A 144179-nucleotide genomic window follows, 5' to 3' on the forward strand; every position below is an offset into this window, starting at 1 on the left:
CACACTGTAGCAACCAGACTAATCACATTTTTTGGTCAATTTTTCAGCATGATTACTTTAAGAACACAATTTAATTTTGGGTTTAATATTTATTTAAATATTGGTTTAATATATAGTATTAAATATAATGTAGGCATATAGAAATGACCTGACAACTGATTCAGATAAAAAGGAGCTCTAAAACTCAAAGACACAGCTGTACATGAAGGTGTCTCAAAATATTTTGAAACAATCTTCATGTTTTAAAGGGCACTGAGATGTTTTAAATCATGTTTTAAAGGGCACTGAGATGGAATGTACACTGAGTTTGGTGTTTGTCGAACTATACACTTAACTCTTGGCTAGGTTTGGCGTCTGAAGTTTGTTTGTCTCTCAGGCTGAAGATGATTGTCTCAAACTCATATTTCAAGTATAATGATCAGATTCTGTATCTCAAGAACATTTTGGTTTGGTTGAGCTTCCTCTGAGCTAGTCATATTTGCTCTTTGCAGAGACTTGACTAAAACACATAATGCTATTTCCTCTGGGAAAATACCTGCACTCTCTGCATTTTCTCTTCTTTACAGTTACTGAGATAAAACTGTGACGGCCTTCTGTGTATTTTTTTCTTTATGTCTATAGCAAGCACGCAGGAGGTTTCCTGATTTTACCCTAACCTAAAACTGATCACACTGAAACTGAAAGGATTATTACAAAACCATCGAGTTTACTGGATTATAATTTATGAACCTGAGAGTAAAAATGAGTTCAACAGATTTAAACTGCAGCAAGACCTCTAATTCCAGAATCTAGATAATAACAAATTTTATTTGCATGGCATTCAAACATACTTATTAAACTATGGTCCTGGTATTTATTTTGGTATTAGTTGTTTATCACATGAATATACATTAGATAAGCCTATAGCATAACAATAAAGAGAAGCACCAGAATGGCATTACTTAAATATTTAGAGAAGGAAATGCAATAAGTTTTGGTTATACTTTGCGGGTCAACCGTTCATTACGTATAGTTCAACTGTCTGTTGAAAACAGCCGTTAGTTGCACAGTTCACTCTGTGAAATCTGCTCATATTATGAATGCTGTTCTAATCTGTGATCCGTTTTTTACAATATGAACCACATCCTTTGCGAAGAAAGAATGTACATCAAGCTTGCTGCTTAAATGTTTTTGATGCTACATTAACTCAATTACATAAAATTAACATGGCACTGTACTCTCTGGTACTTTCCTCTTTGCACTCAGCCGGATAATCTACCAGTATAATAGCTGCACATTTATGTGTGTGTGTGTGTAAATGGAAAATTTACAATTAAAGGAATAGTTTAACCAAAAATTTAAATGTACTGAAAATTTACCCTCAGGCCATCCAAAATATAGATGAGTTTGTTTTTTCATCAGAACAGATTTGGAGAAATTAAGCATTATACCACTTTCTCTGCAGTGAATGGGTGCCATCAGAATGAGAGTCCAAACAGCTGACAAAAACATCACAATAATCCACACATCTTCTCCAGTCCATCAATTAACATCGTGTGGAGTTAAAAGCTGCATGTTTGTAATGAACAAATGCATCAGGGTGTTTTTAATTCAAACCGTTACTTCCGGCTAAAATATGAGTCCTCTATCCATAATATTGCTTTATCCATTGAAAAAGTAGTCTTTTCTGAATCAGGAGAAAAATATGCACAGATTAAGCACTGTTGATTTTGATGTAAGAGGACAACTGCAGATGGACTTAAAGCTAAAACACCTTAATGATGAATTTGTTTCTTAAAAACACAGCTTTTCACTGCACAAAACGTTAATTTATGAACTAATTTAATAAAATAATTGATGTGATGTTTTTATCAGCTGTTTGGATGGCATCTGTTTACTTCAGATGAAGTGATGTAATGCTAAATTTCTCCAAATCTGTTTTTATGAATAAACAAACTCATCTACATCTTGGATGGTAGGAGTACATTTTCAGCAAATTTAGATTTTTGGTTGAGCTATTCCTTTAATATTTTGTCTTGACCGAATAAGAAAACAAAGAATGGCATTTATGCTTTTTTTAATGTTTATTGGCATGCAATGCTTTAATATTAGTACAGCTATATGTTAAATCTTGGGCCTGCTAAACATACCAGTCATAAAATTTGAAACAAACATTTTACTGCATTAAACACAATTGTACATTGTACTTTGAAAATAAATTAGTGACTGTAAATCATGCAGTTACATCGGTCCACAAGAGTATGTGATAAATGGTTCTACGGTTGAAGGAGTTTCTTACACTGTGGTCCTAGGAAAGCTCATTCGATATATCTAGGTCTGGCAACAGCCCGTTAGTTGCAGGAGGCAATTTTGGATCTAATCCTGTTTATCTTGAGAGGAAGCAGGGAGACCATCTCAATGCTCAACTCTAGCTCGGTTTCAACAGCCTTCTTGGCTTCTGGGTTCTCCTCACAGTATTGTACTACAAAGTTGTATGACTCCAGTGAGTGGCCGAGATTCTCCAGTTGGGTGGCCAGGTTACTGGAAATAAGCTTGGACTGTAATCTGGCAATACGGAATTTGGCCACCAGCGCCGGCCTCAGCAGGTCATCCTCAAGCTTTTCTGGAAACTTTCCCTCTGGTGAGCGGATGGAGTCGAGGAACATCTGATAATACTTCGTAGAGGAGGAACACAAGTGGTTAAACTTCTTTATGGTGTGCACATCTGGCTGATCCTGCTTGTCGGCTACAGCCAACTTCAGGTCCATCATCTCATAATAGGTTTCTGCAAGTTCAAACTGCAGCTGTCGGCAGATTAGCAAATAATATTGAGCATTCAAATCCTTGCAGATTGGCTCCAGAATGTCGACGCGACGTTTGTGCATCTTGCAGCGGCGTTCCAGATCTTGCTCAAAGAAGGCCAGGACCTTGAAGAGAGCGCTATGGTCCTGCAAGATCTCGATGTGATCTGTCACGTGACCATCCATTGCAAAAAACTCTTTGGCCTGGGCTACGTAGCTTTGACCCACCAGAAAGATGCTGCGGGCTTCTTCAAAGTCTAGTGGAAGCATGCTGCTTACTTTCTCTTCCAGGCTGCAAATGGAGTCAAAGGTATCGCTTGAACCAAAAAGGATGGCGCTTTTTCTTCCGTTCTCTTTTTCTTCCTCTTCATTCCGACGTGCCATCTTCAGTTCTTCCTGCCGATCTAAGTCTAGTTCTCCGATATTATCCTATGGAGCAATGGAAAATGCTTAGACAAGTCAAAGTAAAAAGTCAAAGCTCTCAAAATGTAAAAGAAAGAAGCATGGCTACCTCAAGAAGTTTTTTAGCATCTTGCATCAGATTAAGGCAATATTTAATCCAGCATCTGGCAATTTCGGCTCGCTTCTGCAGGAGCTCTTCACGTTTTTCACATTCAGCATCACCTTTGAGAACATTCAAAATAAATTATTGAAATCTATCATATAAATTCAAACCTACATGTATTAATTTTAATAAATGTGCTATAAGCTGGTAAATACTTTATTTGGGGACATTAGGATTTTTAATGTTTCCCATTTTAATCAATTTGAATGTGTAATTTATTCTTGTGATGTCAAAGCTGAATTTTCAGCAGCCATTGCTTCAGTTTTCAGTCGCATGGTCCTTTAGAAATCCTTCTAATCATTCTGATTTCCTGCTCAAGAAACATCTTTTATCAGAGTTGCTTAATATTTTTTGTGGAAACCATTTTTTTTTATTTTCAAAAGAACAGCATTTATTTGTAATAGTAATATTTTGTAACATTACAAATGTTTTTACTATTAATCAATTGAATGCATCTTTTCTCAATAAAAGTATTATATATATATTTTTTTTTAAGTACTGATCCCAGACGTTTAAACGTTATGGCGTTTAACAGCATTATAACACTTTTCTAGATCTTTCAAAGATGTTTACAAGGTATAACCTTCTCTGGACAAAACTAACTTACAGTCTTATCTCTATATGTTAGAGGTTCTGTATCATTGGCCAAAGTTGTACAAACCACAGTTTGTTGGTTTGTACAACCTCAGGATCTGACGAAATGCAAATCAACCGACAAGCATGAGTGTTACAATAACAGACAGATAGTGTTAAATGGCATTGTTTCAGTAATATTATAATCAAAAATACGGTATTATTACAGTGAACGTTTCACTATAAGTGAAACTAAGGCCACTTGTGAACGGCCTATATTTAGAGAGTTTTGTTTTCATTTAGCAACCACCACATGTCATTGAGTAAAGCAATGGAAGTGTAGGGAAATACACAATATCCAGCAACATACAAGAATGAACACCACACAGAAACTCACTTTCTTTGGCAGCTGCTTCTGAGGGGATTTCTCCTGCAAGAGTAGCAATTACACTAGCCGCAGCCAAACAGTGACGAGCCTCCATGTACCGTGTCTGTGATACAATGACAAGAGACACAAAGTTAATTACTATGACCTTGACTGCAGAATCATGGAGGTTATAATTAGGGATGTCCCAAGCCAATCTCAAGGATTGGGATCGGGCCAATTAAGTATTTTATTTGATCGGTATAGACTACCCAAAAGCTTGATCCTTATTTTACATCAGCTGTCATGCCGGTGTTGTGCAGTAGGTGGAAGTATGCACCTTCCAGTAGGTTTTCCAACTGCTATTTACAAAAAAGAAAAAGACACTGTGGAACACAAACTATATACATCATACCTTGGTGATGTAGTACTGTGACAGTGTGGCTGCATTAATGGCCCACTCGAGCGGCACAAACTGCTTGTACTCTAGCTGTCTCTGTAGTGTACTGTGACAGTACTGTCCAGCTCTCTCATACTGCTGCAGATTCTTATACACTTGAGCCAGATAATACAGTGTGTGCGTATATGCCATTTCAAACCTGTTGACACATATGGGGAAAAAGTGGGGTTAAAACATTTGTGGAAGCACAATAATGTTTTATATAGAGGATCATCGGGATGAATATTACCTTCTTATCTTCTCTTGTTGAGATAATTCTTCTCTCTCTTCCACGAAAAAGTCTTGAAGATCCAGTGGTGGTTGACCATCCTGATATGCATAAAGGGAAGAAATGTCAGCCCACAACATCATTAGCAACATGTATGTAGTTTTATGTATTTTTGCGACTTTTTGGAGCTCCTACATTTAAAGGGTTAGTTCACCCAAAAATTAAAATTCTGTTATTAATTACTCACCCTCATGTCGTTTCAAACCCGTGAGACATTCATTCATCTTCGGAACACAAATTAAGATATTTTTGATGAACTCTGAGTGCCCTTTGACCCTACATAGACAGCAATGCAACTGAAATGTTCACAGACCCAGAAACGTAGTAAAGACATCGGTAAAACAGTCCACAGGGAACGACATGAGGGTGAGTAATTAATGACAGAACTTTCATTTTTGGGGGCACTATCCCTTTAAGTGTGTGAAATTCACTGTGTGAAATACATCACTGGTGTCTAGGGGCCTGTTGCCTGTCCCAGTAAGATCAGCTTATGAAACCTGTCCCATTCACCGCATGATTTAGAAATTACTGTCAAGGTAAAAAATAAATAACTAATAAAAGCTTTTTTTTTTTATTATTAAAAACTTAAAAGATGTTGCACACCTAATGCACAAAAATAATCTTATAAATTTAATAAACTGGCCAGTAGAGTTCATAGTAAGAGTGCGTGATTTGGGACAATACAGCAACCTGAGGAGACGTCACAGCGACGTCATGCGGAACTCCAAAATACTACCGGTGTTGTTTAGGTTGTTCACTAGGTTTTGAGACAAAACGTGCCACACACACCTCTCTCATGTAGAGCAAATACATAGATTCGGCGATTTCCAGAAATCCTTGTGCTTTTTCGATCTCATCTCTTCCCGCCCATAAAATGCCGAGCTGATTCTGTCAAAAAACACAATACATACCATCATCAAAGCGAAGTAGTCAAGCACCAAACAACACATTTATTAAACTATACAAGCTTTTAGGAGGAAGGGCTCGTGCATGCAGTGTATATTCACCCGGGCCTGAATGAATAGCGAGACGTTCTCCCGTGTTGTAGTGCACTTATCGATGAGTTTCATGCAGTTCATCAGATGCTGCTCTCCAGCCGACAGCTCCTCGGTCTCTATGTGGTTCACACCGAGATAGTACTGCACCACCGCGAGTCTGGCAGCTCGCAGCCCGGCGGGAGAGTCTCCGGAACACGACTTCCCACATTCATCCACCGTCTGCCTGGACTCACAGTCTGCTTCATCGTCAGCCTCGCCCTCCTCCTCGATTTGAGTTTTTTTCAATGAACAATGGATTTCCTTCAACAGATCTCTAGCTTTGTATTTCGACCTGAAAGGGTTGTGCTCAGGGTCTTTTCTCGACTCTACTTCGGAGAGCTCCTGGGCCAGGCGAAATTTCTCGCACACGGTGCTCCAGTCTGAGCTCTGGTTGGCAGCCATGTTTTCTCTCTACACCCTCAATACCATGACTGAGATGAGACTCTTGAGCAAGGCACCGAACCCCTAATTCAGGGGTGGGCAAACTTTTTGACTCGAGGGCCACATCAAATTTTCCACATTAAGCGAGGGGCCGCATAATATATTTATTGACACTCACTTACTACTGTACTATGTATACTTGTACATACATGGCAGTTCCTTTCTTGTACCATCTCTACCTATTTTTATGAGCACTTTATGACACACATATATGTTGCATTGGTGTACAAGTCTATGTATAAGACACATTTTATCATTTCATTCAGAAATAATGTAAAATAAACGAAACGTTTACAAACATTAGAAACATGTTTTTATATTCCCTACACTCCACAAAAAGTCCTGTAAATTTAGCAGTGTTCAGAATAGAAAAAACAAACACAAATTATATACATATATAATTACATAATATATATATATATAGTTTTTTTTTTGGAAAAGAGTCGCTAGAGGGGGTCTGAAAAGTCGCTGCACTACAGGCTACAGCGCCATCTATTGGATTTTACTGATATTGCATATTGGAACAACTGCCTCACGGACTGGATGAAAACGCTCACCGTTTGCCCACCTCTGCAGATTCTTATCATTTTTTTTAAATACCTCGCGGGCCGCCACAGGAGTGATAGCGGGCCGCAGTTTGGACACCGCTGCCCTAACTGCTCCCCGGGGGCCGCAGTATTGCCTGCCCTCTGCTCCGGGTGTCACTGCTGTGTGTGCACTTTAATGGGTTAAATGCAGAGAATAAATTTCGAGTACGGGTCACCACACTTGGCCACACACCACTTCCCTTTCTATCACTTGCTTCTGATATGGCTGCGTATGGCTGTGCCTTTGATCAATCACTCTCCCTTTCTCCCTTCCAAATATTCTGGCGCCATCTTCAGGTGTATCACAGAGATAAGCAGGCTTCTTGCTCATAATGAGCAACGCTGTAAAAACACGTAAAAATAAAACACGATGTAACACGAGCAGGTCTAAATTTTATACAGCAATCGAATATTTCTATTTCATTTTCACTAGTTTCATGTTTCAAGTATTATAGTTTTATTGAAAAAAACGGATCTCCTTGTTGCTTATTGGAGGTCCGGGACCCCCCCAGCCTCCCCTCAATTCGAACACTGGGCCAGTACCAATACCCACATTTGTGGTCTTTGAACTTGCCCACTTGTCTACATACATGACGTATTTCCTGTATTTGACCCATATGTTCAGCTGTGCATGAAGATAGTGTGTGTAGACACACTCACAACATACATTAGTGTTTTTAAAAAGCAAAACGTTTTTACAGAGCTTCATTTACACATTTTGATTTTTAAATATTTTTATGTTTTAAAATGAACTCGTAGTCCCTATTGTAAAAGACAACACAAGTTAACTGTGGTGATTCACATGCACATGTTTTATAGCCTAATATACACATTCATATCTGTACACTAACAAAATGTGTAACACTTTAAGTTTCACTGCCTAATTATATGTAAAACTGTACAATAATACATTAACACTGATATATCCCTACTAGCTGATTTTAGTTAAGACATAAAAATGTTTAACTAATAGATATTACCATGCTTTCTCAGTTGATGAATCACAGTACATTAATACAATGGTTTTGTATTACATGCTTTCTGTTTAAAATGGCAAATGAGGCATTATCTAAGTGAATTTGCTCTTATTTCCATACATTTTAGTTAAAATGATGTATAAACTATGCAAATAATACATGAATAAACCCCTCTGTCAAAACCTTCAGAATATAGAGAGGAACCAAACTGCAAAGTGTGTTGTATGTATGTAAATACTACTGAAGTGAGGAGTTCTGATTTCATTAGGAAAAACACATTTGAAGAAAATGGCCTTGAAGTTTACAGGAACAGATAGATACAGGTCTTTCTCAAAAAATTAGCATATTGTGATAAAGTTCATTATTTTCTGTAATGTACTGATAAACATTAGACTTTCATATATTTTAGATTCATTACAACACAACTGAAGTAGTTCAAGCCTTTTATTGTTTTAATATTGATGATTTTGGCATACAGCTCATGAAAACCCAAAATTCTCAAAAAATTAGCATATTTCATCCGACCAATAAAAGAAAAGTGTTTTTAATACAAAAAAAAAGTCAACCTTCAAATAATTATGTTCAGTTATGCACTCAATACTTGGTCGGGAATCCTTTTGCAGAAATGACTGCTTCAATACGGCGTGGCATGGAGGCAATCAGCCTGTGGCACTGCTGAGGTGTTATGGAGGCCCAGGATGCTTCGATAGCGGCCTTAAGCTCATCCAGAGTGTTGGGTCTTGCGTCTCTCAACTTTCTCTTCACAATATCCCACAGATTCTCTATGGGGTTCAGATCAGGAGAGTTGGCAGGCCAATTGAGCACAGTAATACCATGGTCAGTAAACCATTTACCAGTGGTTTTGGCACTGTGAGCAGGTGCCAGGTCGTGCTGAAAAATGAAATCTTCGTCTCCATAAAGCTTTTCAGCAGATGGAAGCATGAAGTGCTCCAAAATCTCCTGATAGCTAGCTGCATTGACCCTGCCCTTGATAAAACACAGTGGACCAACACCAGCATCACTGACTGTGGGTACTTGACACTGGAATTCAGGCATTTTGGCATTTCCCTCTCCCCAGTCTTCCTCCAGACTCTGGCACCTTGATTTCCGAATGACATGCAAAATTTGCTTTCATCCGAAAAAAGTACTTTGGACCACTGAGCAACAGTCCAGTGCTGCTTCTCTGTAGCCCAGGTCAGGCGCTTCTGCCGCTGTTTCTGGTTCAAAAGTGGCTTGACCTGGGGAATGCGGCACCTGTAGCCCATTTCCTGCACACGCCTGTACACGGTGGCTCTGGATGTTTCTACTCCAGACTCAGTCCACTGCTTCCGCAGGTCCCCCAAGGTCTGGAATCGGTCCTTCTCCACAATCTTCCTCAGGGTCCGGTCACCTCTTCTCGTTGTGCTGCGTTTTCTGCCACACTTTTTCCTTCCCACAGACTTCCCACTGAGGTGCCTTGATACAGCACTCTGGGAACAGCCTATTCGTTCAGAAATTTCTTTCTGTGTCTTACCCTCTTGCTTGAGGGTGTCAATGATGGCCTTCTGGACAGCAGTCAGGTCGGCAGTCTTACCCATGATTGTAGTTTTGAGTAATGAACCAGGCTGGGAGTTTTTAAAAGCCTCAGGAATCTTTTGCAGGTGTTTAGAGTGAATTAGTTGATTCAGATGATTAGGTTAATAGCTCGTTTAGAGAACCTTTTCATGATATGCTAATTTTTTGAGATTTTTGGGTTTTCATGAGCTGTATGCCAAAATCATCAATATTAAAACAATACAAGGCTTGAACTACTTCAGTTGTGTTGTAATGAATCTAAAATATATGAAAGTCTAATGTTTATCAGTACATTACAGAAAATAATGAACTTTATCACAATATGCTAATTTTTTGAAAAGGACCTGTACAATAAGTATAATAAAATAAACATTTTCTTTCTGGTCTGAAAGAGATTTTGGAAGCAAAATGTAACATTTGAACAGCGCATGAAAAACAATGTTTTGTCTGTCTGTATGTAGTGTCTTGCCTTGTAGTGTCTTTGTTGGTGTTTTGGTCTGTCCATACTGGTGTGTAGGTGGTTTATCTCACTCTCTCATCAGTTGGCAGGTAAATTATGGTTTGAAGTATGGGGTATGACCCACTTTCTTAAGGCCTGAACCTCCACAAACTGTGTGGTGGGTGGTACACCTTTTTACATTTTTCATGTATACATTTAAATCTATACAAAGTGACACTTTTTTTCTTACACCCACAGTATGATTCTTGTTTTACATCACAAACTAAAGAAGAAGTTCAAGATTGTTCTCTTGAGGGTACAACAGAGCAGAGAACTTCATAGGGTGAGTGACATTTGCAAGGGTTTCTGGTCATTTACCAAAACTCATAGAAATGTTGCTTGTATTCATAGACATCATTATAGAAATGTTTCCTTATATTTCCTTGCATGTTTACTGTGTGTGTCCTAATTTATCTCACTTTAACCTGACTCAAATGTACCTGAAACGCTGCAAAGGCTGCAGTGTTTTAGTTCCTCCTTTTAGTTAATAGTGGGTAGAATAATGGCATTATAGGAACTTTAATGGTTTTGCTTTGTTTCTGTATTTAACCCGTACAGTTAAATAAAGGCCAGTTAGAAAAGCAGTATAATCCCACTGTTATTACCAGCTAACAAACATTAAAACAGCTCAAAGTCATCTAAGTCATCTAGTGAAATAATAATCTAAAATGGGGGTTTAAACTGCACTGATTAAAAAAAAATAAAAAAATAAAACAAAAAGCTGGCATTTAGGGTTTAAAAAAAGGCTGCTGTGGTTACCAAAATTTTTGCAACATTTCAAGTTTTAGGTTGTAATTACATTTATTGTATATTTTATTAAGTGAAATATTGTTAATATACGTAATTACGAAAATCGTTTTGTATGTTTAACATATGCTGATAAACACCATATTAACACATGTGGTAAAGAGAAAGCCACATGATTAATCAAAGTTCATTACAAGTAGTTGCGGTAAATCCTAATATATATATAGAAGGTGCAAGGTGTTACACGGTAGCACACATGAAACAATGCAATAAACAATAATTAAACAATATGAGACGTACATAACTGATAAGAAATGTCTAAGAAGCATAGATGTTTTAATGAAAAACCATCAAATGTGAGGTGTCACACAGAAATCTGGGAATATCAGCTATATTTAACAGTATTTTACTGTTTTGACTTCAACATTTTTACAATATTTAACAGTCGAAATGTATTTATTTGCGTTTTTTTATTATTAATTTATTTTACAGTGGTTGAAATGAAATGAAACACTATTATGAATCATGAGAATGAATCAAGTGGTAAACCTTTAGTTACTATGATGTACACAAAGTTTGTGAATGGTCTGAGTGTGCTGGCTGTTTTACATATAAGCTACATTACAGTTTTACTTAACTTCTGTTTTTAACTTGTCTGGAAAAAATTCTGTCCTGTTTTACAGGGTCGCAACAGCCTACAGCAGCTCTGTCTATGTGAGTTTAAGCAGTTGCAGTGTATTTTAGGAAGTGACGCTACCACCCACCATCAGGAAATGGACTGTTTCTTTTAGTAGATGTAAGTCATGAGCTGAAAGCAAATCGGTCTTATACCACAGTCATATACGTGGTGTATTTTAATCAGAAGCAACAGACCGAGAACGGAGGTAAACGGAAAGAAACTGTGGGAAGGTGCAGTTACTATACACCACCTGAAGCAAGGCACTGTTTATTACAACCTGGGAGTCTTATCACAAGAAACAAGGTGAGTCATTTTTAAATAAAGATCTCATTTATTGCAGTTAAAATGTTACGCTTGAACAAACAAAATCTTTGTGGTTTGGTCTTTGGTTAAGAATTGTAGTTTTGAATTCATTTTGGAATTTAAATAGATTACTGACATAAAATATATTTTTTGTTGTTGTTGAAAATGATAGAGATGACATTATGCAAAATAATAATTTTGCTGAACGTGATAAGGAAGTTGAAAAAAATCTTCCTGTATTTTTGCTTTAACATTCATTGACTTTACGGGAAATAATAATAAAAGATAACTCCGCATATGATATAAAGTTGCTTAATTGCATCTCCTTTCAGTGAATGAGTTTCGGTTTATATCTACTTGAAGTGTGTGAAACTCAATATAGTCGATTGTGTTCAGAGGGGTACTGTTGATGTACTGTAGTCGTTTCATGATAAATTAATTATCCTCTGACTGGTTACATCACAAACAGGACAGTCACACAAATGTGAAGATAGCATAAAATATGAAATTGACATACTAAACAGGCTTTGCACTGAAATGTATCTAACCGTATTTGATCACTTCTGTTCTGTTGATGTGGGTCATAGAAGATGTTTCATAGTTAGCAAGCCTGATTCATAAAATTCCATTGGTAAATTCTTCATTCATATGATGTGTTTTCAAATTTTATTTGTACACAGACACTATGTCAGAGTGCCATTTATAGAAGATTTTAGGAAACAAATGATGACTAATTACAGTGTTGATGTATTTTTGGTTGACAAAACAAACTTATCTTATGATAAAAAATGTCTAGCTCAATAATGTTGCCCCTGCAACATGGCGGGCATTCAGTTCTTCACCAATTCATTAATCAGCAAATAAACAAGCTCTTTGGGGTGTACTTTGGTTAGATTTAAATGCAACAGTTCATTTAAATTGCACAAAAAAACAATGTACTTGAGTTTTCTTAACGTTTACGTAAATGTAAAAAAATAAGTTTTGGAACAAAGATTATTGGAGTGTGTTTTATAAGAATGTTTTATGTTTTAGAAGAGTGTGTTTTTCTATTTTAAATTTCACATGAAATTCAGTGTGTTCCTTACCTTTTCTTTGTAAATATTGGTGAAGTGTTTGCTCTTTGAGGATATATCTGAGTGAAAATTGTAATTTCATTCATTCATGTTCTCTTTATTATCCATTTGTGTTGCAGAACAACCTGGATACTCCACAATGTGTGAGGTGTTAATTGTTTATACCAGTGAAGCCAGGGAATGGGCCGAGTATCTACAGCAAATCTTGGCGGCATCATGTAACTTTCCAGAAGGCTCTCTCAATCTGTATGATGTGAATGAAGAGATGTGGATGAACAACCATGAGCTCTTTGGCTCCAGCAAGTGCATCATGCTTTTGCTGTCTGCTGCATTGCTGGACATGCAGCAGCACCCAGAGGCACAGGATACTTTCCGGGATCTTCTTCAGCCTCCATGCAAAATTGTTGCCTTTTTGTGTGGTGTATCTGAAGGGCAAGTGTCAGCGGACTATTTTGAACACTGGGAGTATTGGAGAAAGCTCAATTCAGAAGATGAACCATCAGTATATGTGTCTACTGTCCTTGAGTGTGTTAGTAATGGTATGTGTTTTTTAAACGGTATGTACATTCAGCATAAGAACATATTAATTACTTGCACTATCGTTCACCTTTAATTACAACAACAATAATAATAATGATACAAAGATGGCCTAAAAAGATGTAAAACATTAACATGACTTCCCTGCAGACTGACACACTGCAAAAGAGTGCATATGAATATAATTTTAAGACATATGTGTTTATTTTATAATATATTTTTTATGTACTATAAATAGTTATACATGTTGGATCATAATTAATTTGACCAAATAATACATAATTAATCCTACTACTTCAGTTGGCCTGAAATAATTATATTTCTGAGGTCTGTATGTGTATACGTCTGAGCTTCGTGGTTTATTTTATTTTATTCTATTTATTTATTTATTTGCATGCATATTTTTGCATGGTGGATCATAATTAATCTTACTAAATATGAAGAGTTCAGTCTGAAATAAAGTTTAATATATCATTTTTCATTCTAGGATCTGTTCGTGAAAACCATTGCCAAAATCCATATGAAATTGAACTAGAAGAACAAATTAATGAGTTCACATTATCAGAGATTCCCGAGAATTTACCCGATGAGACGGAACAGATTCAGTTGAATGGAGATGATTTTTGTTATACTGAGCAAACTTCTTCAAATGCCAAGGAGCCACAAGATGACCAAACTTGCCTCACCGTCCAACCAGACCGAATACTCTGTGGGGTAAGTGAAGTGACACCCATACTCGGAATTCGTGCTCTGCATCCAACGTGCACACACACAGCAGTGAACACACACACACACCGTGAACACACACCCGGAGCAGTGGGCAGCCATTTATGCTGCGGCGCCCGGGGAGCAGTTGGGGGTTTGGTGCCTTGCTCAAGGGCACCTCAGTCGTGGTATTGAGGGTGGAGAGAGCGCTGGACATTCACTCCCCCCACCTACAATCCCTGCCGGCCCAAGACTCGAACCCGCAACCTTTGGATTACAAGTCTGACTCTCTAACCATTAGGCCATGACTTCCCCCTTAAGCGCAGTGCATGCAGAGCCTAAATAGAAAGCTTTTCTAAGAATGTATAGGCCTAGTTGTTAATGTCAGCATGAAGCTCATTTGGTTTGAGATCACACTTCTTTGTGCTTTTTCAAATTAGACAGGAAGTCAGTGCAGGGCCCTTGTCTAACAAGCTTAATTTATATAACATTTTTAATACAGTGATATGTTGAAAGAAGGATGATGTATCAGCGATGGGTGATAAAATGACCAAAACAGACTTCTTTTGTTCCTGCCCGTAGGGTGTTTTTACTAGTCACTAAAATACTTTGCCATGTAGTTTTAAATCAATCGATTTGATTATTTGAGAATATAATAAATCCAATTATGCTTAATTTGTTTTAATGGATAAAGAGACATTTTTATACAGTAGGTGTGGCTCATGGTGTGGACACTCGGATATTTTAGTGTACATATGGCTTAAATAGTGTCAGCATTGTTCATATTTTTAAAACTCTTTATCATCTACATTGTAAACTATTGTTACTTTTGAATTTTGTGAAATCAACAAATTTTACACTGAAGCAAACTATTGCTTCAGCATTTCATTCAAAAGCATTTGCTGACATTTGCGTAATTAAAATCAATCGTCTTGCGTTACTCTATGTCATTTACTGTATTTGATGTTGTCTCGTGACTTTCCCACCATTTGTTTGTTCCCATAAAGAATCGTGTGAATATTTATATAATCTCGGTAAAGAAAATTGTGGATGAGGGCAGACTGGAGGTGGAGTTTCACTCTCAACACTCGACACCTCAGCGCATGCCTGGGACTCTTGTAAATGAGTACATTGTTACTGTACAGTCATCTGGTAAGACAAAAACACAGAAAGAGGAACTTTTCATGTCAGTTCCTCCATGCCTTTTCACTTTCTACTGAATTTACATATTGTTTCCTGTTAATGTGCTCACTTATTATAAGAGAAGCTTTGTCTTATTCAAATTTGTGTTTGGACTTGTCAGGGTTGTTTTCTTAAAAATATATTTTTTCTCTTAGATATGCCAGCTGGGAAAGTCTCGTTGACTCTTTTTCAAAATGAATCTGTGGTCTGTTCAACAACTGTAACATATTACACAGAAATGGAAGAAATTTGCTGGTATCTAAAGAAAGCAATGGACCCAATGCGGTTCATGTGTCAGGTAATGATGAAACTGAAAAAACTCAATTACAGAAACTGAAATGACTTGTTAATGAATGTGATAATGGAGTTAAGACATGCCATGCTTATTCGCATAGCACTTTTCAAAATATGAATCATTTTAAAGTAGCTTCACAGAAATAAAATTATATAAATAGAAATAGAAAAATATAAATCGTATATAATTATATTAAAAAATGACGTGTATTGGTGAAACATTATGGTGTTCATAATGGACTCATTATGGACTCATTATAAACATTATGGACTCATAATTAATATGTAATATTATAATAAAATTAATAAATTAAACAATTTAACATTTTAAATATTATAATATGCAGTCATTGTATGTCAAATATCTGTGACAGTTTATCGGCCCCACAGGTGTTGTCTGTTTCTCGTACAGATGCTTGAATAGCATCACGCAGCCCTGAAATCAGAAATGCAAGATGCTTTATGTAATTTTCTTTATAGTCAGTAACTATAAAAAGTCAATTTTAGACTTAAAATGTTTTTTTGAGGCAACATGTGTCACGGTGCACACAGCAGGGAGGCCGAGGAACACACAGACGAGGATGTAACTTCAAAATAACATTCTTTACTTCAGACATCAAGGCAAGGCAGGGCAAGACAAAGCAAGGCAGACAGAGACACAGACACAGACACAGACACAGACAGGAACACCGGGGCGTAACGAGTAGACCAGACGAAATCAACCTGAACAGACGGGACTATAAATACACAGGATAATCATAGAGAATTAGACTGTACTAGAATAAACTAATGATCACATATAACAAGGACAGGAAACAAACCAAATAAGGAAACAAGTGGCGGGAACACATGACACACACGACAGAGGACTGACAACAGGAGCAGAAATAAACATCCATTAAATGTTAACATGCAGACCATAATGTTTTGCTTTATAAAGTAGTTACAGAAAATTACCTTTAATTTAAAGACTAACATTGAACCTTTTTTTAATTATTGTTTTATAATATTAAATTTTCAGGCATTTGATATCACATCAAAGGTGCCCGAGTCACTGGATAATTTGCTTGCAGACTGTCTGGAAGAACGGATGCCTCTAAATGGATTACAAATATTTGGAATTAGTCAAATTGAAGATAACACACCAGCGAGTAAGTGATTTCATTCATAACAACTTGCTTGTGTTATCGTTTATAGAAGTCTTGCTTTTGATGAATATCTTTTATGGTGGTAGATAATATAACACCAAGTTAAGGAACTGGTGTGGATGGTTAATTTTTTTCAGAGGACCGGAAACCCTATTGAACAATAATGAAAAGCTATCTCTTTGTTTTCAGATCACCGTAATGTGGAACTTCCAACACTGCTTCACTTCTCAGCCAAGTATGGCTTAAAAAAGTTAACATCTTTGTTAATGCGGTGCCCTGGAGCCATGCAGGCCTACAGTGTGATGAACAAAGACGGGGATTACCCTAACAAACTGGCCGAGAAGAGTGGCTTCTCCGATTTAAGACAGTTTATGGATGAATATGTTGTGAGTTAATTGCATATATGTTTTTGATGACTTCTGTAACTGACAACAAATTGTAGTAAACTGAGTCATCCAATTCCTAAAATTCTGTGGAATTTTAATATGAAATTTTAATATTAATTTTAATATGAAAACATATTAATGCATGTAAAACTAAATATCACAGCATTGTAAAAGTGCTGTGCAGTTTCATTGTTATATAGCTCTGTTATTAATCTGCATACATTTATACAGCAGTATTTGTATTAGTGTTCATTTCCGTATAGCAGTGATGATGCCAATAGTTAATTCATTTTTTCATAAAACGAAACAGGAGACAGTAGATTTAGTGAAGACCCACATGGAGGAATCTCAGAACGCTTCTTGCAACGAGGACATCTATGAGGACATGTTGACGGCTTCCCAAAATTTCATCACAAATTTTGATAATGAGGACATTTACGAGTCTATGATGAAACTAGATCCTGACATGGGTTCGTGTATGGCATTTTCTTTTGAAGGATAGATTTTCTTGCATAAGAACAGTAGTAATTATTGCATAAATAAAAGCATTTCTTTTCTTTTTTCAAGGGATATTTTGTTCCTAATGCTAACTTATGATTATATGTGATAATAAAATGTAAGCATTAAAATACCTGTTTTATAGGCTTAATGTCAGATGTTTAAGGTATGCACTGTAAACTATTTACCCAAAATTCATGTTTCTACAGATGATGACCTTGAAAGTGCTCTGGAGGACTCCAACTCGGAGACAATGCTGAGAAAGTTTTTTGAAGGTACATTAAAGAGATATGTTGATCATGACACACAATTTTTTGTGTGACTATGTGACTTCTGCCACCTTTTCTCGTGTGATAACACCCTCCATCGTGTCTTTTTTTATACATATATACATCTGTGAAAACTCTCGTTACTTAATAAAAAGCCTGAAAATATATTACTTCGAATTTTCACCTGGTGTACAACATTTTTGCAAAGGCTTACGATATTATTTTCATGTTTGTAACATATCAGGAAATAGTTCAATTATTAAGCCAACTTAGCTTATTCTGCTAATATGTATATTTGAACCTCTCTGCCACAGGATGTAGCTTGTTTGCGTACTGCGAAACCAGAGCCACCCTGCTAATATATGGCGTTTATAAAGATGTAAACTGGTGTACAAATGGGTATAAACCATTCTTGCATATTATATATTGTGCAGTTGCCAAATAACATGAATTGTTTTCCTTTAGCACAACCTGACAAGAGTTTTCAACCCTTTGAACATACTTCAACCAATGGTGGATTACCTGAAATGGATGATGATTACCATGACCTTAATGCGGAAATCTATGGGGACGTAGAAGAAGAGGACCCGTATAATCCGTGCTGCCCTGATCAAATTTATGACACGGTGGAGCCACAATCCACCCCTGAAATAATCAACCGCCCACCAGCACCAATTCCACGACCTGCCAACCTACCAGAGCCAGAAGAGAACACAACCTACATTTCCAAAGGTGCAAACCAAAGGTTCATTAGGCAAACACAGCTAAACCACAGTTCAAACATAGAAGCTCTATTTTTATATTCTAAAATCAGAAACTGATGTAGTGAAGTATCCTTTTAATAGAAATCTTAAGTCTCTGAAAACACTCCTCTTATAGTAATTTCAGTTCAATTTGACCTGTTTTACAGTATTTTGTCTCAAGGAACCTGTATACTCACTCAGTCAACGGCCAGAAAGGGATTCCTCTTTAGGTATAAAAGATTCCTGAGCCTAATTGCGAACCATATGTGTATATGAGCAGAATATGGATTATTAAATTAAGAATAAATCTAAATTTCCATGCTTGCAGCTCCTGTACAGCTGGTTGGAGACAGAGACATGAGCAGTCACCATGACCCCTTTGCAGGTATGAAGACCCCGGGACAGAGGCAGCTCATCTCTCTGCAGGAGAGGGTGAAGGTGGGTGAGCTGACTGTGGAAGAGGCAGTGCAGGAGTTCAAGGCTTGGCAGTTTGATCAAGATAAAAGATGGCGCTCTCTCCGCTTTCAGCAGGTAATTAACTCCTGGTCAAATTTTTTTATTTTTTGTGTGTCATATTTGATCAGGCTTTTATGGCTAATATAGTGACAATATGGAGCTCAAAATCAAGGAGGGAAAAAAAACACCTCAGTTTTATTCAGAGGCAAAAAACTGAGTGAAAATATGCACTTTTATGTAGATGTTATTTATATGACCAAAACGTTAGATTACATTCTCATAGCTTGTAGTGTAAATCAATGAAATCTTTATAACAGTACAGTAGACTACATACATAAAATGCATATAAATATCAGTTGTCATTCTGTCTTATTAAGATTATATTTAAATGCTTAGTTTTATGATCACAATTTATTGTGGGAGGCAAAACATTTAATGCGACAATACAATGATGATTGGAAGATACAAATAAATGTTCCTCAAAAACCTAATGTATCATATTTGTTAATTACATTTTAACATAATTTTTCTGTATGGATAATTAAATAAGCCTAAATTGCTTCAGTCCATCAGATTGCATGTGGTAGATTGTGTACAACAGGTTTTTAAGCAAAGCTTTGATCATGTGGATAATTTAGAGGCCTTGCGTGTCAGATACGATGTTATCCCTTCATAGGTTTAACAAATGAAAAGAGTGTCTCTGATGTTTCCGTAACACTCTCCATTTTCTTTAAGGACAATTTACAAAGATTAAGAGACAGCATCACTCGACGCTGTAAAGGCAAAGGGACAAATGGTAAGGAAACGAAGGACACATTTCAGTATACAATATACTCGTACGTGGTTAACATGGCATGCTATTAGAATGTACAAATATTTCTGTTTTTCCATTAGAGCTTATGATTACAGCGCCCATGCAAACAAACGTTCAGTGGGGTTCTCAAATGAACGTGAATTGCTCCGTGTACGAACCTGCACCTCGTTCGATTGCCCAACCCCCTCCTGTTAGTAGACCGCTGCAGAGAGGAAGGTGGCAGACAGGAAGCACCTCCAGCACTTCTAGTACGTAATAAATAACTTCTTTAATCTCACACAATAACATCTGATATTACTGTGAACAGAACCATGTTTACAAGTATGGAGTGTTTCTACAATGTAATTTTAAAGGTTTGATCTGTGTAGGTAGTAGCAGTCACAGATTGAGCATTCAGAGCACTGTCAGCAACAGCAGCGGGGTGGAAGGAGAATGTGAGGTCAGTTTGTTTATCACAGTTTCCACAAAAATATTAAGCAGCATAACTGTTTTCAGCATCAAGAAATGTCTCTTGAGCAGAAAACTGGAATAATGATGCTGAAAATTCAACTTTGCCATATACATTTATATACATATATACAGGAATGCATTTCATATGTGTGTGTGTGTGTGTGTGTGTGTATATATATATATATATATATATATATATAGTATTTTTGATCAAATAAGTGCAGACTTAGTGACTGCAAACATTAAAACTATATTACATTACACATTAATAGATTATTGTTGTATTCAAATATACTGGCACAAAGTATTTAGCTTAGGTTGTTATATTAGAAATCCATCATTTCATACGTCTTTTCTTTAATAGTTTAAGGAGCCTCCAGACATTGCACTTCCTCCACTGCCTCTCCGGCCTGTAGTGGATACTCCACCAGTACTCCCTCCACCCAGAGTCCCACCACGAGTAATAGAGAGGTACGTGTTTACAATGGCTTACACAATACCAGGTAAAACCAACTATGTTGGAATCAGAAAAGACAAGCGTGTTTTCTGTCATAGCTCTATTCTGAAGTATATTTCAATATATAACTGTAATTAAAAATAAATTAGTTATTTTATACAGCGAGTCTTTAGATTCTAAGTTTAGATAGAGACTTGTGGCTTAGACTAGTTTTATTTTCGAAAAGTTTCTCTGAGAATGTAACAGATGACTGGATAAAAGTTTGTAGGTGAAGCGAAGGTGCTTCGTGTATGAAACTCTACACCTGCCCATGTGACAAACCACAGCATCAATCGCTGAACTCTTTAAACCACAACGCCGGAGTTTGTGAAGCTTAACTTTCCATCAGTGATCATGTGTAGAAGCATCAACTTTTAAATCTCATAAAGATGGAGTGTGAGTTTAGAATATGCTACAACTTCACCAGCTAATATACACAAACACAAACATCAGAGGATTAGTGTCGTGTCAGAGAGGGGGTGAAGAACATCTGCAGTCTGATGTGGGTGCCACGTATCCACTGCCTAAATCTTACCTAGCTTATGGGAGCTATGATAAATTTAGAGAAATTTTAGAAAGGTGTGAAATCTGTGCACATCCAACACAAGTTTAGAGCTGTACCTTTTAAGGTGGTTATAATGGATACATGCTATATGCAAAGAAGACAAAACTGATCACAATTCAGTATGCAAATATTAGTATGATGCTACATTCTGCTAAAAATGTTATCAGTGTATGTTGAAGGGAGATTTTCAAACTTTAATTTTACAATTCTTTGTAAAAAAACCCCAAAAAAGAATACCTAAGGTTGAAATAAAACATACAACATGAAATATGATATATGATAAACATACAACTAACACAAACTACTGTTCAAAGATTGGGGACGAGCTAATAAAAATATAAATTATTATATAATTTATGTCATGAATATTTCAGCACAGAGACTTCCTCTAATGCTCTGATAGAGAGAAAGGAAATGGTCAAATTTATTTGAAATGCTAATAGCTACCCCACTGATGTGTTTGTTACACATTTAGCTTGTTACACATTTAGACCATCGTGAGACAGGTTAGTTTTACCCTACTGATGTTGCAGTCGTTGCAATAGTAATCCTGCTCAGTACGAGAGGAACCGCAGGTTCAGACATTTGGTGCGTGTGCTTGGCTGAGGAGCCACTGGTGCGAAGCTACCATCTGCGGGATTATGACTCAACGCCTCTAAGTCAGAATCCCACCTAGATTTTGTTTACATAATATATGTGTGTACTGTGTATATTTATGAAGTATATTAAAATACACACACATACGCAATATATTTTGAAAATATTTACATGTATTTACATGTATATTTGTATATTCATAAATATATTTCATATATAAAGGTTACATATTTTTCTTAAATATATACATGCATGTGTGTGTATTTATATATACATAATAGAATTAATCGTGATTAATCAGCACAAAAAAATTAAAATAAAGAGAAAGAAAGAAAAAATAATATATAGAAAAAAGTGAAATATATAACAGAACAACTGTTTTCAAAATTATAATATTAAGAAATTATTTCTGAAGACTGGAGTATTGGCTGCTGAAAATTCAGCTTTGCCACCATAGGAATAAATTACAAATATTTTCAAAAAGAAAACAGTCATTTTAAATTGTAATAATATTCAGTATATCAGTTTACTGTATGTCTGATCAAATAAATACAGCCTTGGTGAGGATTTGTTACATAAACATAAAAAACATTTGATAGACCTCAAACTTTTGAACAATAGAATTCATTGTTAAAGATTTGGGGTTAAAAAACCTCCCTCAACATATATTGATGTTTATTTATTAGGCTACATAAGTTTAACAGGTTTGTCTGGAGCTCAGTTTGTATAGTACTCATTTTAAATTTAACCCACTGTCTCTCAGGAATCCAGAGATACTAAATGAGCGATATGTATCGACTCCATCCCGTCCTGTTCATCAGACGCCTGCGCAAAGGCCCATGCCGCCTCCACCTATACCGAGACGCACATGGTGACGGCCTGCTTCAACATGGCTGGCTTTTGTTCTGTTTGACTCTGCACTTTTCTTGTTGAGCCTTTGAGATCTGTAGTCTCTTCAAGCTGGTTGTGTCCAAAACTGAAGACAGCTGCTTTGCTGCCCTACCTTACAGAGGTTTTGTATGAAGATGCCTCTTAAGGAAACTGGTTTGCCATTTATATTCTTTTACCAACTGCCATCTACGTAGCACAGAGGATACTATGCAAACATCAGTTTCAGAAGTCTTGAAGCAATCTTAATTTTCATATACCGCCTGTGGTTTCAGCATCCAGTGTTCCTCAAGGGTTTTGATCTAGACTCAACTTGCAATGCAAACAATCACCTTAGTTTATAGGTATTCAATTATAAATCTTCAGCTGAAGATATGCAATATGTTGGAGGGGTCTTTTCATATGGTCACTTGTTTGCAATATAGCCATTTGGTTTGTGCTCTCTGAGTCTCATTAGCAAATAGCAAACTTAAGAATTTGCTTACATTTGTTGTAATCTGATCTTTTTTCTATTTGAAATATAGATTGTGTTGGCTGGGATTGGTCATGAGATGATGAAATTTAAAGCTGAATAGTTTTATGCGTTTTAAAAGTATTTATTGATGTATTCACTTTTTATTGCTGGCTATGATATATCGCCAAAAAAGAAAAGCTGAGAAAGAGAGTATTTAACAGCATAAAAAGTGTGAATGCACAGTGTGAAAATGGCAGATATGTGGTTTGTGTGTACAGTATTTGTTTGTGGGTGTGTTCATGTTTGTTAGATCATGAAGACAAAACTGATTAAAGTCACAATTGAACGGAAGTAGTCTTTTCTTCTATATTGTGTCATCCTTTTAATAAACTTTCTAAAGTTTGCAAGGTTTTGTTTGTCAATGCTGGCCTCTATAGAGGACCCCACTATATGCAGCACATAATGCATTTACCTACTAAGAATGAGTATTTAGTCTACCCGATGAACATGAAACATATTTTATCTTTTGGCTTAGATAATTTGTTCAAAATTCCATTCACAAAATTGTTTAATACTCAATCCAGTTTGCTTCTTGCTTAATAAATTTCTTGTCAATGTTAAAAATGACTTTCTCAGCAAATCCTATGAATGTTTTTATATGTACCATTATAATTCATTATAAATAAATAGCATAAATCAAAGATAAATAAATACCATTATAATTAAAAGGATTTTATTTTTATTATTTTTTATTTTTAATTCTTACTTTGAAAAAAAAGAAAAATCTGTATTTACTTTCATTTTCATTTTTCTAGCTCATCTGTAGACTAGTGATTCTCAACTAGGGGTCCTTGTGCCACTAGGGGGCCTCAGCAAACTTCAAAGGGCGCAAGATGACTTCAAATATTTTAAACTTATGAAAATTAAAATAACTTGATTATTACCCAGAAACGCTAAGAATTAATATTGCCAACATGTAAACTAGCATAATTTTTATTGTTGTAATTTAATATCTACTATGAAGTTATTAACGAAATGTAATATGTGTAATTTAAATGTGATTTTTTTGTGATTATCATTATTGATCATTTAAATGTGCGCTGAAAATGCACCTTTATTAAAATGAAAGTTTGATTAAACGTCTGTGCCTCTACGGAACGCCCCTCTCCTCCCACTCAGTGATAATGTGATGAGAGCGTGAGAGGCCCCATGCACGGGCGAGCGCGAGCGCGAGCGGCGTGCGGTGACCGTCACTGTTCAGCGTGCAGCAGTGTTATCGATACGGAAACCTGGACTGCTTCCTCAGAAAGGTGGGTATTACGCAACGCCTGCTTCATTCTCAGTCATATTCCCAGTGTTTGAATACCTCAGTGATATTTCACATCAAACTAAAACAGAAAGTTTGCGTGTTTATTTCGTCTGGGGCACTATTATTTGCCCAGGGTTTATTATAATAAACCGCAGCAGCTATCCGTTGCAGACAAATGTGCAGTATTTCAGTCACTTCAGCATTAGTGGTATTATTATATAGTGTTCATTTTATGGCTATATTGATGGATGTAAAGGGTGAAACTGAATTGCAGTGCTTATTGAAAGCACGAGCGTTTATAATGTGTCAGATGAAGGAGATGGGATAGAGATTATTTGTATTCCGCAGGAAAAGAGATCTGACTTCGGTTGCACTTGACATCCAAATAAGGAATAGAATAGGATTCACTAAATATGCGGACAGTGAAACGAGACTTCACGAGTTCAATCTATCGCATTGTTCATGGCTTGAAAAAATGAAACGGGAAAATGTCAACATATATTAGTGATAAAACTGCCTGTAGTTGTACAGCAGTGCGGTGTATGCGGCAGATGTGTAGTAGATGAACTATGCAGTGGGATGGGTTTTGGTAGATTTGTGATGAAGCACAGATAAAAGCTTTTCACTCTCAGCCTGATCTTATTTGATGGTCTAATCCACCTACATCTAAAATAATATTTTTATTCAATTTCTAAACTCTGACACAGTTAGGTACTGCAGTTGTGTACTTTTTCCTTCCTAAGATGGTTTGTGGATGGTTTGTATAGTCTTTCAGCTCCAGTGGTCTGCCAGCTAGCTTGGTATACCAGGTCAACCTCAGTCTCAGGCTGGTAGTTCATCTATCATATCTAGACCATAAATGACCAGCAGTTTTTCAGAAATATATATTGTTGGTAACATACCTTCCAGATCGCATATAAAAAAAATAACAGTAAAAGTATAATGAGGCTGACTTCTCTTCTTTATACAACATTTATTTCAATTGTGTTGTTTGTTTGTCCCACTTTTACTGATGTAAACTTCTCATAATAAACTGTCCAGACAATACAAAGGCAATACATTAACCAACATTCTAAATCCCCTGGAAGAATTATTTTAAAAATTCTAATCATTTAAACTGAAGACAAAGCAGTATTCCTAAATTTAGAAGGTTGTTCTTTTAAAATTAGTTAACCTGGTTAAATTACTTTATCAGAATTGAAAACCAGATGTATAAACTTATTAACATAACTTTTAAACTTAATAACATACTTTTCCTGCTTTAAAATAGCAGGTTTTCCTACAATCATTAACACAGGGCAAAATGTTATAACTATAAGTAGTTCTGTTCCTTAATAGCATAATATAGTTGTAATGTGCGCTGACAAGAGGATTGTACACTGGCAAAAAAAGAAAGAACATCTTGCGCCTTAAAACTCACACCCTGTGAAAATTTTGTATTTGTGTTTACAGATGTTTCAGCTCAACACCTGTGCCAGACATACATGATGTTATCATCGTCTTCTGGCACAGGAGATATATAGTATTTCAGCAAGAGGAAGTGAACAACATTAAAATCTTAAGTAGGTGAGAGACTGCAACATTTGCGAGAAGTTCCTGCCAGTGTCTTTGGAAGCTGTCTCCTTACAAAGATAATGAATAATTTGTGTTGCCTCCTTAATATTTTATAAGCTTTTTGTAGAATCATGTTACTGTCTAGTGTGGTGAACAGGCGCCCAAAAGATTGGTGGGGAAACACTGTTTGAATGAGTTGTCTTGTGAATGATTTGACAAGCACATTCATTTGATATTGGTGATCTTATAGGATCATCAGGTTGTTACATATAGAGCTATAGGATAGGCCAGGAGACCTCAGGATTTTGAAGTATTTTTACACCTCTGTAAGCACCGATAAAGCCATAAAAGTTTTTACGTAGGTTTGTCAAGTTAGTAAAAACCGTTTTGTAGCACTGCAGTTATGCCAAGACATGATTTGACTGCTAATAACATGCTATTATCTATTATTTCTGCCACTTCTCATTTCACTGCTATTGAAACACTTGTTAACCAAAAATTAAGCTTTTAGATTTGTCATTGTATGCCCTTAGGCATGTTCTTTGTTTTGCATATCACTCAAATTGGATAAAAACAGGCAGGAATTGGTAAGAGAGCGAGGGCAGGCGTATGCCAGCAGATGGAATGAAGCACTGGGCTCTGGTCATAGACAGATGAAGTGCTCTGAGTGAGATTAAAATTGCAGGCTTCCCATTCATGGTGCAGTCACTCACATCCATAGGATTGAGGGGATTACCATATTAATAGTATCCTCTGTTTTTTTAACAAGAGGTTATTTGTACTTTGGCCTAATTATGAGATCATGTGTTGTTGTCTTTATCAGTTACACAGGTGACTTTTAATAATTCTGAAAATCTCCAGGAACTCAGTGTAGAATATTGCTGTGGTGTAATTGGTTGTATTGCATTTTACAACGTACAGCCATTTGACATTACAAATATGTCATAACATTATTCATGTCCGGTGTCCATTAATAAATTAAGCTGCTTATGTATTTGCTTAAAAGCAAAGCATCCATTCTAACGATTTGTCCAGCCCTCAATTTTGATTGGCGAGGCAGCGTTTTAAGAGTGCTAATATACAATCCTATAGCAATTTTAAGTTTCTTTTCTTGTATTTACTGTAATTTTGAATGACTTTGTTTTTCTGTTGTACTTTGTTGATTTTAAAATAAATAAATAAATAACTTAGAAAAACATAAATTTAGTCCAAAGTTTACTTACATGAGTAAAGTTGACTTACATGTATCCCGAAGTAAATGTAAAAAATCGTTCTTTTTTTTTTTTAAACTGAAATTTAAAGTGCAACAGTAAAAAACATTGTCAACATTCAAAACTACTACTACTATAAAATGTTAATAAAAGAAAACACACAGCCAGGGAGGTATGCTAATAATTATAGAAATGCAAGTTCTGTATATATTTGTTTTTTAATTTGAGGGGACATTAGTAAAACCGCATAAAACATTTTCCAAACACAGAGAAATAGTGAGGTAAATATTATTATAAATTTGTCAAATCTTTTCGAAGTTCCTTACATGAGTGCAATGCAAAATAATGAATCTCAAAAAGAACTTTTTTAAACTTAAGAAAGTGAAAAATATGAAAATGACATTTTTTACCATATATTTAAGCCCCTATGGCCTTTCAACACTGTGTTTATTACAAGTTATGACAAGTTGCATTATTCAGTCAGTTGTTTTGTTTGAAAATTCATTTAGGAATAAAAAAAAGTGAGTGAGTCATTGAATCATTAACTCTGCTGATTAGTGAAAAAACGCTGAAGAATGAAACGTACACAACACACAAAGTATCTGGCATTATTGTGTATAAAATGTCTGTAAATCTTAAAGGGATAGTTCACCCAAAAATGAAAATTCTTTCATTAATTGCTCATGTCGTTCCAAACCCATAAGACCTTTGTTCATCTTTGGAACACAAATTAAGATATTTCTGATTAAATCCGAGAGCTCTCAGACCCTCCATAGACAGCAACACAACTGCAATGTTCCCAGGTCCAGAAACTTAGCAAGGAGATGGGTAAAATAATCCATGTGACATCAGTGGTTCAATCGTAATTTTACGAAGCTATGAGAATACTTTTTGTGCACAAAGAAAACAAAAATAACGGCTTTATTCATCAATTCTCCTCAATTTCGGGAGGGTGTGAGAGCTCTCAGATTTATTAAAAATATCTTAATTTGTGTTCCGAAGATGAACAAAGGTCTTACGGGTTTGGAATGACATGAGGTTGAGTAATTAATGACAGAATTTCAATTTTTGGGTGAATTAACCCTTTAACTTATTATTTAACTGTTGTTTAAAAGCAATGTCACACTCATTATCATGCTATTGGTCTGAATGTCTGCATGCTTTTGGTTACCTGCAGCCTCAGACAATGATTGAGGCGCCCTTGACAGATCATACATCGCATCCACTCCCATCCAAACCATTTCAATGTTACACCATGTTGCTTAGCAACCTTCATCTAACCCCAAGTGTGCGCGAGTCTGTATGCTTTGTTAGCGCTACAAATTTCAAGGTCTGTGTGTGCACAAAGCAACACGCTAATGCAAACAAGAAGTTGAACAGACCGTCTCTGCTTCAGATTGTGTTGTGCTGACAGATTTTTCTTTTCACCTCTTGCTGCTTTGACAGATTGTGGACCAGCTGGCTTGAGGTCAGTGTTGAGATGATGTTTGCCCGATGAGAGTTCATAGTTTGAGTGCAGATCATATTTAGACAGAACGTGACAATGATATGTCAGGGCTTAAACGTTATGCATTTCATTTATTTGCCATGTAACACATAGCTGGGACACTCAGCGTGATGGATCTTCAGATAATGTGTTAATATTGTGTTTTTCAGATCACTGTGTACTATTCGCCTTTCAAGAGAGTGTGAAGTCCAAGTGTGTGTGTGAATGTGTATGGCTTGGCTTGCTTTATAAAGGCTGTGCCTGGTGGTGTTGCTCAACATTGAGATTTGGGGTCCTCCATCATTAGGGAAGCACTTGAAATGTCTGGATTATCATAGAGCCGTTTTTAGGTGTGGTTGAATAGTCTACATCCCCTGACAAAATTATCAGGCACCAGTCACATAACTGAGAGGTCTGAAACAGTTGTCTCTGTCTGCATTGCTTGTGGGACGCCTACAATCTCTGTTGGTTACAATAATATTGATGAATTGTTGGCTGGTGTGATTTCCAGCGCTAAATATTTTTGTTGCAAGAAAAAATAAGTAGAAAAAGAGATAATGTCCTGTCAGAAAATGACCAATACCTTTTTCATTAAGTTTACGGATATTTCCTTCAACCATAAAACACAACACAATGCAGTATGATTCAAAATATAGTTAAAACACCCGTGAAAATCAAAACAGAAAATTCCTTCATATTAACAAAACAATATATACATTACATATATACAATAACTTACACATGTTCTATGATTATCATGATTTTAAATTCTGAATTAAAATGTATTTTGATATTTTTTGGTGTATAAAATCACAAATTATAAAAACCCTCATTAATATAATGAAATTATTAAAAATAAAACCTTAAGTATTTTTTTTATTGTAACATTTTACAATGAGGCTCCATTTGTTAATTTTAGTGAACTACATTAGTACTAACAATGATAAAAACTTATAAAGCATTTATTAATCTTAGTAAATGTTCATTTCAACATTTACTAATACATTATTAAATCAAAAGTTGTATCTGTTAATATTATTTAATGGACCTGAGCTAACATGAGTTAACATTGAACAGTTGCATTTTTAATCAACTAATACTGTAACAAATGTACTGCTCATTGTTAATCAACATTAACTAATGGAATCTTACTGTAAAATGTTAGCATTCTTATAATCTTTTATTATTTTTTTTTGGAACCTGAAACATTATTATTATTTTTTGTTCTTATATTTCATCAACCCTTATGTGTCACATCCTGAGCTGTTCACTTAGGCGCCACAATTCAGTATCCCAGATCTCAGTCTGGTAAATTTTTATTTTTATTACCTACAAAATAAATCCCTGCATGCCTTATGAGCTTTGTCAGTCATTCGATATCAAAAGCCACCCCGTTACGCACTGCTTTGCATCCCAAGTGTGAAACTCATTATCATTGCCCCATCTGTCCTTCTAGAACATCCATGCTGCGCACAAAGGCTTTTTTTCTGGCTTAGGCTGCGGTTGATACTGTGCATGCGCCGCGTGCCGCGTACCCCTCCCTCTGTGGCTGCCTGTTGTCCTGGTCAGCAAATGCCGGAGACCCGGAGACTTTGACTCATCTATACACAGCTGTGCACTAGAACATCTTCCAGACATAATGGGCTTCTGTATTCCATGATGTAATATCAGTTGTTATTTTAAATGTCACTCTGTATCAGATGGCATGAACGGTGACTGCTTTACTGGTGAAGATAGCTCTCAGTTGCCAGGCTAATATTGTGCTATAAGTGTTCAGTTGTTGTACGGAAATGTTTCATTAGTAATAAAGCCTGGTGATTGTGAGTGGAATCTCTTAACAGTTGTTCATTTTAGTAATTCTAATTAAAGTAGTAGTCTTTACTTAGAAACAGTTTGTTAATCATGGAAAATGGAAACTATTAGTATTGTAGCAATCAAACTGCTTTATTATTACTCTTACATTATAACATTATATAGTATTATAGTGGTTACTGTGATGTTTATAGTCATAGAATATGTAGTAAATTATTACTTTATATATTATGTTATTTTTTTAAGTTGAGGTGTTTGTCGTCTCAAAGGTATAGTTTACCCAAAAATGAAATTCTGTCATCATTTAGCCTACTCACCCTTTAGTTGTTCCAAAACTTTATGAGTGTCTTTCTTCTGTTGAACATAAAACAATTTGGATATAATATCATTTGGCAGAATGTGGATAACCTTCAGCAGAGGACTATCCCTGAACGAAGGCTACAGTTTTAAATGTGTTTAATTTATTTTTATTAATTAAACACATTATTTAAAATATGATAATTTCAATTAATTGTCTTGATATTAACTTAAATGGTCTAGATCCCATGACACTATTCAATTTCATTGTAACAGTTCTAAGAATATAAAACTTACCATTCAAAGTTTGAGGTTGGTAAACTTTTAATGTTTTTAAAGTATTTTATGCTGATCAAAGCTGCATTTATTTGATAAAAACTATAGTGATGATTAGAAATGTCAAAAGAACAGCAGACATTTTTGTAACAATGTAAAAGAATTTACTGTTACTTTTGATCCTTTGATTTTAGTATGTCCTTGCTGAATAAAAGTATTAATTTCTTAAATATATATATTATTGACCCCAAACTTTTAAACAGTGCATATCTTAATATAACTTGTATATAATATGTACTTGTATATATATTTAATTCGAAATAATACATATGCCCAAGATTAAAGATAAACTAAAAATAAATGTAAAGTTCCCCTTATTTGTTTTAAATGAAAACAGTGAATGAATTTTAAATGAATTTACATGTCATGGAGAGTAAAGTGCTTGTTGTCCTAAACTATTGACCACATCACATGAAAACCATCACACACACACACAAACCTCTTAATGTTGCAAGACAGCAAGTTACTAATAATAGGACCAGGACCAGAATAAATGTAAATAAAACCGGCAAACAGTCAAACAAGGAAACTGATTATTCATATCCCTGTGCATGCTGGGAAAAGGACAAATAGGATTAAACCGCAAAACTATTTTTTTCCTGTGCATTTGAAATGCATTAATTGAACTCAACAACTATGCTTGGTGAGTCAGCTTTGTAATAGAAAAACTGCTTTGATATGCATTGTTTGTGTTCCTGAAAGCCCATAGGAGTATATAGTCAGAACAATAAGTAAAACAAAATAAGCTAACAAATCTTTGACTATTAGCATTAATCCTCAGAATTAATATTATCTACACCTGTATTTGATTTGTTGGTGTTATTAGCTCCCTTTTCAGTTGTTCATCACCTTTCCTGTTATAGGTTTCTCTGACAGTAATGTCTTGCTCTGAAAAAAGACACGTGTAGATGAATAGTGTCTGAGGCAAATACCACAGTTGAATACATTTCCTTTTATGATGCCGTTGTTTAAATGTGTTGAGAGTATGACAGTCTAGGCCTCCGTCCAGTGTGTCTGTTGAAGATGTTTATGGTACTGATGGGCTATTCTCAATTAAACACCCACGTTGTTCTTCTACAGCGCTACTCTCAAGCCATGTTTGGAGCTGTCTGCTGTGATCCTGGTGAGCTTTACTCTCTCTCTCTCTGTCCCCCTCTGCTATTTGTTGACAAAGCAGAAGTCAAACTGTGTTATGTAAGAGCCCCCCTCCCCTCCGGCCCCCTCGCTCTGGCTACAGCAGGCCCCCCGTAGATCTCCTTTGTGTATTAAAGCTGGACTCTTTAAAAGCTGTCATGGAAATAAAATGAGGCAATCCCCAGAGATACTTGGGTGGAATATCACGGTTCTTTTTCTTGTGTCATCCTCTTTATTATTTTAATAGGACTGGCATAATGGAATGGAAAACAGTGTGGGATGTACATGATGACCTTCAGCTGTGCTTTAGAATCTAATTCTGTGACCTACTAACTTTTCTGGATATTGTGATGGTTGGAGAGTTGTCACAGATTTTATTTGAAAAGTCTTTTATTGTGCCAATAGTTCTGCCGTCAAAATGTGGAATATCTGGCTGAATTTCACAGGGTTTTGCCAAGTTCTTTAAAGGCTTTCAGCAGCATTATTGATATGCAGGAAATTTTAGTCATTCACAAGACCGAGGTGTTGCTCACAGAAATAAACTGCTAGAAAGGAGAGAATTTAGCAAAGAATGCTCACCAAAGGGACCCGTAATTTTTCATAAGTTGTCTACATTGAAAAAAAAAAAGTGCTTTATGTAATAATGTCTGAAGTAATTGTTTTATCAGTCAAAAATGTTTTATTAGTTAAAAACCTTTACATTGTTTTGTTGTTAGCAAGCAATGTTAAATAATGTGTGTGTGTGTGTGTGTGTGTGTATATATATATATGTGTGTGTAAAATTTGCAAGATTACATTAAATAATGTATCATTTAACATCAACCTAAATCAAACAAAACAAACTTCAAATAGTTACCACTTGTGTGTTATTGATATTGACACAGTGTGTTATTGATAATATTCTGAATTAAAAACAGACTGTGGCTGAAAATTGGGGTGAGTAGAGCTAGTATGCTACGTGATAATTGCAATTTAGGAGAAAAGCTCATAAATACGTTTTAGCAGGATGAGGTATTTTATTTCATCATTATTTCATCTGTGGTTGCCAGATGACAAGATGAAACACAAGATGTAAACCCTAATGTACATAACTAATAACAAAAAAGTCAATTTATGGCTTTTCACTGTAAATTACAAAATGACCTCTTCCTTTCACTTCAAAAAACAGTTTTTTGAAGTGAAAAGTACTGTAAAATTACATTAAGTGTCCGGTTAGGAGTCCGATCTATTACAGTTTTTCACTGAAGGAAACTGTTAACCAAATTAACAGATTTTCTGTGAGCAACATCTCGGTCTTGTGAATGACTAAAATTTCCTGCATATCAATAATGCTGCTGAAAGCCTTTAAAGAACTTGGCAAAACCCTGTGAAATTCAGCCAGATATTCCACATTTTGACGGCAGAACTATTGGCACAATAAAAGACTTTTCAAATAAAATCTGTGACAACTCTCCAACCATCACAATATCCAGAAAAGTTAGTAGGTCACAGAATTAGATTCTAAAGCACAACATTTAAAAAAATCTTTTACTGTTTAAAATGATACAGTATATATCTTGATATATAGCTTTACAGTCACTGTAATGATAGAGTTTCATTTTTGTAAAAAAAAAAAAGTTTGTAAAAACTTTATAAATAAAACATTAACGTTTTGTATTGGACTTTCAGTGAGCTAAAATGTTCAGAAATGTACGAGACCCCGTGGAGGAATTGATTTATTGAGCTACTACTAAGTGCCCCCGCAGGATGCCCCTTTTCTCACCAATAGCTACATGAGCCAAAACTGTAGACCCGAGAGTTACAGCTTGGCCTTGTGAGATTTGAGACAGTGTTTTGGTTCTGAAACAAAGACTTGGACCCATGTCTGACATGAGCCTTTCCACTGTTGCTCTGTTTTACAGCTTTGCCCCGAGAAGGCCAGCTGGACTGAGTGCAACAGTTACCAGGCACAATGCAACAAATTTCCAGCAATTTGTCTGTTCAAACAATTTATCTGTTTGAACACAAAACTGTTGCATGACATTACAAAAAATACAGCCGATTAAAGATATTTGATAGGGATGAGCGAGTACAGCATTATCTGTATCTGTATCTGTATCTGTTAACCATATGAATTATCTGTATCTGTATCTGTACTCGGACTGGGCGGGGCCTAACCCGGAAATGGGCGGGATTTAACCTGGAAGTGGGTCGGGTTGTCTTGAAATAGGCGGGGCTTTAACCGGTATGTTATTTTAAGCATGCAATTGATATGGGTTGCTTAATTTGTAATATTATACCACAACTACCTTTATTTTTTTTTTTATAAAATACAGCAAGAAAGTGTCACTCAGTGCGTGAAGTCAAAAAAGTCAAAAACTGGTTAGAGCCAGCAGACAGTTAAAAAAAAAAAAAAAAACTGATGACCGGCAGAGAGAGTGCGTGTGTGTGTGTGTAGCTAATAAATTTGTAATATAGTTTTTTTTATACCACTACTTCGAACCAGCAGACGGTTTAAAAAAAAAAAAAAAACTCAGATGACCGGCAGAGAGAGGGAGAGAGTGCGTGTGTGTGTGTGTGTGTGTGTGTGTAGCTAATTAATTTGTAATATAGTTTTATACCACTACTTCCTTTATTTTTTTTTTATGAAATGCAGTAAGAAAGTGTCAGACACTCAGAACGTGAAGTAAAAAAAACTGGTTAGAGCCAGCTGACGGTTTAAAAAAGAAAAAAAAATCTCCGACAGGCAGAGACGCGAGTCGCATTCTACCAAGCACCACGTCTGAACAAACCCCACGTTTACCAAAACTCTACTGGTTAATAAGTAAGTACTACAAACCAAAGTAAAAAACAAACCTGAAGAAACCCTAAACGTTAACGGAAAAAACCCGCGAACCTGAGTGACTGAGGGAGAGACAGAGAGAGAGAGCGCGCTGTTCTCTTCTCACTGTCAGGGGCGCTGTGACTAGCCTATCACAGAACGCAGACACAGTCAGCTACCCAATGATAATTTTTATTCAATCCGAGCACAGATATTGACTCGTATTACTCGTATGATACTTGTACTCGGCAAAAGTGCTTTATCCGTACCGGATACTCGTTTCAGCCGAGTATCCGGCTCAACTCTAATATTTGATTTAATGTACAGTTATGGGGAGCCGATATTGTGGTCGCGGCTGGCATAGACAAATTATAAGATTGAAGTTTTTATTGTTTTTTTGTTGTGTCATTCTTGATTAGGACACTTTCAAGATTAATTTCCTAGGATATTTTTAGCATGCCTTTTAAATCTATCTGAATGACTATACTGGATCTATTTTATTTTTAGTGGACTGCACAGAGACTGCAATCATTTTTAATACACTAGAGTGGCCTGATCTGTCAGTGTTCATGCCTTTGACCTTGATATGACCACCCAAGTCACTGTTTACTGTGAGAAAGTTGTGTCTAGTCCAACTTGGCCCATGCCCTATTCTGATACCCCTCAAATCAAACAGTCAACAGTCCATATTAGTATGACAAACGTCCAGATTTATAACATATTTGGTCTATTATCTTACAGTTATCTTAATATAGTTCATAACCTCATGATGCCAGACAGTGGATGGAAAGCAGGCTGCTGTAATTCGTTCATCACACGCTAAGTAGGTGCCACATTCCCAGGTGGCAGGTGCTGACAGGTCCATCTTGGTAGTTGAACGAGGCAAAACATTGTTAAAGTTCAGTTCTTTGAAGAGAATAGAACATGCTAGTCTGGATTTGTATGATAGGCTGCAACAAAGGACATTTAAAAGGGCACCCTCAATGTTTGGGTGTTTGTTAGGTCTTTAAATCAAGTTAAGTTCAGTTGAAGTTCTCTGAAGGTGAAGGTCCTTACAGGTAAGCCGAGTCAGTATGATATTAACAAGATTAATATGTAGAAATAAAGCAGTTTCATATATGATTATTGACTGTTATGGCTTTGGATTTAGTAAAGCACCTCAAAGCTTAAGTTAAATCAGGATTATTAGCATATCTTCTACAAAGGCAGCATGTAGAGCAATTCAGAGTATTAAGGTTTCTCAAACCGTGTGACTCTTGACTGATGGATTGACGCATGCAGCTGTTTTTAAATTTACAATGGAAAATGATTCCCACTTATCCAATTCAGTATGCTATATAAACATTTAAAATAAACAGCATATTTGTGTATTATTGAATTACAAAATTGCTGTTACGCAACTATTCAACAATTCCAAATTTAGGACGATATCCATTTTCAAGTGGATAAATCCAGTGCTAACAATCTTTTCTGTAAACATCTGAGAGAGTCTTCTATCTAGGCTACATTTTTAAAATACCATATAATATCATTAAGATATAGGCTCTTTTAAATGATCTAAGTTTAATTATTTGGCTAATTAACTGGTTCTGATTTTCTATAGACAGCAGCTGTAGGCTATAATAAGTCAATGAGACAGAGCACCTCACATAGAGACAGATGGTTAATGTTTACATTGGGATCCATTAGAAATGTTACAGGAATATCTGCAATTATCCAGGACTTCTGTAATATTTTGTATGTATAAAGAAAGCTCTCGTTTGTCAAATAGTAATTAGTATCTAAAATACTAATCATTATTTATTTTGGCAGACACTTTCATCCAAAGTGACTCATTTGTTACAGGGCAGAAACATCCATTGGCAGCTACTGAAACATATACATTTTCATTGACCCATATTTTCTTACACTTTGTATCTTGTTTCAGTGCGAACCACAGCCATAGGTGTGACACATCGGTTAGAGGGATAGTCAGTCTCCTCATGCATCAGCACCTTCACACTTACTCACCTTATTAGTAGGATTGTTTGTAACATTATTCCGGTTGAAATTTCACAATCCAGCCAATCAGGTCGTTTTTAAATATTTATATCCAGAGCCATTGAGATCAGGCCTAAATATACAAAGCAAGTCAAGCTAGCAGGGCAGGTTTGTTTTTTTTGTGATCCCTGTTTAACTGTCATATTTTTGCTAGGGCTGTGCTGTAGGACAATATATATCATGATAACATTTCTCAAATTGTGAAATAAGATGTTGGTCATATCGCCCGTCCCCATTTTTTGCAGTAGCTTTTTTGCAGTTGTAAACATGCTAAGGAACATACCACGGAGGTGTTGTTGTTAAGTTGCTGAAATCTTGATTTTCAGCCACTCGATATTCTTTGCTGAGCAACATGCTGAGCAACATTGTTCCCCATCTCAGCAGTCAGCATCTCCCTTCATCTTTCCTTTCGCTCATTTTCATTTGCAGGGCTCTCCAGCAGAGGGCACAGGGAAATTTGATGCAGTCTCTGGTAAGCGTACCACACTTTCAGTATCTCCATCCAGTTTCTTGATGTTATGCAGGCCTGGCCGGCCTTTATTTTCTGTTATATGGGCATGAATGAAACATGCAAAACAAAACAATTGCAACACAGATAAAGAAAACAACATAAATTATGATAAAATGGCAAAAGGCAATTTAAACACCTGTTTTCTCTGCATGCAAGTTTTAAATCTGTGCATATAGTCTCATATAGTACACTATATGATATTTTTTTAAGCCTGTTTTAAAACACTAATACATAAAAGACAGTAGCAAGGAAGGAGTAATAGCTGTCTAATTTCTTGATGCAGGAGGCTCATGAGTAAGCACTCACAAACAGACTCTCTCTGTCTTTCTCTCTGGCTTGAGTCATTGTTGAATCAGTATTCTCATTGCCAGGCCCCCTGTTTCCTTCCGTTCATCCATCTTTTCTTGATATATGTGCCAACCTTCGGAGAACACTGTGATTACAATCTTCCTAGAACTTAAAAAGCCCTAGGGTCTCTATATGAGCATTATTAGAGCTGTTGTTCTCAATAAAGTCTAACAAAAAACTCAGAAAAACTAATGCAGTGTTTCTCAATGGGTGGGTCATGACCCAAAATGTCACAGAGGAGGTTGAAAACAATGATAAATGCTATTATAATAGCTCTCTTTACTTTCTTTTGCTGTTCTCCACATCTCACTTATGGCTGTATGTGTTTTGCAGCCCGTCCACCCTGTCAGCGCACTGTATCTGCTGTGCGAGTAACTCCTCTGAGGATCATGAAGAGTTCCCCTGATCTCATGCCTACTGGTAAGAGCAGCATTTGTAGGATTTAGGGGACTAACGTTATGAGTAATATCAAATGTGACTCTGGACCACAAAACCAGTCATAAGGGTACATTTTTTTAAATTGAGATACATCTGAAAGATGAATAAATAAACTTTCCATTGATGTATGATTTGCTAGGATAGAACAATATCTGGCTGAGATACAATTATTTGAAAATCTGGAATCTGAAGGAGCAAAAAAATCTAAATATTGAGAAAATCGCCTTTAAAGTTGTCCAAATGACGTTCTTAGCAATGCATGTTACTAATCAAAAATAAAGTTTACAAAATATCTTCAATGAACATGATCTTTACTTAATATCCTAATGATTTTTGGCATAAAAGAAAAATCAATACTTTTGACCCATACAATGTATTGTTGCCTATTGCTACAAATGAGTAATATTAAACTTCATTTAGTGCTTTGAAAAGATAAAATCAGTTTCTTTGCTTATGTTTTTGCAGAGCTGGACCCTACCCGTGTTTGCAAGGGCAAGGGTGCTGTTACTTTGAGGGCCACACTAGTGCACATCGATGACGAGGACGGCACAAGTCAAGAGCTATCCAAAAACTCTGCCAAAAGTGAGTTGGAAATGCAGGATTTGTCAATAGGAGAGTGCTCTGAATATACTGCACAAAGCAGGACAGTGCCAGACTACTTGTTGTGTGCTGTCATAATATTACTTAGGATATGATTGTAGCTGCAGATAATGTGCACTAAAAAGTGCTTTTATTTTTTTCTGTTCCTCCATTAACTGGAAAGATCTCTGTTTACAGGAACAGTTCTCTCCTGAGTTTCCTCTTTTCCTATTAATGAAAAGGTTCACGTTATGTTATTTTTACAGTCACTGGGCATTATGTGGTTAGTTGCTAAATTGCACAGTAAATTATACAGACAAATTTGTATTTTTTGTGGCACATATACATCATTGTCTGACAGTCAACTTCATTGCTCAAATAACTTTCAGTGAATGTTCATATTTGCAGGGGATAATCAAAGACGTCTTTTGTTCACACCCACTTTGAGCTGTGGAAATGGAAACCTTCAGCGTGGACGTTTTCAACATCTCCATGTTGGGACTATTCTGGCTAACTACCAGCTCTTGGGAGAGATGCCTTAATTGTTGTTGTGCCTGAATAAAAAGGCCATTGGAACAAACACTTCTTACAGTGGGTTCAATGGTCCCCTTGTTCTTCTGACAAAGTTCAGAGAATCGTTTTTTTCCAGTCATAAATTAGCATCTCAGTGGATGAAGACTTTCTGTGGCGTTCAGTTCTGACAGATTCTGGCTGGCGATTCGTTTAATGGAGGATTAAGGAATTTGTTGTGGCATAAATTGTGGTTAGTTCTGGAAGCAAACAGGTTTGCTGCCAAGTGGAGGGAGCTTTATTTCACGTTTATGTCTTTTTAGGTTTTAAAAAGTGCCTTGGAGATTGGATAATCCTTTGAGAATCCAAACTGTTTGGATTTGTTACAGGTGGATGGCTTGGTGCGGTCAATGGAGATGCCACAGAAACAAGTCTGGCTGAGAGAAGTGTAAACAACACCGGAGCTGATTTAAATTCAACTCAAGTCAATGAGACACCAACAAAGGTGAGTCAGCATGTCTGAACTTCGTTCCTTTTAGCAATGCTTTGCTTTCTTGCAAAAATGCAATTTAGAGATTGATATCAGTGCTAATTAAACAGCTCGATCCCAAGATCTTAAAATCATTTAAATGAGAGCAGTGAATGAATGTTGTCGATATTTTACAAGCAAGATGACATTTCCTTTTTTATTATTTGCATTATAATCTATAATGGTATAGATCCAGGGTGATCAATTATGTATCCCTAAAGGTGCTCTAGGGAATTAGTGGAGAAGTTACTTGAAAAAAGTATGTAATTTCTGACTATTAACTAACTTTTAACTAGTGATTTGTTAAGCAAGTGTTGTTATTGTTACCTAAAACTATTACTGTATTAAATAATGAAAACAAGAAAAAATATAAAAATATTACGATACAAACCTAGAAATGCAACTAACTGGAAATTTAAGATGAATTAGTTGAAGTACAAAAATGACTAAAACTTACAAATAAATTAAAGCTGAGTAGAAGACTGACAAAAGCACATAAGAAAATGACTAAAACCTAAATGAAAATTAAAGGGGTAGTTCACCCAAAATTGAAAATTTCATCATTTATGTGCTCTCATGTTGTTCCAAAACTGTACGAATTTCTTTCTTCTGTTGAACATAAAATAAAATATTTTGAAGAATGCTACTAACCAAACTGTTGCTGGTAGCCATTGACTTACATAGTATTTTTTCCATGCTATGGGCTCTTTAAAATGAAAACTGACCATGTAAAATGTTTTAATTTGAGTAATTTTGTGTAAATTATATAAATGAGTTGTCTACTATAATATTATAAAAAATAAACTGGCTAAGCATTATATAAATCTTAAAAAAAAATTATTATAAAGCTGAATACTCCTGGTGTTGATGACCTCCTCAAGACAGAAGACAAATAATTAGAAGTAACCAAATACTTTAAGTGCTGTTCTATGTTATTTGTCATTGTCTTTATCAGCATTGCAGAGGAATCTTTGCAACAATTGTTTGCTTGAAACAACTGAAGTGTAGTGAAGCAAATTTCATGCAAATTTCCCCCATAAGGAATCTTGGGAAATTCAAACTTGTCTGTATTTCACAACAACTAGATTGTCTGTTTTGTGTGTTCTCCTCAGGTGCATTCACCTGTAAGTAAGAGTCAGTCTCAGCTCATGTCCTGCCTTGATCAGCCGAGTGCTATTACCTCAGCCGCCAAAGTGTCCTCTTCATATCCCCCCACAAGCAGCGTCAACCCAACAATCGTCTTGCTGCAGCACAGCAGAGGTAAATACCAGCCTCTCAATACTTCAGGATGGATCAAAAGTAAAAGTATCACGTGCATTAAAAATCTAAATGCTTTCATGATGTAGAAAGAGAAACGAGAATGTTCTGTCCCTTGTGATTAGTGTTCAAAGTTATGTTTGAGGTAAAATTAACATAAGACGTCTGTGTGACTGGATGGCATCTCTGTAGTTATTATTAAGGTGGATAAACATTTTGATGATTAAACATTTTGTATAAAATGTAAAAAATTTAACTTTTTGTTACAGTATTCAACAATTGTTAAAATGAATGAGGAGAAGCATTGTGAGAACTTGTTTGATTCCAACAGGATAAAAATCACAAAGTACATCTGTCAAATACAAATATATATATGACCCTCTTAGAAAAAAAATCCCGTTCAAACAGAGCTGTAGCAATAATTTATTCATTTAAATATTAAATCATTCAGTGATACTTTTAAAGATTATGTCCAAGATAAGTGTCAGCTGAAATAACCAGACCAGTGTGTATTTTATCTTGTGTTCTGGACGCTTATGATCCGACTTTGTGCTTCAGAAGCTGTGGCGGAGCAGGGCAGTGGCCCTAATCGGAGCCCTGCCGTCAGCCAGAATAAATCTTCCTCTGAGACTCCAGCAGACATGGAAGGAAAGAGAATGAGACTGTCTGAACATTCGGCTGTCCCGGCACCCAGAGTCCCAGTACGGGTAAGAAACAGCCACGTCTAGTTCTCAAGATATATCTGTGCAGATTTGACTACATAACTCTATCCAAAATCGTATATAAATAAAACACCATCTGTATTATTTTGTTTTCTAGAACACAGAGCTGTCAAAGGACTGGTACAGAAACATGTTCAAGCAGATTCACAAAGTCCCAGGTAAAGATGCTCCTTGGGAATCACATAGTATCAACACTTTTATTTCATCTTTTTGTGGGTCCAAATCTGAAGGTCACATTTCAGTCATGTATCTATGTGTGTAGTCATCTTTGTCAGTGTGTGTTTTGTCTTTCACTCACCTTACTCAGAGCCTGTCGAAGAAAATCCATATCGTCCCACCTACATATTTCCAGAGAGCAATGACAGGCCACTGAAAACCAGAGGTACCTTAGTAATAGTTACAGTATAATCTGATATTTATTAACATTCCTCCATGCCACTCTTTTCTGCCTGTCGTTATTATCTATGTGTTGGGTAATTTTATATGCAGTTAATGAAAACCAAAATAGAAAGGATATACACTGCTGTTCAAAAGTTTGGAGTCTGTAAGATTTTGTAAATGTTTTTGAAAGAAGTCTCTAATGCTCACCAAGGATGCATTTATTTGATCAAAAATACAGTAAAAATAGTAATATTATGAAATATGATGACAATAACTTTTCTATTTGAATATATTTTGAAATGCAATTTATTTCTGTTAAACAACTGATTTTTTTTGTAACTTTATAAATGCCTTCAGTGTCAATTTTTTATAAATTTAGTGCATCCTTTGTAAGTAAGTATTATATTCAATTAACATTTCTTTCCCAAACTTGGCTGAGAATAGCCGCAGTATATATAATAAGGTGTTAATGCGCCACATTGTTGGCTCCATCCTGTGTCCATTCTTTCACAAATCCCAACGTGCAATAGATGCTGATTTATATGTACACAGTGTCAACAAATTGATTGTCCTAAAAAGGCATCACAGCACTCAAGGTGAGCTGTGGTAATAGAGTTATTTTCAACACACTGAGAAAACCACATCACCATGTATTTAAAACTCATAGATTGATTACCTCCATTTTAAGAGCTTTCATACCTCTGTGATGTGTTTCGTGGCTGTGCTTTTAGAGAAACATTCTGCTGAATTATTAAAGCAGTCACAACTAAAACACCTAATGGGCTTTGTGTATCCATTGGATTCTTTAGAAGGCACCGTTAGCTATGCCATTACAATGCTGGTCTCAAGTATTTGTTAAATAATCATCATTGAAATGGCTCCTTTCAGTAGTTTGCGGTGAAAATAAATGTCTGATTTGTATTGTAACTAACCAGCTAATGGAATATTCAAGCATGAGGAAAACACACTGCTGTGGTTACAGTGCCATCTACTGGTTGGATCAGTCTGAGGAAATAAAGTGGCCTTGTCTTGGAGCTGTTGTTTAGTTGATAATGGACTGCTATGTATGTCATACTAATCCCTGTAATTTTCACCTAGTGTATATTAGATGTTTAGAATACCTCCCAGAGATTTAGAGCACAGGCTACACTAAGTACAGTTCAATAAGAAAACAGGTTACAAACTACCTTAGGAATACAATTGAAATGTGAAATAAATATATATTAAGTTCTCAAAATATGTCAGCTGCATTAACTTTTATTTGTACCTAATAAGTATTTTCTGACTCTTTCAGATGACTGGCCATCATATGGTGGTGAGGATGGTAAGTGTTTTCGTTTTAATCCTTCGAGAGTAAATATAAGCTACACTATGAATTCTTATTTAAAGAAAACTGTGTTTCAGTGCGGGCAGTCCCTCGCTCCAAGAGTGCTGTAGACATGGGGAGCTCCAAAGGACAGATGCCTGTACCAACACGCACATCTTCCCTAAAACCTCAGAGGTGAGCCGTGACATGAAACAAATATTATTAATGAAGCAGATTCTAGTACATTCATTGACTGATGTCTTGAAACTTTCATATTAGAGTGTGAATTCTTGCACCATATCTTGTTGCTCAAGATAGAGGGTGATGACATTTCTTCACAATTTCTTTGTCATGCTGCCTTAACAAGCATGTGTTGGCTTAGGAGATGAACTCTATCCAAAAAATGAAAACAATAAATAAATAAAAAATGGTACCAAAGCTGGGGATAAAGAAGGTTTTAGCATTTTGAAAAATTTTAAACAAAAGCATTTAATGACATTAAATTAATTTTTTTTTTTTACATTCTTAAGATTTGTGGGTAACATAGATCATTAAGAGTTGCATAAATAAAGAAATTATGAATTTTTAAAATGATTTAAATTAGGATTTATTTCTTAAATGGGAAAAAAACATACTTTTTTCAAGATTCTTCAATGAATAGAATGTCAGAAAGAACACCATTTATTTTAAATATAAATCTTTTGTAATATTTCAGTAGAGGTAATTTTACAAAAGATTTTAATGCATTAAATTGATTCAAATAAAATGCATTGCTGCTGCATAAAAGTATTAATTTATTTTAAAAAATCTTACTGATCCCAAACTTTTGAATGCCAGTGCACTATAATGTTAAATATAGCACAATTTTTATATTATGAATATTTTTTTAAATTTACATTTCACCTGAATGATTGTAATGATAATATAATTTTGAGAAAACTTACAAAAAGGTTCAATTAATTAACATTAATTAGGAATTGTGAACTAACATTAAACTGTGCTTTTAAAGTGTTTAGTTTTCCATGTTAATGTTTATTTCTTTTAATGAAGTTAATTAGTTTTTTATGAACAAACTGAATTAATAGTATGAACAGTAGCACATTTATATACGTTTATATAAATAAACTGTTGTTACACTGCTGTTATACAATATTATTGTTATATATGTTTATATACATTTATATACATTAACATAGATCACAATGCCAATATAAAAATAAAAAAAAATAATATTACAGTATTTGTTAGTTCACGGTGTGTTGTAAAGTATTACTAATTTGTAATAATTTAATGAAAAAATGTGTTAAATTACAGCTATACAATACAAGTAGCTGAACACATGTTGGTGTAGATTGGTTAGACGATTAAAGTGCTTTTCCATAAGGGATGTATGCTGTGTTTTTAAAACATACGCTGCATGTATGGGAACGCGCAGCCAAAACTTGCCCTTGTTGGTTGCCATGGCGACTCTCCACCTCTCTCACTGTATCACTCCATCTCTCCCCCCATGCATCCCTGCAGTAATGAGTGGGAGCCCCCTGACAAGAAAGTAGACACCAGGAAGTACCGCGCCGAGCCCAAGAGCATATTTGAGTACGAGCCAGGAAAGTCTTCAGTGCTGAAGCTGGAGAGACCGGTATGATGTTCTTTATATACGCATGTTTGGTTGCTGGTGTTGGTGGTGCAGACCTGTGCATGCTGTTTGACACTGCAAGAGCTGGTTTCTGCCTCTTTCACTTACAAGGACAGCACACTCACAGCTGTGTGTCTCTTGGTAGTCTTATTAAGTGACCTCGATAGGTGATTTGTACTGGCGACCCTTTTCAATGTTGTGATACGTAGCATATATCTTGTGTGTTTTCGCACACAGTGCACACATCTTGTGTGTTTTCGCACACAGTGCACACAATAATGTTAGAATATAGGAAGTAGAAGGACCCCTTACTCAGCTATAAATAGCTCATCAATAAGTGACACTTGTAGTGTCCAGACCCAGTTAAGAATAGAGGCTCCTGCAGGGGCGGGAGTCTGTTTTTTTCATGGAAGGTTTATTACTATGACATTCAGTGATTCAGTCTTGTAAGTGTGACTCATTCTGGGAGCTGCTGCTATTACATAATGTCTTTCTGATGACATACTGCTGTAATAGGTTTATTGTAGAAGTAAAGCAAAGCATGTTGGATCCTCGTCAGTGAAACAACTGAAGCAGAGAAAGTGCAAGCTGCATTAGGTCTTTCGTTTTTTCCCTCATTGTTAGGGAAAGTAATTAAAATGGCTCTAGGTCAGGTCCTATCTAGGGCAGAAGATAATGTGCTGCCTGTGTCTATACATCTGATTTAGTTTTGCAGAAACAGTCCTTCATTTCTGTGAAAATTCAGTGTTGTGAAATATTTGTATTGTTTGTAAGAGATATGTACTCTATCATTCAAAAGTTTGGGGTTGGTAACAATTTTTTAATGTTTTTAAAGAAGTTTCTTATGCTTATTTATTTGATCATATAGTAATAACAGTAAATATCTAAAATATTATTATCATTTAAAGTAACTTTTTAAATTTCAAGATATTTTTAGATATAATTAATTCCTGCAATGACATTACTTCAGTCTTCAGTGTCACATGATCCTTATTCTATTGTAACATCATAAATGTCCTTACTGTCACTTTTGATCAATTTGAATGTGTATTTGCTGAATAATAATCATAAAAAAACTTACTGACCCCAAACTTTTGAATGATAGTGTAATGTTAAATTTAGCATTATTATTGTATTCTTGATATTTAAGTATAGCAGATATTTTTTAAAAACATCAATGCAAAATATTTATAATCATAGCAGAAGTGTAAAAATATGCATTTTGAATATATGAATGTTTATTCTTCTTATTCACTTGTTATACAGTGTAAAAGATTTTGCCATAGCTCTAATGAACCCTTTCCATCATCAGGACTTTGCCTTTATGAGATCTTTATTTCCTATTTCCTGTTCCTTTGACTGCTGAGATCAACCAGATGTTCTTGCAATAAGTCATCAAGCTGGAAACAAATGCAATTCATGTTTCCTCCACTCTCTCAGCCTGGAGCTTTTCTTACTGTCTGAGATCATGACATTAAGAGATACTTCATGTAACATCATCATTCAGTCTCATTGTCTTTGTATTCTGAATCTTCCTCTCTCTCTTTCTTTCTTTCTCTCTCTTTGTCCTCCTTTCCTTGTTGCCATATTTCTGTAGACTCAGGACATAAGTCCAGAAGATGTAGATTTAGAGAATGAGCCTTGGTATAGGTTCTTTTCTGAGATGGAGTTTGGCAAAGCGGTAAGTTGGCAGTATGAAAGTGACCCATTTTTATTAAAACAAAAACTGCATGTCATCCCTTTTTTTTTTTATATGCGGGACCCTATATTTTTTGTCTCTCTATGGCTACATTCACACGGCGTGCCTTCTCAGATCTAATTCTTTGTGTAGCTGTTCACATTTTTGTTGTAAATGTGGCGAGTATCAGATTTCCAGTGTGAACAGATCATGGTTCTGAACTGAACCGTATGAGCAAAAGAACAATACGAACAGGGTTGTCAGGTTTTCACAACAAAATCCCCCCAATTACTTCTCAAAACTAGTCCAAAACTAGCCCAATATCCTGTTAGTGGGGTCGCTTCAACCCACATAGTTGAAAAACAATCCTCAGCAACAATGAAAAAGTTGCCTAATTCTGCTGGAAGTAAACACGGAGAACATAAAGAAAGCGATTATGCATTTATTTATAGTGTGATCTGCAGCAGAAGCCAGTGAAATTATGTTCTGGCAATATGAAAAATAAAGACAAGGATGTGACAGAAGAGAGCAGAGTTTTGAAATTTTACTGATACGAGTCCTGTCAGACCTCATGTTTTGCTTGTATAGAATTGTCACTTTAATACTTATAAGTTCTGACACATCACTGTAGTCTTGATAACTTTGAGTATGTAAAATCTTTGAATTGACTTCCATGAGTGCAGAATTGTGATGAATGTTGATCTAGAGTGACGTAAAAGTCAAATTCCGATATGACTGTTCAGACTGTGGTTGCATTGCAAACCTTCTGACCTGTATCAGATTTAGTGCTATATATGGGAGTGGAAAAAAGATTTAAAAAGTTATTATAATTAAAAAGATCAGATTCCATGCGGTTTGTCCTGTTCACACTGTCATGAGAAAAACAGATTGAGTCAAAAATTTGGGCCACATTTGCCTGCAGTGTGAACGTAGCCTCTTAGAACTGTTCTTACGTCACTTCCTGTCTGCACTGACCATTCATCTATATGTTCCTTATCTAGCCCATTGTAACTGAGTGCATAGAAGTTCAAAAACAACACAATATTCTAAATCCCGAACCTTTTTTCACCATCTTGTTTATCTCATATTTGTCTTTTCTGACTGTAATTGAATCTCAGTGTGTTATCTTTTGCACTGTGATAAATCATTAAACTGGCATCTGATTTGAAGTTGGGGTTCATTTGACAAAAAACTACTGCAGCCTGTATCTTTAGGAAGCTCTTGTCTTTTTTGAGATCCTGCTATTTATCCTGTTATTTAACTGGCAGTAATTCTGGTGTTGGCACAGATGACGTTGAGTAGGTTTTCAGTTTTATGGAGTGCCCAGACTAGAAACAGACAGCAAGCTGTGATGTTACAACTAGTTTGGTAAATACGACAGACTCAACATTAGCCAAACTGTTTCCCCTGTGCTTAACCCTGTTGCCTGTTTTCAGCAGCGTTGCCTGGCAACATTGACTGAAAAGTTGGCCTCTGCATCATCCGCTTATTGGTTGTCAGATTTGCTCCATCCACCTTAACTAATGCGAAAGTACATAACATCCTGCCGGAATCTCTCCGCTCATGGCGATTATATTTTTGCAGTGTAAACTTTTTGTCTGACCTTGACGCAGTAAGTAAGTAAAGCACTGTAAAGTAGCGCTGGCGTTCAGTGAAGGATAGTGAAGGATAGGAAGACTGACGCTATGCTATCAGTGGCACAGAGCCTGAGCAGCGTTGTCATCAACTCAACACCTGGGAGTAAATAGCACATTCGTTCACACTTACTGTATTTGCCTGGAGACACGTACCATGATGCACCTCAAGGTGATTGAGTTGTTCACCTTTCTTTTTAGAAACTCACTATGATTGCTTTTAGGGTTGGAGATATAACTAAAATATTAGTCATTTTAAATATTGATATTTATATACTATAAAAACTGTTTTTCAATGTTTTTTAAAGCTAAATTAAAGCTTTTATTTAGCATGGACACATTCAATTGATCAAAAGTGACAGTAAAGATTTCTACAGTGTTAAAAAAATGCATTTCTTTTGAACTTTCTATACTGAAAAAAGCAACACTGATAAAAAAATAAATAAAAACAATTGAACACCAAACCAATATATTAGAATTATTTAATAAAACAGAATTAGAAAATAATAAAAAGATCACGTGACACTGAAGACTAGAGTTTTGGCTGTTGAAAATTCAGCTTTGCTTTCACAGGTATAGATTACCATTAAAATGTATATATTAAAATAGAAAACAGCTATTTTAGATTGTAATAATGTTCCACAATATTACTGTCCATGCATGCATCCTATCTGAATGGCATGTATGCCATGTCTTTAGAATCGGTTCTTCTGACAGTGAAACCAAACCCTTGAGTCACAGGCTGCATTCCTGATGGATAGTCTCATAAATCTGACCATCAGCGTCATGGCACAAGTTTAGAGAAGGTTCCTGTCTCTCTCTAGATTTCCTTGTTTAGAGACGAAAGTGAGGAGTCACTTCCCTTGAGAGCGGGTGTCTCAGAGTCTGCTCATGCGGCCCGGTCTCACTGTGATCATGATGCAATTCTGAAATACTGAAATAGTCTTAGTTTCACAAGCCAGTGTGAAATTCTCATTGGCTTAATAGGATTCCCATGAAAATTCAGCTGTAAAAATAAAATTAAGCACATTTCTAAAGCTTTGTAAGCACTCTCATGTGTTGAGATATTTTGTTAGTATTAGAAACATTAACAACAGTATTTGTCATACCAGCTTGAGTCCTAGAGCTCTGAGACTGAGGTCACAGAAACTTACTTGTTGACCTTGTTGACTCCTAACTGGGGGCAGCTTTAAGTATGAAGCTGCGTGTGTGTCTGTCTTTAAGTGGGTCGAAGGTTATTGGAGACTGCATGTGACCTGGCTTCCTCAGTGATTGACACAGCAAACTTTATAACAGTGACGAGCACAGTCAGCCCGTGTTTACCGCCATATGGAATGACATATACAGTAGAACTGCACCAAAAGTTCATAACCATTACATGTTTGTTCAGTTAGAGACAACAACATTGTTTTGTAGAAGGTGTGCTTTGATAATAGTAGTTTATCAGGGAATGCAAGAAAAAGGTTGCATGTAAAGTTATACTTTCATAAATGGATACATAAGCCCCATTTGTTCATGTGGTTAAGTTGCACAGTACCTCACTCACATTATATGCTATTTATATAACAGAAAAGTTGTAAATTTTCTTGAGTCATCTCCTGCACCTGTTTGGAAACTAGCACGTGAAAATGAACAAACATTATTTGTTCCACTGACTAGCCTTAACAAGGAATTTACATCCTAGGAAATACTGTGGTAAACATCTCTTGATCTTTATTATGACCTTTTTTTGAAATAGCAGCTAGAAGTATAAGGCACATAAGCTAGAAATATTTATTGTTTAATTTAAAAATAGTTATATAGACATTTCCAAACAAATAAAAAACTCTACTTGCAGTGTCTTGCAGTGATAAATGCTTTTAGCACATTGTGGCTTGTGGCATTGTGGCAGATCCCAACAAATAATACAATTCATCATTTACTCAGCCTTATGTCTTTCCAACCAGTATTTTATTTTATTTTATTTTTTTATGTCACCCCACCCCCAACCTTTTTGAAAATATCGTCTTTTAGGTTCCGCAGGTAAAACAAAGTCACATATGTTTGGAACAAAACGATGGCGAGTAAATGATGACAGAATTTTCATTTTTGGGTGAACTATGCCTTTTAAGGATAGATTCATTGTACATAAAGGCCTAAATACTGAAATTGGGCCCTGTATACCCCAATGTGACAGCTGGACATACTAGATAAGACAATGGGAAACTCTCAAGGAATACTATTCCAGCATTATTACTTCCTGAGATGTCATTTCCTTTAAAGTTAAATACCTTATATGAGAAATGCTATTTCGGTTGGCATTTCAAATAACGTAAGGCTTTGAAACCATATCCTTAGTGACATACTGTGCACGTCACTTTCACCCACCGTCTCCGTGGGTCATGTCTAGAATGCCAAGTACTCAGCTTAAATCTCACGTATAACAGTTCTGACTTTACTGCGGTGGTTGTTTGTGAGTCTGTTTCCTTTAGTCCTCCTCACAGTTAAAGATAAACAGAATCATCTTTTTAGTCTGTTTACATGGTATTTTATAAAGTACTATTTTAAAAACACGTGCTGTCAGAGTCAGTATACAGGGCTTTCTGTACTTTATAATGCCAGTAACAGTGTTTATATTATACATAATTGCATAATTTCACTTTCTTATCTCATCTCAACAGCTGCAGCACACTAAGGTATTGTACTGGCTGTCACAAGTATTTAGATTAAGATGAGTGCCACTTCAGATTAGGCTTTCATGCATGCTTCCTGTTTGCTTATTCTTCGCATCTGTGCCAAGTCTCGTGCGAAAGCCTCTTGGGATGCTGTGCCGGCTGTTTTTTAGAGCGAAGAAAAATGGGAAGAAAGAAAAAAAGTGACAAAAATACTGGAGGTCGCTTTGCACATGTAGTAGCGGCTTGTTATGTCACTGGGTGTTCCTCAGGAAACAAAACTTCTAGAACATGACGCTGTATAAATAGAGCGATATTCTCGCACAAAGCCTGTATTCATTCGTGAAGGTTATTCGTGATCCTCTTTACCCCAGCAACCAATGGGGATGAACATGTTGCGGTCAGGAGTTTAACTTTTCTTCTGTCTGTCACAAGAGGGGGTCGTGGGGTGCTGGCACGCATGTGGCATGCCTCTGAAGGGACAGCGGCAGGCTGGGATTGAGCAATCGTATTTGCAAACACCACTTGTGCTGTTTTCTTCCGAGGTGTGCTGTCACGCTATTTTTACCATCTGTGACGTGCACTTGGGGAAAAGCAACAGAAACAGCAGCCTAAAATTAGACGCCTGCAAACCATTCAAAATGCAAGAGGGGCTACAGGCCGTCCCAGCAAATGGCTCTCTCTGATCTGCCGTCGGGAGTTGCTGCCCGGCAATAACAGCCACTCTCCTTATTGGCTTGACGCACACAGTGCTGGGTAGATTACTTATAAATTGTATTCTGTTACTGATTACAAATGACATGATGGAAATTGTAGTCAGTAAAGTAATCCATTACATTACACATTTTAGATTATATAATCGGATTAATATTAATTACTTTTGACCTAACTTGTTGATCACATAGTTTTGAATAGGATTATTGTGTACCACATTATTATTATCAACAGTGTAAAGTGCATTAAATGTCATGGTTCCCCAAACTGGGGTTAGTGAATTTATCAAAAGCTAATTAAGTCATAAACTTGAAGAAAAATAAATATTTCTTACCTGAACACTAAAAAAATAAATATTTCATTTGTTTACCTCATTTACCAGTGTGACCATTAACCGACATCAGAGAACTGATATTAAATTATAATATTTAAAAATGAAATCTCACAGGGAATTAATATTTTAGTTTTAAATATGTGAATATTTAATAATTTCATACAAAAAGTAACTGTAATCTGATTCTAAGCATTTTAAAATGTAATATAATCTAATTACAAGTACTTAATGTTTGGAATCTGATTACGTAATTAGATTACATGTAATCAGTTGCTACCCAGCACCGGATGCCCGTTATGTGAACTTCCTTTGATGTACTATTAATATCGGCCTATAATGTTTGTACAGCATGTTCGATCTGACACTCGTGATATTCTTAATATATGTGTGTAAATCTATTTGTGTGTGTGTCTGCCCATGTAATTTGGCCTGCTTCCCGCACCAGCTGGTTAATTGTCTTCCTGTCTGGCCGGCCAGTAATGAGATTGACTCAATAGAAGACAAAAAAGAGCCTCGGTGAGAGACAGCAGCTGATTGGTGGAAGCACTGACAGCCCCCTCCCAAAATGGGCGCCCCTCACAGCCCCTGCTAATCCCACCCCTCGCTCCCAGTCGCTTGTTTTCTCCCCTAACTTGCATGCAGGCCAAAATACTTGCTTACTTCTCCACGCTCGGCTTCGTCCGGAGGACCTAAGAGTTTCAGAGCTTTGGACGCGGCAGACGTTCGCAAGCCTGACTGACTAATGCGCCTTCTCCCTTTCCAGCTGCCAGAGAGTCAAGCCTTTGGAGCTATCAATGACTTCTTTGTTTGGTTTGTTGCAGAGTGCCCCCTCTTTCAGCCCCTTGGAAACATCTTCCGACCTACAGCAATAGTAAGTCCATGTTCCTTTTCCCCCTCACAAATGTTCCTCTCCACCATTTTCTGATGCCCTTGTTGTATGTGGGTGTGTTTGTGTGTCTGTCTTGCTCTCCAGCCATCTATTCTCAGGCAGAGCTGTCACGGGGCTCTGGAGATTTCCCTCGTTTCCTTTCTACTGTTTCCTGAACGACCATTTGCAATACAGGCTGTATGTGTTCGTGTGATGTATTTTTGCGTGCATGTGTGCGTGCGTTCGTGGAGGGGGCTCGTTGGAGGAGAGGCATTGGATTGTGTGATGATTTGTTTCGTGCTGAAACTAGTGTCTGAAAATAAAGCCAGGATGTATTTTTAAGAGAGATAAGGCACCTTGTACCTCCACCCATTCTGTTAAGAGAAATCCCCGTAATGTGCTGATTGTGAAAGTGGTGTCATTTTTTTTTATTGATATCTTTCCCTGAAATGGGGAATTTACGTGATAACACCTTCACAACAGCAATATTATGTCTTTAAATTATGCTTTTAAGATACTTTTTTTAAACGTTACATTTGAACAGGTTTTTAAAATTTTATTAATAACAACTTTTAAAAAAAACATGATTTACAAAGAAAACATTTATTCATTTACGTTTATTAATTTAGCAGACACTGTATAACAATGCTTTGGATAACAACAACAAGTAATTTTAAGGAGGCCATAACATGAGAAGTGTTAGCAATACAAAGCTTCAAAAATGTTGCAGAATAGTACAAGCTAGAACAGGAAGAGATATAAAAAAATAGAGTAAACATAGAAGAACATTTTTATGTTATGATTATTTAAGATTTATTTATTTAGCTTATTTATTTCTTATTTCCTTATTCATTTTCTTTCTTTTTTTAAGCTTGAAGTTACAGAATTCTAAACATACGAATGAATGAATGAATCTTTTGTGGCACTTACATTTCTCTTAAGAATCTCTGGCACATGGTTTTAGCCAAACAGTCTTCTCTTTGGCGTGTGGATCTTTTTGATATTTGGATGTGGAGTTTATTGTTTTATCAAAAGCCACATGGTTCAGTTATAAACCAGGAGGCCAACTAGTGTTCAGCCAAAACACAAAACCAAAAATATGCTCTCATGACTTGAGGAATGTGTGAGAGACGAACCCTTTGTAAGTGTAACCCTGAGAGAAACACAGTTCTGCTTTATGGCTAACAGATCCTTGAAAAGGAGCCGAACAGCATGAAAATACTTTACTCAGCTTTACTAATAGTCAGATAAATCTGGTAAGACCATCTCTGCTCCAGCAGTTGTCAGGCAGCTGCTCAGGTTCCTGAGTTTGGAGCCAGTGGCGTCTGGAATGACATGTTTTCATCTCACACTTCTCCAGCGGAAAGCATCCGATGCATCCCTGGAGTGATGTCATTCATAGAGACTTTATTATGTGTCCAGTATGATGGAAGAATTCATAAAGATTCATAAAGCTGGAGTCACAAGAACACTTTTTTTTTGTTGAATAATGGGTATTTTATTGTTTCCAACTATAAAAAAGTAGGAAAGTATGCTAGGGCCCTTATGATTTCATTGGCACATTGAGTAGTAACTGTTAATATGATTCTCTCGAAACAGAGCTGCCGATGTGTAGGGCCATTATCTGTGCATTTAAAATCCTTGTCATGGTTAAAATTCCCTCCCGAATCACTTAGCATGTAGCCCATGTGAGTGTGTTGTTAACCCTGCTGAAAAAACAATTTTAGACTAGTCTGGTTTAGGGTTTTGAGCACTTGTAAGCTGACCAGACTGTGGACTAAATAGACCAATTTAAACCAAATGAGACCATCATACATTTTTGGTTTTCAGCAGAGAATAGTCTGGTGAAACATAACAAGGCATAACTCTAGACAGGCTGTTTTATTACTTTATTGCGTACAGCATAGTGACATATTTGATAAGTAAGCATGATATACTTCAGTTTTTCCTGCACCAACATATAATAATTATACAGCGTGACTACAGCTCATTATATGGGAAGACCTGACACAAGACAACTTATTAAAGTTGTGCATCCTTAAAATCTTTTGTGAGCACATACTGTAGGTTTATATGACTAACTGCTACATATGGAAAGCTTCAAGTATGTTTTTAAAGGATGCCACACAGGCCCCTGAGGAATGTTGTGATAAGGGTCAGAGCAGCTGGTGCTGTCTCATCTATATCAAAGAGCAAACACAAGCTGGCTAAACTTCTCAGACTGTTTTAAATTGTTTATATTTTTTTTCAGTCAGGAATTCATTCTATTTATTTATTTTTTATTTGTGTGTGTGTGTGTGTATATATATATATATATATATATATATTAATTAATAATTAAATAATATTTTTCAAAAGTACGAGCAGGTTTAGAAATTGTGCTAAAATAAATCTTCAGTACAAGTGTTCAAATATAATCCATGGCAAAATACTTTTTTAGATTTTATAATATTCCTTCTGTAGTATAGTATTTTAATAGTTTTTCTATTTCCTATTTGTATTTTTTCTATTTCTATTTTCTATATCTGATTTAATAATAAGCATTTTCTTTTCATATAGAGTAAACGTGGCACTAGCATTCTGTTCTATTCAGACATGTTGCATGAAGATGATGATATATATGTGAGTCACAGCCTCATATCTCTATTTGTGCTCAGCTCAGCCTGTAAAGCAGGCAACGGTGAAGTGGAGAAGAAGGACAGCTTGTCTGCCAGTGGGCAGGCAGCTCCGGAATGTGATCGGCACATTTACAAGAGTGTCCTGGAGGGCGGCGACATCCCACTGCAGGGGCTGAGAGCGCTTAACAAGCACCACCCCAGCACTTCTTCTAAAGGTAGGCTTCCAGGCTGTTTTACTTATGTTTATTGAGATTCAAATGTTATTCAGGTTTGAAATGATTTTGATTTAAGGATTTATAATCGAAATCACACCACGCTATTGTAAATCCGATCCATTTGTTGCCCATCGAGCCCCTTTTCATCAGCATTTTCCACATTCCTTCCTTCCTTCACAATATCACACAAATAACACAGCTCATTTGTATTTCTGTGTTTTGTTAAAGCTTGCCATTTTTCACAGTTGAAACATAACAGATGTCCAGTTTGACCTTTAGTCATTCTCTCCACACCGGTCTGTTAGACAGAATGAGCTCATGAGGTTCGGCTTAGTTGGGTGTCCAACTGCTTTAGAAGTGGGCCGTGGTGTGGACAGAGAGGAAAAGGGATGGACGTAGAGATTAATAGGCAGATTTGAAGGTAGACACTCTGCAGAGGAGATAAACATGCAGCATGATCAGGGGTGGTCAGGTATGAGGGGTCAGCTGTCAGAGTGAGGTCATGAATGGAATGCAAGCACATTTGACCTGGAGGATGGGCTGCTCGGGTTGGCGGGGGCGAAAAGGGTTGAAGTTGATGACTGTATCCGTTAATAGTTAACATGTCCCACATGTTTAGACAGGGGCTTTGTTGATCACTGTGTGAAGATCTTTTATTAACTCTTGTTTCTGTCTGCTTTGAATTTCCAAGACAACATGTTTTGAATACAGAACATACAATGCAGTCATGTGTGACACTTCATAAAGATATGTTTCTAATTCATAACGGAGTATAAAGAAATCAAGACAAAAATGAATTACACATTGAAACTATTGAGCTGTGGTGTTAATCCAAATGATGTGCATTTGAATCTGGCTTGCAACGTTTCCCTGTTCCCCCTACTATCAAGTCATGCTGCATTTTTGGCAATGCACTGTAAATATCTATTAACACACTGGCTGTAATTCCTGTGGATAGCAGTTGGTAACATCACAGCACACTTGAGGTTTTTTTGGTGAGAAATCCCAAGACTTACATGAGTTTATGACCACATTGGGAGTAAGTACCTGTCTTGGTGCGGTTTGGGGGAGCCTGTGATAGGTCAAAGGGAAAATCATATTGGCACATTTGGACAAACCTTGACAAGAGGAAACGAGTGATGCATTTGGTTGAACTGAAGAACTTCCTGGAAGTCAGAACAGAAGAGCCATTGCTAAATAAATTTGAGATACTCTCTTTCAGTGTATATGTCTCTAAAACAGCTTTTAAACATAAAAGATTTATTGAGCCAGTCATATGCATGCATTTCCAAGGGAGTCACATGCACGCTGTTTGGGAAAAAAATCACAATGTATTACCCTCAGGCTTTACATAATTCAATTCAGAGCAGAACCTTTTTGAATGCTCTTGATAATTGTCCTGACAAAATATTCTTTGTTTTGAATATTTATTTAGAAATTGATGTGACATTTCTTTCATTATTTGCCAGTTGTGTGGTACTATTGTGTCTTTGCTTGTTATGAGTGTAATCTAATTCACTGTTTGTTCTGTTGCCCTGCATGCCTGCCAGTGGATTATAAAGGTGGGAATGGCTGTATGATTTCACCCTGCTCTTCTGTAAATACTCACTCAGTTCTTGCCACTAATGCACTAGCTTCTCAATATAAGACTAAAAAGTCCTTGTCCGCTGCCAAAGCCTGCATCCCTCAAATCCTTCCCTCCAAGTTTAAACCCAAGTTATCGCCCTTTACCGATGGGAGCCTGGAAAGACGGACCGAGCCAACACAACAGCGGCCTAAAGCGCACAGCTGCGAGGATCTGCATCATGAGGCTTGTGGCTCACGGACTGGAGATACGACAGACGCCGATCACAGGTTAAATTCAGATTGCAAGGGCAACTTGCATAAAAATGGACCTGTTGTGGGATCTGTGAGGAGCACAGCCGAGTTCTCCACCCTCTATCGGAACATGCACAACATTCAGAGGCCGAGCTCTCTGGGCTCCAGCCCCCACGGTAGTGTCCGTTGCCTGGCTTCCTTTTTTGAGAAGCCGGGGGACGACATTACCATGGAGAGGACTGAGTTCGTCCCCCGGGATGCTGTCACATTTCGGGTGATGGAGTTTGAGCGTATCATTCAGCATTCGAACTCTGCTCCCACTCGCTCCGCCTCGATGCCCATACTCCCTAGTAACCCAAGTCCGCCCCACAGCCCTGCACCAACCTGCTTCCTCCAGTCCGCTCTGTCAGCTGAGACTCTAGTCCTGCCAGGGCCTGAGGACTGTCCAACCATGAATACAGAGGCCCAGATCCCCAAAGAGGAAGCTTCTGTATCAGACGAGTGCCCGAACACCTCAAGAACTGACTTCCCTTTGGATCTAAATGAGGGCAGATTGGAAGAGAAAAACAGTTGCATTCATGATCCTGCCAAAGAGACGCCATCCGGCGGTACCTCAGAACACACAGGTCACCATCACCACGATCACTTTCCCTTCCACACCAAACAAAGCAAGTGTAAAGGCACCTGCCCGGCTTCCTACACACGTTTCACCACAATCCTCAGGCACGAGCGCCAACAGGCCAACACTCAGCAGGAGAAGAAATGTACTCCCCCCAGGAACTTGCTTCTGATGGGACCAGCGCCTTTCTCCTTACGGAGGTCCCTACACAGTCAACAGGCCAAAAAGACTTGCGCTCTCTCTGCCATGAAGCCTATGAGCGGAGATGTCATCTCGGCCAAGCTGAAGCCTTTGATTCCCCAGCGCCTGTCCTCTTTGGAGGTGCTGGAGAGGCTCAGTAATGGAGACAGCTCTCCCTGTGAGGGGTGCAACTCGGATGACCTCATGGATGTGGAGGGCTCAGAAGCCATTAAAGATCACTCTGAAGGTGGCTATATTGAGAGTGTCATGAGTGTCAGATTGTCCACACTCATGTCCAGGCATGACAATGTCTGTGATCACTCATCTTCCTCCAGCCTTTCTTTCTCCTGTCTGCTATCACTGAGTGACTTTACTTTTTCCATTTCTGCCGTGTGCCGACTTTGTGTGGTTTGTAACAAGCATATTATTGGCATATTATCCATTTCTGTTGTGTAGTGTAAAAGTGTGTCATGCCACTTATTTTTATTCTCAGATTCCACTTTTTTCATTACCTTTTTAACATACTGTCCAGAATTAGCAACAAACCAAGATCAGACTTTAAAAAGAGCTTATCATGCTGCCTTGTTTCCAGAATTGTTTTTCTAAAAGGATTTCTAAACATTGTTCAATAAAGCTTAAGCTAATTTTTTATTTTAAGCAAAAATGTATTTGAAATTCAGACAAAATTACAAGAATGTACTTAAGTTGTTTTGTCAGGGAATGATCTATGCATCCCATGAAACATGGAGAATTATGTAATCGAATCATAAACATTAGTATTATATAAATATTTGACTTATAGTCATAGATTATAACACTTTACAAAAAGGTTCAATAGTTAACATTAGTTAACTATTTTAGTTAATGTGAACTAAGAATGAACAATACTTATACAACATTTATTAATCTTCAGCATTTACTAATGCATTATCAAAATGAAAACTTGTGCTTTTTAACATTAGTTAATGATCTGTGAATTAACATGAACTAACAACGAACAACTGTATTTTCATTAACTGACATTAACAAAGATTTATAAATACTTTAATAAATGGATTGTTCATTGTTTGTTCATGTTAGTTAATACATTAACTAATGTTAACTAATGGAACCTTATTGTAAAGTGTTACCAAATTTTTACTTGTGTAAAATGACCGTTGCACTCAGTTAGATTACAATGATAGAATCTGCATCAGTCTCTATATGCCCATCATTTTTAGAAGTTACAGGATACTTATGCGCCTTACTATGATCCATTATCATTTGTTATACCAGAAGTTCTGTTTTCATCCTTCCAAAGAATAATGATAAGAGTTGAAAACTGAGAGGAATTTTGGCACGGGATTCACCCACTTGTCATTTAGCTTCTTGTCAGCTTGAGAAAATACACTATATTGCCAAAAGTATATTATTATATTGCCATGTTTGACTACTTTAGTAATTTCTATGAGTACAAATCTTAATGTTTAAGCATATAATGATATTCTAGGGAATTGTGTTCTTCTAATTTTATAGCAACAGTTTGGAGTTGGAGTCCAAATTTGCACAATTTGGTAGAATATCATTATATGCTTAAACATTAAGATTTGTACTCATAGAAATTACTAAAGTAGTCAAACATGTTCATTAGAAGGGGTTGACCCAATACTTTTGGCAATATAGTGTACTCAGGCCTCCCATGTTATTCCTGAACAGATGCAGTATGTACATTAATCAGGCATTTAACAGTGTTTCTTATGCATAGAAATTTTATCTTACTGCAAAGCGTTGTAAATTACAGCTTCATAGATTTGATCTAAAATAAAAAAGTCATATTCCACAAAATAGTGTAACCCTAGCATGAGCCTGTTTTCACTCTGTTTGTTTATTTTTTACTTGTTTGTGTCTTTACGTTTTGATTTTCAAAACTGAATTAAACATATTACACTAGACATTTTTTAAAACAATGTCTGAATGTTGTGTATTTTTACCATACTTTTGTTCGGATGCATGCATCCTTTTATTTTGACAGACCATGGCATATGCTTATCCTGCAGATCTCAAAATACATACATTAATAAACTATTATAATTGTAAACTGTAAGATGTGTAAGCCATTGCATGTTCATGTAATTTAGATATGTATTTTATTTACCTTCTTTTGTTATATTTGTGTTATCTCCAGAGTGTCTATATCATCTTCATTGACTCTTTCAAAGCTCTGTATAAATGGGCATTTCAGAAATATGAAGTGTTGTGCAATGCGTGAGTCAAGACAGATTTGAATCATGGCACTTACTCTTTCTTTGTGTAATTTTGCTTATGGCAACAGAAAGTGAATCCTGTGTTTTTTCAAACAGAATCCGATTCCTCACATCCATTAAGCCAAGGAGATCATGGAGAAAATTCAGACGAGGCAGTCCGGAAACGCTACGGAGATAAAGAGGTGCCATTTGTTTTGACATTATCTTCCCACCACAAACAAATCATTTTCTTAATCAGTATGTTTATGTTTTTTTCCATGAACATCTAAACATCCTTAAAACAAGATAATTTTGTTTGTGAAAGAACATTAATAATATGACTTGTTTTCAAAGAGTAGGCCTATATCTTGAAATTAAGTAGAATTGTCTGCCCCAATGACAAAATTATTGAGGTTTGATCATAAAACAAAAATATTATATTTTCTCCAAAAAAAAAAACTTATTTACATAATTTTATAAATGTATCTAAATCTATACAATGTGTTAAATCTATAATAGGCATAAAGCCCTCTCTTTATGAATGAAATGCCGGTTTCTTTTTAAAGAAAATTCTGGAAGAGCAGAGACGGTTAAAGCGAGAGCAGGAAGAGGCAGATACAGCTGCTCGGAGACATGCTGGGCTGATTGTGACTCATCAACAGTTCATTACTAATGACCGCTTCGGTGACCTACTGGTTATTAATGAGAAAGAGAAGAGAAAAAACATAGAGGTGGCATATCTTCTATTTTATGCTTTAAAGGATATTGTTTGATGCTTCCTGTCTTTTTGTGTAACAAAGAGAGTTGCTGTACTGAATGCAGTACTGTGAAATAATGTGAATGGTCTGTTGTTGTCTGCAGAGGACTCCTGCTCTAGCTCGATTTGACTTCAGAGCAGAAAGTTTAAAGTAAGTGTCTCACAATTCATATCTAAGGATGTTAATAAGATCATAATAAGTGTTTGTTAATAACAGCATGTCAAATTTAGAATACTGCATCACAAATCTAACCACATTTTACCTCCCCTTTATCAGAGAGCTACCATTTCAAAAGGGAGATATTGTATACATCTACCGGCAGGTTGATCAGAACTGGTTTGAGGGAGAGCATCATGGGAGAGTTGGGATTTTTCCGCGTAGCTACGTTGAGGTACATTTTCTTTATCCATTATGTTTTTTATTTATAGAGTTTCTGAGTATGCGGTAACTTCTCGTCTGTAATGCTGTTTCTTCAGATCTTGCCCCCTACAGAAAAGGCACAGCCCAAAAAGAGTGCTCCGGTCCAGGTGTTGGAGTACGGAGAGGCTATTGCTCGATTCAATTTCACTGGTGACACTGTTGTTGAAATGTCTTTCAGAAAGGTATTGTTTCAGCAATTTAATAAAGCTTATGCTTTAGTAGTCTAGGAGTCGACAACCTTAACCACACTTAGTGTACCACTACTGATATGCGAGCAACAAGAACTAGAGAGATTATTATTATTATATGTATATGCTTAATTTAGAAAACTACCTCTTGGCGTAATCCTTCAACGTCATGCATTCTATTATTATTTACTGATTGTGAAGCCAAACACACTTAAAGTGTGATGAAACAAGCTGAGCAGAAAGCTTTCAAAAACATGTTATGGAAGAGAAAAAAAAAAATGAAGATAAGTTTTAATTCTTCCAAAAAACACTGCCTTTTTACACTGCAGATTAAGCCAAAACTTCAGGACAGATTTGTCACCAGCCAGCTGAATAAAATGTGCTATACAGAGACAGCAGTGACTATAAGCAATTCAGCAAGAAAATTATTATATATGAATGTTGAGTCACATCTGGACATACACAAAGCAGACTTTACCTTACAGAGTTTATTTCAGGTAAATTAGTCAGAAAATGACTATTTCCGGACAATGTGCAGTACGCAGTTTAGCCAATCACAACACACCGGGCCAACTAACCAATCTGAGCCCATTGCCTGTTTCTGAGGGAGTGGTTTCATAGAATCAGGAAGTCAACCGGTCGTTCAAATGACAGAGGAGAAAGCGGCTTACAATAAAGGTGAAATTTATGAAAAATAAGGCGTTTTTTAACAAACGAAACACGAATACATGTTATATTGCACCCCATAAACACAATCAAGCAAAGAAAAAAGGCAGTAAATCACCCCTTTAATGTCTCACTTTTGTCGCCAGCGGTTTAGACATTAATGTCTGTGTGTTGAGTTATTTTGAGGGGACAGTAAATTTACACTGTTATACAAGCTGTACACTCACTACTTTACATTGTAGCAAAGTGTCATTTCTTCAGTGTTGTCACATGAAAAGATATAATAAAATATTTACAAAAATGTGAGGGGTGTACTCACTTTTATGAGATACTGTACACTATTTTTGTGAGGAAGCTATTTTTTCATGATTTATTTTCATTATTTTCAAAAAACGTATAGTAAATTTTATAGTGTTTTTGAACCATACTATAGTAAAGTACTTGAATTAATTTGTTGTGGTAATTCTATAGTTGCTGTGGTAATATAACAACTATAGTATTTTAAACAAATTACTTACTGTAGCCTACGTTCTCTACAACCATAGGGTATATTATACTACAATACACTACAGTTTACTGTATTAAAAACTAAAGTAGGCTATACTACAGTATTTATTACAGTTTATCAATTCACTATAGTTAAATCTGTAAAATCGTAAATGTCTGTCAATTTTTATATATTAATGCATCCTTGCAGAATAAAAGTATAACTTTCTTACTAACCCCAAACTTTTGAACGATATATATATATATATATATATATATATATATATATATATATATATATATGAAAAATAAATACTTAAATGTGTGTTGTCTGTGTCATTTTGTCTGCCTGTAGGGGGAGCGTATTACACTGATTCGCAGAGTAGATGAGAACTGGTATGAAGGCAAAATTTCTGGCACTAACCGGCAGGGCATCTTCCCCGTCACCTACATAGAGGTGCACAAGAGACCCCGAGTGAAAAATGGAGTGGACTACCCTGATCCCCCTATCAGCCAGTCACCTCACCGGAGCACTAATGCCTCTCCACAGGTAAAAACCTGACAAAAGTCGTGGCCCTTGGATCATTTTCTTTCAACTCACTGTTTTCATTTTCCCATTTGTTTTTGTTTATTCATTATCTTGTATAGTTGTTCTCACCGTTTCACCTCTCCATTTCCTCCTTCCTCTTTATTGTTTCCTCTCATTTCTCCTGACACCCGGCCTTGCCCTCTAAAAAGCCCATTCGTAATCGGCTCACCACCTCTCCTCTCCCTCTGCCGCGGTCTCCCCGCCGCTCGATCTCCCCCGAAGTCCACGCCATCTCCAACGAGTGGATTTCGCTCACTGTGGGCGGAGTCAGCAGCAGCCCTCCCGCCGCACCCACCCCACCCCTCCCCCCTCTGCCAAGTGCTTCATATCGCTTGGGCGAATATCTGCCCCCTTCCATGTCAGCCAGTCCCGTGCCTCCCATCAGCGGCAGCCCCTACTGTGTCTCCCCCATGGCTTCTCCCTCCACATCTCCTTTACCCCCGCCCTATCCACCCCGGCCCTGCTCGGCCACCCCGTTCCTCACCTTCACTCCTCCTCAAGGCGAGGACTTCCTCCTTTCTCCACCCTCTCCCCGCCTGTCCCGCAGCCTGAGTCCCTGTGGGGGTGCTGGGCTTGAGGGTTGGCTTACTGGGGTCAACAGGCTGGATCAGGAGTTTCAGGAAGGGGAAGGTGCTGAAATAGACAGGGTTGGCAGCCTTCGCAAGGCTCTTTACAGCAGGAACAATAGTCCAGCAGAGGTATCTTCTGCATGGTGTGGTGTGTTTGTTAAATGTGCCCACCATATGGTGCCTAAGCTCAAAGGAGGTCACTGTTTACATCGGCACGAGTTGTAGATCTAACAGACTGAAATAGGAAATTATATCTGACCCTTCTGGTTGTGCTAGTGAGTTTCAATCACACATGTGAGGCTTCCACGCTATTGAGAGAAATACAGATGAAAAGAGACTGTTGCATGTACCTCTAACATGATTAGCATGAAGCTTGGATGTTGCTATTTTTTGTTGACGTTGCCTATTATGAAATAATGCATGTCTGATACAAATCTATTGAGTGTGCACACTGAAATGAAAGAAGGACCCCTAAATCTAATGGCAGATTGAAAATTTAGATTGGAAAAAGGATTGTCAGGCGAGAGAAAGGGTTAAATTCTTTGATAACAAATAATATTTGATTTCTGAAGGCACTTTCTTTATTTGTCTATTTAATTATGTATTTTGAGGCTGTTTTTTTTTTTTTTTTAGCAAATGTTGTTATATGTGATTAATTGTGACTGAATTAAGCATACAATGCAATTAATCAGAAAAAAAATATTGTTCGACAGCCCTGATTTATATTAGTAGTTGGTTAATTCTGTGTAATTGTTTGAAGAACTTTTGTATTTTGTATCTGCGTTCAAATGACAAATATGTACTAGGTTATAAAGAGTGTCAGTATGATTTTTAAAAGAAATTAATATTTTTATTAAGCAAGGAGGCATTAAATTGATTTAAATTGACAAAATTTTACACTGTTACAAAAGATTTCTATTTTAAATAAACGCTGCTTTGCCGTCACAGGAATAAATTAAATTTTAAAAGATATGAAAACAGAAATTGTTATTTTAAAGTGAAAATTAAAATTAAAATGCAGTCTTGGTGAGCATAATAGACTTTTTTTATTGTTTTAAAAAAACAATAAAAAAGGACCATTTCCACTAGAGGGAGCATCCCAGCATGATGTCACGCTGTTTGATTGAAGTTTCATAGGAAATGTGGTGACTGCTACTAACTCACAGTCTTATTCCAGTCCTTTATCTGTTTGATGTACTGTAAGGTTATACTGCAGTCCTCTGCAAACAATAATGGACTGATCAAGTGGCAACCATACTGCTGTTTGTGCAAATTTCAAGTTTGAACCCAAACCTCATGGATGAACATGAACCGTTGTGCGCATACATGTATGGTATATGTTTTAAAAAAGGCAGATCATTTAATTCATGCTCTTTTTTTTCCCACAGCCATTAAGAAATGATGTAGAATATTACGGGCGATCTTCAAGAAGTCCTGTCATGCTGTTTGACATTCAAGACAACAACATGAATGCCAATTCATTCACGGTAAATTAACTTTCATGAAGATTACTCTTAAAAGCACATACTTATTTCTTGATGTCATCTGTATTGATTGAACATGAATGATGAATATGTGCTACTTCATATTCTGCATTAATTGGTCCTTATGATACACATAACAGTCAATCACAAGGCTCATCTCAGTGTTTAATTTTATGTGAGATCTAATCCTTAAACTCACCCATGTAATGCATGACAAATCTCCGTACCCTGCAATTAAGTCTGTCCTATATGATGCTGGCGAATGTTCTGCTCCTTCCACATGCACTCACTCTGTTGTCTTACTCTTCCATGCTTATCCTCTGGACACTACCATCCTTTCCGGCTTTCCTGGTATTAATGGACATTCCCTTCTTTCTGCCCTGTTACTGTCTTCTCTAACCACACCGCCCCTTCCTCAAACTCAATTTTCCATCTGAATGACTGACCCCACTTCCTGGTTTGTGGCCACCTTTTGAGCCAACCCTCTTCCACCAATAGGAGGCAGTGTGTAATGAGATCATGAATATTGCAGAGACCTCAGTGAGGTACTGCAGCACTTTGTCACGCCCTATAGACTCCGCCCACCGACTCCTGCCTCCTCCCAGTAAACACTCTCTCATCATTTCCCAGCAACCCCTGTCCCAGAGCAGCAGTCCTGAGCCTGGACTCATGAGCTGTGGGATGTAAGTATGATCTACCTCAGTGTGTTTCTCTGTCCATGCACCTAATGCATTTGTCCATGCATTTGTTAAATGCTAAATATTAAAATTTTAATCTTCAAGTCGAGTTTTTTTTCTACAAGCTCCCATTTAAATCAAACATTTTAGATTTATAGTAGCAGTTTTCAATACAAACTTCAAAGTCAAGTTTGAGTTAAATTTAAGTCAAGTTAAAGTATATACAGGACCGTGCAAAAGTTTGGGTTTCATTTAAAAAAAAAAAAAGTCTCTTATGTACAGAGAAAATATTATGAGATAGGAGGGAAAATTATGTAGAAATGCTTTTGTGTTCACTTGCAATATGTTTGTCTTTTCTTGCAAAATGAAAGAAACTGCACTGAAACATAGTGCCTGCCTCATATTATTTCAATTTCAAACTTTTTATGGGCAAACTAAAAATTTATAAAGGGAACTCAAAAAATTATTTTCCTCGCAGCTCATTTTTTAACCATCACCATGTCCCTGCAATTTTTTATGATCAAAAATCAGTAATGTACAGCAATATTGTGAAATATTATTGAAATTTAAAATGTGTTTTCTATTTTAATGTGTTTTCAAATGTAATTTATAGCAAAGCTGAATTTTCCTCATCATTACTCCAGTCTTCAGTGTCACATGATTCCTCGGAAATCATTCTCATATGCTGATTTGGTGCTCAATAAACATTTCTTATGCATTTTTATTCAGGATTTGTTGATGTTGAAATTTCAAAAGAATAGCATTTATTGGAAATAGAATTCTTTGTAACATTTTTTGAACAAAATCACTCGTGACGTGACAAATTGACAGGTTTTTTAGCCTTGTTTTATGTACAAATCTATTAAGTATTATTTCATGTAGCTGTGGAGTGTCAATTTTTTATGAGCTGTCAAGTGGTGCAGTGAGATATATAAAACCAACTGTGTCAGACAGACAAAATTGTGTGCAGTGTTTTTAATTTAAGCCAATCAATTAAACTGAAAGACTAAATAAGGCTTTATATTTGGTCAATAGTGTGATTTGTGCTGTAGTTTCCTACCTCCTCCCTTTCCATGCGTGTAATGTTGTGTTGTGTTCTGCTGTAGATTTCAGGCTCTGTACAATTACATGCCTCAGAATGAAGATGAGCTGGAGCTGCAGGAAGGAGACCTGGTCAGTGTCATGAAGAAATGTGATGATGGCTGGTTTGTGGGTATGTGTCATTGATCATTGCATCGATTCTCCATTACATCATACTAAATGCATATATACAGTATGTATATATTATAGAGCTCTGTTCTGGAGTTGTATGTTTTCCTTTTATTTGTACCCAGACTCTTATGTATGCACTGGGTTCTCTGTGCAGGTACATCCAAGAGGACAAAACATTTCGGCACTTTCCCAGGAAATTATGTGAAAGCTGTTAATTTGTGACACGATACTTTTGAAGAAATGATGGTTTGTATGAAGCGATTCTAACACTATGCTTAAGCAGCCTGATCCGTTTGGGACGTCAAATGAAGACTTTTTCTCCCCTGCAAAATTTGGTCTTTCCCAGATGAATGTCCAGGTATGTGATCGGTAAGGTGTGCGGCATGTCAGCGAAGAACATGCAGTTCAACTTTACTACAGTGGCAGCATTTGTTGAAGGATTTAGATTGCTTTTGCTTTTTGAAAATGTTCAGACTCCTCTAAAAGCCATTAATATGAAGTATATCAGACTTGGAAAAGGTGTTTAAGTTTACAGCTGCGAATTGCACTGAAGTACAACTTCATCACATACCTGACATTACTGAAAAACATGAAATTTTACTATTTATTTTTGCTATAAATGTTTGATGGACATTGAGTGTGACCGTTAGAAATGACAGTATTGAAAGCACCTGAAGGTGTCTGTATTAAGGGTTACAGGTCAGAGAAGCTGTGAAAGGATCACAGAAGTTAAGTTTAGCCATTTTGAAAAGTGTTTAAATTACAATTTACACTCCCATTGTGTAAAAAATGCATATTTATGGAGCTTTTTTCATCATACTTTCATTAAAGAGTATGATGTAAATTTCTATTCTGATGAGGGCTCAAAGGATGAGACAACAACATCAGTATTTGCGAAGTACAAGCTATTTGTAGACATCAAAATGATGTAAATCAGTGTTGGTCATGTTAAGGAGGTTAATGTCAAAGCAATTACTGTAATATCAGATTATACTGACATACAAAATTATGGTAACACTTTAAAGTAAGGTCTGATTTGTTAACATTTGTTAATTGGATGAGACGTTAAACCGATGTCCTGATTTTGTGTGGGTGCTCTGAGTACAGAGAAAAGTGCTATATTATTATTATTATTATTTATTTTAATGCATTAGTTAACATGAGCTAACTACGAGCAACTATTGTTAACAAATAAAACCTTGTTGTAAAATGTTACCAAATTTCTGTTCATAAGATTACGATGGAGTGACCGACTCTAGAAACTCCAGATCTAACAAGCTTTTTAATAATTGGTAGCAAAAAAAAACTATCTTTAAGCTTTAAGCGTAATGTAATATAGTGAGGTGAAGGGCTACAACTAAACCCCGCTAAACAGATGTTTTGCCTCAAAACATACTATTTATTTGCCCAAGTAGTGCATATTTTGCTCTTTCAGTCATCCGTTTTTGAATTGGTTGTTCTGAAGAGTGTATTACGAGGCTGAGGCGCAGTATTTACCTCTGATATCAAGCCTTGATAACATCTTAACCCAGGTACCATTTGACAGTGACATTTACATAGTGTTCTGACTGCTAATATGGTTGCATGTTGGGAAACGATCCATATAAGATTGCTGTACCTCATTTTCAAAGTGCCATTCACAGTAGAGGATGCTACATGTGGACTGCTGTGTTCATTTAGTTAGGTAGTCTCCATTGATTAGCTTGTGGTCTTCCTTAACTGAATGTAGTTCACATCTTCTCCAGGTTGTAGATTTGCTTTCGCTTCCTTTTAAGAAGTAGAATTGCAAATTTGAAGATATATGTCTGGATTTCTTCTTCAGATGAAATTGTCTTTTTGAATCTCCCCCTTTAGTTTTATAAGGTCCATTCCATATAATGCCAGAGAACGTGCTGCTAGAGAGCATGAGGGTCGTCTGAGACCAGCCGCCCGTCCAATTCAAAACGAGAATCAGGAAAATATCATTTGGACAGAAATGAGTCATTTAAAGTATCTAGATGATATATTTTTCATTTTCTAAACCAGTGGTTTTTGCTAAAACCTTTGTCAAGAAGTAATCACATAGAAGATCAACAAGGAATATGTGACCTCTATTGAATATGATGTTTTGGCCTTTCGAACCGTTATAAGATAGCGTAGCATATCTGAATGTAGTGCTCTGAGAAACTTTTAACTTGGATGTGAACACAGTTGAAATTCACAGTTTTCCTAATTCTGTCAGAGTTGTAAATATGTAAAGTAAAATGAATGAAAGTGATCGAAGTTACAGCAACCTCTATGAATATTACAGTTTATATTAAATGAAGAATATTAGGAAAGCACAGAGATTTGCGTAACACAGGCCATCTCATATGACTATATGAGAACGAATGATTCTGACACTGTGTTGGGATTGAAATGCCTTTCTGTCTCATGGCTTCATTGAACTGTGCCTCGTTTTATTTGATTTGATTGCCTTGAGGTAAACACGTTACTTTTTTAAGGACTTTTAAAAGTACGTTTTAGTGTGTCACAGGAGACAATTACTGAGTTCGTTACCACAATCACATGAGTTATTCAAGAGTGTGAGATGACACCTGAGATGTTTAATGTATAATTATTACTTTGTGGTCTGTATGCAGAGATGAATTTTGCATTTTTTGTTTGTTTTTGTTTATTTGCAGTGCTGTTAATTACAATGAATTTAAAACACTATTTACTGCTGTGATTTCCTCATTATGCAATATTTAATAAACAATATTACAGCTTTTGACTATGTTTGTTGTCGTGATGCGCAAGGCCTAAATGCTATTTGTGACCCTGGACCACAAAACCAGTCTTAAGTCGCTGGGGTATATTTGTAGCAATAGCCAAAAATACATTGTATGGGTCAAAATTATTGATTCTTTTTTATGCCAAAAATCATTAGGATATTAAGTAAAGATCATGTTCCATGAAGATATTTTGTAGATTTCTTACCGTAACTATATCAAAACTTCATTTTTGATTAGTAATATGCATGGCTAAGAACTTCATTTGGACAATTTTAAAGGCGATTTTCTCAATATTTTGCACCCTCAGATTCCAGATTTTCAAATAGTTGTATCTCGGCCAAATATTGTCTCATCCTAACAAACCATACATCAATGGAAAGCTCATTTTATGATGTTTAAATATTAATTTCGAAAAATTGACATTTAAGACTGGTTTTGTGGTCCAGGGTCACATATACTCAGTGTGATTAAGTAATAGTGAAAAATAGCAATTTAAACCTATCTTCTACCAAGTAAAAAAAAAAAAAAAAAAAAAAAAAATCGATCTAAATGGAAGCAAGAAAATTGAATCTTTTTGAACTCAAGACTTATAACCACTATATGTATTTTTGTGATTTTAGAGCTCCCAACAACAGTAAAGTGAGTGGAATTCATTGTTGAAATTACAGTGACTAGTACACGTGCACGTATGAGGTGCGTGAAGAAAAGCATTTGTACAAGTGGACCATAAGAATTACAGCCAAATTTTTGTCACGCTGTACAACAATAATTACTATTTTTTCATTCTTGTAAGGGGTAGGTGTAGACGTTAATAAAACACAATCTAATAGGTAGAACATTTATTTCATTGTTAATTTCCGGTCGGAGCTGTATCCCTTCTAGCCTTTACCGCCTTGCTCCACACTCCACCTAATTTAATACATCCATTGCAATACCACGTAATACCACTAAGGGCCAGCACAGACAAAGGATCCTCCTTCTGCGTTTGAAAATACAGCCTCGTCTGACTGCCTCTGTCATGAAAGGAAAACTTTGCAACGAAACACAAGTTTGAACCTAACAGAAATAACACTTTCAAAAAACGATGATGCATTAACAAGATCCCAGTAAAACATAAACACAAGGTGGGTGTGATACTGTCAGTCCCAGATGTTTACTGTGCACTTGAAATGAGGGGAAAACACTCAGTAGGATGCTGATTATGTGACACGGAAACACTAGCATCTAATTTTCCCCAATTTTTTTTTTATCTAGTCATTTAACACCAGTTGTGTTTCGAATTGTTCACTGAGGATTCTGTTGAAACAGTAGGGGACAACCAGTATGTCTAAACTGGCTTAATGTAAATGTTTAACAGCATTCGCTAACAGTAGCCAAAGATTACTTACTTTTTTGCTCATTTGCAAAAAGAAAAAAGAGTTTTTTTTTAGAAAAGGCAAAACTATTTTTTAGTGGTGTTTTAATGTACACAATCAGTTTTTTATTAAAAATAATAAAGATAGAATCTTATTTTTACATAAAGCATACGCAAGTCTCAAGTTAACAGAGCAGCTGGGAACATCTCAGAAAAATGTTGACTTGCTAAGTTTTAACAAGGAATCCCAAATACTGACCTACTTCAGCTCTGAAGTCAGAATTGTTCATTTAAAGCTCAGAGGGGTTGCTCTCCGCATAATGTTGATCTTTTTCAGTTGAGGAAGCACACTTTTGTTTCATGGTGCTGGGTAGATGTTGTAATGTCGGCTCTTCATGCTTTGATCCAACAGCACTGCACTGATCAAATACACTGAATGCATCCAGGCTAATAATCTTTACTTAATTATTTTTTTTCTTTTGTAGTATGAGTGATTGATCAAATATGTCAATTTTAATTGCTGTAGAGGTGCTTTGCTCAGCAGGGGTTCAGGAATCACTATGGAATAATCAGCTCCCTGCAATAAAAAGGAGAGAAAGTTTTGCCTTTTTGGAGAGGCATAAAACTCGGATTGCTGCACGTCTTTGCTCTGCGGCATGGTTTTTAACTGCAATGGGTTTTACTGTTTTATACTGCAGAAGAAAGACAGTAGTATTACAAGGGCACACAAATCTTAGAAGCTTTTGACCATTTTTAATTATAAAAAGTGTGTGAACTTATACTCTGTATAGTATATTTGTCTTCGTATATACAGTACTCAGCCTGTCCTTAATTTGAAACATAATTAAATAAATAGAGGAGGGCAACTAAGGAGACTCTAACTAGGAGCAGTTGCAAAAACTTTTCCTAATAAAGAATGAAACTTTCAGGACATAATTATTCATCCATCAATTCCCACGGCTGGAATATTTTAACAGTGTTCCCTCATTTCCATTTTATAATATCGTCACTGCTCTATTCACAAACTAAAAGAAGCAAACAAAAAATCAAGGATATTTTTCACAAATCAGCAGGAACATTGTGATATTTTTTCTTTTCTTTTTTTAAGAAACATAATAATTTTGTCCTCCAGATCCAATAATTAGCCTTGGCATAAAAATCTGAAATCGACGGAAGACATGAAGTGGTAAGATTCGTCTTTAATAATGTTGAATTCCACAAATGTAGTGAAAACAGATGTATTTGGTTAAATTAATATGTTGATTTTGTCATTATACAGTATATTTCTGTTATATTTCCCATCTGTCTTCCTATCTTACTGAATACAGTTTATGACGTATTCAGATGTCATTTGTGAATACTCTTATCATTATTCATTAAGCTTATCAGAACTCTTTAAGAATTCTTCATTTAGTCACTTAACACCATATTGTGTTTCTATTGTTTGTTCATTATTGTAATTAAATATTGTATGTACAGAAATCTAGCTACTAAAGTTACTAAAATCTATAATATTTTCACCCTCTTAAAATTTTTTGAATCAATCATTATTCATTAAATGTTGGTTAAACTTCAGAACATGCAAACAGGAGTATTTGTTTTCTTAATACGAGAAACAGCTCATTACTTTTAGATTTGTATAAAGTATACAATTAATCACATAGGAATCTGATAGAATCTAGCGAAATAAATTGACTAGCTGAAAGTTTTAAGAAATTCACAATAATGAATGAAAATACAATTAAAGTATAATGTTATCATTTCAGCCTCTCTGTGAAATCTTCTTTGGGATTTAAGCCATAGTGCAGGACGTCCTCTTTAATGGAGGCCCAAGCCATGCGTGGTGTGGTGAAGCTGGCGGCCCAGTCTCCTGTGGAGGACAGAACAATAGCTCCTCCGCATCCCTTCACTCTCTCTCCCATGTACTGAAGTGAGGCTTCGGCGGCGGGTGTGGCTGATTTCCCTGCATTTCACAAAGAAAACACTCAAGTATGTGACACTGTCAGCAAAGTTAACAATAAGTTTATCTGGATGCCATCAGCTGACCTTAAAGGGATAGTTCACCTAAAAATTAAAATTCTGTCATTATTTGCTCACCCTCATATCGTTCCAAACCCGTAAGACCTTCGTTCATCTTCGGAACACAAATTAAGATATTTTTGATGGAATCTGAAAGCTCTCAGACCCTCCATAGACCGCAAGGGTCCTTACAAGATCAAGGTCCAGAAACGTAGCTAGGTGATGGGTAAAATAATCCATGTGACATCAGGGGTTCAACCCTAATTTTATGAAGCTACGAGAATACTTTTTGTATGCAAAGAAAACTAAAATAATGACTTTATTCAACAGTTAGTCTAATCTACGTCAGCGTAGCAACATTTTGGAGAATATCCGCTGGACGGAAACTGCGTAAGCTCTTCGGTGTCAGCCGCACCGCACAGATACATCTTCTACGTATATTTACGTTTTAATTTGAACGAAAACAGCGCATCCGGTATGTGGCTGACACAGAAGAGCATACACAGTTTCCGTGGACGCGGAGGAGACGAATTTGAATAAAGTCGGTAATTTCTTTTTCTTTTGCTCACAAAAAGTATTCTTGTAGCTTCGTAAAATTATGGTTCAATGTCACATGGGTTATTTTACCGATCTCCTTGCAATGTTTCTGGACCTTGATCGTGTAAGGACCCTTGCTGTCTATGGGAGGGTCTGAGAGCTCTCAGATTCCATCAAAAATATCTTAATTTGTGTTACGAGTAATTAATGACAGAATTTTCATTTTTGGGTGAACGATCCTTTTAAGGCTGTAAATCTGGCAACACATTGTCCGCCCTTAATGTTTATTTAGCAAGGATGCATTAAATTGCTCAAAAGTATTTTACATTGTTACAAAAAAAATTGTTCAAATATATGCCGTTTTAAATAAACTTTCTATTCATCAAAAAAATAAAAATAAATACACAACTTTTATGCAGCACAACTGTTTTCAACATTGATCATAAGAAATGTTTCTGGGGCAGCAAATCAGCATATTAGTATGAACTGGAAAGACTGGAGTAATGACTGCTGAAAATTTCCATCACAAATTATATTTTAAAACATATTAACATAGAAAACAGTTATTTAAAATTGTAGTTATATTTCACAATATTACTGTTTTAATGTATTTTTGATTGGTGAGCATCAAAAACATAAAAACAAACTTACCAACCCCAAACTTTTAAAATGTAGTGTACATAGGTTAATTCAACTTCACAACATTTTCTATTGTGCTTGTATTTGTCTAGCATTTTACAGCACAACAGAAAAGAGCATTTGATCTCTGTGTGCCGTATGATGAAATACTGCACGGACAGTGTATGTGTCCTTAGTGACCCTTTCCAGGTCACACAGTGAACAATATATGTTGCTCTACGGTTTTCTCATTCCATCAGTCTTAGTATTGTAGTCTTAGTAGTCCAACACCAGCCTAGCAACAAGACAGACACTGCAACAATATAACATTTTACCAATTTTCAATAGCATTACAATTTTTATTATTAATAACATTTGTATTGTGAGTTTGCTTTTTTCTACATGGATGTACTGTGTTTAGTTTTAATGTCTATTTTTAATTCTCTTTCATCCATGTCCTGTTTCTTGTTCTTCAGAGCAGTGAATTCATTTTCTTGCTTTAACTGGGGACTCATAGACCTCTAGCCAACTATTAAAGCTTTTATGCTCATCATATTTATTATTATAATAAGTAGTGCCAATGGTACCAATAACTTGCAGTGTTATTAAAAATATTTTTAAAAACCTAAATGAATTGATCAACTACACAAATTTTAAACAAACAGTTGAGACCCTAATGGCAAGCCCAATAATTGATCAAATAATGAACTGGTATATAAAAACTGAATGGTTGCGCTTGCAGCATCATTACCACAGAATGCCAAAGCAAACAATAGCCTGCTGACCCTTCACAAAAACACACCTCATTATCATCTGCCTACTGTGGCAGCACATCCGATCCTCTTGCCTCTCTCTCACACACACACACACACACCAATTAAAATGACTGGCAACAGCAGCATCCGGTTTTTGTGCGGTTTGACATTCATTCTGCTTGGTTATACAAAATCTGATAATAATAGCAACATGTGGGTGAGGGTAAAGGGGTAGAGTTGATCGAGACCTTGCAAGCCAAAACAATATGAACACAAATTGCATAAAAGAGTAAAAACACAAACAAAGGGGAAGACATAGCAGGGGAAAATGGGTGTATCTCATGGGTGATGAGAATTTTCCATTGAAAATAAAATTAGAAAATACTGAAAATTAAACCTTATTTAGCTAAGATTGAATAATTGTCTTTTTATGTAATTTGTAATTATGTGATATTGAGTAACCTGACAGGACTTTGAAAAATAATTATTATATTTATTGTAAGTAGTATTATAAATGGCTTCAGCATGACATGCTACACTCCACCTACACCTGTTTTCATTTCATTTTTATAATTCTTATAAGTATAATGCATGCAGCTTTTATGACCTCTGTCTTGATATGGAGATATTTATACTGTAAATTAATTTTTCACACTTCAGGACCAATTAAAATATGATTAAATAGTGAAATAGTGAAGACAATAACCTAAAATATACATGTTCTCTTATACATTAATATAGAAAACAGTCATGTTATGCATCATCTAACAAATGAACAAATACATACTGTTCTGGGGTCTGTGTGATTTTTATATTATTATTATTTTTTATTATTTTAAAGAAATCTTTTGTTCACCAAGGCTGCAATTATTTAATTAACAAGAACTTTAAAAATATTGTGAAATATTATTACAAATTAAAATAACTGTTTTCTATTCTAATATACAGTATTTTAAAATGTAATTTATTCCTGTGGTGGCAAAACTGAATTACTCCAGTCTTCAGTATCCCATGATCCTTCAGAAATCATTTTAATATGCTAATCTGCTGCTCAAGAAACACTTCTTATTATTGTCAATGTTAAAAACAGTGGTGCTATTTAATATTTTTGTGGAAACCATGACACATTTGGATTCATTTTTGAATGGACAGATAAAAAAAAAATTCCAAACTGATTTTTGTTTTGTAACAGTATGTATTTACCATCACTTTTATTCAATGTAATGCTTCCTTGCTCTATGAAAGTATTCATTTTGTTTAAAAAAATCTCCCAAACTTTTGAAAGGTAGTTTTGAAAGGTACCTTTAAAAAAAAAATTCCATTGAATAACAGATTAGGCACAAAATTAAGCAAATATGGGCACTTTTGTCCCCCTTAAATGTAAACGAGTGTGCATGCACACGCATCAGGATTAGTGTATAAGTCTCATACCTTGCTCCATATGAAAGAGGATTAATCTGGCTAAGGTGACTTTGAGAATAGACTCTCCGTGACCAGTACAGGAGACCGCGCCACTTCTATTGTCTGCATATCCACCAGATCCTTATCGCACAGGAAAAGACAGCAGCACAGACAGAGTGGGACATTAATATGTGTTACCTTGGGAGAAAACACTGACAATTGAGTATTGATCAGAGCTGACACCTTCAAACCGAAATGGCTCATTCAACCGAGGCACTGCTTCAAAATTAATGTTGGTGTGACACTGAGATTATCTCTGTCCTCTATCTCTGATCCAACTCACCTATAATAGGAGAATCTCCGACTCTTCCCACCATTTTGTTTCTGATTCCGCCAGTGGATGTAGCGCACGCCACATTACCCAAAGAGTCCAGAGCCACCGCTCCAACCGTATCATGGCCCCTATAATTATGAAAAAAAGTTCTATAAACTTGAATAATAAAGCATTAGCACTGAGATTTTTTTTTCTTCAGATCTGTAATTTTATGGTCTTAGACATGGTATTTTCAAAAGGTGCTTTGAAGAGACAGCATTATTATTCATCACACTCAGAGATGTGCCTCTAGCTTAGTTCCTCTTCATCAGACAGACTTTTGTCCCGGAATTCAACTTAATACGCTGCAGTCATAATCTACTGGATAAAAGCCTAAAACTCCCTACTAAAAATAGCCTCTGTGCAATTACTTTTGTTTCCTATGTGATTTTCAGTCTAAAAAAATGCATGTTGCACTGTTCTGGTGATGTTTGAAAGGGATGGTACTAATGACAACCTCACAGATGCTTTTAAGAGTGCCAGCACACCCGAAATTGACTCATCATCATCTGCCTGTCAACAAAGGAAGAGAGTGAGAATAAGTGCCCTTCGCCACTCTGAATCACAGCCGCTAGTCTGGCAAAGTACACTCAGAGAGATTGCAGGGAAAGTGTTGTATCAGTTGTGATATTTCTGTAGACAGATATGAAAAAGTATGGATTGTTCTTCAAAAAAACAAAAAACACAATTGTGCACATCAGTCTTCCCTGCCAGTTCACTTGAAAGGAAATAGAATAGAGAGCAGAATGTGGGATGAACAGAGACCCTAGTATTTCACAGGCTTCATATCCCATGAAACTGATTAAGGCAGCAGTGCTGTGGAAAACAAGCGTGTGTTATGAGTTTGAAGCGGCACGCAGGACAATGGTTGAAGGTGAAATGAAAGAAAACAGCCTCCATGTCATTCTCCCAGAAATGGGAGAGCAAAATGGTCCTCATGGACAATATTTGTCTGAAGCATCTGGCGAAGAATCACTTGTCAGATTCCAGATTTGAGGCATCAATCATTTTTGGCAGGCGCTTGATTACTCTTTTAAATCACCAGCGATGCCTGGATCTTGCTCATCGGTTTAGGTGAAAACAGCTTTTAAAAGCAACTTGACGGTGGACTGTATTTCACACTTCAAAGTGATCACAGAGTTTTGCAGTAAATCTTCACACATCCATAAACAGCCTAATGAAGTGTGCAGATATTGGAATAGAAGTTTAGAGTTCTCATTAAGAAGAACAGGTGGTTGTCTTAACTTTTTGTTGTAAATGTATTTTCTACTTACTTTTTGCTAAAACTAAATGACAGTATGCATTTAAAGCAGATGTATATGCAAGCTTGTTTCAACCTGAAAGTAAAAAATAAAAATGATAATTGTGAGATGAAGTTTAAAATACGAAAAAAGTCACACACTGTGAGACAGTCACGCTGTTAAGATATAGTCACAATGTGATATGGAAAGTCATATTGTGAGTCTTAAAATCACGATTCAAATATCCGAGAAGTCATATTATGAAACATAAAATCACATTGTGAAATTTGACCGTTACATTTAATTTTAAAACAATTCTGAGATTTAATTTTTAGCGTCCGTTTTTCCAATATTAAAAATTGCTTTCCTATTCCATCTTAATATTTAGAGAGAGCAGTAAGTAAGCCATTTGTAGGCTGATTCTGCCGAAAAACAAAACATTATGAACTTTGATGTGAAAGGTACAAGACTGCATACTTAGCTTTGATGAAGAAAATAACTTTTGTACAATCTCATGAAGCTTTGCAAATGACAAAATAAAAATGATGGATAAATATAATTCTTGATTTAAACATGTTTATTGTGTATATAGAAGTTTTACATGAATTGCCGCCTGACAGCTTCAATAAAAACATTTCTGTCAGGACCACTATTGTCAAATATGATTGGCAATTAACATACAGTGTGGACTGGCAGTATGGTTCTGTTCTGGGCAAAACCTCCCAGCTTAGCATTGATAAGAGCAGGGAGAGGAGCAATAACGTCTCTGTTACGTACAGTGGTGTGAAAAAGTGTTGACCCCCTTCCTGATTTTTTTGCATGTTTGTCACACTTTAATATTTCAGATCATCAGACAAATTTAAATATTAATCAGAAATAACATGAGTAAACACAACATGCAGTTTTTAAATTAAGGGTTTTTTTTTTATGAAGGGAAAACTAAATCCAAACCAACATGGCCCCGTGTAAAAAAGTGCTTGGTAGTGTGATGGTCTGGGGCTGATTTGCTGCTTCAGGACCTGGAAGACTTGCTGCGATAAATGGAACCATGAATTCAGCTGTCTACCAAAAAATCCTGAAGGAAAATATCCGGCCATCTGTTCGTGACCTCAAGCTGAAGCGAACTTAGGTTCTGCAGCAGGACAATGATCCAAAACACCAGCAAATCCACCTCTGAATGGCTGAAGAAAAACAAAATGAAGACTTTGGAGTGGCCTAGTCAAAGTCCTGACCTGAATCCTATTGAGATGCTGTGGCATGACCTTAAAAAGGCGGTTCATGCTCAAACCCTCCAATGTGGCTGAATTACAACAATTCTGCCAAGATGAGCCAAAATTCCTCCACAGCGCTGTAACAGACTCATTGCAAGTTATCGCAAACGCTTGATTGCAGTTGTTGCTGCTAAGGGTGGCCCAACCAGTTATTAGGTTTAGGGGGCAAGCACTTTTTCACACAGGGCCATGTGGGTTTAGATTTTGTTTTTCCTTCATAATAAAAAACTTCATTCAAAAACTGCATGTTGTGTTTACTTGTGTTATCTTTGATTAATATTTAAATATTTAATATTTTAATATTTATTTTGTTTGATGATCTGAAACATTAAAGTGTGACAAACATGCAAAAAAAAAAAATAATCAGGAAGGGGACCAACACTTTTTCACACCATTGTATGTAACCTCATTCCCTGAAGGAGGGAACGGAGACGTCATGTCGGATGATGACCGATGAATTGGGATCTCTCTTAGAGAGACCAATCCACTTCCAGTGTAAACTAAACGAGCCAATGCACATTGGCATGCGATGATTGCATCCATCTGCCGCTGATCACAGCTTGAGTATAAGTACGCAGCAGGTGCAACGCATACTCAGGTTTTCGCTGAGGAACCGAGTCTGTAACCCGGCCGCTTACACACACGAACAGCCGTTTAGGTGCATATGGAAAATTAATGGATGTTGCAACCCTCTTGAAAAATGTCAGAAGGTTTGCCAGGGAACACAGCTCTGAGGTTTTACTGTGGAATTTACATATATGGGATCCATTTAGGTCTCTGCATATGGAACCCAGCCCTTTACTGGTTCTCACGGAATTGTCGAGTGAGGGCCTGGCGCCGGATGCTCCTGGGCTGGGGCGCTGCGGCCAGCAGATGGGTGGAGGCAGCAGCTGCCCGCCGGGGTAGGACGTGTCGAATTGCCTCAGTCTGAGGCAACGCTCCTGGACCACAAGTGTGGACATCGCACGACCCAGAGAACTCGCAGTTACCTTTGTTGCTTGGAGCGTGAGGTCAGTTGCAGTTCGGAGCTCTTTCAGAACTTCCGGATCGTGACAACCCTCGTGCAGGTCCCTCAGTGCTTTAGTCTGAAGAACGTGCAGTAATGCCATAGCGTGTAAGGCGGAGGCAGCTTCTCCACAGGGCACATAAGCATCGCCGGACAGACCAGACGAGTGCCTACAGACCCAGGAGTGGAGGCACGGTTTGTCCTGCCTGGTGGAGGTGGTATTAGGACACAACTGCATCGCAACCGACCACTCCAAAGGATACTGCTGGTACACTCCTTGTAGACCCAGCCCGTTCCATAGGCAGCTCAACTGGTTGCGGAGAGCAAGAGGAGCTATGGTCCCTCGAGGGTTGGTTCCCTGGAGGGTTTGCCACCCCTGTAACCCTCAGACCACCCGTGCCACTGCCTGAAGTAGTCCTCGCCTGGCTGCAGCCAGGACGAGAACCTGATTGAGGCAGAGGCAAATCGAGGTAATGGAGCCTGGCCCGCAACTCCGAGATTATCATCTTCCCGCAATGACTCATCCACAAACGCCACCTCAGCGTGCTTGATGCCCAGACACGTGAGGCAGCGAATATATATATACGTTGTCTACAGCAAGACCCACATCATCTTTACAAAGACGTAACATCGAGATTGCCAGATGCAACGTCGTCTTTAAAAAGACGGACCCGTGAATTCTCTTTTAGGAAAAAGCTTTTTTAGAGTGCTGAACCGCACAGGGGAGTTGGCCGCCTGTAACACAAACAGGGGGTAGTGCAGCCTGATGTGTGCAACCTACTCAAAACGGAAAACCACCACCACTGAAGCGCCGTAACACCAACATGAAGAGCTCTAAAAGAGCGCGCTGAACTCGTTCAGTCGTCTCTCAGTAAAGTAGTCAGGAGCAAAACGATGTGATCGCTCAGCTCCGAAGCGAAAAGCTGAGTATGCGTTGCACCTGCTGCCTAATACTCGAGCTGTGATCAGCGGCAGATGGATGCAATCATCACATGCCAATGTGCATTGGTTCGTTTAGTTTACACTCAAAGTGGATTGGTCTCTCTAAGCGAGAGCCCCCTTCCTCGTCGGTCATCATCCACATCATGAGAGTGGCCAACTGAAAGGGAACCCCAGGTATCATTAATGTTCTCAATGACAATTTAATGTAACAACATAATTCAGGATAAAAGGATCTGACTCAACTAGGAATATTAAATGTCAAGTCCTGACTGTGGATGAAAGGAGGAGCTGGGGATGGAGAAGGGTAATAAGCTCCTGAGCTGCTGAATAATACTAAATGAACCTTATATAAGGAAGTAGTGATAGGCATCACATTGCTATAGGTAGACGTGGATTAGTTGAGAGTCAGCTGAAGCAAGCTTGACTGATTTGACATGCCAGAACTAACACTATGCTTGATATATACATAATTGATTAACAACCTTGTAGCACACATTAAGTCTAGGATAGGCAAGTTTTCATTGAAATAGAAAAAGTGAATGGAATTTTAATTTTTTAACTCTACCATTGGTCTTTATTCTACTTTTTTTTCATACATATTTTTTCAAACTGTATTTTGATCCTGAATAGTGGTATCCATATTTATTACATGCCTGAGATTTATCCAATACTTAAATCTGTTTTGATAAATATGCTGTGAATTGGAAGTACTAGCACATCTGTGACGTACTATAAAAGCATGGTCAGACCAGAAGGGCAGAGGCAGGCTGTGTAATCACCTAAATAAAGGTGGAGGGTAATTGAGTTCTAGGGCCTGTGTGTTAAAAAGCCCAGTGATGGTAGTACAGGGCAAGCAGAGGGAGGCTTTCAATAATGAAGCCACAGCAGGGCGGGATGAAAGGCAGTAGCTCAGCCAACTGTCACTTAGCACCTCCACAGCACTATTTTTACAGACTCCCTCGGGGGCTGAGGTTACACCCCGCCATGGCCCTGACTCCACTACTACTCAACACTCAGCCTGGGGAAGTGAAGGTGGCAGGTAAGGCTGCTTTGCTGGAGCCCACACAGCTCTAACTGCACTGCCTAAGGCCTCAGGGAATGACCTGAGTTCTGTGCAGGCCAGCACGTCAATATGCTGCCATTCTCAGCGCATTGCCTCAATGCCAAGAAGAACCACTTTTAAAACTCCAGATTTTGATCCTTTAATTTTTTTCACGATAGTTGAAAAAGATAAATTATTCAAGCAATACCAAATACTTTCCCTGCAAGCACACAAAACATACCATTCCAAAGATGCTGTTGACAATTTACTTTAACTGTACAGTCATCAAAATCAGTGTCTGAAATGAAATATGTCAAGAAAACAGGAACTATTAAAAACATCTCGGAGCATAAAATTGACAAAATTACCCACCGTTGTGTGTTGAAGAATTTTTCGACTCCAACTGGATAGCTACTGCTTTGTTCCCAGTCTTTACGTTCCAGCTCGGTCACCAAATCATCAGCTACTGGAATACCAATGCGCTCCGCAAACATGCTCGCTCCTCTATCTGTCAACATGACATGATCTGTCTGAGTAAAAACCACAAAAAAGGCTTTAAATTGAAGATTAGTGGTCTAAATGTTTACTCTATCCAGTCTGATGTCATGTGTCACCGTTTCCGGGTCCAAACGCTCCTTCAGATTGCAAAAGCAAACAACAAGTGGTGCTAGTATACACTAATGCTGTGCTGTACCACTACAGACAAATCATGATCTTAACCTTCATGTTGAAATCTCAGGCGAACAGACAGTGATTTATTTTTTATCAGTTGTTAAAATATTGGTGTCTTGGACGCCGTGAGCCTGTAGTGTACATCATGAGTTTCTAAAAGTTTGTTTTCATAAACCGCTGTTGAGGCAGTATTCTCACTTGAAACAGAGTAGACAGCTTGAACCCGGAAATAGTATTTGATATGTCAAGATTTAGCAAGCAGATTACATACTATCTTGTCTCAAGCTATGGTTTCCCTTTAAAATTGCATGTTTTAAATAAGACTGTGTCATTTTTGTTACAGAACCGAACCTGAAAGTCTTGTCATGTAATGTCAACCACAGACCTTACTCATAAATGAAAAATTCAGTTGACTACAGTATAATTGAGTGTAAAAATCCATTTGATATTTCAGAGGGAACTCATGGCGAATTACCCTCAGGGTTGGTCTAAAAACATATTTGTAGCAAATGTACAGCAGTGCCTTTATGCAGATGATACAAATTGAGATGGGGCCCTTAGGCCTTGTTTGTTTACAGCCTTAAATTGTTAAATGTCTTACATGGTTAGTTCTTCGTTCTGACTAAATCAGTAGTAGTCTATCTGTTGCATTCTGATTCCCTTGGATGTGCTATGTGTTATATCATCCACATAAACTCCACCAAAAAGACTTATAGTTTATAGCATAAAACTACACCACATCTTATGTATACCTTTTCACTTTATTTTCATATTTACTGTCCACATCTCCTTGTGGAACTGCTATTATTTATTGAGGCAATACCCTGCTGTCTAGAATTTTATTTCTCTGTGTGACTTTCTGTACAACATCTCAATGGATTAAACCATAACTCTGGTTTAGGAAACTTTTAAATATTAACGTGGTTATTAATGTCATATTTCTTTGTCAAATACTGGGCATTTTAGATTGCAAAGCAAGAGCATGAGGTCAGTGAAGCTTGATCGCAGCATTGATCAAAATTTGATTAATTTTTAATACTGGCTAATGGCTATTAAAGAGATCTGCCAATCCACTGTAAGGCCAAGGTCTTTTGGGGCAGTCAAGACAGGTGCTGCAAATAATCAATTATCATGTATTCTTTGGGTTTTGTTTCCTCCATGTCCAACACCTTGCAAGGTGAACTTTGGTGAAAGGGACAATGTTAATGTCTTTGACACATATATCTACTACTGCATTCATATAACAGCAGCTCAGAGATTATGAGATTATGAAGGCTATGTAAATATTAATAATTATATTTCTGTGTGTGGTTATTTTTTTTAAGCCTGATGCTGTTTGTTAATGGTGTAATGGTATACAGAAAAGAATTCTACCTCCAGACAGATATCACAGAGGGTACTGTATACAGTACAGGCATCGTGGTAGAAAAAGGTGCGTGGCTAAAGGCCCATTCACACCAAGAATGATATACTGTAACATTAACTTTAACTATTAAGTTTTAATAATCGTTATTCTGTGAGAATAGGGAAGTCCAAACCACAGCAGTCTATAACGATAATGAGAAGAACAACATCGTTGGAGTCCCTTTCTGAATGGTTTGTTTCCAGCTGAAGAAAGATAAAAACATTGACAGCCAATCAGGATCCACCCGATTTAAAGAGGTTGAGCATTTAAAGCAGCAGATTACATAACTATAGTTGTTTATAAACAACGTTATAGGCTGATGTTGTGGATGCAAGTAATCATAATATAGTTATCTTTATAGTTATTGGTCTTGGTGTCAATGGGCCTTAATACAACTAAATGCGACAAAAGGTATCTTTAACTGTCCTTAAAATAGCAGATAAAGGTATCTTGAACAGATCTTTTTTATGTAGGCTGTTGGCTGTTAAAATATGCCTGTTGATGTGGTCAGGATTAAATATGCAGAATTTGATTTTATGTTGTCGTTGTAATCTGATATTGTATGATTGAATGACTCTTTCGATCTTGCCATGATGAACTGATTCTACTGTGTTGCAGATTCACAAATTTTTGTTTCATTGTTACTTTTTTAATTTTGCTGAAAAGCCTTTAATAGATTGTTTAAATGCAAGTTCTGTTGTGACAGCCTAACTAACTTAGTGTATTATAGGTTAACATGTTGTATAATATATTTTTGTAGCTAATATTTTAAGGTTTGTGCCTCTATATGGAAATTACTTTTTCCAAACTTTTCAAAATAAATCAAACTGTAGAAATAAGTTGAAAATGCTGGCTAGGCTTTTGTCTTTTGGACATGTGGAGATAAATCATTGTATAAGAACTCTATCTATGTCATTACAAAGAGCACTGATTGAAATCAATCTGTAAATCAGCCAGCATTTATTTCCCTTTGAGCCTGTCATTACAAAGCTGCTGTTAAAAAAAGACAAGCTAAACCTTTGCAGGCAAGGGAAAATCCTGAATCTAAGGTGTCACATAATTTCACCTTTGAAGTCAATACCATGGATTTTTTGGTAATTTAATCTATTTAAAAAATGGGTATATCCACCCAATTCTGGGTTTTGCAATAAATCTTCAAAGTGATCCACATAGACCTCCTTGATAAGTGCAGGTATCAAGAACTAGGTCTCTCCTTATTTCCTTATCCAAAGCGAATGTCCTTATCCAAAGCGAATTTTGTCGGAAATTAAATTTCTGTATCACATCCCCTATATTAAAAAAAAATCCCTTTCAGTAATATATTTGCTTTGCGAGAAATGGCTTGAATTAAATGGGGTGCATGTTCACCGGAGAGAACTCTATACCCAAAAAATTAATTCTGAAGCTATTTGAGAAGAAAACTATACCTTTTCCATTACAGCACGAGCAAGACTAACAGGGTTAGCAATGTTTCTCACAGAAGCCACAGCTCCAGTGGCAAGTGTTTGCCCATCCATGATGATACTGTCCAGCTCCACCTCTCCATCAATATTCAGCACTGCACCATGACCTGCACAAGAAAGATTCCAATTCTGAAAGTCCACATTTCATACGACACGTCCCATAAAAAGTGATTGACAGACAGACAGACCTTCAATGTTAGGGATGAACCAATCCATAAATATAATTTTAGAAAAACTAATTAAAACTAAACTAATTTGGCTGTAACAAATTAGATTATTTTTTAAAGTTGTTCCGAAGCATCATTTTTTTCAGTGTATATAGAAGGACAGATGGACGGGCAGACAGACGTATAGGTTCTGGAGTAATACAACATTATCTCATTCTCACACAGATATCTCACTCTTATCTCTGTCATGACACCCTGACGTACTCCAGATTGTTATCGACTCTGATCTCTTAAAACTCCAAACAGGATTGCATTAGTCATCTATTGATCAGTCTTTGCCTCTGGCTACCCCAGTGTATAAAATGATCCTGATGAAGCACTGAATGTGCAGCTCTGATATGAGGAGGATTAGCCATTTCACTTATGGTGGCAGTTAGCCATCACAAATGAGATTGGCACCAACAGGCCGGGTGTGTTAATGAAGTGTCTTGTTTTACCCTGCTTTCCTCCTTGTAATCTGATAATTATTTGAGAACCTCTCACCTTACTCTCAAGATGGTCATTAATAAAGTGTCATGGATGTGTGCTGAAATACTGTCCCTCTCAGAGCCTAGATGAACTACTGATTCTACACTTCCTCTGCTTTAAATCTTTAGTAGAAAAAGTCAGGGTCAAAGAGAAAAAAATTATATTAAAATATTAAATATAAATAATTTCACTGTATATGTATTATACCTGCATCAAATGTTGGGTCATCTTCCAAAGACCTCACAGCTTTTTCTACAGCGTCAATAGCACTCCCACCATTCTTAAGAACAGCATCGCCTGCCCACGCAGCATTCTTGACTCCAGCCACGGATGCTTCGGCTAACATGTCTGGGATGGCCCACGCTCCACCATGCACCACAATCACAGTCTTCATCCTCGGTCTTCCTTTAGCCCTGAGGAAACAAATGTGCGTGTGCTGTCAGGAGGGAGGATATTACTGAGAGCTAGCACATTTTAATATATTGCCCTTGGACTGTACTGAGCTGTGTAATTTATTCAGATGAACACTGACAGAGTGGGTAAATGCAACTTTCACAGCTCATCTCAATGAGAAGGGTGTCTGGGGTTGTTTACAGGAAGCAGGTTTTCAGGCTCCTGTCATGTTTACTCAAGCTCTATTAAAGTGAGGGCTTGAGAGATGAAAGGAGCAATTCCATTTGGTTTACCTGAAACAACTTTCCTATGTTTTGCTAACCAGAAGCATGCCATGACTAAACGAAGACCACTACAAAAATATACCACGGTAACCAGGGTCTTGACCAATATGTCGTTGTTATGATTGTTTCTACAATAAAGCTGTGGCAACCATAACTGTCATTAAAAAGAAAGTAAAAATGCATAAAGAGTATGAATGCTGTATATGGGGAAGTCGTGGCCTAATGGTTAGAGAGTCGGACTCGTAATCCAAAGGTTTATTGTAGGTGGGGGGAGTGAATGTCCAGTGCTCTCTCCACCCTCAATACCACGACTGAGGTGCCCTTGAGCAAGGCACCGAACCCCCAACTGCTCCCCGGGCGCCGCAGCATAAATGGCTACCCACTGCTCCGGGTGTGTGTTCACTGCTGTGTGTGTGTGTGTTCACTGCTGTGTGTGTGCACGTTGGATGGGTTAAATGCAGAGCACAAATTCCGAGTATGGGTATGTCACTTCACTACTTCTAGAGTTTGAAGGAAATTCCATTTTCACTTCACAGTTATAGCAGCAACAGACTATAGTTACTTTTTTTAACCAGACTAGAGTTACTTTTTAATGATTACATGATCACGTTCTCATAATTGTGGCAAATTATTCACAATTCATTGATTCTCCCTAATTATTTTTTATCTTTGAAAGTTATAATTTCTAATACTGCTTAGCCTATGTGTTCAGAAAGCAGACAGACAACTAGTATAAACCCACTAGAAATGACAATATTTTACAGTGTTCTTTGCCATTTTAGCAGAAAATGCAGGTAGCAAGTCACTTACAAGATATTAGGCTAGTGAGATTTTTGTTATGCGTGTTGTCGTCATGGTAAATACACTTATGTAGCTATGCCGGTGACCATGTCTCGAGCCCGACCAGGAAGTTTTACTCTGATATGAAACTATGTAGACATTTTGCAGATGAAAAAGCATATGCAGCGGCATATTTCAGTTCTATTCAAATTGGCTGGACGAGCTGTAAAACGAAACAGAAAATGAGAGTGGCGCTGTATTGATCAACAAATTAAAACGAAAATAAGGATATGACATTGAGAAAATACCTGTGGACTTTGGTAAACGACAAGGACATTTGTAAGTGCTCCAGTCAGTCATATGGAAACTGTCTGTTAGCGGATTGTCAATGGTCTAGATAGAAAACAGCACGTGCTTACCGTACAATGTCGCGCAAAGGCAGAGCGTTGTAATAAAAGTTCTCCCACACTATGATCTTTCCTGTGACAGACGGGTTTTCCCTCAACTTTGTGAAAAACTATTTAAAAAGAATTAGCCAATCCAGAGTCACGTTTTCGGTTTAACTGTAGGCTAGCAGTTGCTGTGGTTCGCCATTGTAGGGCAGTGTACAGCTAAACGCACTAGTTGTACTTCAGTTTAACTTTACACAAAGGGTCCATTCAATTCAATGATTAGTGCGACCGTGAATCAGTCAAATCTAGCACTTTAACTAGACCAAACAAAATAGAACAAACGTCAATATTCATTATTGCCATTTAAAGTTCAACATGATTGTCTTTAAAACATAAAAACAAACAAACAAACAAAAAAATTACAACGACGAGTTAAACTGGTAAACCGTTACATAACAATAGACCGGAACTAGCCAGTTTCCATTCATATGCATGACCAGTCTCTTCTCTCTCTCTGTCTAATTACTACGAACACTTAAGTATTAAATTAAATGAATACTCACTGTTTTCTTGATTAAGCTAAATCTTCACTGCCTGCAAGTTCTTTGCAGTATCTGTTCTTAGGAGGACCAAGCAGATTTTTACCCTAGAATGTTATCTGCCTGTCATTTAATGTGTTTTTGTGTTGCATAATATTATGGACAAAAGCCAAGTCTAGACATCCATTGAAGGGCTGATGTAAATTATTGACCTACTATATATTGCTAATTCATAAATTATTTTTTGCACATTGTTGTAGACTAGAAGTTTGAAAAGTTGGAAGGAACATTTCAAAGTTAACATATTGCAATAGGTAGGAAACCCAGGTCTTATGCAGTGGAACAAAGTCTGGTAGGGAAAAATAACATTATTACTGTTGCCTATATATTTTCTGTTCTGAGATCTAGTCCATCAGGAAATATTCCATTTCGGTGCAATATTCAAGTGAAGTCAACTTTTTTTATATGTACTTTATATAGTAGAGATGTTTCAAATCAGCTTCAGAGAATCAAACAGGAAGGTAACTTAATCAACGTTGCAAACTTTAAAAATGAGGTTGATCCAAAATTCATCATCATTTGTAGCAAGACTGCCATTATTCATCTCCAGTCAGTTCAATGTTGGTTCAGTTCAGTTTAATAACTGTGTAAAGTTCATTCATTATGAAACAAGTTAAGTTCAGTGATAATCAGCTCTATTGAAGACAGTAGTGTCATTATTCAGCTTGAGTCAGTTCAGTGTTGAATAGTTTCAGATCAATAACAGAATCGATGTTGCAAAATTCATTTATTATAAATGAATTCATTTCAGCTATAAAGCAACTCTACAGAAGACAATAGAGTCATTTAGCTCAATTCAGTTCAGGTTTTGTTCACATCCAATAGTGTCAGTGCCATCAAACTGATCATATTACTGACTATTAAGCATCTTTTAGACCCCAACTAAGCAAGCCAAAGATGACGCTGGCAGAAATGGAGGGAAAAATAAAACCTTGGAAGAAACCAGGCTCAGTCTGGGGACCAGTTCTCCTTTCACCTAAATGAACGAGCACGGTGTGATATTGATTGGGATACATCACACCAGCATTAGGTGGGAAGGTATATAGTAATGTCACAATGTACCTTGGTAGTTGGACATCATCCTACCATTCCTAGCTAAATCTGTGCCTATGTGTAGACATTAAGTGTCCAGATTGCTTCAGAGCATCTACTGATTATCCATTTGACCTTGTATGCATTATTTAGAGTAAAAATATCTAGAGTACAGGTTCATGTTAGTGTACTGTTTTTAGAATTTAAATACATATACCTCAATATACCATTATTCTTTCAACCAGTACAAAATATACCATAATTCAGTGATCTGTTTTTCAAGAATAAAAGTTTATGTGTGTATGATAACAAATGTAGGTGACTGAGTTAAACAGATGTGTTCATTACAAGCAGTGGCATGAGGAAAACCAAAAGATTATTCAGATTTATGCTTCATGTCTGGAAGTGAATCATCTAGCAATTCACATCTTTCAGAATGAGCTTGACAGATTTCTTTAGTGTATGAAAAAATGAAAGAAAATGTGTTTTAGAGCCAAAGGGCATGTATTAACCCAATCTCATTGGGTTAATGATGAATTAACGCATCATATTTCTCCTAGTGGGCCTTACATATTGATCTGAGCATCGCTCATGCATTTAAGAAGACAACTGGGAGATCAAACACTTAAGCTATGGATTCTTTATTTAGATGTGGTTTGCGACTAATGAGTAGGGAAATACTAGCTGTTGTTTGTCCCTGAGAATGCTAGCAAGCTCATTTCCTTTCCTGTCACACTGCAGAACTAATGCTAGACACTCCCAATGACTTGCACTATGATATATGGGGATGCATATACTGTGTGATGCATTGCTCTCCACTTACACATTCATTTGCACCTTAGAACCATTTGTTTCTTAAAATCAATGCCACATATTTTTTTGCTAACATTCTTTATGCTGTGCATTTGTGGCAATTAATGTATTAGATTCCTCCAGCGCAAGTGAATGAATGGTTGGCTGTACTACTGAAGGGGTACACTGACTCCATTGGTTTAAGCTGCTGTGATTCTTGTAATGTCGCTGCATTGATTATGAGCATTCATCATTTTTTCGACCTCTTCGTGCAGTAAATTTCACTTTGATTTTACAATATAGTTCATTCGTCATTTTCCTTGGACAGTATTTCATGTGTAGCACCCAGTATGTCACAAACTGTTCTTACGACCAGTGTGATGCTGATGCCTCAAGCCTCAAGTGGAAGATATCAGATCTAATGTAGTTTGCCTGGTATTCATTCTTTTTATAATGATTCTAGTATAAGTTTTACAGTTATTATCTATTATTATGTATTCATCTCACCAGTTATTTATACTAAACACATTTGCTTATCAGTTTTTCATAACGTATTGTTATTGCAACATCTAATACTATTATTATTAAATGCTTTTTATTCAATTTCTAAATATACTAATGAAACTAGATAATTTTTTACATTTACATTGTAAGTTTACATTTTAAAGCTTATAAACTACCATTCTGATTATGTTTGTAACATTATACATAAATGCTGCTCTTCTTTTGAATCCTGAAATTCTGAAAAAAAGTATAAAGTTTTCACAAAAATAATAAGCAGCACAACTGTTTTCAACATTGATAATGTTTCTGGAGCAGCAACTCAGCATATTTGAATGATTTCTGAATGATCATGTGACACTGAAGACTGGAATAATGATGCTGAAAGCTTTAATAAATTACATTTTAAAATATATCAAAATAGAAAACAGTATTACTGTTCTACTGTATTTTTGATCAAGTAAATTTTCCATGACCGATGATTAGGTCTGTTTGAAAACACATTGTTTTATACACAGCAAACCCTCAGTTGTTTGAGTACTATTTTTCTTTTTCTCAGTAGTGGTCCTCAAAAGACAGGACACGTCCAGCATTGTTTACAAGTAGCCCGAGGAGCAATAAAATGAGTTAATCTTAATTGATCATGGAGAGCTCCCTCAGTAGAATAGGCAAACTGCAATAACGGCTGATATTAGGCTGCCCTGTGGGTCAAAAAAAGCTATTTCAATTAGTAATGTAAGGTCTTTTATATCCACTTTTTTTGCCCAGAGGCTCTTATTAAACTTTCTTTTACAAGGGAGCTCACAGTGGAAATTATTGTTGATGACAAAGGGTTTAGGCTTGTCAGAGTACTGCAGACTCACTATTTAACCCTGCTGGCTGCGTGGACTCTATGGCCAGGGGCAGTGGCAGCCATTATCTGCTCTGGCCTTTACCATCATAAGCCTAATTTAGATACGCTGTCCTAACATTGCCTTAACACATTTTGCTTTAATGCTGACCTTTATGAATCATAATATTTCAATGAACAGTAACGAACAGCTGTGCGCCCACCACTCGCACATTCTGCTGCTCAATATAGGCCTACTTTATATATTCTACTGTAATTATATTCAAACCAGTGGAAACAGTACCTCTGGGCCTGAAAATCCTGAAAACAAGGTTTTGCAAAAATAGAATGGATATCGATGGATAAACAGTGTTTGAATGTGTTCAATTAAAATAACAGTTCACGCAAAAGTGAAAGTAGCTGAAAATACTTACCCTCTCAAGCTTTCCAAAATGTAGTAGTTTGTTTCTTCATCAGAACAGATTTGGAAAATATAACAGTACATCACTTCCTCTGCAGTGAATGGGTGCCGTCAGAATGAGAGTTCAAACAGCTGATAAAAGCATCACAATAATCCACATGATTCCAGACCGTCTATTAACATGTATGAAGCAAAAAGTTGTGTGTTTGTAATAAACCCATTATTATTATAATTATGAGTTTTAACCATCATTTCTGGCCAAAAATAAACTAGGACCTGAAAACTGCATTCAAAAATCCATCTATTTAAAATGAATCATAATTAGTAAATATTCCTATACATAGACTGTACACCTGCTTACCCAAATCACAAGTCTGCTATCACTTTTTGATTATATAAGTGGTTAAATGTTTAAGTAGTTTAAAATTTTAATGTGCCCATCATTAGTTATTCATTAGTTTCACATCATGTATTAGTATTTATTTGTAGTTACTAGAATGTTAATATTGTGTTGCTTATTTGTTCCTGTGTTATACAATTATTCATAGATGATGCAAGAACAGTCTAAATTGTGACCAAAAATGTATTTAACTTGTAACTAAATTGTTACTAAATAATATTTTTAGCTTATTGGTCTTGTGTCATTAGATTGTCATGATATCTAACATGAAAATAGGATTTTATGAAATGTGTTTGGCTGCATTATTTCCCATTAAGGTTATTTAATGTCTCCTAACCTCAGTCTATGATTTTAATTGGCAACACAATTTTGTACAACAGAATGTACTACAGACTAAGACAGTCGGTACCAGCCTATGCTGTTTATAGCATCGTCTCAATAGCTCTCTCCACCTGTCAGGGTAGAATGGATTGCTTTGTGTGAAACAGAGAGTTTGTAAAAATAAATAAATACATCAATCTCAAGCGAAGAAGCAGGAGGTTGATGTGACACAAGGGCCTGAGATGCCATGTGAACCCTTAGTCCTCAACTTGAGCAAAACTTAATATCCCATTACCCCATTTCCTCCCCTCTCCTAATTTCTCTCTCAATAGTGCTGGTTAATAATTCACACTGTGGGCTATTGCTTTTCCACAATCGGAGACTCTGCTAAAATAACAAAGCTATTGTCCCTGAGCTGATTGCATTTGCGCAAAGTTTTTGAAACATGCCAAAAAAAGTGCTTCATTAAAGTGCAGCTCAGTACTTTGAAAATGTTGCATACTACTAAACGTTATTTGTTTTTAATAGTTGTTAGGGAACTTGCTCTGAGGTGTAAAGTCAATGTACTTTAGCACTACTTATTATTTTAACGAAGTAATAAAGATTGATTATTCCTAACACATGGTGCTGTTACAGCCTTGTAATTCATCATGTATTTTCCCTGCATTTTTAAAAAAAGTCTAATTATCCTTCAGTGCTTGATGTGCCATCAATCCAGAATAAATGACTGGATCTTCTGAATGTTTTTTTAAGAAAAAAAAAAAAAAAACCTGCCAGAAAAACAGATTTAATGTTTGACAGTTATATTTTGAATATTAAAGACTTTCTCTAAAGTTTTCATGACAGATGTTTTTATATGTTCTTTTAAAAAATTTTTTATGAATGTTAATATTTGTAAAATTCATCACTTTTCTAATTAAACACTGTCCAATTTAGTATTAATGTGACAGCAGGAAACAAAAACAAATTACAAACAACAAATCTGTGCTGGCCAGAATTTGTTTTGTGCTTTGAATTATTGGCTGCCCACAACACGAAACCATTGAACTTTAAGCGACAATTAAAAACCAAAATGATCAGTTTCCTATTCAGATTTGATAAATTTACATATGTGTAGTGAGTTGCTGCTCATTTAATGTAAAATCTGGGACCTGAAGCAAAACCAACTAAGAAGCACTGGCCTAATCTGATCCTGTTGTGTTATTTTTGGCCACTAGAGTGCTGCAGAAAGCCATTCTTACAGGGCAATAAATTATGCCAAGCTGTTAAGTATAACTACAGAGGCTTCAGAAGTTCAATATTGCGGCAATTTATTTATTTCTAAAGTGTCTGGTCTGAATACAAATATGGTAAAGGAACTGATCGATGGTGTGATGTTGGATAACTTTGGAACAAATACCAAAATATCACCATAAATATTCATCCACTGATTTTTTCTCTCACCGATATGAAAATAAAAACTTATATCTCAAACAATGAGACGACAAAAGCCACAAATTAGGCTAAGTGAGAGACTTTTGATGAATCGCAGTCTTTTGATGAAGCAATAAAAGATGTTTTTCACCTTGTAGAGATGAGACAAAAGAAGCGTATATCATAGCAACTGATAGCTTTTGCCTTTCAGAAGGATTTCATTATGTTGAGTGGTGAGTGATGTATAGAAGGTGTTGATCCTCCACAAACCCTTATTTCTTTTTCCTTAATCCCTTCCCATTCACCACCCTCAGAAATCAATATAGAAACCCCAAATCCATTTGATTATCCTATTGCCAAACTGATTCCGACCAGAGTGTTGAAGCGTAAAATACAACATGGACCTGTCAGCTAAACCTGAATCAGAAGTCACTCAGAAAATTAAGATGTTCTAAAGTAAGAACCCAAAGCATCTGCAAGTATTTTTGTCATTTTAAATTAAAGTGATGGTTAGAAATCTACTGAAGTTAGTATTACTTATCAACATTTTAATAGTGGACTTTTTCTAGTTTAATTTTCTTTTTGATTAAATTCTATTAAACATTGAATGCAAACCAGCTTTATATACTGTAGATAGCTTGTATGGCTTGTTTTGGGACATATACTTTATACAATTTTTTGCATACTGTATATAAAAAGGTTTTATCAAATGCAGTAGCATGCTTTCTATTTTTGTATACTCTTGTTTTCATAACCCTCTTTTTATATTATAGAATATTCTGGATTCACATGAGATTTTTTTGATGATTTACTTTTTGATTACTTGTGTCAAATGGTTTTTCATTTGTAACATTACCATGCAACACTGTCTGTGAGGACCAGTATTCTGTAATTATGTTCATAGTTCACAGGCAGACAGTAAATATGACACTTGGGGTGCAGATGTTTGCCAACAGCACTGTAATCCATTCAGTTATTAATTAGGCAAGCTGGTCCTGTCCCTCTTCCTCCTTTCACTGCCTCTCTCTCTCGCTCTCTCTGTCTTCTCTCCCCTTCTCCTCTGTGGCTATCTTTCCTTCCCCCTCATATGTGCTTAGCTGCTTGGCTAAGTGTTAGTGTGTGTGTTTGCGAGTGTTTGCACTATCTGTGACTGTCTGTCACAACAGCTTAATCCATCTTGGCAAACTGAGGCAAATGGGAAATCCACTGATTAGTATTCATGGCCGTTACCAAATTTCCCTTCCAACTCTGCTGTCTGCAGTGGAAAACTTACACTTGTCCTGAATATCTGTCATTGCACCGTTCCAATTAACAAAATCATTTTACTGCTATATTTTCAATGTTGTTTCCAGCTATAAAGTCCTTTATCCATAATATTGCTTTCTCCAGTAAAAAAATCATCTTGTTTGAATCAGGAGAGAAATATGCACAGAACAAGCAAAAACAGTAAAAAATATTTCCAAACAAATATATTGGTGGATTTTGATGTGAGAGGACAACAGGGGATGGACTTTTGTCACTGGAGGAAGCGTTATTGTGGATTGTGGATTTGTAGGTTGGTATTTTGACCAGAAGCGATGGTTTAAAGTTAAAATGCCATCATGATCGATTTGTTTCTTACAAAACATACATCTTTTCACTTTTCAGGACGCTAAGTTGTGTAAGTTACTTGTGGATTCTTGCGATGATTTTATCAGCTGTTTGGACTCTCATTCTGACGGCACCCATTCACTGTATGCAGAGGATCCACTGGTGAGCAAGTGATGTAACGCAACATTTTTCCAAATCTGTTCCAATGAAACATTCATCTACATCTTGGATGATCAGAGGGTGATTAAAAAATTATATTTGGGTTAACTATTCCTTTAAGGGGCCTATTCATTTTAGGGGCAGTCGTGGTCTAATGGATAGAGAGGTGTAACCCAAAGGTGGCGGGTTCGAGTCTCAGGTCCGGCAGGGATTGTAGGTGGGGGGAGTGAATGTCCAGGACTCTCTCCACCCTCAACACCACAACTGAGGTGAGACCCTTGAGCAAGGCACCGAACCACCAAATGCTCCCCGGACGCCGCAGCAATATGGCTGCCCACTGCTCCAGGTGTGTGTTCACTGTGTGTGTGTGTTTGTTCACTACTCACTGCTGTGTGTGTGTGCACTTGGATGGGTTAAATGCTGAGCACAAATTCCGAGTATGGGTCGCCATACTTGGCCACACGTCATGTCCTTTTCCTTTTTTCCCCTTTCTTTAAAGCATATGAAGAATACCATTATTTCATGTTGGATTCAGTATCCAATTATACGTGCTTAATAATACTCTTACAACAATGCATTTGTTGTCTGATGTCTTTCCAAAGCAAATGTGCAAAGGAAATCCAAGGTTACCTGTCAGAGAGTGCAAAACTATAGATTTGCATAGAAGATTAGGTGTTCAGAACCATGGACAGGGGTCACAGATCAGCAGTGGGAATGTCCCCTGTTCAATCCTATAGACAATATCTGACATTTGCATGCAGTTTGCTCTCTGCCATGACCAATCCAGATATATATGGGCGGAGTGAAAGTACAGATTCGGAGTCTGAGGTGGGAGGTTTTACATGAGATACTCGAGGAGATGGATACACTGCATTGATATCTTCCACGTTGTGCGCGAAAACCACACGATCCCTCCCCGATATTACGCAGTCTATTTAAACGCAACATCCACACACCCATTCCATCACTCACCACTTTGGTCGTCTCACCTGCACTCGCGGTGTTCAGGAGAGGAATCCAGTGATGGATCAGGACAAGTACCTGCCAGAGCTCATTGCCGAGAAGGAGAGCTTGGACCCGTCGTTCGTCCACGCGATGCGCCTTCTCGCTGAAGGTAAATTATGATTTCTTCTGCCATCATTTTTAGGTTCGTATCTGTTTGGTGTGGCTTCGCTGCTGTACATTGTTTGTGCCGTTATCGCGAATACAATACTCATTAATCATGTTTAATTCAGATTAATGGATATCTGTTCTTGAAGCATGTAAGAAGGAAGCATGCGTGTCAGGCGTTATCATTTTTTATCATTTCAGGTGAGCATTTATTTAGTAAAACGAGGGAATTGTTCACAGGCGGGCTTGGTCTTTATACATAATTTTTGAAGCTATGTAAGGTTGTCTTTTCCAGTTATTGGGACTGTGCTTAACTTGGTTTTCATACAGCGCTCAAGTGACTTTTCAATAAGCAGTGAACGGAATTCAAAAAAGAAATTTGAAACGATAATAAAATATTTGGCGGCTGTTCATCAGTTCTTCCGAAAAAGTTCACGTGCGTCAACGACGTCGCTTAATCTAAGCACAGAAATTATTTCGAGTTATGGATCAGGCAAACTCATTCATATGGTGTGAAACCCATGAAGCCGATACTAAATATTTATGCATTTGATCTAATAAATTCAATTGATACATTTAACTCTCATTCTGTTTCATTTAATAACCAGTATGATAATTATATCATAAATAAGCTGAAGTCAGGTATTTCAAAGCAATTTCGGCTTTTTATAAAGAAATAAAATGTAAAATCATTAAATATAAAAGTAATTTCATTGCTTAATCTCGCTATGTTCGTCTATAGCTTATGTGATAGGCCCTATAGGTTATTTATCAAATATAGCTACAAGTCATGCACTTGCCTTACGCAGAGCCCAAATCTGATCGCAATGGAAACTGGCGAGCAGTATTCTGTTGTTATGGTTACCTACTTTTGTCTTCGATTTATATATATATATATATATATATATATATATATATATATATATATATATATATATATTTGTCGTATTTGGCTAGCTATGGCTAATTGCACTAAAAACCACGTTTTGCCATATGAACTTGTATAAAAAAGAATAATTTACAGACTATAGCCTATATATGCTGCTATATCTCTATTGATTATTATTCAGCACAGAGAGCCTAAATATTTCATTACCTACCCTAAGTGTTCATTTGTTTGAGGTCATAAGGACAACCTAACATTTTGCATATGATCTGAAGTTATTATAGTTGAGATAAGATAAAAGCAGTCCTTGACAACTCATCAGATAGTAAGCAGAGTAATTAAGAGGCAATTACGGCTATTACAAAGTACTCACACTGGCTCAGATTATCTCGAGTGTAGGGGAGCACAGTGGGGTGTGTGCTGTTGAATAAGCATGCATATAATTAAATGACAACAGTTGTGACTGGTCCAGGTCATCAGGAAATTGTAAACAGTAAACATATTTTTAATTGTAAATAATGTGCAACATTAATTACATTAAAACATAAGTCACTATATGCTGCTTCAGGTTGTTTTATAGAAGTGTTCTGAATGCTTGCATCTGGTTGCATACAGCTCATGTCATCTCATGTGTTGTCTTTATTCATTATGGTTAGATTCATTCTCGCATGATAGAAGCAAACAAACAAAAAACATTCCACAAGCAAATATAAAACTGTTTTATGTAAACAGGCCAGTAATTCCATCTGAAAGAGCGGGAAAACCGAAAGGCTGAGCTGATGATTCAGGTTCGGAAGAATTGGATCCTAAAACAGACTGTGCTTTTTCAAAAGAGAAAGTGTTACCAGGGTTTTCTGATGGTAACAAATGTGTCTGGTAAAAACCACTTTATGCGCCCCAAAATAATTAGTCACAATCTTAAAACCAAATCAAGATAACACAGTTCTCCACAAAAGGGATAATAAGTCATTTGTATGCTATCTTTCAAATAAACTAAATTGGCCATGGTTATGAAAGTCTGCATATAGCTTATGTTACCATTATTCAGTCTGAATATTTTGCCTCTGCACAAAAAGGCTTATTGAACTGGAATTAATGGTAATTAGTGGCAGTCTACTTACTCTCCTGTGGGTCATTTTTAATCTAAGTAGACACCTACTGTCTTAAAAGACTTCATTTTTAGTGCTTCCCCCCAAGACATGTAGGAAAAAGTTTGCGTTTCACATTCATATTTCAATGTTATATAATTACATTATTATAAAATATGCAATTTATTAATAAATAATGAAAGAAATAAAAATGTTATACTTAATTATCCTTAGTAGCACATTATGAAGAATGTATCAATAGTGGCAAAAATAAAAAAAACTTGTGGTTCGTAAAAATTTCATGCTGAGCCACTGGTACCCTGCCAAGTGTTTATTTACCCAAGCACATATTTTATTTATTTCAGAATGTCGTATAATAGTCAGGCCTCTTGGTACTGCGTGTACCTTTAGGGCCAGTGAACAGTACACCCGATTTAAACCTGGATAGGAAATGACTCTGGCCCATGTTCAGGGAACACTTTGATATGTGCTCTCTTGTTAAAGATTTAAAACTCTGCACTGTTAACTTTGCTGTGCATTTTGGGATATTAAGGGAATTTAAATCAAATGCTTTCACTCTCAGAGTTTCTGGGTTTAAGGAGAGTTCAGGCAAGGAGTCTCCCACAGCTTAGTTATTTTGGTACAAATTTTGTCACTCCCTTTAAGAGGGAAGTGATTAATATTACAACGGCGATCAATACAAGCGTAACTTATCCTAAACACCAGGCGGCCTGGAAACAACTGACGACTAAGCACTTCAGCTAATGGCCCGTGCCTGCTGTGTAACTCTAATGTCTAGACCTCTCTGAAACTGCACCATTCCAGTGCACTGTGAAAGAACTTGCACAAATCATTAGAATTGCTAATTTTAGGATTAATGTGAAAAAAGTGATACTTATCATGACATATTTTACTGCAGCAAAGCAATGGCCAGAGGATCATTTATCTTGTTTTTCTTTTGTTCTTTTTTTTCTTCTTCTCAGAGCCATACGAAATGAGATGATTTTTGATAATCTGCTCAACGTTTGGCTGTTTTCCAAGAGATCATTTGTACAGTTCATAATTTTTAAGTTCATGAATATCATGACATAGAGTACAATTGAACTTATACACAAATGTAATAGAAATAATATTACATTTCCATAAAGGATATGACATATATTGTCATATATAAAAGTAAAAACGTATGAAACCTATTAGAAATTGGAACAATTTCTTATAGTAGCATGTATATCTAGCTTATACAAGTATGTTTATATATGTGTAAAACATTTTTCTTCCTAAAACCAATCAATATTTTGTTGATATTACAATAAGTAGTATAATATAAAATAAATAATATAAAACTAGTAGTATAGGCCTAATATAATATCATTTAAAAGTAAATATAAAAAATAGACATGTATTTAAAAAAAATTACAAAAACATATATTGACGTACAGATATACAGTTGTGCTCATAAATTTACATGCCCCTTGCAGAATATGCAAAATGTTAATAATTTAACAAAATAAGAGGGATCATGAAAATGACATGTAATTGTTTATTTAATAATGTCCTGAATAAGCTATTTAACATAAAGGATGTTTATATATTCTCCACAAGATAAAATAATAACTGAATTTATAAAAATGACCCCGTTCAAAAGGGAATCTTAATACTGTGTGTTGTTTCCTGGATGATCCACAACTGTTTTTATATTTCGTGGTAGTTGTTTATGAGTCCCTCGTTGGTCTTGATCAGTTCAGTATATATATGTTTATATATACTCCACAAGACCAAATAATAACTGAATTAATTAAAAAATTACCCCATTCAATATGAATAAATGAGTCCCTCATTGGTCTTGAGCAGTTCAACTGCCTGCTGTTCTTCAGAAAAATCCTCCAGCTCCTGCACATTCTTTGGTTATCCAACATTTTCAGCATATTTGAACCCTTTCCAACAGTGACCATATGATTTTGTGATCCATCTTTTCAGGACAATTGGGGGACTCATACATAACTATTATATAACGTGAAAAAATTTACTGATGCTCAAGAAGCCAACACAATGCATTAAGAGCTGGGGGGGGGGTAAATTTTTTTAATTGGATGATCAGGGTAAATTGTACTTATTTTGTCTCCTGGGAAACATTTAAGTATTTATGTAGCTTCTTAACTGCAGTACCAAATGAAAAAAAAAAAAAAAGGATCTTTAAACAAAATTAGAAAAATTTACACATCATCATCCTGTTCAAAAGTATACACCCCATTCCTCCCCCTCCCTTAATGCATCGTGTTGCCTTCTTGAGCATCAGTAAATGTTCCACCTTTTGTAATAGCTGTGTATGAGGCCTCAATTGCCCTCAAGATGGATCTCAAAATCATACTGTCACTGTTGGAAAGGGTTCAAATATGCAGAAGATGCCGGAAAACCAAAGAATGTGCAGGAGCTGGAGGATTTTTCTGAAGAACAGCAGGCAGTTGAACTGCTCAAGACCAACGAGGGACTCATTTATTCATATTGAATATGGTAATGTTTTAATTAATTCAGTTATTATTTGGTCTTGTGGAGTATATATAAACATCTGTTATGTGAAGAGAGTACAGGAGAGTACTAAATAAATATAACATGCAATTTTCATGATCCCTCTTATTTTGTTAAAATTGTTAACATATTTGCATATTCTGCAAGGGGTATGTAATCTTATGAGTACAACTATATATATATATATAAATATATATATATATATGTATATATACTGTATTTGAAAATGAAATGATATATCACCTTATAGGTAGCATATGTGGTAATATCACTCTTGATATAAGACAATATTTCATATATTACATTTCTGTATTGATATTAGCAAAAATGTGTTGACAGGTTTGTCTCAGAAAAGATAGGGGAATTTGGCTGAAAGAGACTGTTTAAAGTTTATTCATCTTCTCCGTCCAGATGCTTTGATTTTCAGGTGAGACAGTCCACTTCAGAGAACCACCAACCTGGAATAAGCTGTTCCTCATGGGGGAACAAAGAGGATGCTTCACTTTCCAGTCTGTCATTTTGATCTTGTAAAGCACATTGCTGAATTGCTTTTATAGAGGTGACTTGATGCAAACTACTTACTTTAGAAAAGGACAGACTGCTATTGCATCCACTTTAGAGTCTATTTTTCTAAAATGAGCCTTCTTTGCCTCATATGGATGAAAAGTAAGGCAACAAAAAAATCTGCTTAGCAGCAACATTTTTGGAGGTGGTGGTGTTAAAAGATGAGGTAGGATTTTGTTGAAATGTTTCCTCCCAGATGAACTGAGATGAAAATGAATCATTTAAATGAAAGTGCTCTTATATTATTAAAACAGCTGGTCTTTCATTTCTGGTCAGATGTTTGGGGCAAACGGTGAAAAGCGGCAGACAAAACATTTTTTTAATAAGAGAATTTAATAATATTTGATTTTGCTTTTACAGTATATCTATTATATCACACTTAACAGTTGTGATTAATTTGTGGTTTAAATAACAGCAATATATGACCTCCCAAGGATTGCTGTGCCTGATGGGAAAATTCTACCACTACAACCTTAATTATAGAACAGCATGAGTGTCATATTTCAGTAATCAATCACCCTTCACTATTATAACCAAGGATGTAATGTCTGGAGAAAGCTTTATGTCAGTATTCCTGTTCATCTCAATGGCAGTTGCTCAGCTGACGCAACACCTAGTACTAGATCTGAAATTAGGTTTTTGCTCAACAAGGATACATGCTTTTAAGAGCCCTCAAAAAGTATCTGCTAATAAAACTACTATAATACAATAAATTTTGTCTAATTTTCTGAGAATACACTTTTATTTTTCAGTTTCCATCAATTGAGAAACATGCTTTTTTATTACCAGATAGTGTAGTTACAACATTGCCCAGCAGGGGCTAATGGGATCTTGCTAACCAGCAGTTTGTAAACCATTCTTTTCTTCCGAGAGACTCATAACCCATTGCTTTAAATTACACAGTGCGCTTAAAATGGATTTTCTAGTTATGTCTAAGGTTTAATACACACATCTTTCAGATTCTACACAGGTCATATGCTTCCAGATGTCTTAAATTAGTGCTAATGAATGCAGTTGATCAAATGTGTGATCTAGCAGTAACCTTGTCCTGACAAAACGAAATCATTAGGCCACAGAATGTGTCTCAAGATGGAATGAATGTTTAATGATATGTCTCCATTTTCATAAGCAGCCTTTTAACTTGATTTAGTTCTCCTGCAGTATGAATTTGACCTGCAGATTTCATAGTCACAGTCTTTGATAGACCAACTACCGCAGTCCTCTGGACATTAGTATGTAGAGTATGAGCTATTTAAAATGGGTATGTTGATAGGATCAGCTGTTCCTAACAGCTTCCCATTTGAAAACTTATCAAGCCACAGCTCTCTATCACAGAGTAATCATGTGCAGGCTAATAGGTTAATGCCAGCTACCTTAATATTTTGATAAATATGTTGATGTTGTTCCACAACTGAGATTGATAGATGGCTTGATACCCTATTCTAATAATATGGGACGTGCCAGGTCTCTTTTATGCTTTGGAGGCCACAGGAAGACCTCGTTTAGCTGTGAGCTACTAAAGGTGTGACTATTAGTTTTTTCCTTCCATACTGATGGAACAAATGATTCCAACCCACCAGCCAACTGTATATTTGCCCCCGGCGTCATGAATCTTTAGCATGTTGCCTTCCTTGAGTTAATGGCTGTGAAAAATGATACCTTTGTAGGCAGTATATTTAGGTAGGAATGCATATTTAGGTTCGAATGGGCTTGTCCTTGTGCTCCTGGAATAATTTATACATGTACAGATGTTACATTATACATCAACATTATACATGTGGCAGATGTTAATGTGCATTTTGGCTAAAGAACAAAATGGATACTGAATTAAGTGTGTGATTTCATTTTTAAATATGCGTCAGACAGGTGAAGCAAATGTGTGGGATCTAAAAGCTAGCTATCTCTCTGTCCCTTTGCTCTTCTCTATGCTCATCTGTAGCATCGTGTGAAAGGAGACCGAGCAGAGCTGGAGCAGAAATCATGTCGTCCTTTTAATGCATGACAGACACACTCTCAGTTCCTTATTCATGCATAATACGAGCCCCCCGGCAAAGTTCAATTAAGGAATCTTCTTATGATTGGGGGAGCCATTTAAAACATAATGGAGAAAAGAGATTTGCTAAAAAGCATGTCAGATTGATTTTAGGCATTTTTGTATTTTTGTCTGTATGTGTGTGTGTTAGTGAGCTGTCAATAGCTGAATGAACACAGTCCAACTGCACAGTCTGTTGAGGGCAGCCTGTAATGTGTGCATAAATTTTTAATAAACAAGTTTGAGGATTTTTGGGTTTCAAAGTGACAGTAATGAAACACAACTGTTTTCAACATTTATAATATAATACCAATTTAGTATATTAGGATTAGGAGTAATGGCTGCTGAAAATTCTGTTTTGCCATCACAGGAATAAATCACATTTTAAAATATATTAAAATGGAAGTTATTTTTGATCAAATAAATGCCTTGGTGAGCACAAAGGAGTTCATTCATTGTTGAATCATTATATTATAAAATCATATATAAGACTTTTTTTTTTTTTTTCAAAGGAAACCGATCTGCTAACTGCTGGGTGAAATTGAAAATTCTCTGATATTTTTAAAACATAATTGAAAGATAATTACATTTAAAAACCCCTTTGAAATATATTTACTGCCCTGATATGTTTAGCGTCACTCTAATTTTGTTATGGCACCCTCTGAAAGGTGCAAGAGCCAACTGTGCTGACATCTGTCCACCAACTATAGACCTGAGAGTATTCTTACCCACTTATTAGAAGTTCATAGAGGAGTGATGCAGAACATGCCATGCTCACTTTCATTGTAATTAGGAAGCAAGACAAGATGTTCTTTACTATGGAGGTTAAACATTAGCATTGAGTGTCTTTTCCTCCCCCTTAAGATACATCTAGGAAAAACCTTTTTCATTCACCCTGAATTGTTCAACCAACACATTTGTTGCAGGGATATGAATTATGGCTGCATATCCATAATGAATGCTTTATGTCAGCGGGAATGTCAGTGTATTTGACTTTAAAGCATCTTTTTGAAGGTCATACTTTTTTTAGTGTAGAAGATTACTGTTTTAATGGTTCGGTGTCTTAAGATGCACAACGTGCAAATATCACCTCTGACTAAACTATAAAAAATATCTACATTACCGCCGGGCCACTAAGGTTAATTAAGTAATATAAATTAGGGTGATGCACGATGAAAGGTGATGTATGATGGGGAAGGAAATGAAAAGAGAAGAGGTTTCTAATAGTAATGACTTGAGTAATATTTGTTGAGATAGAAATATATTAATATTCAGAAACTGAAATGAGTTTCTTAAACTCATCTGAAACTAATATTATGAGGCCTATTGTAAAATCATGATGTTGTAAATTGACACATTCAAACATAAAGTATAACATTTTAAATTGCTAAATATTACAGGCAGGTTTGCATTTGTTTCTTTCAAAAATAACAATGTTTCTCTTTCAATATGACATGTTTAGTGGATATTGTGCGTGTGCGTTCCTTATTGACTGCATTTTGCAGATACAAGAATGTAGATATTAATCAGAATTGTATCATATTTTGACCAATGTTAAATGTTAAATGTTAATGAACAATATGTACTCTTTCTCTGTGTTACCTGCACCCAGATCTCCCAGTTTATTTGTCAGCTAAAGTCTGCCGGATGATGCAAAGCCTACCTTTTTGGCAAAAGGGAACACTGTAATCCATTTTGTCCATTTTCTCTAGTCAGATAGCACCAATTATGGCACCTATTATATTAAAAATGTCTTTCTACTAACTACATAGACAGCCAAGTTTAGATAAAAAACATATCTTGCCTGCAGTGAATAATCCCTTTAAGTGTCACGCAAACTTGATTTCTTGACCAGATTAAACAGAATGTCTGATTTCTACAAATCTATGCAAAAATTATAATAAAAAATTTAACCAGAATATAAACCTTCATTTAAATTGATAAAGGTGGTCATTGCTCGCTGAAGTAGTAAAAAAGTTGTAAATCAGATTGAAAAAGATTTTCCTCGGGTACCGCAGGGCAACAATTCACAAGATGACGTAGCATAAGTGCTGCCAAAAAAAGTTTGTATTAAATCCTTTGTCTGTGTTCTTTGGATTGAAAGTGTCCAAATTGGGTTTTATTATAGATCAAGCATATCCTTCAAAGTGGGATTTATGTTATAAAATAGGAAAATGCAATCACAGAGGGCCTTGGCAGCTGAGATTGCCTCAGCTCTGTTAATTTTTGTTCTGGTGGATTACAAAGCTACTATTCCTGCATAGTTGACTTTTCTCAATGGGAAGGGTACTGTGATTATTACCCATGGTTCATAATATTGCTGAAGCAGAAACACAAGGCTGGTTTGAGCAATGCACAATTAGCTCAAACTTATTTTCATCTCTCATTTTTGGCAGTTGCCTCCTCCATATCCTGTGACTGAATCATCACCTTTATCTGTATTTAATCATTCTTAAACCTACACCTTTGTAACTTTATATATGTATGAGTGTGTCAGGAGAGTGCAAACCAATTTTTCCACTGATTATGTTACAGATTACAAAGAAATAGTGAACACAAAAAAACAAAACAAATGATTTTGGGTTGAAAAAATGTATTTTACAGAACAAAAGGGTGATTTACTTTTCTTTTTCATAGCCATATTATCCTAATGTGAGTGATTTTGAATTTCTGAGTTGCATAGGTCCCGATCAAGAGGTCAGATTGATGTGTTTTACTATGTGAATGTCATTTTCAGCTAAAGGTTTCATTTTCCAACCAGCAGGATGCTATCTTCAGAGAGGCTGTGAGTCTTCAAAGTTCCATACGGTTATGTCTTTTTGATGGATGGTTAGAAAAGGTGGATCAAGTGTGTAAAATGCATTGTATATCAAGGAACACTACTGTGACATTCCAAATAGTATTATAAAAAGCCATATCCACCTGTTTGATCAGCCTCAGATTAGCCCCAAAGGTCTTTTCAGATTTTCTTTTGTCATTGTGAACATTATTATTTGGACTGATTCAGCATCCCTTAAATTGTATCCAATTGGTTCATGCTGAACAAGGATCATAGAATTCAATCTAGAATCTTCTTGTGAACCACAACCGTAGAGAAACTTCACAGAGCCCTTAGATGAATATATTTGACATTCTGTCATGTGCACATTTTTCTGCTTATTATAATGCCAAGATGATGAAATTTCAAAATGATCAGATTCGTGGTAGATCAGTTAGAGAATTGTTTTCTTAAATGCTTAAAATTGAAATGCTTATATATATATATATATATATATATATATATATATATATATATATTACCTTTGGATGACCAATCAATTGTTTGTGCATTGGTAACTGTATAGGGCACTCCTTAAACAAGCTGGGCTGAAGTGTTTTATGCAAAAGCATAACAACAGATGTCGGAAAAAGAAGCCAAGCCAGAATTTAAGCCTGGATCTTCCATATTATGCTGCGATACTCATTCCACAGAGCCACTCACCCTTGAAATTGTTATATGTATCAACTAAAAGCCCATTTATGGACTTTTTGGTCTTTTACTCACTCAATAAGATCAGATCAGCAGCTCCTAAATAGCACCCAGAGTTACACTTTTGTTAGTTAGCATTGTCAGGCATGCATGGCATACTCAATAGATGGCTTTCATTGTGTTTAGTAGCATCCAAAATCAATGAAATCCGAAAACACAGAGGTTTTACAGCACTCTTGTTTTTTTGTTTGCTTTTTTAATGTTAAATTTGTTTTTGTTCACTGGCAGTTTGTATGTTGCAAAAAGTCAAAGGAATAATGGCAGCTTTGAATTTTGTCTGATCAAATCTTTTCTGTACAAATAAAATAGCATGAGAAATGCACAGAGGAGCACGAGTCTGTTCCCAGTGGATTACAATGAAAATTTGCAGCTACCGAGTCCGCAGAAGTACTTTTTATATTTCAAATTAATTTATATTCATAAGCAAGAGGACAATGTGGTGGACGAGGAGACACCACCCCTCACAATGTAGAGCGCTTTGAGTGCTTAGAAAAAAGCAGAAAAGCGCTATATAAATGTAATGAATTATTATTATTATTATTAATGTGATTATACTTTCCTCATTCCTATGAGGAAGAGTTTGATGCAAAAATAAATATTAATTCAGGATGTATGTGGCCACTCTTTGTAAAATCAATTTTAGTATGCCTTATTGTTAGGTCTCTGTCTCATTTTCAGCCTGGTTTGATTTCTTTTGAAGGCGACAGGAAGAGCAGCATCCCCAGTACAAAAAAGGTTAAAAAAAAAATCGATCATCATGTGTGACTTTTACATAGACCATGTCATTGTTTACTTTTTTGATAGAAATTGCACCTTTTCGTGCTGTTGTCATTTTGCAGATGCTTTGCCATTAGTCGCTTGCAGCCACCTGAGAGTAAGTGTCATGCTGAAGGGCATACGATGAAGCAAGACCTCTGTAACTCTCCAGTTCATGCATCGCAACCACAGGGCTGTTAGTGCTAGAAAGGTTTTCAAGCAAAAATAGGTTTGTTTAAAGCAGTGGTTATCACCCAGGGGGCCAGGGCCCACTAGGGGGCCTCAGCAAGCTTCCAAGGGGACATGAAGTATTTAAATGAATAATTTTGAAAAATATTAAAATCAGAATAAACTGGACATCTAATCTGGACAGAGTAAACTGAGATCATATTTCTTTAATTATTTTTAAACCCAATAACTATTGTTTTTAGTGAAGAACTACTGGTTTAAAGCAATAATACTGTTCAAAATTAAGGAAAAGGGATTTTTAAAAGCACCAAGTAGGCCTACCTTCTGATTTTCAAAAATTGGTGAGACATGTTCATCTTTAATGTGCTGAACTACACCTGCGGTTTCTCTGATAGGACACCTTTGTGAACTTGAGGGGAACTGACTTCATATATCCTCTAAAAATCAGCTTGAGACAAGCTGGTTCAAATTAACTGCAAAAATAACTTTCATTATTATTTTTTTTTTCAATGATTTTATCCTCTGTTGTTGCACTTAATTCCAGCAGATTATATTATAACCAGCAAATAATTGCTTTCTAGCTGTTTATTGCAAAGCTTTGATAATAAACAATAAGTGGAAAAACAGAGGTGATCATTACAGAAGAACTATACAGAAAGAAAGTTTCATTTTAAATATATAAGGGGCCATATAACACAAAGACCACCACACTAAACTGTCATTAAAACAAGCACACTTTGGGTCTACAGGTCTTAAAACTTGAAAAGACAAGTTTCACCTCCCCACTACATTCAGCGTAGAAGTGAAAGCGAGACAATACGGTTTTCTGCAGGTCTAAGCAGCTGAGAGACTCACCAGAGTTGAGGTGAAAAATAATGGTCTCCCTTCACCTGCTGACTTTCCTTTCCTTCTTTCCCCGCTCCGTGTTTTACACGACTTGCACAGGTTCATAATTCTTAATTCTGCTGAGCATTAATTTAGCAGTGACAGAAGGGGATCCCAAGAGGAACCCAGGTGACAGCTTCATTTCAAGCCTCTTTAATGTTGTGTGGCTGCTAAGTCTTCGGCTCAATTCTCAAAAGCACCATAAAATTCCTCAAGCACAAAATATTACAGTTTTGCGCAGCGGCTTTTCAATTTGTGTTTGTCATGTGAATAAGGGCTTAGCAGGCTTATGCCGACAAGTTACGTTCAATGCAGAGTTTTTATTTAATTGTTGTTAATGAACGTGCCACAGGAAGCTGAAAAGATCTGAAAGCCTTTTTGGAGTTTTTCCTCATATTCCAGGCTGGAAATCGTGACATTTTTTGACCCGAGTGAATTTTTTTTTTCATTCAGAGATTGAAAAGTTTGAAGGAGACGAGTTGAGAAAAGATGGCGAGGTGAAGAAATACTTGGATATCATCAGCAACAAAAACATCAAACTGTCGGAGCGCGTGCTGATCCCTGTGCAGCAGTATCCTAAGGTAAGACCTCAGCGCTCCATGTAACATACAAAGGAGCAATGACAGTTTTATGGGATTGCTGTGCTTGTGGTAATGACTTAATATGTTCTGTATCTGGCAGGAGCAAACTAGATGGTGTCAGACTCTGATTTGTGCTGCACTGCAGATCTGCTGTTATTTACACCTTATATTTCTGTCCTAGCTGAAAAGACTCCTGGCTCTTTCAGAGTAACAGGCACGCCACATCTGTTTCTACCTGTTCAAACATTATTCTGCCTCATTTCATAATCAGGAAATGATTCTTGTTTTTACCAGCTGGCCTCTCACGCATCTGTTAGGAAATTTCAGCTTCTCAGCACTAACAGAGACATAAAACCATTTTATTTAGCAACATGGTCAGTTTTGTATCATGTTATTGTCTGTTGGTTGATTGATCTTCCTGTGGGGCTTTGACTTTGTAGCTCTTGTATTTGCTATGTTGATCGCTTTTATTCACAGATAACAGCTGAAGTCTTTAAATGTGCCATAAAAACTAGACATGGAGCATATTTGGCGCTGAGTGCTTCTGTTTGATTCCTGCTGATAGTTTGATTATAGAGATTCAGTATTCAGAGAGCCAGAGCTGACTGGTTTGATTCATCAATATAATGTTAAACAATATCCCACATCACATTTTTGTCAGTAACAGAGATTTATTTTAGAAGAATGTTGTGATGTAAGCTAAAAACAGAGTGTTTATTTCAGGTTGCTGGTTATTTATTTCAGACTACTCCGTCGTTATCACATTTGGTGCACGCGACACTCTTTTATTCAGCATTGTGCTGCTTTAAAATGAAGCTTTGAAAATGAGTGGGAAAAAGCCCATGAGCGTCACACAGACGATCCATAAAGCTTCTGAGCTTCTCGTATGCTCCCTCGTTTTTTACTGTTTCTGCTTTAGGAAATGAATCCCTGGAGTACTAAAATGTGCAGACTGTTTGATGGGTTTAGTAGATTTGTGCTGCCGAAAAAGAGAGTACAAAGAACATGCCTTAGGTTTAGATTTTACATGTCTTGTTCAAGTTGTAACAATGGATTTTTGTTTTCCCAAATCCCCCTTTCCTCAGGATTTTGGCTGCTTTGTAATTATGGAAATTTTTTGGCAAAGTTCTCTTGTGATATTCCTGGAACGTGAGAAATATCTGTCCAATGCCATCGGATTGATTAATGTTAAGTGTAGATTATGTAATTTTCCGAGATTTTATTTACATATCATTTTTGGTACGAGGGTAAAAGGGTGTATTTTCCCCCAAATACAAGCATACAAAAGATGTGTTTATGTGAAGAGTTATATTTTTCAGGTGCAAAATGTGTGCAAGTTGTTGTAGCATCTCAGGTTATTATTGATTTGAGATAAGACGAATGATTTTTAGAGCCTTATGGAGAGCTATGGGAATCCTGTCTTTTCTTTCTGTAACTGCAGACTGAAGCAGGTTTTGAGGTGAAGAGTCTGGGTGAGAAAGGATAAAAACCTAATGATGCACAATATACAGTATTGCTACCATGTTGATTATGATCATCGGTATTGTTTGAAATTCTCATGATTAAAATTTTAGATTACCTTTGCAGTCATTTAACTCACTTAAAGGAAATCATTAAAAGCTCTAATAATTTAAAACACTTATTTTAAACGTAATCTGCAAAATTAGACAAGAAATGTGTCAGTGCATTAGTGAAAATAAGTCTTGCTAAGAAAATATTTGACAGGTATCCATGCTATATTCTTTTACTTGTCATGACACTTGATATAGAGCTTCTAAATGTTTTGCTGCATTTATGAGCCATTTCTCTGGTGTAGACAAGGCCAAGCCAAAAAAATAAATAAAAATAACATAAAATAAACAAATAAATAAATGAAAAGGTTAGTTTAACGCTTAGAAACCACTATACCTCAACATCAGTTGATCAATGAACTTGTGGACCGTAACAGATAATAGCTTATAGAGTCTAGACTTTATGTTATGTTCTTTGTTACAAATCCCCAGGATTTATCTATGTGCGGTTAATTAATCCATGTGTGACGACAGCGCTGTCTCAGAGTTTTGTCTAATCAGGCTTGATGAGACCGTCTCCAAGGAAGAGCATCTCAGCTGCAGCTGAGAATAACTGAGCTGGAGTCAGTCTTGGTTACTTTGATCCTCTCATTAAATTAGGCTAACTTTAGTTTATGTATTTGCATAATGAAGAATAGGCCTTTGTGGACCTTGAAAGGCAGTTTGTTATGTATCTTTTGACTATTTTTTCTAATGTATATATTGACCTTGACGTGAATTCCTTGTTTTGAATCTTTATTCGTCTGCATTGTTTCAGACTGAGACTTTTAATGCATTGTCTCATTGCTTAGAATATCTTTGTATTTGCTGACATCAGTGCTGTGTTATAAGCATGTGTTCAGTATACATTTGGGGTATGTTTATTGTTTTCTCAAACTTATTGCAGAACACTTTCTTTATTTGAAATGAAATGTGAAAGGAAAAATTAAACGCATTTACAGTGCAACTGACAGCAGGCATTGTTTGAATTATTTTATTCAGTGAATATTAAGTTCAATGGCTCTTCTGTGCTGAATTGGCAAGCTTACAGAAGACAGGGGGGAAACACTTTATTATTTGTAAAGAATGCTGTTTCTTTTCTATGTTTTTGAGTTGCAGCCTATTAGTGTCCACAACTTGTACAACTTGGCTCTGTTATGGTTATTTATTTATTTATTTAGCATGATTTTGAAGGTCTACGAGCCCGGACTCAAACTCGGGACGTCCTGAAGTGCAACGGCAGTACATGTCAGTGCGCTATCGGTGCTGACAACTGGGGACAATTGTAACATTTTCCTTTATAATTCACATCCTACTAACGTCTCCTCTGGTATACAGAATGTTAGCTAAATATATGAAAATAACCAAAATTACAGTGCCATTAACAGACTTCTAAAAAAAACCCCCAAAAAACTACTTGATAATAAATTGATTTTAATACAAGGAGTGCGTGTGTGTGTCCCTGGTATTCACTACATATAGGCCTATATTCCCTATATATACCAGACAACATGCAACATATAATGATCACTTAATCGCAAGCACTACTCTACACCACAATGTTAACCCCTGGAAAACTACTACATAATGGAAATCCTTGTAAATCCCAGCATAACAGAATATTAAATCTTGTGCAAAAACACACAAAATAACAATTAAAGGTAACACTTTAGTATAGGGACTTATTAACATGTCTATTATTAACATATTAACATATTCATATCCCTAATCCAATACCTAAACTTAACAACTACCTTACTAACTCTTAATAAGCAGCAAATTAGGAGTTTATTGAGGTAAAAGTTGTAGTTAATGGTTTGTTAACGGCAAGAATTGGACCTTAAAATAAAGTGTAACCCACTTAATTTTAACATTTATTCTTTTTCTACAGTCTGACACAAAGCTTTCTGGGAATTTGAAATTTGCTGCAACTTTTTCAGTTTAAGTTCAGCTTAATATAAACAATCATTGAGTTCATGTAACGTTTTCTGTTAAGTACAATGAACTTTCTGAAATTTTTAAGTGAGATTAACTCATTTCATTGTTCAGTTTTACAATGAAACTTTTTTCTCAGTTACAGACAGAACTTTATTGAGCATATTCTGAATAAGTGTCATCCCACATCATTGAGAACATTTAGGCCTGGTTTCACAGACAGGGTTTAGACCAAGCCAGGATTAGGCCATAGTTCAATTAGAACATTAGAACACATTTTTATTAACATGCCTTAGAACAAACATTACTGGGGTGCATCTTGAGACAAAACAAAGGCACTGATATGTTTTAAGACCAGTCAGTGCAAGTTTATTTCAGTTGAAACAGCTCAGAATTACATTTTAGTCTGAGACTAGTCTTAAGCCTTGTCTGTGAAACCGGGGGATAGTTTGTTAAATTACTCCCGGTCTCCCCTACATCTTGTTGGGAATCCAGTTTCTGCTACTGCATTGAAAAACTCAGCAAATATGCTTAGTTGATGTGTTTTATATGGCATCCACCAAATGTTGAATCGCTGTATATTTTTATCCTGGCTCGTATTACCTCTGCAACTCTTCTTCCTTGGATCTCTATGCACAGATCTGTATATATTTCATTGTGACATCACAAAACTGCACACTGTTTTAATTTTTTCATCAGTGTCTGTTATCTGTATTCAAATAAAGTGTTTGATTTACCATAACTTCCAGAGAAGCTCAGTCAGTGGTTTGCAGTGAAATATAGTCCCTGCTGACACAGAGCTCAGATACCTGTGAGAACTGATAGAAATCAAGAGAGCGTCACACACATATAGACCAAAAGGATGGCCAAGAGATGAATGGGGTACCTGCATCACCATCTAGTAAAGTCAAAGACACGGTCGCCATGGAAACCACAGTATTTAGATTTGAGAGCTGGATTTGGGCAATCTATCAAAGGGCGTTTCTACACCTCTGAACATTGCTGCAAATTTGTTTTATGATGGTCTGTGGGTTTTTTCCCATAGGGGATGGTGTTATTTTGATCAACAGTATTAAAAAAATGGATAACTGGGACATGTGCGTAAACATTTGGGAAGTCTTGTTTTTCACTGTAGTGTAATTCATTGTGTTTGCGTGGTTTTACAAGGGTAGCCAGACCGCCTTGGTGTCTGATTTGTCAGAGGATTCTAATTAAGACTTAGTAAATGTCCTATGGGTACATCTGTTTGTGCAGAGACTCATTAGAGGCGTAGTAGACACTAAGCTTGTTTTGGTGCAGTGTGCACTGATGAATCAAAATGGTGCGGAGTATATGCTATCATTCACCTGATTCCATTGGTTGAACATTAAATTGACAAACACATGTCCAGCAGCACATGCTAGTACTGCAAAAAATTTGCATCATCAGCACCTGGATCGAGGCGGTAGCTGCATCGCTCATATTTTCAGCCCATTTTCTGACTGTTATGCTGCACTATTTCAAACACATGTCAAATCATGATTGTAACGCAGTTCGTGATTCGGGAAGAAGGAGGCGGGAACCGGCAAACATTCAACGATTTAATAACAAAATAAACAAACGTAAAAGTAAAGCGGCAGCCCCTCACGGACGACTGCCGCACACAAAACATAAAATAATATCCAGGCCTGGTCCTCTCTCGTCTTCCACTGTCGTCACTCCTCCTTTTATCCTTCCGGAGCTCCTCCGTGGGACTCGAGACCGGTGAGTGTCGCAGGTGTCGCTCATTATCATTAACTCCACCGGCCTCGCTCCGTTCCCACGGCTCTCGGCCCCGCCCCACTCACCACAATGATATAAAGAAATCCTTGTAGGTGGACCTGGACCACAAAACCAGTCATAAGGGTCAGTTTTTCAAAATTTAGATTTATACATCATCTGAAAGCTGAATAAATAAGCTTTCCATTGGTGTATGGACAATATTTGGTTGAGATACAACTATTTGAAAATCTGGAATCTGAGGGTGCAAAAAAAAATCGAAATATTGAGAAAATCACCTTTAAAGCTGTCCAAATGATGTCCTTAGCAATGTATAGGCCTAATATTACTCAAAAATTAAATTTTTGTTTACATATATTTACGGTAAGAAAATATACAAAATATCTTCATGGAACATTATCCCCCTCAAAAAAATTGCAAAAATTTTTTTTTTTATTATTATTATTATTTTTTTTTACATTTTAAAGTTAAATTAATCTACCTGTCCTGCTGCACTTTGAGAGTTCAAAACTAAGAGCTCAAACACCGGTTCAGAGTGCAAAATAAACAAAGAAAAAAGCTGGTGAATTGACTTGAAAAGCTGGTTAACAAATTAGGATATAATAATAATAATTTTATATTATTATCCCCATGACAATAATAACCATACATTTTCAATCAATTGCACTGTAAAATATATAAAAATGAGTATTTACCTTATATTACAGTAGGGAAATAATTACAATACTTTTGTCCTAATTTCTACACCTAGAAATACACTTACAATTAGAGCCAACCACTGCATTTTAATCATGATACATTATTGTAATTGCTAAATTGCCTCTCATTTAAAGTGTTGTAAATAAAGTCAGGCATGCAAGAAATGAAAGCATGGGAACATATTTTTTAAGCATTAGACAACAAGAATTTAATTTGTGTTATGCCAAGAAATCTTGAAGATATTCATAAAACCATTGTAGTATAGCATTCAGAATTTCTTGTAGTTGTAAACACCCAGCTTTACCTAAACCTTTCATTAAAACCAGCAATAAGAAAAGACGCAAACAGATCCACCACAAGGTTTGCCTTTATAGTTCTGAAAACACAACTAATCCGTTGAATAGTAACGCCGGTGCTTGTTGTCCCCATAGATTGTGGCTTATCTGTCTCCAGTTATATGACCTTTACATGGAGGTGTAGGCAAGCGGTGCACACAAAGATAATCCAATTGTTGTCTTGTTAAAGAATTCCCTAGTCCCAAAGGCCGACCAACCTTGTCAAAGGTGTTTAACATAGATAAGCTGCTGAACAGATTCAGAATCAAACAGTACACAGTAGGAAAAAAAAAGAAATCAACAATAGCGAGGAAGTTGCATCTTCTTAATGAATTAAAAGCCTGCTGAGGCACCTTTTATTTGTTTTGAGGAAGGTTATTTATATAATTGCAAACATGAGCTCAGATAATGTGGTTTTCTTGTGGTGCACAGTTGTTGGTTCAAGATTTGGAGAGACGGAAAGTCATGGAAAGAAACACTGAGCTTATGGGAATATGGCTTCTTTCCTAATCGGTTTATAAGGCTTATCCCAGTATGTTTCAAATGACCAGCACCCCATGGGATAACACACTCACTAAGCAGCCTGCAGAAAGGCATTCATTTGTGATGCTACAACCATAATCTTTAGCAAACAAATATTTTTGCACTTGGAAATCTTGTAAATGTGTGCCTTTCCAGCTTTTTGACCTTTCCAGGACAGCATTTCGTTTTAAGAGCAGACACCGACGTGACATGGGAAATGTAGTCTGGGGAAGAGAGAGGATGCCTCTCATCTGTATGGGTAGCAGTCTTTTAACCTGTCAGCCTCCTGACTCTGAGATGGTCTTGATGCGCTGTTTGTTTACCCTGCATCTGTGCTGTCAGCCCCAGAGTGTCAGAGCTCAATATGGGTTCTGTAATGCAGGGGATCCATCATCAACTTTTCCTCAGGCTGTTACCTTTTCTAGAGCTGCACTGCACACAACGTTCAGAATATTGGAACATGCGTTTTTAGTCTGATATCATACGTGCTTGTTATGTGTTCTATTTATGTGCATATTATTTTTCTCATTTCACGCATTTTGACAATAAGTATGCTTAAATATTAATATAACAGCAACAATAGCATTATTATTATTTTGCAAATTTTTTTTACAAGTAATATTTATTATTATTTTAGTATTATTATTATTAAATCTATTAATGTTAAGAGAGGTCTGTTAATGTCAATGCTGAGAGATGTTAAAGGTTTCAAGGCTTTAACATTGCAATTTTACTTTAAAGTCATTCTGTATTGCTCATAATTTATAATATTATAAAGAAAGTCAGGTATATATAAAGTCAGAAAATATTCATTTTTTTTTTTCAGCAAAGGACACACTCAATTGGTCAAATATAAGAGTAAGGACTTTTACAATGTTACAAAAAATTATATTCTAAATTACTGCTGTTTTTTTTCATAAAAGAATCCTGAAAAAATGTATCACATTTTCTACAAAAATATTCAGCAGCACAAATTTTATCAACATAAATCACATTTTAAAATATATAAAATAGAAAACAGTTATTTTAAAGTGTAATAATATTTAAGAATTTTAATAAATGCAACCATGGTAAGCATAAGAATTCTTTCAAAATTCTAAATAAATAAATAAAAATGTAAAAAAAACACATTAATTAAAATCACATCACAAAATTGTAACAACTCCAAATATTTGAACAGTATAGTTAGTGTATTTATTGTAAATATTCAAATATACTTTTTATTAGTCATTATCCGAAAGTTCTTTGACTTATTTTGATGTTAAAGCTAATAATATAAGGTGAATATTGGCCAGTATCAAAGCTCTCCCTCTTTCTCCTTGCTCATTAGCCTCCACTAACAGCCAGCACTGGCCCTTTGACTTCGCCTCTATTTAACACCATAGTGCGCTGCCACTGTTTAAACCATTCTCTGCTAATGCCCATGTCCATTGACTGCGGCCAAGCCATTTCTCCTGGCCATTATTACATCTCTCCCAGTCCTAGTGCCCAGCAATAATCCTGCTATCAGCCAGTGCTAGGCCTCGCTAGCAGCACAGCTGGCTGCACTGGCAGTAGACATCTAACCCCATCTGCAGATATTATCTGGTTTCACAGCTTATGGCAAGGGTGCTATGTTTCAACCTCCAACTCAAACAGAGGCAAACAGCCTAACTGCACTAATGGTTATGTTAAGTGTTCCCTTTGCCAACTTTGGCTGGCAGCACATTCTGTTGTGAAGCCTGAGGAGCTTTGTGCCATTTTTGCTGAAACAGCCTTGAGGATATTTAGAAGTTTATTGGCCCTAGACATCATAGTCATTTATACAGCATAAGATGCAGACTGTAGCTGTTGTAGCTATTTCTGCAGAGTCTATAATTTCAGGTTTAATTGGCACAGTCTGAAACCCAAATCCGTAAATAACACAAGTTAGCATGTGTCTTGTGCTTAATATCTCTTTAGCTTAATGTGTAGATCATATTCAGTCATTGTAAATTGGCAGCAGACTGAAATTGTGCCTGTGTCCTTCAAGATTTCCTGTTCCAATTTTTTGATGCTGTGATAAGATGCACCAAAAATAGATTAGTATATTGATCTTTCATGATAGATAAGAATATTCACCTTCAGAATGAAAATGAAATAGTCAAAGACTTGCATCAGGTCTGTTGAGAATGGAACAGCAGAAGACAAGTGCTCTAGAACAGCACTCTTAATGCACCACAAAATTAAATTCAGAATTAAGTACACAATGCATTAGAGACAGATGTTAAACTCTTAAGACTCTTTCTGAGGAAGTTTAAATTAACAAGTAAAGCTGGTCTTAGTGCAGGGATTCTCAACCATATTTGGTCTGTGACCCATTTTTAAGTTCCAAATTTTTGAAACTCCACATCAAAGAATTACATTAGACAATTGATGATCTCACAGATATAATTCCTGATAAAAAAGGAGGTCTATGATACCTATGAGTTATGAGTTATGCATTGGTTATGCATTGGCACTAAGAGTTATGCACTAAGCATTGTATGGAAGCAGAATAATGACAATAGTTTTTTGAAAAATAAAGCATGCTGAATTCCACAAATCGAAAAAAAGAGATGCATTGCAATTAACAGTGCTTGAATTTTAATGTCTTGTATTTCCAGGGCTTGCATTTTTAGGGCCTGAAATTTAACATAGTTGTTCATTTAAGCTGTGAATATTTCAATTCAATATATTTCACACACATTTTCATAATTAAAAATTCAATAATTCATATTCACCTTTCAGAAATCACTTCAGTGTTTTTAGTGTCTGCTGTCTCAATATATAAGAACATGGACACATGAACTTCAACTCCAGTGCTGCTCTAAGAGTCACTTCACCAGCTTAACACTGTTTCATTTGAGAAAAAACTACCGTCAAATACACACTGAATAGCAAAGATTTGCCAAAATAAAAGTTTGGTTTAACTTTTAAAAAAAAGCATATAAAAATGTATTTCTCAAAGTAATAATAATAATAATGTTTAATAAATATCATACAACTAAGATATTTTTTATCCATGTTTTAATTTATACAGTTTGCTGTGCAGCATCTTCACATTCTAAATAAATATTTTGTTAGAGTACATGGTTATGTTTGCATGTCCCTCAATGGATAAAGATGTTTTTAGTCTCCAGATTGTTTAGTTATAGCATATTGGACGAATCAACAGAAATGTCTCCAATAAGATGACTGTCAGTATGTGATGATAGTAAAATGTTTCTGGTGATTGTGTCAATATGAAACTGATCAAGAGCTTAGTGGTCTGAGTGGCTTGAATGACTTCTGAAAAGATTTTGACAGAGAAATCAATGTAATGCACACGAGAAAGCGCCGAGTGCAGGTGAAGGTCCCTGTCAAAGGGACTCATGTGTGAAAAGTCATTTGTTCAGCCAGCCACACACACACTCTGAAGTCACTGTGGGCTCCAAAAATAAGTGATTCTGCATGACAGCACACTGAATAGCCATGCGAGCTTTTTTAGTTATCAATAAACACTACAGCGAATGCTTTTCCTGGATTTTGGCAGTGTTTTCAGGCGTACACACTGATCCAGGCTCCAGAAGTGTGAGTTAGTGATCTAGTCTCCATCACAACAGCACACGATGCGCGCTTTCTTAGAAGTCCCATTTTCTCATAATAAGCCAATGCGGTTTGACACTTAAGCCTCCGGTTGTCAGGTTTATCATCCTCAGCCTGTCAGTGCTGCATAATGCCCATCATTCTGCGGCCTGCCTCTGCCGGGGACTGCGAGGGACAGCTTGCATCGCTTCAAACCTCATCCAGCACTGAACTGTGCCCCCTAATAAAGCCTAAATTGCCCACCGTGGAGCAGGAGAGTGGCTCCAGACATTCATTAGCTTAATGAAAACAGGCCACTCCACTACAGCCGCCCAGTGAGCATCTTCACACTGTAGCTGAGGCAACCATCTGCTCCGAGGCACCCAGCCAGCTGCAGAGTATTCCTGTCATACACACCCCATCAGAGGGGATGCAGACGGCACACCTCCAGCTCACTCGCTCCGAGAGAGTTGGTCATGCCACTTTGGCGCAGTGCTGCATTGTTGCTAAATATACTGCCCTACCCACACCTCATCCTTTCACCTGAAACTGTTTGCATTTGCTTTGTGGCTCCGGCCAAATTCAGTGACGGTTCTTCAGCGTTTCATCAGCTACAGTTCCCTACAGCTGCATCTACAGCCTGACTGGGAAGAGCATGTGTTGAGGAGTTTCCAACCATGTGCTAGGCAGGATATGTCAACATGTGTTATTGCCAACTGTTTCATTCTGGCCGCCACATATCAGCTAACCTTTGCAAACATTTGAAGGACAAATTCACTTCCCTGAGTAATGTCTGGCTCACTGGGATATAAATATATAAATAGTAAACAGCCATAGCACTAAAATTATGCAACGTCAGACTGTACAAATGTGTTCCACACAATGCTTTATTTGTGTTATAGTTGAATTGTCACAATAGGGGACTAGTTATACACAACCAATATTTATTTATTTATTTATTTGAGCCTCTTAGTCTTAAAGGGATAACGCACCCAAAAATGAAAATTCTGTCATCTACTCACCCTCATGTCGTTCCAAACCCATAAGACCTTCGTTCATCTTCAGAACACAAATTAAGATATTTTTTATGAAATTTGAGAGCTTTCTGATCCTGCATAGACAGCACCGCAACTGACTCGTTTAAGGTCCAGAAAGGCAGTAAGGACATCATTAAAATAGTCCTTGTGACACCAGTGGTTCAACTTTAATTTTATGAAGCTACGAGAATACTTTTTGTGTTCAAGTCAACAATTTCTTCTCTTCTGTGTCAGTTTTTGACATGAATTCACAAGAGTTCCACGATTGCGATTACAAGCAGTCTTCGTAAACAAAATCTAAAGATTTTGACAGAGAGGGATTTTTTGCCCAGCCTTATTTATTTGAACCAGAATAAACAGACGATGAACTAAGAGAGACGGACATCAGCAGCACCACACACACGTTGTACTTTCCTGAACATGCATCTGACACAGAAGAGAAGAAATTGTTTAATAAAGTTGTTATTTTTGTTTTCTTTGCGCACAAATATTATTCTCGTAGCTTCTTAACATTAAGGTTGAGCCACTGATGTCACATGGACTATATTAGCGATGTCCTTGTTACCTTTCTGGGCCTTGAACATTTTAGTTGTGTTTCTGTCTATGCAAGGTCTGAAAGCTCTCAGATTTCATTAAAAAAGTATTTTCATTTGTGTTCCGAAGATGAAGGTCTTACAAGCTTGGAACAACATGATGGTAAATAATTAATGAGAAGATTTTCATTTTTGGGTGAACTTCAAGAGTAAATTTTTTTTGCTTTTTTTTTTTTTTTTTTACTGTTTTGCACATTAAAATTTGTTCAAAAATTAGTTTTACAGTTCACACAGAAGATTTCTTTTTTTTTTGTCTTTTGCCATTAGCACTGTTTTTAAGAAGTGTCAACTTAAAAATTGTGAAAGTGTGTGTTTAGATGCCTTATCAGAATCCAAAATGTCACTTTCTTATTCTGTTTTATTGTCCTGTGTAAAAACCATACAAAATGTTTTTTTAAAAAGGTTTCTCAAAAACATATTACATCTAAAGTGAATTTACAGAGGCCGCTGGCTAAGGAGATTGTGGCAATACATCAGAGAAAGTGATGAACACTGAATATGAGCAGACAGTGATGAAGTGACACTGTTATAAAGGGAATCTGATGCACCACTTTATACAAGGGCACTTTTTCTTACAATGGTAGCATTTATTGACTATTTAAGATTTGTTTTTATCTTGGGCATTAAACAACCCTCAGCAGCCCAAATCTGATTGCAATGTGTAAGACTCAGAAATCCCTTGAAGATACAGTTGTATGATGCACAGATGTGAGTAAACCAACGGAGAGAGCGGGTGAAAAAAACAGTGAAGGCCAAGTGTTCTCAATGACCGCTGATCTGCTGTGTTACTGAAATTTTAGTTGCTGCCCCAAGGCAGTTGCTGGATAGCTCATCATCTGGGTAGTATTACTTGAATCCCCATTGGAAATGAACTCATAATGTTATGCCTCATTCAAGCATAGACTTCTGGATCATTTTGAAGATCCCTTTCGGCATTTGGTACATGTTATAATATCTCTGAAAGCAGCGGAGCCCAACCACTGACCCCAAACATCGATTAGACACATGAGTGGCTTCAGTGCCCTGCAGAAACAGGTGTAGACTCTCACATCTTTTTTGATCGCTTCTGAAAAACTTGAACCTAAAAATTATCGACGACTGCCACAGATTTAATTATGAACCCAAAAAGAATTTTTCATTCTCTCGCTGTAGTTTTTGTGCATGATGAGAAAACCCAACTTACTTTTGAATGTGTTTTATTGACTGTGAGGTAACTGAGGCAACTGTCTAGGAAGCAGGCAGTGTGAGAGACCAACCGTATTGCCTTTTCTCTCCTCTATTACAGTTTAATTTTGTTGGGAAACTGCTGGGGCCCAGGGGCAATTCCATGAAAAGATTACAAGAGGAAACGGGAGCAAAGATGTCCATCCTCGGCAAGGGTTCAATGAGGGATAAAGGCAAGGTAGGATGACTGGCAACAACTTCTTTCTTTATCCTCCTGTGTACTGTATAAATTTAATATATTCCATAAATACTTTGAGCATTATTATTGTGATTGACATTGATTTGCCTGTAACCATAAATGCCACAACTGTACCAGCATATTTTCAGATATTAATATCTAAACTGACTGCTCATGACAAAAACAGACTACCTGCATTTGATTAGACCTGTATTAAACCATATGTTGATTTTTGTCAATGAGAAAGTATAATAGTATAATAATTCTATGGAAGTCTGTTTCTGCCATGAAATAAAAAAATGTGTTTTGATATGACATATAGAGTCAGAATTATGAAATAGAAAGTAATTTATAAGTTAAAGGGGCATTATGACATACTAAGTTATAATTATGAGATTAAAAAGTCATAAAATGTAGACTTTTCATTTCACTATTATGACCTTTTATCTCATTATTTCAACATTTTTGTCATAATATGACTTAATATTCGTAATTTAAAAAACTTTGTTATAATTATGTTGAAATATTGGGTACTAAAAATTAAAAGACTGAAATGACAAGTCATGCTGTAATCTTTTGTCAATTATGGCGTCCCTTGTGAAAAAGAAATGCACTTAAGCATACTTTTATAAAGTGTACTTATTGCAGAAATAATATACTTTAAAAGAACAGACATAAGTGCAAATTAAATATGTTATTTTCGACGCTTAAATACATTGTATTTGTAATTAACTTCAAATGTATCACAATTTAAAGTGATATTAAATGCAATAAGTTGAACTTTTGAGTACTTTTTTTAAACCACTTAAGTGGGACTTTTTAGTACATCTTTATGTGTACTTTCATAATTGCTTCTATTGTCTTTAAAATATGTTTGAAGTGTACTAATAACGTACTGACCAGCAATTAATGTTAACTAAAATATACTTTAATGTCAGTTAAATGTAATATTTTTGACCACCTAAATGCATGTTATTTGTAATTGATTTCAAATATATTACAGTTTAAAATGACATTAAGTACAATTAGTTTAACTTTTGAGTGATATTTTTTAACCACTTAAGTGGGACTTTAGTATATTTTATATGGACTTTGAAATATGGTAAATTTGTACTTCTGAATAAGCAATTAATGTGAACTAAAATATACCTAAATGTAATTTCAATGTACTTAAATGTCATATATCTCTGGCAATGAATTTGAAATTTAATATAGGCAATTTAGAATTTTATTAAAAAAAAAAAATCTCTTAGTTACAATCAACACAAACACAAAATGGAAAACCCTCTATATTTATTGACAAAACAATCTCTAAAACAAATACAGTTGCAACACTTTAACTCACTTATTAGTAAGAGTCTGGAGAACAATGCAAAATCACTTACTTACAAAAGTACCTAATCTCGCCATCATAGAAAACATACTATTTCCTCATTGGGGACCTAAAAATGTCCACAAGGTCAAAATTTACTGGTATTACTATCCTTGTGGAGTCATTTGGTCTCCATAATGTATAGGATTACTAACACACAAACACACACACTTAATACAAAAAAAATCAAGAAAATTATAATTCCATGTATAACAAATGAGATCTTATTGTAAAACATTACAAAACTGTGTTAATGGTACCCCCGGTTTCACAGACAAGGCTTAAGACCAGCCCCTGACTAAAATGTAATTCTGAGCTGTTTCAACTGAAAGAAACTTGCACTGACTGATCGTTAAAAATATCAGTGCCTTTGTTTTGTCTCAAGATGCACACCAGTAATGTTTTTTTTAATGAATGTTAATGAAAATGACTTAAATGTCCTAATTGAACTATGGCCTAATCTTGGTTTGGTCTAAGCCCTGTCTGTGAAACCAGGCCATAAATTCTCAAACCCTTACTAGCACCATCATTAAACAAGTTTTAAAAACTTAAAAAGTTTTCTTCTAAAATCTTACTCCAGCATTAGTGAATGCAAGTTTGACTAAATTAATTGATAAAAAAAAAAGAAAAAAAAAAAGAACTTCAAATGAATTGCTGGGAAAAGCTACACACCATCTCTCCACAGTCTCTGTGAACGGAAATGTTCCAAAGAGGCAGGAAAGTCAGAAAAAAAATACCTTGAGGAAAAAAAAAGAAGAACAATTGTTATAAAACATATCCAGTCATTATAAATGGTTCAGTCGAGTGAAAGCAATACACAGTTGCAGTCCAAAGTTTATGTACACCTTGCAGTATAATTTAATAATTTAAGTAGTAAGAGAGTAGAATCATTAAAAATTAGCAATTTCTGCTCTGATGAAGCAGTTTGTTCTGCAAGATGTATGTAAACTTTTGACCACATATGCATCACCTAAGAGGTAATTACCTCAATCATCAGGGCAACATCGTAGAAGAATGCCTGGAGATGTTCCTTCAGATTTCCTGATCACAGCATCTTCACTGACACTGGGCTTTAAAAATAGATAACATTTTTACAAATGGTTTTATTCCTGCTTTACAGGGAATGAAACCTAACTTTAACAATTACCCAAATATAGATAAATATCCCAAAATCTATGAAAATGAAGAAAGGTACCTTAATTTTTGTCCCCCTCATGTTGCCTTGCAAGTTTCTCTCGCACATCTTCATGAAGAATGTTCCTGTATTTACCATGACTGACACAGCAAAGCTGCTGTCCTCTTCCTTTGATTTGTTACCTGTATATGCATGATGATTAGAGGAGGATGCATGTAAATGCACAGGTGGGAATATATTATTTGCACATGGAAAAGATTCAAAGCATTTAATATCCATAAGGATAGTGACTTAATATAGCACCTTTAGCTGGTAATAATGTGTTATCAGGGTGAACTGACTTTCTTCCAGTAAGTCCAGTAAGTAACAAATCTGCGCTGATCCTGCAAAATGAATAACTCCAGATAAGTACAAAAATTTCACATATTACAAACACAACCAGTAATGGAACATCTCGCTCTTCAAATGCAAAAATAAACAACATTATTTCTAGGTGGCTGATATATTGTATACTACTGGTGGTTATAATATCGATTATATACATTAAATATTACAAGATCGGATCTTTGAATTTTGTTTAGCGTTAAATTGAATTTTAAATTGTTTAGTTAAAAATAAAATATTGTATTTTCAGCAGCCAAATATCTTGGTCCACGCACACGATAACATTCCGATATCAGAATGCATTCATAAATAAATTATAGGACACGATTAATTCACATCCCAAGTCCATATAGCAGGAACTGCAGGGTGTGAATGACAGGAATGGTAAGACTAAATTAAGAATAAAGAAAGCTTATATCAAGATATACTTACTTGATTCATTATCTGCAGTGCATAAAGTCTCATCGGTAATCATCCAAACGTGCCGCTCCTCTGTTCTCCTTTGATCAGCGAAGCTCCTTCACACGTCGCGATTACAGGAACATGGCGTACAGTGCATTTTTCAAACTGAAGTAGCACCTGAAGTAGTGATGAAGTAGCGCGCAATCATGACATAATATTTTTGGCGCATGCGCATAAAACAAAAGAGATACTTTGCTTGCAATTAATGCAATTAAATGTGTGAGAACAACATAATGATATTTGAAAGTATTCTGTACACCAGACCTGGGCATTGTACGGCCCCCAGACCGCATCCGGCCCTCTGGCTATCCTTGACCGGCCCGCAGGTAATTCGTGAATTAAAAGTCAATCGCAAATAGGTATAATTAGGTGTACGCAATACATCTGCACTGCTTTTATTTCAAGGCAACAGCTTTGTTTCCTGATAATGAAGCAACTTAAAATCAGTTTGAAACTTATTTTATTCCTGTAAACTCATAAACTCAACAAAACGTTGCTTTTGTAAAATAATGAAAGCAGGACGCGCTTTCTGCCATCTCTGAAGCTGGAGCATGTCAGAAAAAAGAACCAAAACTCAGCGTACGGCTGCTTCACAGACATTTGAAATAGATTATATCTATAGAAAGTTGAATATGTCTACTTTTAAACGAACCAATTCAAAAACAAATATTTCCTGATTATTGTAATCTGTATGAAGGTTGCATTTCTCTCTAAAGGCGCATCCAGTACTCTGGAGATGAGAGACAATTAATAAATAATTAAAATATTGGATTTTTTCCCCAAAAATTCAGTATCATTAGGTGACTTTTGCCTGTGCTTGGTGGCAAACTTTATACGTGTGCTTGAGCACGGAATATTGAAGCTCATTGGATAATTAGCTTTAATATAAACTCGCAATTAGTTAATAACTTGAACAACTAGTTAAGTTGTTGGGGGCAGCCCTATTACTAGACGTCTCTGTTAACATTTTTAGAGCATTTTAGCTACGCATTTCCATTGTCGGATAAATTCTGCTTTCAGAACTGTTTCAGAGATGTCTGTAACATTGATTTTTCCTCTGAAAAACAAAACCTAATTTATTTAATTAAAAAAATAGCCTATGTAGGCCATATTTTATGTTGTGAATAGCCAACTCTTTCCATCTGGCAGATATTGTTGCTTCTGGGCTGTGCATTGTAAATCACAGAAAGTCTACAAAATACGTTGTCTCCCAAAAACCCGGGTCTTTTTTAATGCATGTGTAGCCTTAGCCTATCCCATTTTCCTCATCATTTATAGAATGATATTTTACTGATGTCTGGACACTATTTTCAGTGGCTTAGAAAAATATAAAGAGATGGTTCAATATAGCTATTTGTAGCCTAATGGGAAGTCGTGGCCTAATGGTTAGAGAGTTGGACTCGAAATCCAAAGGTTGCGGGTTCGAGTCTCGGGCCGGCAGGGATTGTAGGTGGGGGGAGTGAATGTCCAGCGCTCTCTCCACCCTCAATACCACGACTGAGGTGCCCTTGAGCAAGGCACCGAACCCCCAACTGCTCCCCGGGCACCGCAGTGTAAATGGCTGCCCACTGCTGTGTGTGTGTTCACTGCTGTGTGTGTGTTCACTGCTGTGTGTGTACACGTTGGATGGGTTAAATGTAGAGCACAAATTCCAAGTATGGGTCACTTCACTTCACTAATGAATACATTGTATGAGAATGTATGTTTCAGGTTTTGACTGCGAATGTCACGTCCATAATCTTTGAAATACTAGATTTTTTGTTCAAATTTGTGATGGTAGTTTTTGAAAAAAAAAAAAAAAAAAAAAAGAAGAACATTTTCAAAACATTGTTTGAGAATGTTCATTAGCTAGTGGTATAATTGTGTGCTCCACATTTTCATTGTATGATTGTAATGTTCCATTTACTGTTTTTTTATATAAAGAGATATAAAATATATTGGGCACTTGAGTATTGGTACTGGTCCGGGCCTCAGCAACCGCCCAAGTTTCTCATGTGGCCCCTTGGGAAAATGAATTGCCCACCCCTGCTGTACACAGATGTAAAGTACAGCACTATTACATACAAATACTTACTCTCTTAAATGACACTATATGTCAAATATTATGTAGAAAATTAAACTTCATAGAGTTCATAGTGCAAGAGCTGGTGATGAAAATTTCAACAATAGGTTTTATTGGAGTATACTGTATAAGAAAGTATATTTAAGTTTAGAAGAAAAATACATTCAAGTGCATTAATGAACGTAATATATATTATAGACTAAATACTCTTAAAATACATTAACAAATGTAATTTTGAAGAACACACTTAAGTTGAAATTAAAATAAATTATTTTACATGTGTTTTAGTATATTGATAAATATATCAAAATAAGTGTACTTATTTAAAACACAATAAAATCATAATTATGTAAAATGTATGTTTAAGCAATACTTAATTAGACATTATTATAAAGTGCATTTTTAAGAAGTGCACTTAAGTATGTTAAGACCTATTGTCATTAAAGTGTACTCTCTTTAAGTACACTTAAGTGGCATTTAATTTAAAATATATTATATTATCTGCAAGTGCACTTTTTAAAAGGTATACTTTTAATAATTGAAATAAACAAAAAGTACACTTTTACTGCAGTTAAGCACACTTTTTTCACAAGGGTTTTTATACCAATTTCAACTTTTTACCTATTACAACTTTTTATCTCATAATTATGATTTAGTAAGTCATAATTTCTATGTTTTTATTTAAAATTATGACTTATCTCATAATTTTTACTTTTATATCATAATTATGATTTACCAAACCATGATTTTTTTCTTATGTGGAGGAAATTGGCTTCCATAAGCTTGTACATGTTATGCACACTACATTTATTCCAGAGCAGAGTACTTTATCCCTTAAATCCTGTGAACCTTTCATTTCTGTGAGTCTAACAAGCATCAGCAGTGGCTGACAGAGCAAAGTGTGAGATGACGCTGAGACTGAAGATCATTACCTGCACTATATGCTCCTAGATAGAGGAAGAACTGCTGTTTTTAGCATTTACTGATGTTGTATAAATTCTAGAAAAAAGAAATATATATTTCACAAACGATATCACAAATAGATAGCACTGACTCACATTCTGAAAGTAAAGCCTGGCAACCTAACAGACAAATCTCTAGGTTGTAAAGGAGCTGTTGAGACTATTCGCAGTATGGATCTTTCTCAGTGGATCTGATTTAAACAAGTGCTTTGGATTGAGTTGTGGTGAGTGCAATGTTTAGAAATGGCATTTTGTGATTCAGCCAAACAGCTTCCCTAAGAGACATGCTGGTCATTTACCTAGCCAGAGAATCGTTACAAATGTAATATTTCTCGGTTTGCTGCTCCTGTCACCTCATAATAGGCCATCCTGATTTCCCCAGCTCAATAAAATGTTCATTTTAATCTAATATTATCGAATGTATCTCCATTGAATGAAAATATCAAGCAAATATTAGTTTTCTTTCATGTAGTGTATGAAATGGAATGAAGCAATAAGCGAAGCGAGGCTGTGTTCTAAAGCGATTTTACCACTGTTAAGGGGTGTTGTTAGGCACAAATAAAGCATGGAGACTTGGCATATGAATAGCATTCAGTTGATGTGTGCATATTTACAACACTCCTGAATTTTGTTTAACCAATTACATTTTAGAGCTGAAACAATCCTTTTTTTCAATAACACCATGTTGAAAATTAAACGTTGTTATCATAAGATTTCCACAAAGTCAACAGAAACTTTTGTTTGTGCAATCAGCAATGCATTTACAGTTACCTGAGTAGTATGAATTATTTACACAAAAGCTGTTTGTCCTCATTTGGTCTCTGAAGAGTGTTCTGAATGTGTTAGAGCAATGAAATGTAGTGCACAGTGCAAAAGTGTCTTGTTCACATTCCACCTGCAATCTATTTTAGCCAGGTGCTACAGGCATGTGCGCTGTTTAGCACTGTGCTTTTGAATATTTAAACATTCTTTTTAGCGCAAACACCTCCTTTCTATATAAATGAAGCGAATGCACAGGATCTGCCTATGGATTGATCAATGTGATGTTATTACTGAAATAAGACTTGTTGATCTATGAAATATATATATATTTTTTCATATGCAATATCAGAAACCGTAAGATTTCAGAATAATTTATGAACCTGTTGTATCCACTGGAATTTTTTTTTACTAGATTTATTTTCATATCGCCTTTTACATGCCACATACTATACTGTTTGTGTATACTGTATGTACCCTTGCATCCATTTATATATCAGCAATGTGCAAACAGCACTGTGCAGATCACGTCATGCACACATCCCCAATTTTACCATTACCTGATTTACATAATTTCTTAAGTGAATTGTGTCCTCAAGCAATGCAGATAGCATGCAAATAAAAGATGCTTTTAGGGCTATAATCCTTTCTTAATGAATTCCCCCTCAGACTTTAATTTAACATATTATGTACTGTTTATTTTTTTGACTGAAATCTGCCTTCGTTGCAATCATTTCACAGAACCAAAGAGGACCTTGTCTTGTTATTGTTTTATCATCTTACATTGTTACATGCTAAAAAGTTGTCCAAATGAGATAGGAATATGCATTGTCTGATTCTGAATAGCCATGCGGGGAGTTTCTGCAAGGTTCTTTTTTTATAGTTTTATAAACACACCATTCACCAGAATTTCACACTGTTTTAACAATGCAGATGAACCGTGGTCTGAAATCTATTTAAATTTATGGCAGAACTCAAACAAGAGCCTGTTGGATTGTTTTAAATCCCAAAGGCAATCATTAATGCAAACATATTCCATTATAAAGAGTCACCTTGAGCTGGTACAGGTTTGTTATACATATGAAATTAAGAGTCTGCCGTGCATCTTTATAGACTACCGTGCAGTATCTGAAAGTCCTGCTGAGGTCTTCATATAACAGACTCTCTACATCCAAGAATCAGCAAAGCAAAGAATATTGCATTTAGAATGATGCCCTAGGCAAGTAAATGAACAGCTTGTGTCTGAGGGCAGCAAATTGACTGAATCAAAAAAAATGGCATTTCAGGATATTACATTCACCACAATGGCAAAATGACAATTTGTGTAGCGCAAATCTTAATCTGGGGATAGACAGCAGACATATTTAACTCATATCCTTAATTTTTATGGAAGGAAAATAAATGCAGTTTATTATGACCCATAGTGCAGTTTCCATGAGTTTCAGGAATAGATTTTATTTAGCTTTATAAGCTTTTGTTCGAATGTTTCAAATCTGAGCTCTTTAACTCCATAGGGGCGCTGGATAACTGTCAGGCTTATAAGTGTCAGATTCACTATTTGTACTTTACCGGGAATAAATTTGAGGAACCCTTCATTTTGTCACATTTGAAGAGGATTCTGCTGTGCTTAGATTTACTTGAGTGCCTTTTGAAATGCATCCTGGGAGACAGGCCTACCTTTTGAAACAACAGAACATTTTCTACATGGATTGACATGAAAGGAAAGTTAAAGCTTTCAGACTTGAAACAGAACAAATGTCATCTGACGAACGGTTTTCCAGAGGACTTTAAATGAGGCGGCAGACTTTTCACCATCTCCTACTTCCCCTTTTGTCTGTCCGTTTTTAAGTCAATCCGGAGACACCCACAGCGTCCACACCTACACGCATATATTTGTCTGCTTGCAAAATTATCTCATCTTCACAATTCGTCAGCTCCTGTATACGGAGCCCCACAAAATATGATTACGCCTCTCAAAAACGTTGTGAAAGCTTAAGTGTGTCCTGACCTTTTGTTCATGCAAAGCAAGATGGAAAAAGTGCTTGGGTCACTTTGACTTGATAGAGAGATGGCATCAGTAAGTGTTTATTAAAGCTGAAGGGGCTACAAGGGCCCGCGTCAGTGATCAGACATCTGTGAATGGCCCCTACATCAAAGGCCTCCTGTCTTTAAGAAGAAGCTACAGCCGAATGGCAATCAACATTAAACAGAAATGTTGGCTACCGTAATTACAAGCTTTGTGAAGTTTTAAGTTATTTGAAGAGCCACATAACACCTTCAGCAATCAGAGAGAATTGAGATACTGAATACTTCTGTGAAATATCACCCTTTCCTGCTCTTCCGATGGCAGTATTTAATCAGAAAGGTGACAGTGTCAATTTATTTCTGACAAAAAGCCCTCGGTCATATTTAAGCATAATGATTTGCAGTATCCACGTACCCATTATCTGTGTTACAGAATAAGGGTGTTGATAGGTACCATTGTTCACAATTTTCCTATGCCATTATGATAATTATTATTAAATGTGAGCTAAAAAAAAAACATCTTTGTGACATTTTGTCAAAATATATTCAAAGAACATCACCTCAAAAAGAGCTTCTTTCTTAAAGGGATAGTTTACCTAAAAATGATTATTCTGTCACCTTCATGTCGTACCTGTATGACTTTCCTTTCTATGTGGGACAAAAAGATCATTTGAAAAATGTCCCACGTGAGGGTGAGAAAATGATGACAGAATTCATTTTTAGATGAACTATACCTTTAATGCCTTTCCGGTTCACTCTCAGTTCAAAATATGCATAATGTGGTTTGGGGGTGGTGGAAAAAAGTACTATTTATTTAATTCATTAATGATATGATTAATTCTTCACACAGAAGTCCTGATTTTATATTTTTCCATCTCTAGGAGGAAGAACTGAGGAAAAGTGGAGAGGCAAAATATGCCCATTTGAGCAACGATCTTCATGTTTTAATTGAAGTTTTCGCACCACCTGGAGAAGCCTATTCCCGCATGAGCCATGCCCTGGAGGAGATTAAGAAATTCCTTGTTCCAGTAAGTTCATACACTTGGATTCCTTGAGAGGGATGGTGAGCTGGAAGCCAAGATGAGATGAGTGCACCAACCTATACTGAACTCTAGTGCTCTTCTGCATACATAAATTTGTTCATGTTTATTGCGTAGGAAAAAAAGAGATTATGGAGTTATGCATATGATTAAATATATACATTAGAGATCTGCCTTACAAAATTGGATGTTTAATATTCTGGAATTGGCTAGAAACCGAGAGAATGCTGCTAGTTTCTGATAATGTATTTTGCAAATCCACATTAATTTCACCCTACGTTATGATTCTGAATTTTCTTTTAAAAAGTTTAGCTTAAGTTCTTCTGCTTTTTTGACTATACAGTTGTGGTCATAAGTTTGCATAACCCTTGCAAAATGTTAATAATTGAAACAAAATAAGAGGGATCATGAAAATTGCATGTTATTTTTTATTTAGTACTGTCCTGGAAAAGCTATTTCACATGTTTACATATACTCCACAAGACAAAATAATAACTCAGTTTATAAAAATGACCCCATTCAAAAGTTTACATACCCTTGAATCTTAATACTATGTGTCATTTCTTGGATGATCCACAACTGTTTTTATATTTTGTGATAGTTGTTCATGAGTCCCTTGTTTGTTCTAAGCAGTTCAACTGTCACTGTTGGAAAGGGTTCAAATATGCAGAAGATGCTGGAAAACCAAAGAATGTGCAGGAGCTGGAGGATTTTTCTGAAGAACAGCAGGCAGTTGAACTGATCAAGACCAACGAGGGACTCACGAACAATTATCACAAAATATGAAAACAGTTGTGGATCATCCAAGAAATTACACATAGCATTAAGATTCAAGGGTACGTAAACTTTTGAATGGGGTCATTTTTTATAAATTCAGTTATTATGTTGTCTTGTGGAGTATATGTAAACATCTGTTATGTGAATTAGCTTATTCAGGACAGTACTAAATAAAAAAAATAGCATGCAATTTTTATGATCCCTCTTATTTTGTTTCAATTATGGACATTTTGCATATTCTGCAAGGGGTAGCCTATGTAAACTTTTGAGCACAACTAATTGTATAGTACAGTTCAGAAGTCAGTAAAAAATTTAAATAATAATTTTACTTTTAAAGAGATTTCAAATTAATGTGTTCAATCTATACAAATAAATAAATAAGCAGCACAACTATTTAATAGTAGTAGTAATAAAAAGATTTATTTAATTAATTTTGAGCACCAAATCAGTATATCAGAATGATTTCTGGAGACACTGAAGACTGGAGTATTGGCTGCTGAAAATCTTCAGCAATAAATTACATGAAAAATATTAAAATATAAAACAGATATTTTAAATAGCAACAATATTTCACCATATTACTGTTTGGACTGTATTTTTGATCCAAAAATGCATCCTTGGTGAGACTTTTATCAAGTTTTATCAACCTCAAACCTTTGAACAGTAATGCACATACACTAGCTTACTTGTAACGTTAGAAAAAAATGGGTCCTGGAGCTTTCAAAGGTAATTAATGTGTCAAATGAATATCTCTGTATATTCCAGACTGTAAATATTAATGTAGCAGTATGAGTTGTTGGCCTCAGGGAGGAAGCGTTCTAGGAGAGATTCCCTACATTCACCTCTCCTGTACTGGGCTTTAGGCAGGCTCTTAGCCTCTTGGGCCACATCTTTGCATCATCCAGCACTGGTCTGGTCATATCATGCATATGTACTGCTGTCAGTGTTGTTCCATGTTTTATCTTTATGCCCACTGCGGAATACCAAGCTGATGAGTTTTCAGTCTCAATAGCTCTGTTTCTAATCTATATCTGTAAAATGTCACATGACATGTTCCAGCTCCTGACATAATTACGATGCCTTCTTTTAAGCCAAATTCTTAGACAGCAATGTGTGTATTCATTCCTGTTAGAATACTGCCATAAAAGCGGCTTCCTATGTAGGCAGTGAGGCAGCTCATTAGGGTTTGGAGCTAATGTCTTTCCGTCTTTGAATTTGTTTATAGTGGTCTACTCATTTATCTTTGTCAGAAGGCTTGATTCCTGTCAGGATTAAAGGAGTGTGCTGCCATCTCGAGATGGTGCACTTTGAAATGTTAATAGGCAGCCATTTGAATATGTCATAGCATTTGTTTTATGGATACATGACATTATGGCCCCCTTCTAATTAAAGGCTTTTGCTAGGCCCCTTAATTCCAGTGAAAACAAACTTTAATGCTACAGCACACATGACATTCCAGTGTATTGTGTGCTTCTTTCTTGCAATAGTTTCGGGAAGCCATTTTCTGTTCCAGCATCACACATCACAATGCCACATTGCACAAAGAAAAGTCTATTAAGAAATGTTTTACCGAGTCTAGTGTGGAAGAACCTGACTGGCCTCCATCAAGCTCAACTCCTTTTGAACACCTTTGAGATGAATTGGAACACAGAGAGCCAGACCGCCTGACTCATCATCATTACCTGTCCTTAGTGATGCCCTTGTATCCGAATGAGAGAAAATCCCAGTGTTCATGTTTCAACGGCTACTGCAAAACTTTCCCAGAAGAGTGGACGCTGTTAGCAAATGGAGGGAGACTCGGCTTCCAAATAATGGCCAAAAAACACATACACTACCAAAATATTTTAAGATATTTTTAATATTTTTGAAATAAATCTGTCATAGTTGAATCGTTACTCCATTCTTCAGTGTCAAATGATCCTTCAGAAATCATTTCAATATGCTGATTTGTTCTTGAATCTTATTATTAAAACAGTTGTCCTGCTTAATATTTTTTTGGAAGCCATGATACACTGTAAAAAGTGATACGTTGACTTAACTTAAAAAAAATTGAGGAAACCCATTGCCTTAAAATTATTAAGTAAATAATAATTAAATTTTTTTTTAAGGCAGCGGGTTTCCTCAATTTTTTTTAAGTTAAGTCAACATCACTTTTTACAGTGTACTGTTTTTCAGGATTCTTTGATGTAACACTTAAATAGAAATAGAAATCTTTTGTAACATTATAAAATGTCTTTACTATCATATTTAATCAGTTTAATGCATTACGATTATACAACCTCACACACTGCCAAAGGAAAAGAGTGATTCATGCAAAACGCAGCATCTTTAGTAGGAGTGAGTGGGCTCTCCTCAGCGGCAGTACTGTACATCTACTTGACTGTAGTCTCATTAAGAAGGAAACTGGCTAGATTTTGCAGGAGTCTAATTTATACCATTAATACAGAGAAGATGTACAGACTCATGCGGAGACTAAAAAAAGCAAGAATTTTTGATTTTATTTATTTATTTTTCAGCCTGACTGGCTAGCTAGACACAATTTGGCCTGGTGTTTCTAAGACTCCATGTTTATATCCTGAATCAATGCATTACCGCTGTTATTAAATCTGATTTGGAACATAATTAGCTTTACCTCGAGACACTACATAATGAGTCCATCAGAATGCTCATTACATCTGATCAGTATAAAATACATTTCTATGTGTTATCCTCATTTCTCAAAGGCAAGGAATGCAGTCAGGTTGTTTAGGCTAAAACATGGTCTGCCCTGGCAACAGTGAAAACCTAGCTAGCGCTGATCCAAGAACCTAACACACCTCCCACCTTTCAACGTGTTATATAAATGATCAAAATTCCTACCTCTAGGTTTTAGATTTCTTTGGTGATTGTCACTGCCTTTACTAAGAATATCTTCAGAGAACTGTGTAATAATCACCCCTCATTTGTCCTTTTTCCAAAAGTTTCACCGATTTGCACTGTAGTGGATGGGTATTTATGTACAGTTTTAGTAATTGCACTATGGTTTGGGTTAGGGTATAAAAAATTAATACTTTTATTCATCAAAGATGAATAAACTTAATCAAAAAGTGACAGCAAAGACATTGAAATTTTTATTTCAAATAAATGCTATTGTTTTGAACCACAAACATATTAAGCAGCAAACCTGTTTTTAACATTAATAATAATAATTTCTGAAGGATCATGTGATACTTAAGACTGGAGTAATGCCTGCTGAAATTTCAGCTTTGCCATCACAGGAATAAATTACATTTCAAAAAATATATTAAGTTTTATTTTAAATTGTAATAGTGTTTCACAATATTACAGCATTCTTTGATAAAAATAAAATCACCCTTGACAAGCATAAGAGACTTCATTCAAAAAAATATAAATATTTTTTTTTTTGTCATATATGAGCTTTGGCAGTTAAACACTGTAGTTGGTATATTTAGATTTTATTTAACAATGGACCAGCCTGAGTCCATTTAGTGGGCACAAAAGCATCTCTAAATCTCAGCAATACATCTTTATTGATTGTTGAGCATATCTCTGTAGAAAGGCCACTCTCTTCTAGCTGCCATGTCTGATATTTGCCTGTACCCAGCTGTTGTGCCAAACAGGAAGGGAAATAAGTGGCTGGTGGAAATGAGGCTCCGTTTATCTGCCTGTGGCAGTGACATGATAATAAAATAAGCGCTATCCACTCTGTAATCGTCCTTGTGATTCAGGGCCCTGTCATGTTCAATCAAATGAGAGAGGGACTTTATAAATGCAGAAACTGGAATTATTCTTTCACAACAATGCACTGATAGCTGATGTCAAACAAAGTTAATAAGCCAGCGCTCTATTTTTCTCCTGCCTCTATCATTTCTCTTACTTTGAAGGAAAGATATGTGTGCATCACGTTCCCTCCTTCAACACCATATTTTGGAGTGCGTGTCATATGGCGCCTTTTTGTCAGTATGTATGCAAAAATGTTTCTTGTCCTCCACATCTGAAAAACAAGCTAAAACAGATTTCTTTTTTTTTTTATCCTTGTTTTTTTTTTAAGTCAGCAAAACTTCCTGGCAGTATATTTAACATTCCCTGTTAACGTTCTGGTGGTCTGGCAATGCATTTAAAACTCAGTTGCTTTGACACTGGCTTCTGCAAGATGTACATCCAACTGGATCAGTTTTTTGTAAAATCATGTCAGATGAGATGCACATAAAACACATTCACATTCGTGTAGAAATGTATTTTTATGTCTGGTTTGCTGTTTTTCCTTTCCACAGGATTACAATGATGAGATCAGGCAGGAGCAACTTCGTGAGCTCTCCTACTTAAATGGCTCAGATGACCCAAGCCGAGGAAGAACCGCACGAGGACGAGGCTTACGCCTGACCTCCACAGCCTCCACCCGGTACAGTAGCTTCACCTCACCACCCCTCTGAACAATCACAGAAACCTTAAAGGAATAGCTCACCCAAGTATGCCATCATTTATTCACCTGTCATTCCAAACCCATATGACTTTTTTCTTCCGTGGAACACAAAGCATGAGGTTTTTGAATATTTTGTGTATATTCTCCCTTTCTGTTAGTTTCTTGGATTTTGAACTGATCAGGTTTGTTGAAGGAAAAAAAAAAGTGAAAAAAAAATCAATTATTTTTAGTCTTATCAGAAGGAGAAAATGTCTGTCTATCAGAAAAGCTCAGGCTCAGGTAACAAGGTAGACTTTAACAGGGTAGACGTTTAAAGCTAATGAAGCAGATACTAGTCAGGAAAGGACAAAATACCAGCAAAAATATCAGCATGCAATTTGGAATGATATGAGAAAATAAGTTTTGGGTGAACTATTCCTTTAACTAACATAGTGATATGATTGTGCTTGTTAATAAATTAAGTACAAATCAGATCTAAAATAATAAATATCATTTAACAATAAAATAATCTTATTCTGCATTTCTGATGAAACTGAAGTCATCCAAGTTTACTCTTTAACTCTAACTGTTAACAACTCTAACAGAGGCCCGATTTTCACTCCCAAACATCTGCGCACTGTTGGATCATGAAAGTGCCCTGAGGCTCAGTGTTATTAATCAGGTTAGCAGGTGAAGCTTTAATTGTTCTCATCAAAAGCATAACTTAAATATACCGTCATACATTTTTTACACCATCTTTAATGTTTATTTCATACATTTCACACTGCACTTGTTCTGGCTTGCTTGAGCCTCTGAAGATCCCTCTAGGATTCTCCCAAAACAACGACAGCTTACATTACCTCAGGTAGTAATAATAGATTGAAAATATGATCTTTCTGTTTACCGTTCCTGGTGGATAAAGCTATAAAGCGCCTCTTCGCCTTGATGTGCCATGAGAAGTCATCACCACAAATCAGCATGGCAAAAACAACACTGATGAGGCCATTAGTCTCTGTAGGATCTTTGGATTTGGATGGACGAAATGTAGAACTGGACAGACCCAAACATCTGCCATTCACCAGTGTTGCCAACTGCCATGCTGCAACAGTAATCAGGATGAAAATTACTCCAGAAATGGACAACTTCACCCCTTGATTCCACAATAGCAGCACAGGGGAGCGAAATAAAGCCATCTCTTCGCACCGAATGAAACAATGTGCTCTACAGACTGATTTTTGATGCCATGCCTCACTGCCACTGTTACAGTGTGTAACCTGAGCAGTGCTATGAAAGAAAAGAGCTGAGGCAGTGAATATTGCAATATCTTTGAAAACTCTGCTGTCTCACCTTATTGAATCACTGGCATTATGGTTCACAGGGCTTTAATAGGCTGTCGGTGATGAAAACACCAGCTAACAGCAACCCACTATTATAGCACTGCAGCAAATGACTTCACACAAAATGCAAATTTTTTTTATCTGTAAACACTGGAGTTGTGCTGCACTAATTTTGTATAGAGCTGCCACTGCATCAAGTATGTGTCTATATAGAAATGGGGATACATCATGAAATGGGGATGAATCAAAATTTTTCTATATTAAGCTAAAAACTACACAAAGTCAGACCCAACCTATTTTGAAGTTTGTTTTTTTAAATAAACTAAATGAAATTGCTGTCATTATTGTAAAGTTAGTTCATCAATATTTTTTGTATTTCATTTGAATATTAAATACAAAAAAATTAATAAAACAGAAAAAACATATTGCACCAAAAATCTTAATAAATATATAAAATAATACAATAAAATATAATATGTATATTTTCATAAAAACAAAATAAAATAGAAAAAATATATATATTTCTATTATATACTATATCATATATTTTCTCTTACTTTATGTCTTTAGAGGTCGAGGGGGAGCAGCTCCACCCCCTCCACCAGGACGAGGAGCAGCAGCACCCAGAGGAACTGTGGGAACACGCACCTCCGCCCCAACACCCACACTAGCCAGGGGAGTGCCTGCAACCCGGGCCAGAGGAACTACAGGGACCCCTGGATACAGAGCACCGCTACTGCAGGCCAAGCACAAATCATATGATGACTACGTAAGTCAAGATTATGTGTTTTTAATGACAATTAATTTTTTTGAAGTGTGTACTGTATGTATTTTAGTATTGTTTGAAGAACTACTGAGGTAGAAACACTTTGAGTTGAGTTTGTGTCTAAAAGCTCTTCATTATTGAAAGTCTTGCTTACACACCCACACAAACACATATACGCACTCACAAAATAGAAGGCTTGACAGAAAAAATGGTTTATGAATCCTTAAATCAAATTCACTGAGGGAAATGGACAAGGAATGGCCTTTCTATTTACCAAAGGTTGAATGAATTAGTGAAGATAAAATCCATTCTGACAGATTGAATGCCATAAGATGTTAGTCTACATGCTGACATACTGTAAAGAAAAGCCATGTGGTGCAAAAAGAAAAGCATCTGCTCACTTGATTGACTGTTGTCTGTGAGATGATGAGCTTGACTATCACTATCAGTATCTGACTACCGTTACCAGTATTATAATTATTGATGATGGTGATGATAATGATGATGATGATTAATAATGGAAGCTTTTGCTGATTTGTAGAACAACACCCACACATTGCAGACTTTTTGTACCCAGGTGTGCACAAGGTTATTTTTGCGAATTCTCAGCCAAGTGAACGTCAAACTCCAACCGAATGAAAAAAGCAATATCTCATGGATTTGATTCCCTCTGAGCTTTTGCCTAATGTAAAAGCCCTATATGTGCAGCGCTGTGGCAGATTGGTCATTACCGATGTGAATTGAGTTCTGCTGGAGAGCCTCTGTATTACGGGAGACATGGAAAACGTGGACATATTTCTGTGAGTAATTGGGTCTGGGGAAGGCAGGTGGAGGAAATAGGACTGAGAAATGAGCAGTTCACTAGGAACATATTGTATATCTTTCAAAATCTAACCTTGCCAATCCTCAACCTCTGGATTTTTACCTACACTCTCAAAAAAAAAGGTGCTATATAGCACTAAAAGTGGTTCTTGGCTCGTAATCATAGGGGAACCACTTTTGGTGCTATATAGCACCATATCTTTAAAGGTGCTATACAGCACCTTTGTCAAATGGTGCTATATAGAACTATAAGAGGTGCCATATTGCATTGTATTTCTTCAACAAAAATGGTGCTAAACAGCACCAACAGTGGTTCTTTGGCTCGTAAAGAACCTTTAAAGGGGCTTAACAGGTTCTTTGTACGGCAGTGGTGCTATATAGTACCTTAATTACCCCAAAGAACCGCTGAAGAACCATGCAGGAGCTTAACAGGTTCTGTATATGGTAGCAGTGCTATATAGCCCCTCAGTCATGCCAAAGAACCAGTGAAGAACTGCTGAAGAACCACTGAAGCACCAAGATTTGGTGCTATACAGCACCAAAAGTGGTTCCCCTATGATTACGAGCCAAAGAAACACTTTTAGTGCTATATAGAACCATTTTTTTTAGAGTGTAGAATTCCAGAATGTGCTGGTATGTTTGTTGAAATATATATAAGTGCATATAAAAGTGTATATGATTATGTACAGGTGTAC

The 144179-nt window shown here is 36.3% G+C and overlaps 5 protein-coding genes across 10 annotated transcripts in view; 3 read left to right on the forward strand and 2 right to left on the reverse strand.

Annotated features, from left to right (window-relative positions):
• Nucleotides 1-2040: 2040 nt before the first annotated feature.
• LOC306883880 (KIF-binding protein-like) lies at nucleotides 2041-6506 on the reverse strand. Its single transcript, XM_079439378.1, has 7 exons — nucleotides 6018-6506; nucleotides 5800-5898; nucleotides 4972-5051; nucleotides 4698-4881; nucleotides 4316-4409; nucleotides 3292-3404; nucleotides 2041-3209 (listed from the first exon to the last, which is right to left on the reverse strand). Exons 1-7 carry the CDS (start codon nucleotides 6447-6449, stop codon nucleotides 2331-2333), a joined length of 1881 nt encoding a protein of 626 aa, XP_079295504.1. The 5' UTR covers nucleotides 6450-6506; the 3' UTR covers nucleotides 2041-2330.
• A 5111-nt stretch (nucleotides 6507-11617) lies between these two features.
• LOC306884646 (phosphoinositide 3-kinase adapter protein 1-like) lies at nucleotides 11618-23793 on the forward strand. Of its 2 annotated transcripts, none has more exons than XM_079440707.1 (17): nucleotides 11618-11834; nucleotides 13027-13464; nucleotides 13932-14158; nucleotides 15157-15301; nucleotides 15487-15629; nucleotides 16647-16776; nucleotides 16963-17159; nucleotides 17470-17629; nucleotides 17867-17932; nucleotides 18392-18658; nucleotides 18837-18899; nucleotides 18998-19200; nucleotides 19861-19921; nucleotides 20020-20187; nucleotides 20308-20378; nucleotides 20754-20860; nucleotides 22811-23793. In XM_079440707.1, the coding sequence occupies exons 2-17, from the start codon at nucleotides 13047-13049 to the stop codon at nucleotides 22920-22922; spliced, it is 2538 nt and encodes an 845-aa protein (XP_079296833.1). In that variant the 5' UTR covers nucleotides 11618-11834; nucleotides 13027-13046; the 3' UTR covers nucleotides 22923-23793. The 2 variants fall into 2 exon arrangements, with proteins under 2 accessions (XP_079296833.1, XP_079296834.1); XM_079440708.1 differs by having other exon boundaries at nucleotides 11621-11834; nucleotides 13027-13446.
• An 811-nt stretch (nucleotides 23794-24604) lies between these two features.
• On the forward strand, nucleotides 24605-70933 carry LOC306884451 (sorbin and SH3 domain-containing protein 1-like). Of its 3 annotated transcripts, XM_079440316.1 has the most exons (27): nucleotides 24605-24699; nucleotides 32475-32517; nucleotides 37798-37840; nucleotides 38561-38647; nucleotides 39131-39247; nucleotides 40144-40259; nucleotides 41396-41543; nucleotides 42099-42247; nucleotides 42360-42420; nucleotides 42570-42644; nucleotides 43938-43967; nucleotides 44048-44144; nucleotides 45471-45585; nucleotides 47180-47263; nucleotides 53415-53464; nucleotides 56119-56294; nucleotides 61251-61336; nucleotides 61700-61864; nucleotides 61995-62041; nucleotides 62168-62282; nucleotides 62368-62493; nucleotides 64007-64201; nucleotides 64390-64938; nucleotides 66198-66296; nucleotides 66924-66976; nucleotides 68077-68183; nucleotides 68337-70932. In XM_079440316.1, the coding sequence occupies exons 4-27, from the start codon at nucleotides 38617-38619 to the stop codon at nucleotides 68402-68404; spliced, it is 2859 nt and encodes a 952-aa protein (XP_079296442.1). In that variant the 5' UTR covers nucleotides 24605-24699; nucleotides 32475-32517; nucleotides 37798-37840; nucleotides 38561-38616; the 3' UTR covers nucleotides 68405-70932. The 3 variants fall into 3 exon arrangements, with proteins under 3 accessions (XP_079296442.1, XP_079296443.1, XP_079296441.1); XM_079440315.1 differs by lacking the exons at nucleotides 24605-24699; nucleotides 32475-32517 and adding an exon at nucleotides 36225-36386; XM_079440317.1 differs by lacking the exons at nucleotides 47180-47263; nucleotides 64390-64938 and having other exon boundaries at nucleotides 24609-24699; nucleotides 68337-70933.
• A 1455-nt stretch (nucleotides 70934-72388) lies between these two features.
• LOC306884475 (isoaspartyl peptidase/L-asparaginase) lies at nucleotides 72389-90269 on the reverse strand. Of its 3 annotated transcripts, none has more exons than XM_079440367.1 (7): nucleotides 90142-90269; nucleotides 87937-88142; nucleotides 86999-87141; nucleotides 83867-84024; nucleotides 77963-78081; nucleotides 77650-77760; nucleotides 72389-74252 (listed from the first exon to the last, which is right to left on the reverse strand). In XM_079440367.1, the coding sequence occupies exons 2-7, from the start codon at nucleotides 88121-88123 to the stop codon at nucleotides 74047-74049; spliced, it is 924 nt and encodes a 307-aa protein (XP_079296493.1). In that variant the 5' UTR covers nucleotides 88124-88142; nucleotides 90142-90269; the 3' UTR covers nucleotides 72389-74046. The 3 variants fall into 3 exon arrangements, with proteins under 3 accessions (XP_079296493.1, XP_079296492.1, XP_079296491.1); XM_079440366.1 differs by lacking the exon at nucleotides 90142-90269 and adding an exon at nucleotides 89606-89814 and having other exon boundaries at nucleotides 72771-74252; XM_079440365.1 differs by lacking the exon at nucleotides 90142-90269 and adding an exon at nucleotides 89495-89559 and having other exon boundaries at nucleotides 72771-74252.
• Nucleotides 90270-98465: 8196 nt separating this feature from the next.
• LOC306884096 (KH domain-containing, RNA-binding, signal transduction-associated protein 2) overlaps nucleotides 98466-144179 on the forward strand; it is a 55487-nt gene continuing 9773 nt past the window's right edge. Inside the window, exons 1-6 of the mRNA XM_079439758.1 lie at nucleotides 98466-98749; nucleotides 111657-111784; nucleotides 125063-125179; nucleotides 135222-135368; nucleotides 140432-140559; nucleotides 142467-142665. Coding sequence (XP_079295884.1) covers nucleotides 98659-98749; nucleotides 111657-111784; nucleotides 125063-125179; nucleotides 135222-135368; nucleotides 140432-140559; nucleotides 142467-142665 — 810 coding nt within the window. The 5' untranslated portion in view covers nucleotides 98466-98658. The remainder of the gene's footprint in view (nucleotides 98750-111656; nucleotides 111785-125062; nucleotides 125180-135221; nucleotides 135369-140431; nucleotides 140560-142466; nucleotides 142666-144179) is intronic.

This window comes from Barbus barbus, assembly GCF_936440315.1.
Source record: "Barbus barbus genome assembly, chromosome: 18".
Lineage (NCBI taxonomy): Eukaryota > Metazoa > Chordata > Actinopteri > Cypriniformes > Cyprinidae > Barbus > Barbus barbus.

Coding starts and splice junctions, on each gene's coding strand:
- LOC306883880 (XM_079439378.1), bottom strand. CDS start 6,449: ATGGCTGCCAACCAGAGCTCAGACTGGAGCACCGTGTGCGAGAAATTT. Junction 4,410..4,697: donor CACAGTACTACATCACCAAG/GTATGATGTATA, acceptor ATTGTATCACAG/ACACGGTACATGGAGGCTCG. Junction 3,210..3,291: donor ATGCTAAAAAACTTCTTGAG/GTAGCCATGCTT, acceptor ATTGCTCCATAG/GATAATATCGGAGAACTAGA.
- LOC306884451 (XM_079440316.1), top strand. CDS start 38,617: ATGAAGAGTTCCCCTGATCTCATGCCTACTG. Junction 38,648..39,130: donor CCCTGATCTCATGCCTACTG/GTAAGAGCAGCA, acceptor ATGTTTTTGCAG/AGCTGGACCCTACCCGTGTT. Junction 62,042..62,167: donor TTCAGAGCAGAAAGTTTAAA/GTAAGTGTCTCA, acceptor CCCCTTTATCAG/AGAGCTACCATTTCAAAAGG.
- LOC306884646 (XM_079440707.1), top strand. CDS start 13,047: ATGTGTGAGGTGTTAATTGTTTATACCAGTGAAGCCAGGGAATGGGCC. Junction 15,630..16,646: donor CAATGCGGTTCATGTGTCAG/GTAATGATGAAA, acceptor TTAAATTTTCAG/GCATTTGATATCACATCAAA. Junction 17,933..18,391: donor GCTGAGAAAGTTTTTTGAAG/GTACATTAAAGA, acceptor GTTTTCCTTTAG/CACAACCTGACAAGAGTTTT.
- LOC306884475 (XM_079440365.1), bottom strand. CDS start 89,523: ATGTCCTTGTCGTTTACCAAAGTCCACAG. Junction 87,142..87,936: donor TGACCCAACATTTGATGCAG/GTATAATACATA, acceptor TTTCTTGTGCAG/GTCATGGTGCAGTGCTGAAT. Junction 77,761..77,962: donor CGGAGATTCTCCTATTATAG/GTGAGTTGGATC, acceptor CTGTGCGATAAG/GATCTGGTGGATATGCAGAC.